Here is a 126,625-nt window from a genome sequence, read left to right on the forward strand (position 1 = left end):
GGAAAGTTCAGATGTTGCGTCCTGCGTTACTAATTACGTTCTCGTCAGCTTACAAATTATATCTGTGAAATTTTTATGTGCTTTTTATAAAGGTAAAGAGTTAAGCTATCGAATAGTAACATGTTTTATTTTCTTGCTAGCAACATAAAAGAGAAAAATATCAAACTCTCAAATTGTATCAACTTGCCCCGCTCTCCCCTATTACTCATTAAATTCCTTTGGTAGTCCACAAATTGCTATTTAGGTGTTGCTTGATTTTTCCTCCACCAAATCTGAGTTATATGGTAACGACGTATTTTAATAATAGCTAGAGACCAAATACTAGACACACCGACATCAAACCATATTTGAGCGTATTTAGACCACTCATCGATCATATGTTTAAATGGCTCGGTATATGTTGTTGACTGTTAATTTGGAAGAAGATAGAAAACCAATGATAAATAAAAATTCCGTTCGTCTGTGAAGTGTAAAAAAGCCGATGATATAATTTTGGATAGCTTTAAAAAGTACCATGGACTGCTTTTCATTCATTCATATTCATTGTATTTGTATTTGTTGTTTAGCATCGCTTTCCTGCCACTGGTCTAGGGTGTGGACTAGACACACGTCCGTTCACTTGCTGTATGCATCACCAACAATGAGAAACTTACGTCCGCCAGAAAAAAATGATCTCTGTTTCACCTTTCCGAGACTGCGGAAGCAGAGAGCCATGTAGAATACGGTCCACTCCGAAACTTCTGTGTGTTAGCTCCGCAAGTGGCTAAACGTGGAATTTTGATGAAAGGACACTCACAAAGAACACCCATGTCCACGCACTGATTCGAAACCGGGAACTTTGAAGATAAGGAAAGTGGACCACTTATTCCGTCACCGAGCCAGCACTTTTCGTTGTGAAACCAAGGAGATGATTCTCTCTATCGTTGAGAAATGCTAAATTTTCATCGTTGTTTGCAATTATTTTGACAGAATGCAGTGCCGTCGCGATTAGCTGAAAGTGGAAGAAAAGCGACGTAAAATAAAATTAAAAATACATATTGAATCCAGTGCATCGTGAACTTCCTGTAAACGTCTGGGTAAATTAAGCAATATGAATCTTACCTCTTGCGTGATAAATGATGTTCTTGATCAGAGTCGTCCTGTGATGTTCTAGTAGGTACGTCTGTTTTTTTTCACCAACTACCTGTACAGAATCTTTATGACCTATTCGGAACGAAACTCGAGAGCTTTAACTGCTCTCTGTTCAAAACACTTTCACTAATTTCATCATGGTGGTATTCTACAAAACAGTCTACCACTTTTTCGTTTACCTTCACGAAAACGCTTGCATTTATCCTTGCAACAATCACACACAATATTTGTTCACGTTTTAGCAGACCACTATCTACCACCGGGTTCATTCTACTGCTGCCATTGTTACCTCTCCTCGCACGCTTCTGGGACTAGTTCAGGTAAATTGTGGTGTGACGTCACGCAGGTATGGAACTTCCGGTCGAGAGCGAGTTCTTACTACCACTCACCGTTTGGTCTCTAGCTCACTGTGCCCTACAATGATTTTACTGTTTGAAAGTTGTGAACGTTTCCGCTATGAATTATGCGATCTTCCGGCAACTGGACGATATAGAAAACAATTTATTTTGTTTCGAGCCTGTGAACCGGACAAGAGCAAGGATGGAGCCATGGTCGCATACAGGGTGGATAAAAATATAATTATTTTTATTAAACCACGCTAAACATGCAATTTTTAAGAGTAATGCTTTTTTTGTGACGGACTGTAGATTTCAGAAAAAGTGCTGACTCTCAAAAGGACTTCTGGATGTTAATGATTTTGCTGTTTGGAAACTGAAACTGTTAAAGTTTTCTTCATGAATTTCATACGGGATATCCGAAAATGAAGAACCACAAAAACTACTGTATACAGATCCTTCAATAGTAGCAGGAAAAGCAATGACATGGAGTACGGCATAGAAGAGGGAACTGAACCCAAGATCCATTTGCTGCATTCACATCAGGCACGTATGCAGGGGGCTGAAGCCCTCCCCCCCCCCCCCCGAAATCCTACAAATATGTAAATTAATAGAATGTAATATGAGCCTGCCACGTCCCGGAGAGAGTAGTACCAGTCCGGCTTAGGCCAGGGTAAATAAAGACACTCAGGGCAACTAAAACTGAATGATAACAAGGAATTAAAGGAAACAACTCATTTAACCCACTACAGAAGGTATGAACTGACATATATTCTGAAAAATTGACACAATACATTTCTGATACTTGGTTAATGTTCTTTATACAATTTCAAATTTAAAATGTTTCCTTCTTAATTCTTTCCCTTTCTTCTTCTATGGAATTCCTCTATGGGCTAACGTCTATTCTATGGAATAATAGGCTTCGTCTTCTATTGTGAAATTCCACAGGCTTCTTCTTTTATGGACTAATAGGCTTCTTCTTCTGATAAGCTTCGTTCCTATACGAAATTCCACAGACTTCTACTTCTATGGACTAATCGGCTTCTTCTATAGACTGATAGGATTTGTTTCTATACGAAATTCCACAGGCTTCTACTTCTATGGACTAATCGGCTTTTTCTTCTATAGACTGATAGGCTTCGTTTCTATACGAAATTCCACAGGCTTATTTTTCTATGGACTAATAAGCTTCGTCTTCTATAGACTAATCGTCTTCTTCTAAATATATATATATATATATATATATATATATATATATATGTGTGTGTGTGTGTGTGTGTGTGTGTGTGTGTGTGTGATGGTGTGTGTGTGTGTGTGTGTGTCTTCCATATCATACAGGCTTCTATTTCTATAGAAAGATAAGCTTCGTTTCTATAGGAAATTCTACAGGCTTATTCTTCTATGGACTAATAAGCTTCGTTTTTTTACAAAATTCCACAGGTATCTACTTCTATGGACTAATCGGCTTCTTCTTCTATAGAATAATAGGCTTCTTCTATATCAAATTCCAGCCCTTTTTCCTCTCTTTCGGCATTTGCTCAAATATATATATATATATATATATATATATATATTATTACTTCGGATCGCTGACTTGCTGCGCCACCGCCTAATACAAGCAGAAAATTGGGTAATTGAGGGGCGCCGCCGATCCCGCGCTCACCTTGATCCGGGTCTGCAATGGATGCGACACACGGAAGTGCTTGGGGGCTGTCTATGAGTTGGCGCCACACCGGGAAAACGACCAAAAGGTAGAACAATAGAGATGCAAAATCATAATCACTTTCTGACTTCTTTAATTTCTGCATATCATCACATAGGCTATACATGGCGATCTTTGTTTCTCTGGCCTCAATCCTATTTAATTACTATTCTCAGTTCATAAATTAAGATAAACATAATTAATTCCAACATTCACAAACACTTTTATCTCATTCCCATACTCATTGTTTCTTTAATCAACGTTCCTAATAGTTTCGTCGCGTGCTGCCATCTATCGGCCATCATTTCAGACATTCGCTAACTGTTCTCGCCATGCGGGCACGTGACAAGCCACGGTGGTCTAGTCGGTAGGGTGTCTGACTATCACGCGGGTTCTGTTCCCGGGGTGGGTGATCTAAGGTCGGAATTTTTCCCCGCATAAGGCGGCTCCGGGTCTCACCCAGCCTCGAATCAATGGGATGGGTATCTGAGGGCAACTCTGGGGGGTGAAGGCGGCCGGATCATGGTGCTTATCATATTACCTCCAAAATGGCCGAGATCGAGAATGCAACGTCCTCCGCACTACACTAACAACACAGCGCAGGAGTACTGGCACGGGCTGCGTTCAACACACTAAACCGTGCAATTAGGTGGACGGTAAAAGTCTACCCATATGCGCTAACTTTTTGTCAGCCGTAGAAGATGGACTCAGAATTATCTCAGGGCTTGCTGGATGTAAGGAAAGATTATACCAGCTCATATATATATATATATATATATAATCTTAACACAAGGGTGTCCTGTGGCCGAGTGGTTAGCACATCGCGCTGCGACGCCAAGGGTCCCGGGTTCGAATCCTGGTCGGGCTTGGTTGTTTGTGAATGTCCATTCATCAATTTCATCACTCATCCCCATCTTCGCAAATTAGCCAAGAGGCACAAAACGCGAAGTAAAATAAACTAAATCAATCAAATCAAATCAAGGGTGTCCGTTAGCACACTTACACCTATGCTTACACACGTGTCTTTACCTGAAACCCTTACCACGCGCGTGCATTTACTTGTACCACACTAAAAGCGTACGCCTCGCAGGGACATTTAGCATGCATTCTTCTTAACAAAATATAATATGGCGACCACGCAGGGTCCTTACAAGAATGTGTAGACCAACTCCCACATCCTCTAAACATGCCTTCATGGCACTGGGAACTTTAACTTACCTTTATAGTGATAATTAATTTTACTTCCTGAGAGGGATTAAAAATCTTGTGTAATAATTTGTAATTTACTAAGAAATTCATCTTCAGGGCTTCTAACCCCCACCCCATTTTCACTTTTAGATGGCGGTTGCTGATAAGGGATAAGCCCTTCCCGAAATAAAATCCTGGCTACAGGCATGCGCATATATATAGTGCACGTAAGGGAGGGACGGTTCAACGTTTGGTATGGTTAGGGTTGCTATATTTCATAAATTAAAGTCAGTGTCTGCTGCCACGTTCTTTTTCTGCTGGAACCTCAAAAAAGATGCGCGTGGCAGCAGACTCAGTCTTTTGTCTTATCGTGATTTCATCATGCTATGTATGCAATTACGTCTGTGACACATACTGTGAAGTTGTAGCGATTACTTTCACAAAAATGTTTTAAGATTATGTCCCTTAGCATTCTTCTAATAATAAACCTTAATGCTCTCGTAGTTAGGCTAGGTTCTGTTAGCATTAAAATAATATCGTTAAATGCTTTCTAAAGAAAAAGGTCCTAAATTACCTGTACATTCATTCCCACTAATCATAAACTTGCATTTCTCTCGGCTCAATCAGTTCTTAAGATTTGTAACATCCTCTTAGCAGACGAATTACGTGGCAGGAGCAAATTTTACGCTTATTCTTACTGCTGACACGTGCATGGCAGCAGACTCTGCCTAAATTAAAATCCGGGAAACTGCATACCGGAAGCTTGTTGGGGAGCGGGGAGGTGTGTGTGCTGGACCCGACAATGTTATGTACAATGTTATGTTTATATCCATTATCATATTCTTTACACTTCTTAAAAAAGAACAGAAATCCACTTCGGAGTATATCATTAATCATGCAATTCCATTTCGGTGCCATAATGAACTAAGCTGCTATCTCACAATGTGGAAACTTTGTTCGAGAACTGCGAACTGAACAGTGCAGGCACCCAGGCACTGACTGTTTACAGCAAACAGCTTACTATGCAATAGAATAGATTTGCAACTGAAATTCAGTGCTGCTAGCAGAAGGCGTGCTATCGTGGTCAAATATTTTCGCAACATCATCTTGTAACTCGATAACTCTTGTATTATCGAGAGGGAGAGATTCAATGTACAGTTAGATTGTTTAGTAAAATGAGCATTTTAATATTACTCATTTAAATATAAATAAAGTTCAGGAAAGTATAGTCTTAATAATTTCTTTTTTCCCACCCGATTTCAGGACATTTGTGCATCCCGAAGAAACTATTCGGCGGGACACCAGGACAAATTATATGATTCCGGTATTGTCCCGGAAAGAAAAACTGGGACGTATAGCAGGCCTAGGTATGATCAGGCTATCGAAATCCAATCTATCAACCAGGCCATCCAACAATATGACAGACTGTTCCATTCAATGAGGATAGCCATTTCATATTTTTGGAATAAGTTGTTGCAATTTTGCAATGTATTGACTGTGTTCAGAGAAACGTGAGTTCAATTCTACTACAAAATGGTCCAAAAATGGACAACGAAGGTTTACCTTGTAATATTCTTTTGTGCTCTCAACTGGTGCATTATTCCCTCAGATTTGACGGCTGGGTGTTTTAGGTCTCTTCATTTCTTCATCATAGTCTCTAAGTAGTTTCTCTGCTTTGGAATAAATTTCATTTAAAGATCTTAGGACTCTCTCTTAGGTTGTTTATTATTATTATATATCTCTATTAGAATACTGACATGTTCACAGTACTGAACAGTCCACCTTTTGAGGTGCCTAACATAATCTTGCACTTCATGAAAACAATTTGGTTAGAACAAGTGGAGATGTTTCAAACTCCCCACATGTTACACACTGAAGAGACTGAAGAGCTTGCTGAAATATTTCTCTTCTACTAGTAAATTGTAAAGTCCGTGAAGTTTCTACCATTAGTGAATACACTTCCACACGTCACGCTACGTAGTGTTGATACTTTTCTGTTCATCTTGTGTCAAACAACTTGAGAATGTTAGGGTGTTTCCCTGGTTTTCTTGGACTGCATTTTTAAAAACCAAATTCCTTTAAGAAGATTTGAGGGGAAGAAAATATAACTGATTTCACAGTCCCAATGCAGGTTCTTATCGCAGAAATTCCGAAACTATCAAGAAATTGCAGACATTTGGTCTGCAGTCCCAACTGGTATGTGGAATTACGTAATTTCCTTCCCATCCGTGTCCCGTCCTATACGTCTCGAATTTAGGAGAATCAAATAAGTCCTAAGAAATGTTTATGAACAAGCCGATAGAACAGGAAATCTGGTAATTTCAATGGACCAAAAGGAAGGGTTGTTCCGGTTGACCCCCCGTTAAATATGCCCATGGCTACGGGCCTGATTCACATTTATACAGTTCTTGTGCTAATGTGGGTGAAGTAAGTGAAGAATACTGTAAAAGGTTTCGCCACCAAATCAGTGACACACAGCGCCGGTTTCAGGGACGTAGCTAGGTTGATCAGTTCGAAGTGGCAAGTGTCAGAAATTTCTCTATCAAACCATTAACAAAATTAACAACATTATGTTCAGCTTTTCTTAGAATCCTGCAGCACTTTTACAACACACTGTGTATATATATTTATAAATGTAGGGAGGGTGTAGAGGGGTACAAGGAGTCAAATTATTGTCTGGGGCTAAGTATTTAGATCCATTGGCGTTGCCAGAAATGTTTAGGTCAGCCCAATGATAAAACTTTAATAATAATAATTAGTAGTAGTAGTATTAGTACGCTTATTATTATTATAAACAAATATCCCAATTTATTATCACTATTATTATTGTTTTTATTACTATATGCTAGGGGAGACTTTTCGACTCGATCCACTACATGAATGACCTAGCACAACTGTATTGTTTTAATATTTTTTGGGACATTTCCATCATCGGGAAATGGTAGAACTACAAATTATTTACCTTCTTTGGAGAAAAGATTGGATATATTCATCTCAAAGGGTGATTTTAATATATTTGATTTCAGCGCCATGATTGAAAAATGGCTGAACTACATATTATCTACCTCTCTTTGGAAAATATTGAATACATCCATATCCGTGTTAAAAGCGTGATTTTAGTATAGTTGATTTCAGAGCCACCATAGCGAAACAGCTGTACTACACATTAGTTAACTCCCTTATTAGGAAAAGATTGGTTAAATCTATTTTAAAAGCGTGATTTTAATATGTTTGGTCTTTGCCCCATCATCGAGAAATGCCTGAACTACGGATTATTTACCTCCTCCGGGAAATATTGGATACTTCGCATGAGACGTAAACATGTAGTTAAACCATTTCCCGATGATGTCGCTGAAATCACATATATTAAAATCACGCTTTTAACATGGAGGTATCAAATCTTTTCATAAGAGAGGTAAGTAATCTGTAGTTCAGCCATTTCCCGATGATAGCACTGGAATCAAATATATTAAAATCACGCTTTTAACATGAAGGTATTCAATCTTTTCCAAAGGGAGGTAAATTAACTGTAGTTCAACAATTTTCCGATGATGGTGCTGGAATCAAATATATTAAAATTACGCTTTTAACATAAAGGTATCTAATCTATTCCCAACGGATGTAATTAATGTGTTTGAAGTTTTTTAGTCCAATTTAGGGCACAGACAGGCTAAATGAAACCGGACCTTCAGTTTAAAGTGGGATCGAAACCACTATATACCACCGGACATCGAACCAGAGCGCCATCGATTGCAAGGCGACAACGTTACCATAGCACCATCGGGGAGGCCGAGAGAGAGAGAGAGAGAGAGAGAGAGAGAGGGAGGGAGAAAACATGGAACACTCACAAACACACACAGAGATAGACATTATCCTTAGTTCGTTGTGTGCTTTACGGTATTATCCTTAATAACATAGAAGTGTGTTTAGATATTACTAGAGAAAATGTGTATTGATACCTTTGATTAGGTCTGTGAATATTGAAGCCGACCGGAGTTGGGTCGAATTCACATGGAGTGAACCGTAAGTAAAAACGAGACAAAAGTGTTGAACTTTGGAGTCATGCAATGTCCATTTTTTAAAGCAGCACACCATCATTTGGCAACAAGACAATGCACCCCCTCATGTTCTTAACATCATCATCATCCTACACAGTTTCCTGCCCCAGGCTGGGTCAGCACAGAAGCCTTTTTTTTCCTGGTCTTCCACCATTCCTCTCTTTCCACGGTGTTCCAATCTTGTCCTCTTCTTTCTCCTATAGCTCTCGCCACAAAAAAAGTCCACTCAAGGTCGGAGCTCCCCCTTGCCTCCTCCACACCCCTGGCCCTCCAGGATTGACACATTTCTTCTAAGCTGCTCATTCGACACTTTGAAGGTTTACATATGTGGTTGATTTCATCAGTTGAAATTCTTGCTTATTGGCAACACTGTAGGTGGATGGTATGACCTTGACTGTTTTCATAGCGAGAGCTCTAACACTCTCCACTCTGTACACCTGAAGCTTCACCACCCCACTGTCTGTTGGATCTCCTCATTCCTTATTCTATCTCTTCTAGTCTTCCTCAATATGCTCCTTAAAATTTTCATCTCCACTGCCTGCATCTTTCTTTTGTCTCTCCCTGTCATTGTCCAAGTCTCTGCTCCGTACGTAATCATTGGCACAGAATATGTGTTATATATTACCTTCTTGCATTTTATAGGTACATCCCTGTCACAGTTACATATTAATCTTCACCTTCGAACGCTTTGATATGGTCCACCACCCATTTTCCGTTTCTCTTTACCTCATCTATTCTTCCACTTCTCTCAAATATGCTTCCTAGATATTTGAAGCTCTCCACTACCCTCAACTCTGTGTCCATCTTTATTCTTGGTTCATTTCTGGTTCTGTTTCTTGTTATTAGCAGCTTGCGGAAATGATTGATTGAAAGCCCCACCCATCACTGGATCGGTCATCATGGTCAGGACGACATGCCTCTTCTCCAGTGGACTCCCGACTTCACCTCCTGTGATTTCTTTTTGTGGGGGTTATGTAAAAGATCATGTCTATGTGCCACCACTGTCAACCTACCTGAATTGAGATAATATAGAGCATCCTCTCGACAACTTTGGGACAAGGATGCTACATAATGATGCAAGAACATTTTCTCTCAATTCCTGTATGGACTTTTTAGCAGTATTCAGAATGCTACATTTTAAAAGTAGCTTCACTACAGCTTCAGCTACTCTTCAAAATGTAGTTTCGCTACAGCTACATTTACCCAAAAGTAGCTCTCTACACTACTCCTGTTCGCTACTCACTACTTCGCTACTTTTGCATAAAAAACTTAACCACATGGATATTCCAAAGAAGACCCTAGTATGATATTGTACTTACTGGAAAATAGATCAATTCAAATTTTATATATGAGTATTGCAATTAGGATGACATAAAATTAATGATTACAACTATGCACAAATAAAATTTGGTAGAATTATTTAAATTTATATATCAACATATTGTATTTGAGAATAAATATTGAGTTAAGTCACATAGTGGTTCGAAACCAGTCTCGATTAGCTTATCTGTGCATTAAGTGGACTCAAAATAAAAACTAGGAAAGACACCTGGAGGATGGGATCCTCCTGCTCCTCCATTCCCCACGTTGTTCATAGTCCTTCATCATTCTACCTCATTCTCACAATTAGCCAAAAGTGGCAGAAAGCGACTCTAGATAAGAGAATTATTAATAAAACATTCATCTTCATTGTCATGATAAGCAAAGTAACAGAAAAGCAAAAGAGAAATATATTGAGGAAACTGATGTGTAAATCCGAGTATTCTAAACACATCGTAATTTGAAAAGTTGTGAATAAATATTATGACGAAAATAATTGTAATTCCAGAAAGTGTATGTATATCATTCTTGTAACAATAATTTCTTGCTGGTGAGATCCTATATCCTGAATTATTAACATACTAATGAAATAACAAGATATTTATAATCTACATTATCCGTATTTCCACGTAACAAACTTTGTCTTTATGAACCTCCTGCAAAAGTAAGTGTTATTACTTACGTGAAATTTAAAAGATTTCGTAATTCCGCGTTAATCTTTTAAATTTCACGTAAGTAATTTTAAACCACGTTTACCGCAACCACCATGAAGTAAGTGTTATTGTCGATTTCTTTTATGCTGTTGCCACATTCAAAATTTACCTCAAAATGCTGAGAAATGTAGCTGTAGCGAAATTTTTGCTACAAGTACTGGAATTTTGTAGCTTCGCTACCGCTACAGCTACATTTTTCAAAATGTAGCTCCGCTACAGTTACAAATTTTGTAGCTAGCTACAGTAGCACCCTATTTTTGACCACTGCTTTTTGGGATCCTGAACACCCACATTTTCACATATTTTGAAGATGGAACAAAGATTATTCAGATTAACTGTAAGTGATTTACCTGCTCTGGCTTTTGAACTTGCGGAACAAAACAAATTACTTCACAAATCTAACAGAACAAAGGCAGAAAAATGTTGACACTACTAATTTTTAACAAAAAATCCTGAACTATTGTTAAAAAAACATAATAGCCTACATCTTAGAGGATTCTACGAAAATCTTTTCACATTAGCATCCAGAGTTGCCAAATTTAGCTGTTTCCCCACATTACAAATTTTGAAGTTAACAATTAAATGTTGTAAAGCAACTGTAAAGGTAACTGTTGATAACGTTACTCTTATTGCAAAAGTGACTATTCTGTGGTCTTTCCCAAATATTTGAGAGCTGGAAGCATGTTCCCCTTGCGAGCCCATTAGGCCAGCTGGACACTGGATCCAACACCACGCGATGAGTAATTTTTCTTGCAAACGAACTTGAGAAAGGTTTAACATGAGGCTCTCTCATGGGCGGCCGCACACCGGACGAAACATTTGGTTCGAGTCACCTTGCGACAAAACAGTGAATGTCTAGGGAATTTGGTATCACAAGGAGCAGCTTGCGACAAAACAATCTGTGCATGCGTGAATCCATTCAATTCAGTCACAGACATCTAATTACAGACCGGAAACTTCAAGCTAAAATTTCCGAACTGGGGGACAGTATCATGGTGGCAATATTTTTATTTAATTGCAAAATTAAACGTGATTGTATTCTGACACAGGAGGTCCCTGAGACAGAAAATCTGGATGACTAGATTAAAGTTGGTGCACAAAATGTTTTTGTTCAACCTGTGCAAGGCACATTTAATAATTTGTGAACATAGACGATTGCTAATGCTGATTACATGGATTTCTAACCTCTAACCAATAATTCCTCTAATTAACAAGATAATTATGTTAACTGTGATTTTTATGTCCGTAGACCTAATATTGTGCTTACGTTGTCAGAAATTGTGTCGTTCAGTGGTGTATTCCGAAAATTTGACCCACTTTACGGCAACAATTCTTATTTATTGTGTATATCTATTACACAGAAATAAAACAATAAAATAAGTCCGGCAACTTCGAATTTTCTGGGGATATATATAAAAAGTTTGTTTACTGGAGGTAAACCAGATGACATGGGAGAATACGTCCCTCGTGCAGTTCAAAGTGTAAAGGTCATTGCTTCGTGTCACTTTGCGACTTCTCGCATCCTGTCGGATCCAGTGTGTGGCTGGCTTTAGGAATCACTGCAGAGAAGACTGAATGGTGACCCATCCCTGAATAAGACATTGGCCTACTGTTTGTCAGTCCAGTTTATATTCAGGGCCTCCCAATTGCACAGTAGTAGCATCGTTGCCTGTAATCAAGGGGTCCCAGGTTTGAAACCCAGTGGACGAACATACTTGTTCAGAATCAACTTTTAAACTGTACGCCCAGTCCTGATTAGCCTTACTGTGCACAAAGTGGACTTAAAAACACCAAATTAATCAATCAATCCAGTTGATATTCTGTGGCGTCACTGAAGGTAAGCTCCCTGCATGAGCTCGTGTTAGTGGGACACACACTGCATGTCTCCTGGCATGCAGGCCTCTTTGTCCGATCAATTATCTGGTCAAGCATTTAAGTGCTCAACTTATAATGTCAGCACATTCAGTTAGAATCCTGGCATGGGCTTGTTACGAAAAAGAAAGAGATAGAATCAGAATCTCATATTTTGTGAACTTTCATTTCTTATTAATTCTAACTTCAAAACAAATCAAGAATATGTAAATATAATTTTATTGTACATTATGCTACATTTTTATTAGATATCTCTCTCTTGAACTGTTGTTGTGGCTTCAATTTATAATGAAAACCAAATTCACTAAACTTTGCACAATCCAGTATTCTAAAATGGCAAGATACTTTTAGTGTATCAAATTTTAAAATAAAGATCTATAGAGAATCTTTACAGCTGAAGAAGACAAACAAAGAAAATAATAAAATATTCCATAAAAGACATCAATGTTAGTTAAAAGGTTTTGTCTTTCAAATATTTCATCTAAAAAATCAATAAATGCTCAAATACATCATGTTTTCTTGCAAAACACAATCACACAATGCAAGTGGAGTAACTAATTGTTATTGATGTAACATACAGCATTAAAACATATGGATTTAAAATTTAAGGTTGAAAAGTTCTGCCTTAAAGCTGTATTCTGTATTCTCACTGAAACAATGTGTGTATTGAAGTTCTTATATTATTCTCCCATCATTATTGGGTGCACAGAAGTAATCACATTTTATGTGCAAACAAATCATCACACTCGAAATCATACAATAATATGTCTATAATGTTAAAATAATACTATTATAATTTCAAAAGCATGAAAAAACAATCAGTGTGCATTATCAATCATTCTATGATATTTCTTAAGGAATATGATATGAATTAATACTGTTTTGGAAGATAATTTAACATTCAGAAAACTGGCTTCATGAAAATAAACACGCAACATATGTAGGATGTTCAGGCTAAAAGTACTGTAGATATTAATACTGAGAATTTTGATTCAGCACACGTTATAAGTTACAGAAAGTGCTAAAAATGACATCCATTCTGATCTGCACAAAGTTGGAACATGATTCACCATACATCTGCCTGCTCTTGAAGTATTTCTCCAGTTATTTCTGGATTGCAAAGGAAATATTTGTAACCGAGTGTTCTGAGAGATTTTTGGGCAGGTGGAGGATAAAAATAAAACCTTCCCTTTTAGGAAATGAACTGCACTTCTTAAGACAAAGAAGAAGGAAGTATACGAGTTAGTTGATGGCAGCGAGACTTTGTCAAACAAGTGGTTAACAACTCTAATATTATAGGAATTAAGGTTATTTTTGGTAATTTAGAATTTGTTCCCAAGAGTGCTGATGAGCTATTACTTCAAAATGAAAGTACTTGTAAATTGCGAAGGAGGTTGCACAATCGACTTAATGAAGAAATGACAACCTTTCCTGAGTTTCTTCAAATGGATCTAAGAGAAGCATAGAAGAAGAAGTGAAGTTAAGAAGTTGTGGTGTAGTGACAGCTCTCGCAGTGGTTTCCAAAGTAGTGACAAATCTGGATAAAAGGGGTAGTGAAAGCACAGTACCGACTTTTGCAGGATCAAACACTAGCTAGCGGGTTCTGTAAGTTGTCCCCCACCCCCATATCATCCTTTGTACATTTATGGATCAAGATTTTCAAGTATTTTTTATTTTTGTGGAAAACAAAAAAATAACCTTTCTTTCCTTCAGCATTTTAAAAAGGATTCTCACGATCAGTTATCTCCTGAACAAAATCAAGCTATTTTGTGTTACATGTTTATCTTCACTTGCTCTATCTTGCGTGCATGTTACAATTAGACATTCATTATTTATGGGCAAAGTTCAGCCTGTCGCTGCTCTACCACTTAACCCTGTATGTGTGTGTAAGGAGGAAAGGGGAGGGGTTCTTCTGTACACTGCTTTCTTAACATAATACCACAGTGTCTGGGTATGTTAGGTCTGAGAAATTGTGAGGCAAAGCCATAGTAGCAGTAGCAAGCAATGTGACAAGTTGTACTGTCTTGGAATCACCACTAACAATTGTTCTGAGTGCTTTCAAAAAACACTGATCCAATTAGCATGTATCTAGACACAACACACCACCTAAGACCCTACATTTTTGTTGGTGAAAGGTCAAAGTTGGGGGGGGGGGGGGTAATAAGTGGTAGTTAATGGGTCAATACAGCCTGTGGCTGTACATCTCTTGGCATTTCACTTACAGTATCATCCTGACATAATGTTCCACAAAAAGCATACATTCTCCACAAGGGCACTAGCAGATACCTGTTTATTTCAGCCAATTCCCACTTACCTACTGTAGCAGCAGTAGTTCACAGCCTGCTAAGAACAACTCATGTCACCTGGGGACACTACCCATATGCAATGCTGCATAAATTACTGACACTGGAAATTAATTATTATAAAATATTCACAATTTAGTGGATGGTATACTTTTAGGCTGAACATCCTGTATTATGTGATGTCACACAAAAAATTACAAATATAGGTATTATGTATTTTTAAATGAAATGCATGTATGAGATGCTACAAAAATTTCACAGATGTTATTTCAAAATCTTGAAAGTGATTTCTACGGAAAATACAGCTCAGTTTCTGGCAAATTTCCCATGGCTATGATTAATATAAAAATTATCACATGTTGAACTCCTGCTTACTGCTTCACTTATCCACCACTTTCTTCTCAATCACAATTCGACTCAAGTTTAAAACCTAATGCTTCTATAAATTTGATCATCATTTACACTTTCTACTTGTTAACCCCCCCCCCCCCATTAAATTACAGGAAACCCTTTACCTCTGTATATACAAGGAATGATTACAAACAGCTGTACATATGTACATGTGAATTAACTATACTTCTAACATAACAACAACAGACACTGAGGGGAAGGAATGCGACTAGGTAGATCACTTGGCACCTTCCGTCTGTTGTTTCTCCTCCTGGAGCACTTTCAGTTCCTCTCGTGTTTCCTTGTTCGACTGAAGAAGCTCCACCAACTGGGCATGAATACTGTCATTTTTCTCTTCCAAGAAATCCAACACAGAGTTCAACTGATCTAGCTTGCTTGTCAGCATTTCAAGCTCTACAAATAGATTAAAAATGGGCTTTAGGCTATGTTCAAAAAAGAATATACAATTAACACACAGAACAACAGTGAACAAGAATAATTGACAAGGTCTCTGTGAACTATAGTTTGTGACGTCCCTTATAACCCTTGCTACAGATGCTCCTGTTTTGAACAGTCTTAAATGCCTTCCTATGAGTTCTCTCAGGTATGGACAAGAATTTTAGTAGAAATACACAAGTCAATTGCAAAGAATGTGTTTTTACTAGGAATGGACGATATCGGAAATTTGAAATCACGATATATCGTCAAGAAAATAACATCACAGGCAATACAATACAATATTTTTCCGTATCGTGATATTGGCGATATATCATCTCCATGATATATATTGCTAAAATATTGTGATAATATATCGCCAACATACATATTGCTAAATATCGTGAAGATATATCACCAACACAATATATATCGCCAAATAGTGTGATGATATATCACCTAAATGATATATATATATCACCAAAATATAATGACGATATATCGCCAAATAAAGTGATGATATATCGCCAAATAAAGTGATGATATATCACCAAATATTGTGACAATATATCACCAAATATTGTGACAATATATCACCAAATATTGTGACGATACATCCCCAAAATATTGTGATGTTATATCATCTAGTTGATATTGCCTGGATGATATCGCGATATATCATCTGGATGATATATTGCCCAACACTAGTTATTTACCTTAGCATACCACACTTAAGTGTTTTTTGTGACTGAAATCCCTCTAGCTGGAACCTACTGGAGATGAACGAATAACTGTGCCCTTTGAACTTTAACGTCACCTGTTCACTGGAGTCTACAAACAAAACAGCTCTAATTCCAGTATGAAAAATAGTGTAGAGCCTGCAAAGTGGAGCCTACTGTGAAAGATATTTCCAACCTACCAACCAATGAAGAACCCACAGTTTCAATTGCTTCAGTATTTATACCTATAGTTGTCACAGGTAATTAAAACATGATGCAGTCTAAAGTCTTTTACAGATTCATTGGCTTCTTCCCATGACACCTCAACTCAAAAGAACCAATAATTTTTATGTGGGCCTTTCACATACATATATCAGCCATAAGTCCATGCCATTGCATGCCCCAAATGGAAAGGCCATACAGTGTTTCGAAACCCCCAATTACATGGGCAATACCAAATACCTAATTTATAAATTGGATATTTAACCAATGTTGTAGTTTTATTCTGACGTTTTGGAGTCTTTTCTGTAAGGGGAAGGTGCTAGTTGTTCTTTGCATTTCTGGAATTTCTTTATACATGAAAAAAAGTCACTTCTGAATTATTTCATTAGCATTAGTTTTATCCCTGTATCTGCTATAAATAATAATATTTCACTAGGAAATTGGTGTTTTGGGTTTAGGTCAAAATGTCAGGTTTTTGTAAACCTTATGCCTGCATGCACTAAGCATGACACTTTAATAATTAATGGCAACCATGCGGATGCATGATAATTAGATAAAATTGATGAAGGGACTTTCTCAAGAGAATAACAGTTCCAAGGCAGGACTCGAATTTGGCACATCTCGTACATATCTAAGTATGATATGTTAAACACTACATATGGAGATCATTTCAACCTGACAATTGTGATCTGCAAGAGACATTTTTTCTACTGAAATTACTGAATTGAATTGAATTTACTTTATTTCTGGACGAGCTATTACTGGAATACTGCCTAATCTCGAATCACAAAATGTTTACTGGTTTGGTAAACATGTCGAATCGCCCCTTGTTAATAGAAATATGGGAGCGAATTGACAATATGGAGAAAGTCTCGAATTTTGTTAATTTTCGATATACAGTACTAACTAATTTTGGCCTCCTAATCACGAATCTGTTGTAAAAAACCGGGGGTCACGTCTGAAAATTTGAAAAAAGCCGATTGACTTTTTATATATATATAGGTGTATATGCGTAGTTTTACGAATGAAATGTTATAACTATGCTTGCCTAACCTAACTGAACCTAACCTTCTGTGAATGGTTTGTGGGCCAATGATCATTTTCAATAAGGAATTCTTAGTTTTGTAGCACGTCACCAACGAACAATGTTTCACGGAACATGCCATTTTCCCTGAAATCAGCAGTGGAGTATATGCGTAGTTTTACTATTATACTATTATAACTATGCTTGCCTAACCTTACTAAACTTAAACTAACCTTGCCTGAAATGGTTATCCGTGAATGATTTGTGGGACAATGATCACTTTCAATGAGCAATTCCTAGTTTTGTAGCACATAACCGACGAACAATGTTTCATCACTACGGAACATGCAATATTTCCGGAAATCAACGGTGAAGCACTGTTGCCAAACTTACCTGTAATTGAAGTCTGCATTCCTCTCCCACCTAACCTCAATCACTTTCCATGCCCAATGCTCTGAACAGTGTGGCAACAAATTTTGAACGTCATTTGTTCTTACATGAAAGATAGTGCCTGTTTTTCTTTATGGACAATTATCACGGTAAATAACAACGTTATTTTACAACTTCTACACGTAAATGTACAATTTTAACACGTGACCTCCAAATCGTAACTCCAGATACATCACCAGGAGAGCATAAGAAGTGAGTATAAGAAGTAGGAAGTGAATTACAGACTTTCTCTATTTTGTCAATTCTTACCGAAATATGTATGATACATTGTTGGAAAGGGTATGAATCAAGGATTCCAGAAATGTAAAATTTAAGGTGAGGAAACAATTGGAAGTGGAAAAAAAGTAGTATTAATTGCCCCCTGATTCCGGGCTCCGCTCCTGGGGTAATTGACCTACCACCCCCTACCGCAGCCCCGTCTCCGCTCCTCTACACTCCGACTACCTGCATTTTTCTATAGTGTTCCTTTGAAGGCATGTAAATCATAAATACGGATGAAGAAACAAAATAAAGAAAGTTGAATGCTAGTAGAAATTTGCAAACAATCCAGGTTAAAAACCAAAGTTCGACCTCGCAATACTGTGTTTAGATCATGGATTTTGATAAAGGAAAGCTCCTATGTTAAGTAATGGGTAAAAATGTCATAGCCGGGAAATAGATTTATTCAAATTTACAGGAGAAAGTACTAACGGGATTGAGTTTCTGTGTAATTTCGGAAGGTCGTAGAAGTGTTTTCTCGCATTTTTCAATGTATTTGGCCGCTAATTCGTGTATTTTTCTGTAATAATGTCCGTCCGATGCACAAAAGCTGTTGCTTGCATTTCCAGCCATGTACTTGAACCGGATGTTGTGAGCATCTGATGACGTAATCCCCGGTAAGTGTTTCCAAATGCACAGTTTTTTTCACTTTATTGCCCAACCTAACCTAACCTTACCGTGATGGTTTGTGGGGCTATCGTGAATGGTTTTTGGGGCTATTCGTGGATGGTTATACGATCCAGAATGGTTTTTGGGGCTATGTGGGAATTTTTCTGTTAGGAAGGTTGAAACACTGCTTTGCCGTTTGAAACAAAATGCTAGTCAAGATTTGCCCGCCATTTTGTGTGTTCAGAAGCGAGAAAAGAACGAACAAGAATTACGCGATATGTCGACAATAGATACTAATTTCATTAAAAAAAAAAAGCAAAATCCCTTGTTAAACAATCTTTTGCAATGCAGAATAGATAAGTACGAATGTTAAAAATTACAGAATAAATGAGTTACATATATTTCCCAGCTTTGATAGTTTTACCAAGTAATGTATGCAAGTTTATATTATTTCACAGAACAGGAACTTCTAATTGAAAAATGCATAGTGCCAAATCAACGCATCCATTAAGTACTACGAGTGAACATATTTTTCTTTTCAGCCGAAATGGTAAAACACAAGGGTCGATTGTGCAGTCTAGCCACTGGTTTACCTGACTTAAAAGTTAACAATGGTTAATCTACACTGGATCCACATTTTGTTTAACGTAAAATCTGAGTAATAAAATCTATACTTCACCACAGATTGAATGCATGACCCATTAACTAAAAAGTGGGACCTTTAAATATTAGTTACAGCTACCGCAGTGGTACTACTTTACTATAGGGGTGACACCTATAAATCATTTATTTCACACTTTTTTACATTGCTAATGTACTATTCTGGAATGCAGAACATTTCTTTAGGTGAAATAATGAATGTTTTAACAAAAATAATGTAATTCTTACATTTACGAGTACTTACTGATACTCGTTATTTCCATTCTGTAACACACATTATGGTGTTTGCGTACTGGTTCGTCGCACGTTATAAGAGTGTTTTGTCGATTTAGGCAGTGTTGCAACCTTGTTCACTGGAAAATACCTACTTTCGTGTCCGGCTTTGAAATTATGCTAATACCTCGCAAACCATTGACATTAGCCTCACAAACCATTCACATTAGCCTCACAAACCATTGATGTTAGCCTCACAAACCATTCACATTAGCCTCACAAACCATTCACGTTAGCCCCAAAAACCATTCCCGTTAGCCCCACAAACCATTTTCCGTAAGGTTAGGTTAGGCAAGCATAGCTAAATGGTTTTTGGGGCTAACGTCAATGGTTTAATAATTTGAAGAAATCCTTCTCACCTATAGTAAAGTGTTACATTTTTTTTTCTTTTTAACCATGCGTGTCTAACCTAACCTAACCTAACATTATGGAAAATGATTGATTGATTGAATTAGTGTTTTAAGTCCACTTTACGCACAGTAAGGCTAATCGGGACTATACCTAGAGGTTAAAGTGGGATCCGAACCACTATGTGCCTCCACCGGGTATTAAACCCGGGCTTACGGAAAATGGATTGTGGGGATACGTCAATGGTTTGCGATGTATTAGCATAATTTCAAATACGGGCATGAAAGTAGGTATTTTCCGGTGAACAAGGTTGTAACACTGCCTAAATCAACAAAACACTCTCATAACATGCTATGAACCAGTACGCAATCGCCATAATGTGTGTTACAGAACGGAAATAACGAGTAACAGTAAGTACTCGTAAATGTAAGAAATACATTATTTTAGTTAGGAATTCATTATTTCACCTAAAGAAATGTTCCGCATTCCAGAATAGTATGTTAGCAATGTAAAAAAGTGTGAAATAAATGATTTATAGTTGTCACCCCTATAGTAAAGTAGTACCAAATTATTTATAGGTGTCTCACCTATAGTATAGTAGTACCACAAAATTAAAAATACTCGACAAGTCATGTTATAGTGAAAACACGGCGAGTTTGAAACACTGACTATGGGGTTCACGTCATCTATCACGGAACATTGTGCTCTCGTGCAGAAAGCAAATGGCGGCAGCAGAAACAGCGTGTCCAACAGAGATTTTCGCAGAAAACCACATGCATTTGCATTAAAATTTATCAAATCTACATTCACGAACTTCCACAACTACTACAACAACTACTCTAATTCCCTTATTTTCGTATTTTTCACATTGATACTTACGTATTCTGCATTCGTAAGGATTCTTCTATTTCGCGTTTCATTTTTTGCAGGCAAATAATCTCAATTTTCGAAATATGGAGTATTTTTATTTTCTTCGCTTTTGCTTGCGTTACATGCGATATGGCGGAGAAATCTTGACTAGCGTAGTCCATGATCAGTGGTTATGCAGTGTTGCGACCTTCTTCATAGCAAAATATCTAGGTACTAGTATGGAGAATACGTAAGTATGAATGTGGAAAATACGAAAATAAGGGAATTAGAGACGTTTGGTGGTTACTGAAATTTTAATGATATGGATAACAACATAGGCCTTTAGCCTAAAAATAAACTTCAGTCTGCTGACGTCAGAACGCAAGGTAGCAAGAGTGTTGTGCGATAAGTGATTGAAATAAAACAAAGCAACTGAAACCATTGGCGCGTGGATAGGTTAGTAGGGCCACGCAAAGGTTTCAATAGTGAAAAAGATAGCCCCACGAACCATTGGCGCGTGGATAGGTTAGTAGGGCCACGCAAAGGTTTCAATAGTTAAAAATATAGCCCCACGAACCATTGGCACGTGGATAGGTTAGTAGGGCCACGCAAAGGTTTCAATAGTTAAAAATATAGCCCCACGAACCATTGGCGCTAGCCCCACGAACCATTGGCGCTAGCCCCACAAACCACTGGCGCGTGGATAGGTTAGTACTTTCTCCTGTAAAATTGAAGAAATACGTTTTGGGGATACGAAAATTTTACCTTTTTTTTTAACTATGCTTGCCTAACCTAAGTTAACCTAACCTAACCTAACCTTACGGAAAATGGTTTTTGGAGCTAACGTCAATGTTTGCAACGTATTAGCATAATTTCAAATCCGGGCACGAAAGTAGGTGTTTTCCCGTGAACGAGGTTGCATCACTGCATAAATCGACAAAACACCCGCACAACGCGCCCTGAACCAGTACGCGATCGCCGGCCATAATGTGTTGCAGAATCGAAATAACAAGTAACAGTAAATACTCGTAAATGTAAGAAATAGACATTATCTTAAATAGAAATGCATATTTCACCTTAGGAAATGTTCCGCATTCCAAAATAGTACGTTAGCAATGTAAAAAAATATGATTTATAGGTGTTTCCCTTATACTATAATAGTACCTCAATGGGTGCCTGGGGGCAACCCTGGTGAGTAAAGACAACTGCAGCGTGGTGCTGCTCATATCACCTCAAAAATGGCCGAGATCGAGAATATGTGAAGGTGCTATACGTGCGGGGAACTTTACCTACATTACCTATTATATTTCAAACGTAAAACCAATTATTCTCTTCTGAAATACACCTACACACTACACCATACCACACGTATTTTGTAACAGTTACTTACCTTCGTCAGTCAATTCATTTTCTTCGTCTTCTTCATCATATTCAATTGGCTCATCCTCATTAGAGTCCATCATATCCTGAGAATTTGTTTTTCTTGGTAGCTCATCTCCTTCCTTTTCTAACATATTTTCGTCTGCCATATCACATGACAGAGATCGGATGTTCGCGTAATGATTGTCATTTTTTTTTGCGCCTTGCAATATTGCCAGATTATGATATTACAATTCTCTTACTGAACGTTAAGCTATGCAGCCCCTATTTTGCAGATTAACGACGTAACCACAAATATTCTCTTGTAACTACATCATACGGTACAGTGGGATCTATGAGTATTACTGTGCAAATTGTCCATGACTATTTTCATCAATTTTTATCTTGCATCCTGTGTGTTTTTAAGCGACGGATTTTTATGTATGCTGGTGCAGAAGTTGTCATCAGCTTGTTTTGAGTTTTCTTTTAATTCTTGAAGCTCTTATTGGGTCAAATAAAGTTCACAAACATGGTGATGGACAATTTGCACGGTGATACTCATGGATCCCACTGTACTACATAGTGGATGGTGTACTTTTTAAGAAGTTTGAAATAGAGGCGTACGGGGTCCAGAAAAGTCGGGATAGGGACATTTTTCCATCCCGGATTTCTCGACGTTTCGGGATCCTGAACAGTCTGGAAAATCCAAATGATTTTGTTTAACAGTGAATTCTCGCAGTTTTCTGCACTACAAGTGTCTGAAATATCTTGATATCAGTAAGTTTTTTTTTTCTTCCAGAAGTGGAAACACCATAACATAAGTTAGAATTTGAAATTTTTCTACTGTAGGAAAATTATTATTTTACATCCTGTCCAGGATTTTCGAAAGGGGGATTACTTTCTCTCTCTCTCTCTTTTTTTTTTTTTTTTTTTTGTTACTCGGCCCTCATTTTCATTTTCAATCTGTCTCTGCCTTCGACTTTCTCTTTTATGAATTTCCTTGGGAACGCCACTGCCTGCACACTACATAACTTGGCTCCATTTTCAAACGTCACTCAGATGAGGGTTAAAATGTTGAACACAAAATTTCAAAAAAGAAAGTTTTAAACGTTTAAAAATCTTTTTTTTTTTTTTTTAGATATAACACGTTTTTAACAGCAGACTTCGTGGTCGATTCCCTTAATCAATTTCACATAATAATCGTTTATTTTCATGGTTGTGATTAGCCAGATGTGCCAGAAAAGCGACACTAAACCTAACACATACAAATAATTCAATAATACTTGTATAAAGTAAAATTTTATTAATTATCTTACCACACATTCTTAAGGATCACAGATTATCAGGTGGGGCTTTATAAACCAAGTCCATTTTTCAAAAGTTTGACAGTATCAAGTGGTCAATTTTTTTGGAGGGGGGTCATTAAACTAATATAAAATTTAGAAATCTTACACAAATACTAGTTTCTTTTTTCTGTATCTTCTGAAACATCTCTTGAAATTTTAAATGATGATATCCCTTACTACACACTCCATACTACTTTTGATGATACATATATTTATATCATACTAGAAAAATTCATAATATTCAATCATATTGCCTACAGTACATTCCACCCCTGGCCGAAGCAATAAAACTCCCCTCCATTCCCAAAACTTGGAAGCTGTTAACCTTTGACGCAGATGTGGAAGGAATGTGGACGACGACATCAAAGTCACAGATTTCTGTCTGAATGGGAAGCTGAAACAGGGGCAGCAAAGGCACAGACAGATTAAGAAGCCCCCCTATGAAAGAACTTTCAAAGTCTAGAGAATCTTCTAAATACTTACTGCAAGGCACGTGCCCAGGATTTTCGTAAGGGGGGGGGGGTTATGAATCCAATACATTTTCCAGTTCACAGGTCAAATTTCTTGTAATAAATTAGATAATTAATATACTTGGATTTTACCCCAATGAACGCAATCAATGTATTTGCTATGGATGCTTCATGTTTTTATTGCATCATATAAAAGCACCTGCTTGAATATTTCCAAATTATTAATATTTTATATTTAATTGCTCAAATATAATTTTTAAACAAAAAATATGTACACTCAACATTGTAACAACATTAAAGAGATTAAGACTACTTCTTAAGACAGTAATAAATAAGGTACCACACTTCAACAATTTAAATTCTGAAATTTAGGCACCGAGATTTCTGTGCGAGTTCTGACAATATGTCGTCACAAGTAACTTTTATATCCCGGTGAATGTTCAGAGCAGTTAACCCATTTAATCTTTCTTCGCAAATGGTATGTCGAAGATAGGTCTTCAACCGCCTCAAAGTTGAGAATGATTTATCATTTGATGTTGTTGTTACCGGGATTGTACATAATATGCGCAAACGTGTGTTTACCCAGGGAAATATTACTTCACTGCATATATCAATTGCTTCAAGAGCATTTACTGGACGTCATTGCATTGCTGCAAGATGACGATACCACAGTTTCATTTCAGTGTGAGCGTCATCACCTTGTAATCAAGGTGTTCCGGGTTCAATACCCGGTGGAGGCTAATAGTGGTTCGGATCCCACTTTAAACTTTAGGCCCAGTCCCGATTGGCCTTACTGTGGATTTAAAACATCAATTCAATCAACATTGTACTTGTTGTGGAGATGATTTTGCTAAATATTGTGTACATTTTTGGCATTGTATTATTATATTATTGGTGAAAACATTTGTTTGACAGTCGACAAACAAATACGAACCCCTTCAGTAATTAACATTTTCTACTACAGTGTCATTAATGTGTCATATTCATTTTCATATTAGGTCTATGGAGAGGAATTTTGTATAATGTTAACGTTATGGAACTGCGAAACCAACTGTTGAAGGGGCCACTCCCCCCTTCCCCTCCGAAGCCCAGTACCGCACCACAGGATCTGTCACTGAGCCCGACAAAATCTTGCCACACAGTGCTCGAAATAGAAATTCGTAGCCGAAAAGGGAGGGGATATTTGATCGATTTTGGAGATACGAGGGGGTACATCCTTGTATTGATCAACATGGAGACAATACAGTAGGTGGAGGATGCTCAATATGAAAATTATTCTAATTGGGGGTATGATTTGTGAAACTTTCTTAACTGGAAGCAGCATCCCCTACTTCGACCACTGATGCGAGAAAAGATGCTTTCAGAAAATGAATTTATTACTGCACACGTATATTACTTATTGTATTTGTTGTGTTTGTACAAGAGAAATATTCAGAAGATTTGTAAGGAATATTTACAGTTAATAGGATGCCTATCTAGTCTATCCCATGTCGTAATACAAATTTTATCCCTTTCCTACAAAATAATAAAACTGTCCATGGCAACCGTGATTTTATAATGTGGTTGCATACATATACACTGTATAGTAGCACCAAGCTTTCTGGGACCTCGGAAAATACGTGCCACTGCTCCGACGCCAGGGTTTCAAATGCCTTGGTGAATCTATAAGATAGGTAATATCGTTTTTCGAGGGTTCGTGAACAAAACAAAAAGTAAATGATTGTAAAGTCCATTTTATATTCAGATACGTTAATCGGGACTGGACTTAAAGTTTAAATCGGGATACGTACCACTGTGCAATGCACCTTCACAGGGGATCAAACCCAGGACCTCTTTGATTACACCACCATCGGTGAGGCCCCTGAAATCATTGAGGGAACTTGTTCATCTTCATGTTCTCTCGCCCTGCGAAAGTTTATTGGTGATATTGGGGGACATCCTACACACGTCTTCCAGACATACACACGCGGGCACCCCCCCTCCCCTGCACACACACGATTGTATGCTTACAGCCCATGCTGTGGCCTCCCAGAAAAACAATTCTAAATCCGCCTATGGATATATCTGCTATCAAATAATGAACGTCACTTACCTCGACAGTTCCTTGACATAATTTTGCAACAAGGTTTGCAATATCTTCTGTTATGCCTTCTTGTTGAATATCAAGAGTCTGAAAGTTCGCACGTTTCACTCTCGCAATTCGGATGGAATTCCTCTGAACTTAAATCGACCATTTCTGACGTTCTATTTGTGGAAGGTGAAGCTTCAACTTCCATTTTTTGTTTCGTTTGGAAATAATCTAATACGTATTTCTCCTCTTTTCTCTATCCATCTTTAGTTCCACGTCAAAAATCTATTACACACGCAGAAACGTAACACACAACACGACCACTTCGACTTGCTACCTTGCAGACTGCAACTCGCTACAACCCCAGTGAACACCAGGACTTGGGACAAAGATACCGGGCGGTCGAATGTCTGAACCATGCATCCAGCTTGGTCCAGCTCAAATTACGTCACCAGTGTTGACAGCAACCAGTAGTGTCAGTGTCAGTAGTGTTGGCAACTGCTAAATTATTTACGCACAAATTCAAGTGAGATCTTTCACACATGTTACAAGAAAATTCAATAAACTGAAGGCTGGAAATTGGTTGAGAAAAAAATATCTAATTTGTAACGAGCACAAGAGTAAAACGTATAATATTTTGGCATATTAATTGCTTTTATTTTGTTTATGAACTGACTGGGCCAGTTGGGCTATATAACGCATCCTTCACCCCTCCCTTCCTCCCAGCATGCTATTGTACAAAACATCGCTTGCCTCCTTCGTAAAACCATGCTTCGCTACTGCCTGTAACAATTATTATTATTATTATTATAATCATTGATATTTTGAAATAAATATGCATCCAGGTGCGAAATAAGATTTCGACTTACTTTGCCTACTAATTGTAGTGATTCAAATCTCACAGAACTTTGCTCTGCTGGCATAAATGGTATAAGAAGGAAAAAGAAAGAAAAGGGAAGTTAGCAGCACTGTCGTAACAGGAAAGCGAGGGTCATTCTCCTAAGAGGGTCATCCTGGGTGAAAGAAAGGGGAGGAGGGATTCCTTCAGTTCGCCTTCCAAGGGTTACGGCTCTTTTCTTGACCATACTGAGAAGGAAATTCTCCTTCCTTTTCAGTGACTAAGGAATGAATGAATGCTTGTGCATTGCTGTAACTCAACTCCAATATTATCAAAAGTAATTGAAGAAGCAAATACATTTCTCATTGCCAAATGTAAACATTTTACAATATTGGCGATTTATGAAATAAAATGTATTTCTGTTTTGAATTTTTTTAAATGACGAAACCAATGGGGGGGTTAACCCCCACCAACCCCCCCCCCCCCTGGGCACGCCACTGCTTACTGCTACTCAGTAGCGTACGCAGGATTTCATCAAGGGGGGTGTTATTTCTAAAACTTTTTTCCAAATTCACATTGCCATTGTTTTATTAGAACTTTGCTCTGCTGTGGCCGAGTGGCTCAGTCGGTAACGCGTCTGACTACCATGCTCAAGGTCCCGGGTTCGATCCCCGGCCGGTTCAAATCCGGGAACTTTTCTAACGGTGAAAGCGGCCCCGGCGCCCACCCAGCGTCGAATAACATGGGTACCTGGGGGAAACCCTGGGGGGTAAAGGCGGTCAGGGGCGTGGTGCTGATCACATCACCCCCACTCACGACCGGATCAAGAAAGTGTGGGGCGTTACCCCCACACCCCCTATACGCCTTCATGGCGTGGTGCTATGCACAGGGGAACACTTTACCTTTTTACCTTTACCTTTTATTGTTTTATTATACTTTAATTAAATAATAATAATCACAATTAATTAATAATACTTACAATTAATTAATTAGCTGAATTAATACTACTAATACCACTATTAAGTAATAGAGATTACATAAATATAGTATTTATGAAAACAATAGAACGAAATTACTTTCTAGTTATTCGATTTTTAGCAAATCCTGGGAGCATTTTTTTTGTTTCTTTGTTACGAAATAATTGTCTGGTCAACGAGGTGAGACATTTCAAGGGTGAAGAAGATCCATAAATACAAGAAAATATATTACAATAAATTGAAATAATCAAAGTATGGAACTCATCCAAGGAGCTGCGGTGATCTGGTCGGTAGAGCATCTGACAAGTGATATCACGCGGGAGATCCGGATTCGATTCCCGAAATTGGTTGGAATTTTTCCGACTTTTTCCCCGCATAAATGTCCCCGATAATTCATATCTGGATTAACTCGCTGTTCTTACCAACAAAACATTTTACAATAGTTAATCTTATTGTCGTTTCAATAATTGTCTAGTCAACAAGGTGACACATTTTAAAGAGATACATTCAAACGTGCTGCGGTAAACAATATAATGGGAAGACGAATTGGTGACTGTATTCTTGTCCGCCTAGCCTTTGTCTATACATTAGCCTCTTAGCCAATAACTTTATTTAGTTAATTCTCATTGTTCACACACAAAAAAATACATGTTCGTTGAACACTGGCGTACGTAGAGGGGTGGCCGATGGTGTTCCAGCCCCTACCGAAATTTTGAGAAAATCAGAATTTTCAAATAAAAATCCGTTAAGAACTTTAAAAAATCAAAATGTGTAAATGCGAAACCTCTTTTAAAGTGAATCCCGATTACCATTTTTGTCTTTGAATACAATTTTAATAGACTGAAAAGCCCCAAAAATACGAAATATTTTATTATGCATCCTGCCTTCCAAAACGAAGCCATGTGCTATTCACATTTACTATTCCAGCCCCTCCCGAAAAAAAAAATCCTGTGTACGCCAGTGTATTGAACATTGTTGCAACTGAGATACAGAACAACTTTTTTCTCTTTTAAATCATAGTTACCCTAACCTAACCTCAGAAACTCGTGTTTATTTTCAAGGCATCACTCTGAAAGACGTCTGTGTTTGGAATGCTGTGCTTTTCTCCATGCTACATGGAAATAATAATTCAAATTATTATTTTTATTAGTAGTAGTAGTAGTAGTAGTAGAAGAAGTAATAGTAATATTATTGTCCCAGATCTTTGACTGTGAAAAATTGGCAATTTAATTTTTTTCCACAGCATTTTTCATATTATTTCACAAGCTCAAGGGGGGGGGGGTTTAAACCCCGTAACCCCCCCCTTGCGTACGCCACTGCTGCTACTTAGACTTTGGCTCCTAAACAAGATGAACGAATTAAATAGCTGCAGTGCATGTTCTGCAAATTTATACTTCACCAAGTTAAGCAAAATAAAATCCACTGTCTAAATTTTCAATCTTAGCTGCAAACAAATTACATAAAATAGTTTTACCTAACGTCAAGAAGGCTGACAGCAGTGCCAGGAAGCGACTCAGCCCAACCCACACCCCCTCCTTGCCCCTGCCTGTATAGCAACAACTGTATTTGGATGGTCACTCCTCAGAAGTGTGAAGTGGTTTCATCATGAACTTTTTGCAAACTCTTTTGACAAAGGCTTCCGATACTTGATATTGAAATAAAATAATCTTTACCACACTAATGTATGCAAACATCAAACCACCTTTTGTAATTGTAGTTATACAGTCAATACTCAAAAATGGCAAATTTCTGTGTATGTATTTGAAATGTGATGAAGAATCATTCAGTCATCTTAGGGTGTGTTTGTTACATCTTAACAAAACAAATAAATTCAACAAAGATAACGGGCTCGTTAACCTGGTACAACCACTTATTGTACACACTTAACTAATGATCTAGGAGAAAAAGTCAATCCCAATGTTTTGTTTATAGAAAGATTCCACATGGTATGCTGCGAAAGGCATGTCCTCCTGGCAGAAATAAACTCTACTGTAGTTATTGTTATTTGTTCACATTTAAGAACAGTTCAATTACACTTATCTTGTGCGTGTTGCTTCATATTGCTCTGTTAAAATTATAATGAATGTATTTATATTAAATTATAATGCATTTATTTCTTTATTAAGAGTGTACAGATATAAAAATTTCGACAATGCCAATTAGGTACTGATATAAACTTTACCAATACTACCAGTAACTGGTATTATATCAACCCAATATAAAATTGGAAATTATCCTTGAACATTAATGATACATTCACCTCACATGGGCAGCAACGAGTTCTGCTTTAAAAAAAAATGTGCACTTAGACATTTACTTAACAAAAGTAGGACATTAGAATTATATATTTGTAAACATAAAAATAATAAAATGGTGGATTTTCGCAGTGAATTAGAGAAAATATACAGTTTAGTTTTCTATGGAGCGGTGGCTAGCATGCCAGGCAGTGAGTGCGCATCTGCTGGTATTTAGACCCACAACTATATACTGAGCTTGGCGCTGAATGAGTCAGCATCCAGATAGCTGGTGTCCAGTTTGCAAGTGTTAAGATGATAACAAGTGTTTAAGTTTACGTATTACTGGTGCTTTTCTGCAGTCTAATAATGCCATGCTATACATACAATTTAAAACAATGAACTTTTATGTATGACTTTTACATCATTACAAATTCTTGCAGGGAAGTTAGAAGGCGTTTTGCAGAATAATTCCCAGATGTTGGAAAACTTGTTAAATAATTTAGGGAAACAGGGTGTGTTCTTGATAAGAAGCGAAGGGTGAAACTGCATGTGCTGATAAGGAATTAGACAACGTTGGAGCTACCAAGCTTATAAACCTGAAGCCATACATTAGAAGAATTGAAAGAAAATATCAGGAGAGTAATTGAAGCAATTTTGGAAGAGAACTGATACGTGTTAGTGAAAATTTTCTAAAAAGATGCCGTAAATGTGTGGATGCAGGAGAACAACATTTCCAACACCTCTTGTAACAAGGTATGTGCTAATTTTAATTGTAACTGTCAATCTAATTCTACGAGCTTATTTCATCAAATAGGTAGTGGTTCCAGGCCAGTTTACCGACAGATGTGCTCTCACTGTAGATGTAACATATTAATAACTATGACTATCAACATGCACCTATTTTTTTAAAAAAAGTAGAACTACAATTTCTGAAAATATATTTCTTTACATGATGTAATATAGTGACCAAGAGCCATTAACATAGCTACAGTATTCTTATTGTGTACCCTAATCAGGGGGTGAAATCCTGGGGGGAAGAGGCAGAATTTCCGCCATCAACAATCATATCTTCAAAAATCTCCCTTACCAAATATTTCCAGGGGGGAGATTTTTTGTTATAACAACAAAAGATAAGCAATTAGTTTTGACTTCAAATATACTTTACTATGCAGGGTGGCCACTTTAAGACGATGATAAAATTCAAGTATAATTCCCGGGTTTTCAAGGCAGATTTTCCACAAATTCAAGTAAAAGCAGATGATTTCTCTATTTCAACCTTACGTATTACCACCTCTTACCATCCACACACGCACACAAATATATATTAACAATATAAAGGGCCTGCCTTTATGTATCAAATTTATCCCAAAGCTCTATTCAATTCAAGGGCGTATATATTTAATTTAAGTTGCGGCGTTTCCACTTGCTATTTCACCTACTCAGACTAGAAATACATCTACAAACACAAATCACAAATGTTACAGGACGTGGTAATCTACGAAAAATTGTTAATTGCAAAATTTGCCTTATTAATTTCAAGATATCTTGTAATAATCTTCCCTCTGTAAGATAGATTGTTCTTCAAAGAATGGACACTAACAAAGCAAACGGATTGAGAAGATTCAGTTTCTTCCTTTTCCTTCCTCGATAAAAATAAAAGCTAAACTGTGAAAAACTTACCTCAGGGCATTAATATATATAAATTCAATGATAGTTGGATTAATAAAAAGTTGCAATTTTGTGACCGATTGTTAAGTTGTCCGAAAAGACTAAAGTGAAGAACTATAAACACCCCTGCTAAAAATGGAGTAGGTCTCGCGGGAAACAGCAGTGTCAGATACTTTTGGCGCTAAGATCAGTAGTGAGCGAGCGTGGGAAGTTTTCTTTGTGTTAAGTCAAAAAATGTAGTCTTCTCGACTGAACGGTAGTTCGCGATCACATTAAGAAGAAATCAAAACTCTGAATCGGTGACTGTCCATTGTTAGTTTTCGATATAACTGTAGGGTCTAAGTTGGTCGGTCCGGAAGCTGCAGTGAGGAAGATGGAAACGTGTGCCCAGAAGCATGGGTCTGAGCTGATGACACGATCATCTCGAAGGGATTTCGACAGCTGTTCCAGAGTTTTCTTCTAATTGGATCCGAGTGAAGTGAAAACTTAGTGTTAAAAGTGAAACATGATTACTTTTATAATAAAGAGAGCTCTCCTATTGACTGATTAAAGTGGTTGTCACAAAAGGGTGAAGGAAAAGTGCTATATTCAGAACAATGGTAGAGATCTCAAAACAGGCTAGCCTTTGGTTATGTAAGTAAATGTAGTAATATTCAGTAATTATTTTTAACTCCATCATTACAAGAGTGGGTAGCTACAGATTTTTTTTTTTTCAATACAATCCAAAGTGCCGCTTGAATCCTCGTATTAAGTTGACTTTTATAAACAGAGGACAAGCGGGAACTCAGCAGGCTTTCACTTTAAATTTTATAATTGTTTACTAAAGGTTATTCTTTAAATGTAATTTTTATTGGATACGAAACTTGAGAGTATTAATAAAACCTGAAAAGGAATGGTTTCCCACTGAACGAAAGCTAGAAACAATGCAAAATCCAGCTTTATCGTTACAATTTTTCACATCTACGGAGAACAATTCAAGCAGAATTCACGCATAATTTACGGAGCCAATAATTCACACATAATTTCCGGAATTCAAGGAATACCCGGTGAGTAGCCACCCTGCTATGGATAATATCGAAATCGAACATCGAAGAAAAAATGATAATATCTCTTTCTGTGCATGCTTGTGAGTGCTGCTTGTATATTACATATGTTTAATAAAAGTAAAATAAGAATGTAAGACAAATATGAAATCTAATGGATTGTAGAAAGCAAAAACTAAATGAAAATTTGTACACAATAGAGTAAAACGATTTTAACAATTTTGTAACTTTTTGCATTTTTAACAAATTGGTAAATTCCTTTATATATATTTAATAATAACTACATATTTAAATATTTAGCACTTTACTTTTATATGTAATAAAAATATAATTCACACACACACGTGTTTGTGTGTGTAAATTAAGATATTCTCCCCCACCAGATTTCAATTTTGCAAGCTGACCATAATGTATGGCACAAATAATACAAGTTAAATAAATATTTAGCAATGAATGAGCAGTTTGTGTTGCAAACAAATAGAATAACACCAATTACAAATAAATAACAACCCAAGCTCTGTTAATAGCATTTTATTTTATTTTTTTACATTGTGTTCATCAGTTATGGAAATACTGCAGGTGCATCTTTTTCAGGTTGTCTCATAAATAACACCCATACAAAAAAAGTGACAAATGCACATGGACAATTGCCTTACAAGTTCTACACCTATTTCCAAAAAAATACATGGATATCACATTTTCACAATACAGAACTAGTGTGCTGAATTCTACAAAATATAAACAATTTCAGATTGAATACTATAAAAGCCATGTTACTATTTTCTCTAGTCGTAAATTCACCCATCTGCTCCATGCAAGTACTAAATAAATGGCCAATTTAAACTAATGTAATTACAAATTCCTAAACTACAGAAGTATTGTGTAACCTATTCTATTCTAATATGCTACTGCTACTGCATGAAAAAAATTTGAGTATTGAAGGCATCAGACATTAAAAACAACAACATTGAAAAACAAAATATTTTTATTATAAAATAAATGAACCTAACCTGTAAATAAAACAACAGTTAAAACAAATGACAACCCACACCTAATACTGATGCTGCAAACTGAGAACACAACATACTCGATAATAAAAAATATATAAAAATGTGCATGCCATTTGACTGGAAAAAGGGTAAACTGACACCGTGCTATGAATGGCATGCTGAACCATGTAATTTTCACATTGCGAAAATTTTGTCCTTTCTATCATTGTGGGGACAATAAAATTTTGCAATAATATGGAAGTTAACCTCAGCTGAAATGGAAGGAGCCTGTGCTGAATAGGTTAACAATGTACCAAGCTACAACAGCGACAGAAACTAAAACACACAGCGAGACCAGCTCAGTCATGTAGTGGTCGGCCCAGCCGACAAAACTCAAACCACGACTACAGCCCAGCCATTCTCAATCGGCTGAAAGAACTGGCAAGTGCTCTCTAGATGCAAAGCCTTGATTCACATCCATAAAAACGACACTAGTTTCGGAGGATTTGCTCTCTTCATTGTCTTGAGCAACCTTCAACAACTCCTTGCGTGCCTCCCTTGCTTCCACCATGAAAATACTCTCCTTCTTCTCCTCGGAACTATATTCATCAATTCTGAAAGGAAAGGCAAATATCAATGCAAGAATTCAAGAAATTTCATAGAAATATCAATAATTATTTCAAAATAGTGGGAATGGGTTGGAGTAATTGGTATTCTATCAGTATTGGGCCAATGTAAGCATATCTGCGTATCGGCTTATCAGTAATATTTACGTATCCGATATTTCTATAAATAGGCTTTAGGGTGAGGTGTGACAATTTTGCACCAGGTATGCATTTATTTCAATATCGTCGGAATGGGCACTGCTACTAAAGAAAATCCACGCATAACTTGAGAGTATGAATTTCTCCCTATGTTGCAAGTGGAAGTTGTTATTAAAATTCATAATTATGCTAGATACAGTGTTTGAAAAATATGATGAATAAGTATTTACAGAATCCCATGTATTCCTTATGGAGGAACAACTTCAGTTCAAGTTACAGTTAACAAATGGGAGCTTCGACTCTTTCTAGCGAAACTATCAGCTTCAATGGATCCTCTACCCGGATCATATGTTTTTTCCACCATTGGAAGTTTGATATTCTTTTAAGGTTTTACAGGAATTTTACATCTCTCAGAGGTATTTACTTGGACTGGTAACAAAATTCAATGACTAGCGTGTTTGAAACATGTTTCTGTCGACCCCCACTCCCTCCAAATCTATGATGTTTTTCAAAGCTCTAAACAAAATGTCTTGATGCCACTGTTACCTGCACACTGCACACCTTCTTTTTGCCCCCGCACTATGGATCCTTAATGCTAAGCCTTGTCTACCAAGACAAGTAAACTGACCTTGGCCTTCCCCAATTTGGCAACCAATCGCCTCTACTGCCTCGACAGTCAAAAGTGCAAACTTTTGATCTGTGTGGTCTTACTCACTTTCTCATTAGATCGGTCCTTTCGTAGCATTCACGCCTTGCGAAGTAACGTTTTTTCACCACTGGCTATGTTTCAGTTGAAAGTTATTTAAAAGATGAAGATAAAATAGACATCTACTTCAACTTTTTTTTTTTTCATGTTTTACCAAAATTCACGCATAATTCCTGGAATTCTAAGAATTCCCAGTGACTAACCACCCTGATATTGTGCAGCAAATTATACATATGTATACATTTTTCATACCAACAAGTAACTTTTGATAACAGCAAAAGTATAGTAATACAATAAATTGTGGATAATATTGAAAATTATGTATACCAATGAAAATTTGGTTAGAAAATTAACATTTGATTTCATATATATATATACCTACAAAAATTTCTTACGGTTCTTGTGATTATTTTTAACAATTCTATCTAATTAGTAATTGTTAGGAATTTTGTACCATTTAAGTTTTTTGGAACCTATACTTCAGTACTTCAGGATTTTCCAAGCCTAATTTAATGTTTTGAAAACCTATTTCAGAATTTTTGAACCTATTTTAGGAACCTAAAAGGACAATTTTTAGAACCTAAAAATCCGAAATCTAGCCGTTACATGCACAGGCGCTCACTGAAGTATTTTGCTTAATTGATTGAGTAGGTGTTTTAAGTCCACTTTATGCACAGGAAGGCTAATCAGGACTGGACCTACAGTTTAAAGTGGGAATCTAAGCCTTATGTGCCTCTACCAGGTATCAAACCCGGGACCCCTTTCATTACAAGTGACGACGCTGTCACTGCAAAATCGAGGATGCAAATATTTTGCTTAAAAATTATTAATTTTCAGCAATACATATATGATTATTTGTTTGCTTGGTCACTCAGTTCGTTTATCAGGTCGAAAATTCGCATCTGCTCCACCTCGCAATCCATTTTCACAGCAACAACTGCAACGTTAAACCTCGGCACTGTACGTCCAAAAACAAAAACACCAACGCATGTGTGGAGCCAAATGCACAGAAGCCCTGACATTTTGACAGTAGCACAGCTCGAGGCAACTGGGCATTGTAACGAGATGGAGATGACACTTGCTCAAAACAATTCCTGCAAGAACTGATCAATCCAAGGAAAATGTGCAATACCATCACCTTCATTCTCTCCGAGCAGCGTTGCGATTCCCATGCTTGAACTGCAGTGTTAGCTTAGTGCAAAATTCTACCACTTCATTATAATTGTTATTAATGTAAAAGTTTGTTTAATAATAATAACAATAACTCGTGATGTAACAGCTCATGATGGCTGATGCCTACCTACTGACTGCCAGCCCACTCCCACCAGAGGTGGGAGATCATCCAAACCGTTACAGGGTGACATGTGGTCAGCACGACGAACCCCTTGTTGTTGTCGTAGGTTTTCTATGACCAGGTTAGGCTACTCATTCGTAGCTCCCCAATCTCCTCACGATGGTGGGTGGCCAACAATCCCATACACAGGCTGAGTTCTCTAGAAAAGTTGTTACGCTTCCTCCAAGAGACTAGAACCTGTGCACGTTCCATAGCCGGAGCCCAAAGTTTGCATCTTCTAAGCCAATATCTATTAATATCACCTAGTTACTTACATCAGTGTTCCGCAACCGGTGTGCAGTGACAAGGTGAAAGGTGTGACCGAACTTTTACCTACTATTGTAATATTGTAAGAAATTAATTGTCGATTTTAAGTAAAAAGTTGCTTGTTTATTCTTGCTGTTAACTGTTATATTTTCATAGAAATTAAATGTAATTTATTTACTCAATATTGTTATAGTTTGCTCATCTTATATGTATTCTCGCCTGTAATATTTTGCCGGTTTGATGGGTTACAGGCGGCAAGCTTTGTGTCACCACAAAGAAAGCCATGTAAGACTTCTAGCAAGCCTTTTAGCGGCCCACACCAATCATACAATAGAGCTATTCAAGCGAGTTCTTTGTTTGTAACACTGCATCTTTTGTGTACGGCTGGCTGTTTTGTGCCTGTTTGTTGACGCTTCTTAAACTTTATTGTTCTTTTCCTTCGCCGAATTACCCACACATTGTCAGACAACAATTACAGTATTTCAGTTCAGTTCTATCACAGCTGTGCTCTGCAGTAGTGCGAATATTGGATTGCTACACCAGTCTTACTATTTTCTTTTTTCGATATGGATAAGTTCCTTGTACGGGGTGGTCCATCCTCGAGTGCAAGTAGTGGAACCATCAAGCCCGAAAAAAAGAAACAGAAAGTAGTTCACCAGCAATATAGTGATAACTATTTATCTTACGTTTTTTTTTTGGTGTAGTGACAAAACATGCCCAATCCCTGAGTGTGTTGTGTGTGGTGAAAAACTCAGTAATGCTGCTATGGTTCCCAGTAAATTAAAATGACATTTGTCAACAAAACATTCCTCTCTGTTAAGTAAATAATAAGTTATTTTAGTCGGTTGTTGGAACAAAATAAAAAAAAAGTGACGCTCATGACTACGTCGGTACGTGTTTCGCAAAAAATACAGGAAGGTAGCCGAACTTATCGTAAAGGCCAAAAAACCACACACAATAGCAGAAACGTTGTTAATGCCCGCATGTAAAGAATTGGTAAAAATAGTCCTGGGTTCAGAAGCTGCTTCTGAAATTTCAAAAATTCCTCTCTCTGCTGACACAATCAGCCGCCGAGTTAGTGACATGTCCAGTGACATCAAAGACATTATGAAGGAGAAAATAAAGAGCAGTCGAAAGTTCTCACTTCAGATCGACGAGTCCACCGATATTGGTGGTCACGTACAACTTCTTTCCTACATAAGGTATTTTGATGGGGATGTAATTGCAAGTAATTTCTTTTTTTGCAAAGAACTACCCGAGCGAGCAACCGGTGAAGAAATATTTCGTACGACTAATGAATATGTGGTCCGTAATGAATTAACATGGGAGGACTGCGTTAGTGTTTGTACAGACTTCTATGACAGGCCGAGTGAAAGGATTCGTGGGTAAAGCACGCGAATTAAATCCTAACTTACGAACCGACCATTGTCTCATTCACCGCGAAGCCATTGTTACTAAGTCTTTGCCATCTCCTCTGAAAATTATGATGGACGAAGTAGTAAAAGTTGTGAACTTCATCAAATCGTGGCCCCTAAATATGCGGCTTTTTAACGTTTTGTGTCAAGAAATGGGATCAGAGCACACTACACTTCTGCTACATACAGAAGTACGATGGTTATCTAGAGGTAAAGTGTTAACACGGATGTTTGAACATAAAGAGGAGGTAATTTCATTTTTGACTATTGAGGGGCATGAGTATGCAGATGTATTTGCAGATGATGAATGGGTATCTAAGTTGGCATATCTATCCGATATTTTCGTACACTTGAATGAACTAAACAGAAAAATGCAAGGTAGAAACGAAAATATTCCGACTAGTATGGATAAGATTCAAGGATTTATTAATAAGTTGAACTTGTGGATACAGATAATTGAAAATGGATCGTGTGAGATGTTCCAAACTGTATGGCCCCTTGCTGACGATAACAAGGTGTTGATGGACTTAATTATAGAACATTTAGTACTCTTGCAGCAGACTTTCAAAAAACATTTTGGAGAAAGTGTTGAAGATTTTGACTGGGTTCGTGATCCATTCAGTATGGATTCGAAATATCTTCCGAAAAATTTACGCTTACAAGAGGAACTGGCAAATTTGAAAGCAGACTGAACATTGAAATTAAAATTTTTTGAAGTGCCTTTGGATACATTTTGGTTGTCAATAAGCAGTGAATACCCAGCTATCTCCGAGATGGCAGTTAATGTGTTATTACCATTTTCAACTACTTATTTGTGTGAAATGGGCTTCTCGACGTTGACTGCAATTAAAACATCAAAGAGAAAGAGACTTAAATCCATTGATGAAGAAATGAGGCTTGCTTTGTCAATGATTCCACCACGAATCAGCTGTCTGTGTGCAGCTAAGCAGGCTTAAGTATCACATTGAAGGTATGAGTAGAGTTATTTACTTTAAAATTCGTATTAGAAATTTGCATTTTCTACAGTGAATTAAAAAAGGTAAAAAAGTAAAGTGTTCCCCTGTGAATTAAAGTTAATAAATTTTTAATAAATGCATAAGTCTATTCATGTTTTATAATAATAATGATAATAACAACAACAATGATAATAATAATAATTGATTACATAACGACGTAATATTTCGTAATTATATTAAGATTCATATGATTTTGAGGGGACAGACATTTTGGTGTGCCGTGTTGAGTCTAGCTAGGCCAGTCTGGGGTGTGCCGTGAGTAAAAAAAAGTTGCAGAACACTGACTTACATTAATTAACACGGTGAATGAACCATTCTGGTTCTTTGAAAAACAATTTCAGTAATTTCTTTTAGGATAGCATAACTACAGCTTGCCATTATTAAATAAAATACAAATCACTACTTATGTGTGGTTTAACAGGTTCTTCCCAAAAAGAAAACCAACAGATGCATTTCTAACATGGGCTCAGTCAAGACAGAACTGGGCAAAGTTATGGGAAAGCATGGGTTAGGTGTGATGAATGACAATGGAAATAGATTAGCAGGTTCATGTAATAATCATAAACTCATAGTAGGTGGGATTTACATAATTCCACACAGAGTGTGCCACAATATCACATGGATCTGCCTATATGGTCTAAGAATCATACAAATAACATGGTAATCAGCAGCTAGTGAAGAAGATCACTGCTAGGCACAAGGAGTAAGAGAAGAGTCAACTGCCGAAGTGACCGTTGACATAAGACATCAGTTTGAACAGTCTCCATCAGAACAAAATCAAAAGAGAAGGAATTTTTATAACACAGAATTCTTAGTAAATGATAAAGTACTTAGATGAAAATTGAGAAACAAGTATCATGCCCTAGAAATGGAAGGTGGGAAAGGATGAAAGTGGGAAAAGATCAAAAGAGCATTTCATGAGGGAAGTTACAAGGTAATAGGGTACAGGAGGCTATTACACAATTAAGGCTATTTATAGAAAAGTCTGGTCAGTAAAATTACACAAATATCAACACCAGTAGAGCACTGATTAATATGAGACATTCTCAGAATTAATATTTCACTGCTATCACATCTACAAAAAACGATGTCCCTAATCGTAGTTCATAGTCACAGATGTCCTCAGCAGAATAGAATTACCTGTCATATATCACGGCATGTAATCCAAGCTGCTTCAAGTGTGCAATAGTGGCCTTGTCATTATTGTCGTCACCCCAACAAAACAACACAAGCCCCTTGCTCTGCACCATGGCAACCTGGGACGGATCACGCAAGATGTCTTCTGTGTGGACATTAATTCCCTGCAAAAGGATGATCAGTTTAAAGACAATGGACAAAAGTAGACAGACTTATCTTATAAAAGTTTCACTTTTATAAATTCAGTAAGTTGAAAAATATTAACTGTGTGGAAGGTAGTGATTTTTAAATATATTAGTGTGTATTACAATAGATACAGTAGAACCTCGATTGTGAATCCCTGCACTATATATTTCGTTTTTCTAGTTCCAACAATAGGAATCTCTCCTGGATTCTACATTTTCCTTCATTTCAAGTTATTAAAATGTTATTGTGTTTATATTTTAATAGCTTGACGTGAACTATTACTATCACAATTATTGCTTGAAGAAGGAAGTATGAAATTCCACAGAGAAAGTTGAACATTTAACAAATTACTCTCTTCCTATTTTAATTATTTTATGTTGCTTTCTATCCCTTTTGTTGATGAAATCATGGTGGCACAGAGTTCAAATTGTGCAGCTTTGTGACACATTACACTGACTTCTCTTCCATGAAGATCTGCTCATGTAACAAATGACAATTCCTTGGAATTACACTAACACTTTGGAGATTACACGTATTGTATTTTCTCTATTAGAGTATTCACAGATGGAAGGAGTATTTATTCACTTGACTGTCTGGAAACCCAAAGTACCCAACACGTTTCAATATTGCAGCAACACCTCACTTTTTTTTTAACCACTCACATTACATTTTCACTGATTATAAACTGGCTATATCAATAACATTTCTATTGCTTTTATCATATGACTCTACATGACACCTTTGGCACTTCATACCAGTGCTCCACTGAGATATCAAGCCAACCCTTGGCCTCGTCAAAATTTCCACAACTTACATCTATGTCTAAATTTTAAAATTTGAGGTAAACTGTAACTTGATTACAAACAGTCACCTTGAAACCTTTGAGCACTAGTGCCATCTGATTTGAATTAAAAAAAACTAGTTAAAATTGCAAACTCTACATGGAATACTTGAAGCCACAAGTTATGGAAAAACAAACACCCTGGTTCAATCCCTCGTTGAGCTACATTTTCATAACTCTTATTGTCAATACTTCATGTTACACTTACACTCACAAAAATAATAAAGCATGTAAATTCCATATAAATAGCACACTTTTGAATACCTTCTCATTATGCTGTTTTGACAAGTTTGTTGAAAGTTTACTTTAGGCTTGGATTTTTTTTCTTTTTTTGCAAATTTTCCCTTTGTATACCAGAAGTATTTTCATATAGCTAGTTCGGGGTGTAAGGGGTAAAGTTCCTGTAAGCGTCGAAATGTGTTCCATACAGAACCCTGAACTGCATTAATGCAGACTAACAAGACTCTAGCATCTGGACACTCAGCCAGTATAATTTTTCGTGGGATTTGTATTGTCTCCGGTCATTGTATGTTTGGACTGTCTTTTCATAAATTTCATCTAATCACTTTTCATATTCACAATTATCAAAAAAAGGCAGAAAACAGAAGTAAAATAAAACCTACTAATCAATAGCAATCAATATAGCTACTTCAGTTAGAACAGGAATAAAACAGTAAAGTGTTTTCCTTTGCTGACTCCCATTGGAAGCAATACAATATGAACTAAGAAATAAATATCACAATGAACAAAACTTACCAAAAGTCCTGCACTGAGAGCAAAGTACACAGCCATTGGAATTGAGTTTGTACGTGGATCATGGTAGTCTGGGTATTTCACTGTAACACCTTGGGTTAGGAACATTACAGGATATTTGTTTTGCTTCAAACGAATCCTGAAAAATGAAATTTGCCAGAAATGTATACACAATCATAATCCTACAATTATTAATACTATGTAAACAAATTCATGCTGCACTTCATGTACCACAGTGCAATATTCTATTTGCGTTGCAATTAGCCAAACGTGGCAGAAAAGTGACATAAAATAACTTAATTTAATCTACCTATCAATCTTCCTCTGTATTTTCCACAGCTATCTTTCGGAAAAAAAATATTTGCCTATGAATTTAGGTGAGTCATGGTTACCATTGGTTTGACTGGTTTTCTAATAATTTTTTATACTAAAATACAACAAAATGAATTGGTTGCTACAGTTGCTGGGTCTGTTCATGATCTGTATCCAACATTGTGAAGGATTTCGTTCGTTTCTGTAGTAACACATTGGCTTTTTGGTTACATTTGTGTAAAATTTTGATGATATTGATGTTATGTCCTGACCAGGCCTGTAGCCAGAATTTTATTTCGGGAGGGGCTCATCCCTTATCAGCACAGGTGTCATCAGAAATATTTGTCGAGGCCACTGATAAAACTTGATTAGTAGAAATAATAATGACAATAATAATTATTACCATGGTTATAATTGTCATTTTACAATAACAACTATTACAAGTTACAAAAAATAAACCAATTTTAATCCAAATTTATTGTTATTATTATTATTATGCAAATGGAGAGACTTTGTTACTTCATCCACCGTATGAGTGAACATCCAACACAAGTGTTGTCCATTATTTCTCTTACATTTTGTACAGTTAGTGTACTGAAATTCATTGTTATTGTATTTTGTTATTAACTTTTACATTCTGCAAAAAAAAAGGCTTTAAAAGTTATGGGAAAATTTTACTCATAAAGTTTATATTCTGTGACCTCCCACAAAGAAAATTATACCTTTTGAGAGTTGTGGATCTACAATTTAATCCAAAGAATAAATGGAATATAAAAGTATAACCTTGTTCCTCTATTATACACTAAACTTCTTTCAATCTAATGTAATCCTGCTAAGGAAATAAAATTAATTACCACTAAACACTATTTAGATTAGATATTTGTAGGATTTCAGGGGGAGGAGGCTTCAGCCCCCTGGCTACATGCCTGGTCCTGACTGATACTTTGATGTGTTGGGAGTGTTGTTTGGTGTTTGTTTCCTTCTCTTAAGTGCTCATTTATTCTATTCTGGTGGTTTCTACCTATGTAGTGTGTATGTTACAACTGCATTCTACGTCATGTACACATGCATTGTTCATTTTCTGCTCCAAATCCTTGTCTTATTTTTTAAGTTGGTTTGACGTTACATCACCTTCTAGTTTAAGATTGTTACAAGCATTTAAACATGATTTCTGACATAACGTTTTGGGAGAACACATGTTCTCTTCATCAGACTTCTATTGATAGTTTGATCAATGCTACAGTTACAATAGGATAAATTTAACAAACAAATAAACAAAATAAAAAAACAAGTTATACAACAAATCTTTTCAAAACAGTAAATATATTCATGAAGATTAGGCACACACAGATGTAATATGTAGAAATTTCAGCGAAAAATGCAGGCTCAACCAGGACCAGACCCCGGGTCTATGGAAAGAAATACTGTGCCATTGCTTTACATGGTACGTAGTAGAGCAATGGCACTGTATGCCAGAGACCTGGGTTGGAGTCCTGGTCGAACCTACGTTTTTCGTAGTACATCTCCTGTGTGTGCCTAATCTTCATGAATAAACATCTCCATGCTGAGAGGAACTAGGCAACGTCGAAATCTACACTGTTTCAAAGGCAAGATATCCATCCCATTGCAGTATAGATCCCTAGCAGAGACAATTCCACACAGGTAAAACAGTGACAGCAAAAAATCAGGCAAGGCCAGGCCTGATCCTGCTACATTCTTCGCTGAAATTTCTACTAAATATATTGTTTTGCCATTCAGTATGGCATACCTTAATTTTCAAGAAATGATGTGTTAATTGTTGCCACATTGTGGTGGTTTATTTGAAATGTACCGTACCGAAGTACATAAGTTTGGTGGTTTTGTTTGAAACCAGCCATGAACTATAGGTTAAGAGGAACCTTTTTTTTCTATTGTTTCGTAATATACAACAGTGGTTATGCAAACTTTTAAGAAGAAGAATTAACTAAAGATATCAACACATAATTCCTGGATCTTAAAATGAGCTTTAATGAATAAAATACTTCAAACTTTAATGTAAGAATTTTTTTAGGTACCTGCTTTGGTTAAGTGAAAGAGAAGACATTAATGCCTTACCTTCATCATGTGAACAGTCGTAAATAAATAAATAAATATTAGTGTAGCTACAGTGACAATAAATAACACTCTTTATACGGTAGGAAAGTCAGAATAATTACACTTACATAGAACAGATGTCTGGATGAAAGCAGGAGAATACAATTTTCCGATTGCTTCCGTACTGAAGGACAGTTTTCACAACAATATCCAAGTACATATTTAGGTCAAACGGATTCTCTAACTCATATGTTCCATCCTGTCAAGAAAAAATAAAGTTTTGATAATCATGTACAACTGTACAAAATACCAAAGTTTTCATGTAACCTAGATATATACAAGACACCAAAATTGAAACATGTTTCTAGGGGTGTAAGGGGTGATTCTTCCACATAGTACATCCTGGACTGCATTTTGCACACTAACGAGGCTCTGGCATCTGGACCTACTGCCAGTATAATCTTCGTAGGACTGTGTGTGTGTTGTCATGTGTTTTGTCCTTTTTTGTGCTTCATGTGTTTTGTCCTTTTTTGTGCTGAGTGCCCTTTACAGCCTCAGCTTTTAACTGAAGTCAGAATGTTTTAGTCGCTGACATTACAGTTGTGTTATTAGTTATATTTTAGATAAGAAAAGGGACTGGACTGCATATCATGTGGTGCAAAATAGCCTAAGTGCTGATGCACCAAAAATTTTAAATTCATTCATTCATAAAATAAAAAAAAACATGCTTCCAATGTTTCTTGTTTGCACCACCAGGGAATGAAGGATTCACATCAATTGTTCAAATCTATCCCTTCTGATGTAAAACCTTTAGTCCCTGATTATGGATATTTTTTAGCTAGTCATGAGCTCATGTCTACGTAGACTAGGGCCTATTGGAGATCAGAAAGCTGTAATTCTAACAATGTAACCTGATGATCTGTCTTGTCAAAGATTCCGCCCCCCACATTTCTATCACGGAGAACTTCACCCGGCAGAACCTGCAGCTTTCACCAGGTAAGAAATATTGGAACTTTCCAGCATGTGTGGACTTCCAATGGCAATATCCCGGCACTGTACAACAACGCCACAGTGAAAATTGACAGCCTGGACGACCTAAGCAAGTATGGAAAGTGACAAACTCACACAACGGAATTACTCCTGCATGAACTGTTACATAACTGACGGCATGTATTAGATCGTAAAGGAAAGCAATACATCGGCATAATTTCACTAGATATCAGTAAAGCATTTGACAGTGTTCAACCAAATTTATTAATACAGAAATTATATCAATTCAATTTTTCTGCTTCTGCATGCAACTGGATTGAAAGCTATTTACGCAATAGGAGTATCGATACAAAAGTTGGCAACACTATTTCAAACAGTCTGAACATATCTCTCAGTGTACCTCAGGGATCTATCTAAATTATATCGGCAAAGTAATTACTGTATATGTAGTAACATGCGTTATTCCAATATGCAATCTAATAACACCAATAGTATCCGAGTACCAAAATATAATAAGGCAAGATACGGATCAAAATCCCTATCATCGCTGGCAAGTAAGGCACGTAATCAACTGCCTGTAGCAAGGAGAGAAATTTGGCCACATTTAAACAACAAATTATGATGTTAATCTATGAATACTGACCCATCGCATTTACCTCATTGCCTCCTTCACGTATACTTACTTATTTTTTTGTGTGTTTTCAATTATATAGGTACACTTGTAATTTTCTATATTTTGTACATTTATGAACATTTAGCAGAATTGTATAGCGTAACAAATTAATTCATGTAGGGCAAAAAGCTGTTTCGCAAAAAGCTGTTTCTATAGTAAGATAATCTGTGCAAATTAAACTGTAAGCTTAAGTGTAACCCTACTTCAAATAATAAATAATAATAATAATAATTGTGCTTGTAGACTATGGTGACCATTAAAAATATGGACCAATTTGAATGTAAGGTTCCCACTTATTTTTTGACATGACAAATTCCCTGATTTTTCCAAGTGTTTCCAAGTAAAGTTTCAGTTCTTTCTATGGTGTTTCAACTTACTTTGTGTTCATAGAACAAGTTTAGAGTGGAAATATTAAACACTGGCTTCAGTTAAAATAAAAAAAATAAAAAAATACAGTGGAACCCCAATTTTACAATCCTGGATTTTAAATTTTCCCACATTCTACATTCAATCTTGATAGTCCCAACATAGCAAAATAGTATTAGATTTTACCTTAATTTTACATTTTTCAGCTTGGTGCCCTGAAAAAAAATGATATCAAGGTTTCACTGTACTTCTCTTTAGACATGAGCAGTTTCAAAGTGATGATTACAAACACACAAAAAATCCATATTCATGACATGTTCAAAAAATCACATTTAATATGTTTGGACTTTTCCAGATTTGTGAACATTTAAATTAAATTTCTTAAGACTTTTTCTGTAACCTTTTTAGTTGTAGTTTCATTTTCTTGGCTTCTTCTGGTTTCCAGTTCAAGGGGACCCATGTGTGTAGTTTTAGTGCAGAGGTTAAGACAATTCTGAAATTTACATTCGTCATAGGAAAACTGGACAGAAAAGTGCACTGGGATAATTATATTCAAATCGGTACTTTAGAATATCAGTATTCATTGATATATTGAGGAAAATTGAGGAGCTACTTGAAAGTAACAGACTCCAGTCTCGAAAGCCTAATAACCAGTGCCCACTTGGCAGGCCCTCGCCATGCCCATTACACCATGGAGTTTAGTTTTCATTTTAATGTCACAAAATGCAGATTCAACAGTCTTACCTTCAGTTTCATAGTCCACTTTATTTCAATGTTCAAACCTACATCTGTGTCCAGAGTTTCTAAAGCATGCTGAAGTGTTGGAAATGGCTGATGGTCTTCAAGATCATCATCAATGAATGACTGATTTTTTGCTTTACGCTCTTCTAGGTGATAGACCTGAAATGAAGGATAGAAATTAGCAATGTGAAACAGAATACTATGAGATAAAGAAATGTAACATTTGTCCTTATATTATTTATGTGCACTAAATTGTACATCCATTAAAGTATAATGAGAATGCAAGTTCAATTCGTGCATATGGTAAGGAAATGGGAAATGCACAATATACATTTCAAATATTTCACAGCTCTGCTGCAACTTCGGTATTGAGAAGAAGAAAAACCTGGTAAATCAAAGTCACTCTGGAATCCTTAGGGTTGGTTGTCCATGTAAGTGCACCTATCTCTCCTCCTCCATGCTGAAGTTGGAGTAAGGATAACGTGTTGTGGATCCCGATGACCAAAGTTCGAATCATGGGTAAAACATGGACTTATTGTGTTGTCCCATCATCTACTTCATCAATTCACCCTTCTATTCTCAGTGTTGCAATTAACTTACAGGGGTATAAAATAACCAAAAATACAAATAAAATTTTCAGATTGTAAACAGGATTCTTGATGTTGTACAGCCACGGACAATTCTGTGTTGAAAGTCAATGAGATTAATACAACCCAGAAGCATCCTTGACTGTACCTGATGCCAAGAGACCTGAGGCCATGACAAAGATGGAATGACAATATTAACATGCATCTGAAGGAAACTGGTAAAGATGGTTTGGGAGCGAATTGATCTTGCCCCAAATAGGGACAGATGGAAGACATGTGTTGCTGAAGTAATAAACCTTTCGGTTTGGAAATGCCACAGTTAGTTAAGTAACCCCCTTGATACACACACACACACACAAAAGAAAAATTATTCATAGTTTAATGCAATAAGTAACTACAGTATTTCACTTCACTTTCACATACAGGACAATTACAGGTTGGTAGTTCAATCTTCTTGAGCTGCTCTGGAGTTGACTACACTTGTATAGTCACACACACTGCCGGGTTGTAATGAATACATAGACTTTCAATGCAATCGTTACAACCTGGCAGTGTCCATGACTGTACAAGTATGGCACCCTTTTCAATGAACACCAGGACAGGGAAGGACTATGGGTGCAGCATCCCAACTTGGCAATGGCTTGGTTCATTTCAGAGCTCATATAGGCGGAGGGTGTTACAAGAGTGCACTTTCATCCATTTCACTTGCTACTTTTTAATGGGGTGAAGCAAGCAACAAGTACTGCCATCATAGGACATCCACCATACTTCCCTGACTTTGCTCTCTAGTGATTATCACTTGCATGAGTCCATAAAAACTCATTGCAAGTGTCATTTCACAGACAATGATGAACTGCAAGCAGGTGTTCAGGCATGAGTGAGACCTAGCTTCAATAACTGTTTTCAAGAGGGGCGGAAAAGGCAGCTACACCAGTGGTGCAAATGCATTCAGCTTCCGGGGTATTGAAAAGATTATCCTACTGGTCTTTAAGACCACTTGACACAAAAAACTCAATTGCGTTGGACTGGAGCCATATAAAAGTAACAGGATATTTCCCAATGGGAAACCTCTTAAGATTTATATAATAATAATAATAATAATAATAATAATAATATGATCTAGCTACACATAGACAATCTTGAACCACAAAGCAAAGTATGCATTACCATAAAATAACTTCATCAAGGCTAGTAAAAGTTAGCAATATTTCTGGCAAATGCAAGTTTATGTGCAAAGTATAAAGTGTACATGTATATCATACAATGGTGGTGGCAACTATCCTACTTATAGAATATACATGATGCTTAAGCATTTCATTCTCCAGTGCTTAAGTTTGTATACAAAATATAAGAGGCAATAATAAATAAACACTACTGGGCTTCCAAAAATGGAATGGACACATGGTTTACAGACTTACCAAAAATCACTAAAATGTTTCTATAATGTGCAATAATTATAGTATACAGATGATTTGAATTAAATTAAGAGAAAATATCAAATAAATAAGAAAACAGTGCTAACTTCAAAGCATTGTTAATGCATGTTTAATCCTTACTAGAGTTGAGCGATGTCACTTCTTATGAATATTGATGCTTGAAACATTCCACTCCAATTATATGCATCAATTTATCAAGAGTTTTCATTTAAAATATTCAAGAATTACATCAGAATTTTCAATTTTTATGTAATCATAAAATCCAGTTTTTCATACCCAACTTTGAATTTTGCATAATTTCCAAGATAGTTATACTATTGCATAGGTGTTGTGCAGATTTTTGCAGGAAAGGCCTAAATGCCTGAAAAGTATCAGCTGGTATTGGTAAATAAATTCCAGCTGATACCAATACATCCCCCTAATCCTTACCATCCTCATTTGCCATAATCTTTTTAATTTATTTCCTTCCAATCAAAACATTTCTAAATGGAATAGTCTTGTGAAATGGTGAAGATATCTCCTTCACCAAAATGAAACCAAAATTGGAGGCCGAGGTGATCCCCTAAAAGCCAGCAAGCAGGTTTGGATCCCACATTAAGTTGGTACCATTTGCACATGTACAGTACAAACTGAGAAATAGAACCCTCTGTATATGGCAGGCATAACCAAAGAATATAGTTTTGTAGGCCATAAGAGAACTAATATGTATGATCAAAAATAATGAGATGAACAGGCACACATAAAAAAGGGGTAATGGCAGAGATTTGATTGAATGTTAAGTATGCAATTTGAATTTTCTTTGTATTCTACAGCTATGAATGCTACATGGTTAACTTATTATTTTCACTCTAACAAACCTAATATAAAATTACGGAGAGAGTACATAAAATTCATTACAATAACTGTACACAGATATTATTGCACAAGCAAGTTGACTCCTTAATATCTAATTATAGTGCATTTCAAAAGTCCCACAACTCTATTATTTCTGACTGATTAAAACCTGAAAACTGTGAGAGATATTGCTTCCTGCATTTTTAATTCTCATTCACTGAGATATTTTTGAATACTTTCGATGGCTGGTTTACTTCATACAGGAAATTCTAGAAATTAATTAATGGCCCACTCCAACCCCTGACGATTAAAATAATTAAAAATTACTGCAACGGATGAGGTTTCATAATGCAGAAAACCCAGAGTAAATAGGTCTTACAGTTTTCATGTTACAAGTGATCAAAGTATGGTCATATCATCTGAAACACTGTGTAGTATGCAAATTTAATTTGAAGTTCTGGGTCTTCAATCCCACAAATCCAAAATTCTTCCTTCCTTAAGTATTTCGTTTTCAGTTAGGAAATAAGTACACTGCTAAAAACTGGTATTGGCTCTTTAATAAAAAAGAAAAGTAACATCTGATTAACCTTTAATATAAATAAACTGTTGGAACTTGAAAAAAACTGCCACTTTTTTCCCTCATGGGCAGAAATAAAAATTAACGGCTGATTTTGGTTTCTGACCTTTGATTATTTATTGGTGTGTGATTGTCAACATCAAATCTTATTTGTGTGAGAGAACAAAACATGGCTTGCAAGCTTATTATTATTATTGCTTCTCCAAACATTCACTTTGTTAATGTTGTAATGCATTTTAATTTCCACTGCAATGTGATCTGCCCTTATCGGAAGATTCACACAAGCACATGCTTTGTTAATGGCACTACACTAAGTCTTATGAGGAGGAGAAAAGTAAAGATTAAATGATGAATGTTAGTGTATCAATCATCCATAATATTGCATTTTTCAACCAAAAACAGCACTGACAAGTTGAGATCATGCATGGAAGGGAAAAAATTGAAGCTGCAAGCAGAGTTGTTTTTACAGAACTTACTGTCCGAACAAGACAAATATATGTTAACATTACATATCAAACAAGGGCCCCTCCTTTCCTGAATTTAATATGAATATGCTGATGTTGAATCTACAGATTTAAAAGAATTGTAACCAAAAAATGAAAATTGTTCTTTCAAGATTTTTCAAGGGAGGGGATTGTTACCCCAAGGTATGGCCTCAACCCCTTTGCTCCCTCTCTTCCCTTAAAAAAGAAATTTGCTTAAACTGCTATCATTATTGCTCTCTCTCTCTCCCCTGACACTATAGGTCTTGATAAACTTACTTCGTCCACATCATTGAAAGCAAAACCCATCTTTCAGTTCTGTTCTTCCTTTCTTTCTTTCATTCAGCTTATCTCTTAATATTCTTTTACGCATCCTGCATGTTCTCTACAGTGCAATTATTGTATTTTTGTGTGTCCAACTGTATTATGTTCTTCTGTAGAAAGCCTGATAATACCCAATGGCAGGACTCAAAGGTGCTGACCATAAAACCCGCAACAAAATAGCAGCTTACTAGGCTGCCTAAAAGGGCTATAGCACCAAGAAGTCCAGTTTAGTTTATATTCTGTAAGGCATTCTAGGTATAGACATCTGGATCTGATATCCATATCTGATATTGAAATAGCAGGGTACAGTACTTAATTATAAAAATCTACTTATGGTATTATTATCGCCTTCTTTAAATGCTGTGATACATATTTCTATGCATCTATTTTTTAAAAACATAAATATCATAATCATAATATTTACGTAAATCTTCAGTAACTTTTACATTGAAGTTACATCTTCATTTCTCTTTTCCTTTAAACAATTACATTTTGAATACAAATTCCTCACTTTACACAAACTTGATTCTACTTGATTAACATGATTAACTTGGAGCTTGATTCTACAATTATATACTCACTTTACTTCTTAATGTTGTATGTACCTTTCAATTGTTCAATAGTACTAACACATATAGACTGAATGGAAAATGAACAAGGTTATTTGTTATACAAATTTCAATAAGTATCAAGAACTTTCTACTTTCTCTTGAGGTTAGCGTAAATACTAAAAATCAAGCAAGTGTCACCAAACATTGCATTTATTACCAAGGTTGGTCATTGTTGCAAATGAAATTTACCAATACACTCCTGTACTGGTGTTATATGCATGTGCGCCAGAAGCAGGCAAAGGAATGTCTCAAATCATGCTGCAAAAAATGTTACTCAACACATTTCTTACCCTGCCCGACACCGAGTCACAATCGCAAAAGTGAAGAACTTTACTCAACCTTTGTGGTTGGTGAGCATCCTGTAGGAATTAATTCATTATAGCAAAATAGTTAGCTACTAGAAAGGGAAGTAGATTATACATCAACACATCAAAGAGATTTAAAAAAAAATGCCAGATGAGTATTAGTCACTTTATTTTATTTTTTCTTTAGGGCTGAGCAGATACTAATACTAATGTATTGTTATCAAAAAATATCAGTTGAAATTTAATCGCACACATATGCCAATACTTTTCTGGGTTTCCAGCATTTCGTAGAGTCCACAGAAATGTCTGTTGATATTTTCATGGAGACTAAAATATCCTGCAAATTATGGAAAATGCATACTTTTTATTACATTATGGAGAGACATTGATTTTGTGCTCAAATGGTTGTGCCTTGTGAAATTATTAATATTTTAAACTCTGGAAGATTGCTATAGTAAACTCACATACCAATGAAAAACTTAGGTTTAAAAATGTATAATTATTCTGAACTATGAATTCTTATATTTTTCAAGTATCGGTGGGAATGAGTGAGAGTATTTGCGTTGATCTCAGAATCTCAGAGTGGTATCGGCTCAGCCATATTTTTCTTAATAACTTCATTTCTCCCATGCAAATTTATACTTAGGCTTCTAAAAATTAATTATATAGAAAAAATATTGAAAGAATAAAACTTGCAATTAATTACTAAAACTGTTAAATGAAGATGAAAAGATTGTAATTAAAGTATAGAAAATGCTCAAGATTAAAAAAAATTACCAAGAAACAACACATGTAGTAGTTATTAATGTAATACAAGTCATCCATTCATTCTGACTGCATTGTTTACTGTTACATAGCTATCAATAACAATGTATAGTTTAACTTATGATCTGAATTTCTAAAATTACTACTTATGTTTCAAACTTTCTGTGTTAATACGGAGAAACCACGATTTTACACTTTCCCCCTGAAAAACTTAAATCGAGGTTTTGCAGTATACCATACTGGAGAAAGGTGGAGGATGCACATGCTATCAAATAATACTTTCTAAAATATGTTAATACAGTACTTTTCTAGTCAAGTATCCTTCTGTATGGAAATATGTCAAAAAAGTACCTCCATTCATTGTCTGCTATTCCTGTTGGGAATAAAGGAATTGAGGGGAAGAATTTGTATGTAATGAAAGGCATTATGATTAGGTTTTATGCTGTATCATACTACAAGAAAAAAACTACTGCAATGATCACTCTGTGCATAGAGATTTCATAAGGGGAGAATATGACCGTACAGGGGAAGTGAGGGTGGCCATTCACATCCTTTCCATTCGTGTCCTTAGCATATGGCACGATCCCTGCACAAGAACCATACCAATCGAAAAATTTATCTGCCAATTTTAACCTTTATCCGCAGGACCTCTTTTCATTTATGCCGGAGCCATTTCAAACTTGCCGCGAAGTACAAAAAATATCATAAATCGAGAACTAATTGATGTAGACAGTTGAAATTGGTTTTGTTTTCTTTTGTAAATACAGCACTTTTAGTGGAGGTAAAATTTAAACATTGTGCCTCCCAATAATGATGTTAAATGAAGAAGAAAGTTGATTTAAAAATTAAAAACACATACAGCCCGTGTGCCCCCTCAATAGACCAAAATGAATGGCATGTAGAGGTGGTATATTTCTAAAATCGTGCAAAGTTTAGTTTAAATCAGACTGATACTTCTTGAGTAAAAAAGAAAAACATTATATAAAGTGGTGGTGTTGCCAGCTTCGTGACAATGCCTGGAATTTCACTTTTTAGTGTCGGCCCTATGAAAGCTGGATAGACCAAATTTCAAGGAAGCACGACAAAAAGACCACTCTATGAGGACATGTAATGCACGTGCTGCAACTTTTAAAAATACCGGAAATTACGGGGTCTGAAAATTTTGCATAATTATGGAAAATTTCGAACTTTGGGCCTTTGGCCCAGCTTGCCCCTGGACCCTTTATTGTCGGACGTTACTTAAAATGTTGCTTTTTTACTCATTCTTACCTTTAGAATTTAAATTGTTCAAAAACATGCAGTGGTTGTGAAGTTACAGCCCTTTATCTTCAATTTATCCCATAGTAACAAAAGGGAAACAAAGGGTTTTGCTGAATGGCACTTCTTAATAATAGTAACAATGGATGTATTGTTTTGTAATTCAAGTATATAATACCTTTAGGTGTAAACTAATGAACAAAAAATACCAAACTGAAATATAGTGTATAGTTTTCAAGAAATCACACGTTAATTGCTGCCGTGTGCAAACATGTGGTCTGGGCAAATTTCGACAATTGGGCCTTTGCCCCCCATTCCCCCTGAATCCTGAATTGTCGGACTTTGCTTAAAATGTTGCTTTTTCTCATTCTTGTTTGTACAATTTATTTTTTTATAAAAGATGCAGTTGTTTTTAATATATAGCCAGCCACTTTTAGAAATCTATCCCATAATAATATGGCAGCAAAAAAGGCAAAGGGAACAAAAGACTTTTCAAACTTCGCTTGTTAATAGTAGTAAAAATGGATATATTGTTTTGTAATTCAAGCATATCATACCTTCATATATATACTAAAGATAAAAAAAATACAGAACTGATATATAGTGTATAATTCTCAAGAAATGGCATGTTAATTGTGCTGGTCGAAATATCGACCATCCGGCGTTAAGGGTATACATGTCGCAGTCGAAATTTCGACAGGTAATGGTTAAAGACAGCTACTATACATACCAAGTATAAGAAACTACAGGTGGCTAAAATGCAGGCAACTTCCATAGATTTTTTAAATCTTGTATAGTTAGACAAATCTACTATTTGTTTGGATAAATAAGACACATTTCTGCATTTTCCAAACTATCCCTTAACTTTGCTTAGATATCAACATTGGCACAAGTACCAACCTTCAACATATGTAGTTGATCCAATGTAAGATCTTTCACCGGGAGCTCAAGCATATCCTCATCTTCATCAGTCCTCTTTTTCTTCATTGATATGCACACATGAAAATCGTGATATATCACAGGAATATGGTCCTTAGAAAGCTGAACATCAAACTCTACAAAATCGGCACCATGAGAGGCAGCATATGTCAAGGATGCTATGGTGTTTTCCCGTACATTAGCACATCTGGGGAGAAAAATATTATGCATATACATATCTTCTTACAACACACAACTATAGGTGGATATTATCTGAATAGAATCACTTGATAATCATTAATGTAAAATTTAGGGCCGAGTCGTATCAGTAGTATCGATATTGGATTGATTGGATTGATTTGTTGTTTTAAGTCCACTTTATGCACAGTAAGGCTAATCGGGACTGGACCTACAGTTTAAAGTGGGATCCGAACCACTATGTGCCTCCACCGGGAATCAAACCCGGGACCCCTTGATTACAAGGCAACATCGAGTAGTATCGATATGAGACAGATTTAGTTTAAATTTAATCATTGATACTTTTCCAGGGACTGTATCTTTACAGGTTTCACAAAAATGCCACATGAAACTTCCACAGTCTAATTATCCTGTAAATTATGCAAAACACATAATTTTACTTAATTTTGTACAAACACTGTGTGGCAAAAGTGATAAATGATGGTAATTTTAATATTACAATTATTGTTTATGTAATCCACTGAACACTGGTAGGTGCTGTTGTATAATTACAATGAAATACTTTTATATACATGTATTGATATTTATACAGGAATAAATTGGGGAAAAGAGCCAGAAGGGCAGATAAACAAAAATATGTAATATGCATATTTTTGCTTATTGATATTTATAGACATATTCTGAAAACCACTTCTAATTTCAAGGAAGCTCGATTATCAGCATCAGATTGGTGAAAATCATTAACTATATCTGTTCAAGGTGGTATTGGCTCGGCACTAGTAACATGCCTACATTAGACAGCTTCTGGTATACAATGGTAATCTGAAAATACAAAACCATCATGGCAAACCAACTACATTACACAATATGCATATTCTAATGAGTGGTGTAGCATTCACCTACCACTTTGACATGTGCAGAACTTGGACAACCCTGAAGTAAGGATAATGTAGGTATGCCATGAATGAACAGAAATAGGCACCATTTGAGTGAACATGGAATGGTGGGTGGTCAGCTGCACAATGTACTTTCGCTATAAAACCACTTTTTTTTTCCTTCCAATTCCGCTAAAGTGAAAATGTATGCAACATTTCAACATCCCCTAACCTGAGGGGTTGTGATTTTTTTTTCGAGGGTACTGGAAACAGAAGAGATTTTTAAAAAAAGAGATTCTTTTGTTGATTTTGTGACAAATGGCAAGCATTATGATATATTACATACATTCTTCTCAATTTTCTTGTCAATTTATACCTGATCAGTCTTCTGATCAATAGACAAAAGCTTCAAATTAATACATTCCTAGTAATTTTACAATATACACTAACTTTTGTTACACATAAAGTAAATTAATATTTCATGACAATTATTAATTCGTTGAAGTGTTAAAACATCCAGGATTTTAACTCAAGACCTCTGCTCCTTTTTCTCTGGCAGAAGACTTACATTTCACTGTTATTCTGTAAACTACGAGCGATGTTACCCCTGCCTCAATTTTTCTTTTTAAATTATAGTTTGTATCTTCCCAACATTCCCCTAACATGACAGGTAAAGTCAACAGCAGATGAGTTAGCCCAGAAGTTTAAATCTTCAAAATGAAAAATTACACAATTTGTTTTCGATGTAGGCATTAATACATTCAAGAGCATTGTCTGAAAAACAATTTTAAGAGAATGTTGCAATAAAATCAGTGCCACACAAAAAGTTCAGTTTGCTGCATATTCATGAGGAACACACACTCCATTGCTGTGGTTTCTGTAATCCAGTGTCTATGCACACTATCCATTCATTGGTTACACAATAGAATCAATAAGTTACCACTTTCACACATACCCCTTCATGTGTTTGAAAGAATTGCCAGCACCCCTGTGTCCTACATCCAGCCCTCGCCACGTGTGCTTCCAGTGCTTTGCATATGACATACTCATATCACATTCAAAGTCTTCAATTGGTTTTGCTACCACATATTCAACTGAAACAAAAAAAAAAGGTCATTTTAAAGGACAGTGCAATAGAATCTACTGATAGTGATGACTAATATAGCATACTGATATAAAATATTTTATGAAAATGCATTCCTAATCCCTTGTTCAAACATAATTTACTAATTATATAAATGCAAAGGGTAGTCCAAAAATAAATTTTGAATTTCTGTTAGCAAAAGCAATGTCCATTCTGGTAAGAAATGACATTACGAACAAAAAGATTAAGACTAATCCATATTTCATCATAGTCCTCACAGTCCTTTTAGTGTTACATATGGCAGATACCAATCTGGTAAGAGTCCATTCCATGCATAGAAACAAACTTGTGAACTGTGCATATCACACTTTCATTGGTGATGTAATGGTGACCAGCTTGCATCTTTTTCAAAGCTCAAAAAAGTGAAAGTCCTTAGGTGTCAGGTCAGAATCGCAAGAAGGGTCGAAGAGTTCTGGTTCCATGAGCTGCTGCTGTGTTTTGCATTACCACGAAGAATTAGAAGACCACAACCTACAGGGCTTGGCCTCCTATGCCAAATGACAACTTTCATCTGTTCAGTGTATTGCAGTACTTGTTGGTTCTCAACTTTCCATCTTCAGAAGTCCAGCAACAGAACTTCAGAAAACTTGCAAAATAAAGGCTTAGCCAAGCTTATACTACTCAAAATAATTAATGTGGTACAAGTCACAGTGTTTTTTTTTCAGGATATTTTTCTCAAATCATGCTAGAAATAGACTTAACAGAAATAATACAAACATATATCCAAGAAACAAAAAATCAAAAGGGTCTGAAATATTTAGATAAAACATTGAACGAACAAAGCTTATAATTTTGAAATGTGGTAGCACTTTAGATATCAGTCACTTCCGTATGTGGGCAATCCACATAGTTTCACCTGTGACGTCAACTCTTACAATAAATTTTTCCATGTATAAAAAATTACAAAGGAGAATTGAGTACATTTTATTGAAATGTTTTTAAATTAGAATAAAGTTAACTGAGGTATAATTAAATCAAAACACTTTTCAAATGATTCATTTCATTTCTCAAAATTTAGTATGTGTTCAAATGTTCTGTTTTCTTTCCAATGCATTGCACTGAGACAGTTATCCCTCTCTCCCTCCAGCTCAGTGCATTGATTGAACATAATGGGTTGCTTGCCCATGTAGGATAAATGCTATTTGTGGTTAGGAGCTCTATACCCAAGAAGTCTAGCACTCTCATAATCTACCACAATTTCATTTTTTCTTAAAAATAGGGGGTGTGGGGTTCTCAAGTAAATACAATGCATCCGTATACTTACATATTCTGACCATTTTTGACATTTTCAAACCTTTATATAGACTACAATTTTGAGCTTTGTGCATAAAACTTTCAGGAGCTTTGTGACATTACTTGCACTGTAAATTCACAATAAAATTATCGAAACATAATGCACCAATTAGGAGGAGCATGGGTGGGATGGATGGGCAAAGAAAGACAAGTCATCTATTTAGTGAACATTATAACATGTTTCTGCAGCTAGAAAACTTGACAGACTGCAATGGTATTACATGTGAGGGAAATTGAACAATGTGTTTCAAGATGGTGAATGAAAAACTGATTTTCCTCATGTTGCACGCACGCTCTAACCATGTTCTCTTTTTCACCAAAACTGTCTACAACGCATTTTCAGAGTATAAAAAACAAAACTCAGTCATTGTAGATAATCCGTCAGTCTGCAATTTTGCAGTAAAACTTTTAAAATTATATTTCATAGTTTAGGAGAGGGGTGGTGGTAAAATCTCGAACATACATATTGCCATAAATGTAAAGCTTTTGAGTTGCAATTTTTAGAGTTACAAGATAAGTTAAACGATTGTTGTCATATTGTATTTGAGAAAAATATGTCACCATGTCTAAAGGTGATGGACAATTTAACATGCCTTACGACAGCTTTAAGTTATGCAATATTCGAGGTTAGATTTTCGTAGATTAAGAAAACTCAAGTCTCAGCTACGTTAGGATATTACATAAGCTTCAAGTTTTTAATAAGAACTCTGTAATAGTGTGTGGTTTAGGAAGGGTGGGGCAAAGTCACCGATTTTGAGACCACGATATCTGTAGCAAATTTAGAGTTTTTAAGTTGAAATTCATGGTGCAACTAAATACACCCAGGGAATGATTTAATTTTGCATTTGCATTTTTTTGAAAGCATTTCAAGATGTTGGATGAAAAATTGATTTTTCATATTCTGAGGTAGTTCCAAATTCTGATGCCACTTTCAAATATCTGCCTAAACTACATTTTTGGACATTAAGAAAAGAGACTTAAATATTTTAGGGCGTTTCTTAAGCTATGGCATGACAAATATTTTTTTTTGACAATATAGTGCATATGTATGTTGGGATCCAACAAATGATTTGTCCTTGGGAACTGTTACTTTCATAGCATCCAGATATTTTGGAGGATAGGTACAGTAGGGGAAAGTGGGGCAAGTGAGACCCCTTAAGAAAAGAAAGGTCATAGTGTGCACATTATTTATTTGAGAAGAAACAAACATTTACCAGGCTACATGTAGAACAGTTATGAACATTTTTATCTAGTTCAAATACAAAAAAATAATTAACTTCTCTGTTAAAAAAATTAAATAAATCAAATCTGCATGTGGACGCACTTGCCCCAGCGGGTGGGGCAAATGAGACCAGCCAGATACAGAAATTGAACAATAAAACTTGGCAAATAACTTTCACCAGACAAATGTTCTAAATCACTTAAATCATGTGTCCAGATTAATGGAATGTACTGGGGTCCTTCAGACAGCAAAATTAACTGGCAAAAGGAAGGAGTGGGTATTCACATATGCAGGAACAACAGGAAAAATTCCGACCTTAAATCACCACCCACCCCCCATGTGAACCCGGGTCTTCTTCATGGCAATCAGCCAGCCTGTCTAGTTCTTTTTACATTTGTGATAAAAGTAATATTCCTAAGCAGTTGTATCCCCTTTTTTCTCTCAATTTTCACTACTTTCTCTGTATTATCATTGTGACAAACACAAACTGAGCCACGGTGGCTCAGTCGGTAACGGGTCTGACTACCATGCTAAAGGTCCAGAGTTCGATCCCCAGCCGGTTCAAATCCAGGAACTTTTCTAACGTTGGAAGCATCCCCGGCACCCACCCAGCGTCGAATGACATTGGTACCTGGGGGAAACCCTGGGGGGGGGGGGGGTAAAGGCAGTCAGGGGCATGATGCTGATCACATCACCCCCACTTATGACCGGATCAAGAAATTGTGGGGCGTTACTCCCACACCCCCTATATGCCTTCATGGCGTGGTGCTCAGCACAGGGGAGCACTTTACTTTTTTTACAAACACAAACATCCACGACCAAACCAGGATTCGAATTGGGAACCCCTGGTATTGCAGCTATCAAGTATATAGTATTGCAAATGCACAACACTGGCAAGAGTAGAATCAAACTATTGGTAAAATTTTTCAGAACATATTTTAGATAATTTAATCATTTGTCCCACACTGTGGTTGTGCGGTCATGCTTTGAGACGTGTGCAGATTTGATTCTCCTGAGATTTTGAGCTGTGTACGAGACTGGTGAACACTCACCATCAGGATTAAATTTGGGCAGCTACAAATGAGTAGCATAACCCCATCATGAAAACCTAGGACGACGACCGGGGGTTCGTCGTGCTGACCACACGTCCCCCCATAACTGGTTGGATGATCTCCCACCTCAGAGTAGGATCAGGTGGGAGTGCGGCCGGCAGTTGGTAGGTAGGCTAGGCCCTCAATGGTCTATTGCGGCACGGGTTATGTATGTTTTTAGTTTAATCATATCAAGGTGCGAGACCTTGATTGTCAATTCTTAACTATGTTAACAGAAAATATTAAATAGTTTTCGATTCGGTGAACTAAAACAATACAAATTGAATGTTCTAATATATTACTATCAGGGAAAAATGTATTTCATTTTTAAAATATATACATTTATAAACATAACCTGAAAAACCCAATAAAACCCAGTTTTGCCTGGGTTTTATCTGAAAAAAAAAAAAACAGGCAAAATGCCAACCCTGATAGACAGTAGTGCAGTTGAATTATCTGTTTTCTAAAGTTACCTGTCAACTGGCCAATTGGCTGATGCCTAACACTGGTGATTGGTACAATAGCTTGGCCTATACTTTGTCTCAACACACTGGGCAATACATAGCAGAATCCTACATGGCGAGGTATGTCATCGGAAGGGTCCTTTGGACTATATATGTAAAAGTCAACCATGTAGGCCTGTAACAGAAAAAAAAAATATTTTAACCTTCTTCGATTGAAGTACATACGAAAAATATTGGAATATCTGACAGAAACATGCCACCTTATTGAATTCTCCATAGTTCAGGCGAGCCGGCTTCCTTGCAGCTAGCTGGCATCTGAATGGATATGAGCATGGCCTTGGAGAGACAACATGGTCAAAGGTCATGTTATGCTAATGTTAAGACAGAGGGGCTACACAACTGAACAAATGAAATGAACTTAGGACCTCTCTGTTACGAAGATAAGAACTGTATCTTAAGAATAGGCATGTTTCTACGTGTAGTCATCCTTTGCACAAACTCAAAAAGGCTTCTGTTTGCAAAATAGAGCAATGATGACCTACTTCTATAGCAATTAATCTCCTATAAAGTTTTCTTTAGAATTTTCTACCCTATTTCTGTCGTGGCTTAGTTATTCTTTTTATTGCATGCATTAATCACGGGGATTTCTAAGTACATTTTTTTTCACAAGAAAATAAAACAAAATAAATTCACGTGCCTGGCACTCCTTTTCCTTGACCATTCAGTCACTCACTCAATGCAAAATCTCAGGCTGACTGAGAAAACATCCATGTTGGTTCTTGGTGAACTGTTCGAACGGGGAACTTAAATTCATTTTCAAAATAAGCCCAAGCAGCTTTGCACCATGCAAATGCATGGAGAATCTATTCCAAAATGACACATCAATAACTCAACAACAAAGAAAAGCACAGTTCTGAATTTGACAGAACAAACTCCATTCATCAAACGTCCAAGGAATCCTCTTCCACCATGCTGGCCATCGGCTCAAATCTGCTTGTCTTGCTGGAGACATCACTTGACACAGTTCCTTGGAAGCTAATAGTTTAAAAGTTCTAGAGCAATACTCTCACAGCTAACGAGCTTCAAAATCCCACTACGTTACCCCTCAAAAACAAGCCAATTATCTTAGTTTAAGAAAAAAATACTATCAAAGTGAGAGTGTTGCTCGAGGACATATGGTTTTCTCAAAAAAATTCCCAGCAAGTGGCAGTGAAAGCACAAAATTATATTTCCCCCAAGGATGACTACCAGAAGTAAATCTTAATGCCAAATATGAGGGAAAATTTTTGAGAAAACTTCCATTATAAAAGTTGATCTTGCTCAATCCACAGGTACGAGAAGTCTTCCGTCTGCTGCCACTGGTACATCAGGTTGGCCACCAGTCGTAGTTTTAATGGGAGTGAGTACACTTACCCTTTAACTTCACTCTGAAAATTACAAATAAGCTTGGAATTAGTTGTGATTTCTATATATTTTTAAAAAAAATCCAACAGGTAAAAAAATAATATTAGTCAGATTTTACCCTTACAACAAAAGTTTATTTTATTAATGGTTCTAATGTATCTACATATAAGTGATTACTTATAAATTCATGTAAATTACTTCTAATTTTCAGCAATTACCGGCACACTTAAAAGTAATAAATGAAAGTAACCATTAATGGAATTGCAAATGAAATTAACACACAATCAGCTTACATAAACATTTTCAGAAAAGGAACTGCCGATGATATTTCTACCTTACCAATTTAGTGCCAAATTCTGACAATGATTATAAGCCAGCAACTATAATAAAAAATAAGTCTTGTCTGTCTTACCTTGAATTTGTGTAAGCATGAACTGTTGTACCTGAAAGGCAGTTCTCTTTCTGTTAATTTCATGATGTGACTTATGCATGATCTCTTACTGCTTATTTTAAATATGTACAGATGGAAACTCTTATTCAAAGGCAATGAAATGAAAATTATATACTTAAATTGTACATCAAAACAACTAGGTTGTGCTGGAATTTCGTATATGATATTTCTGCCTATCATTTCAGTACTTGCTCTTTCTTTATTTCCTTAATGACACAGCTGTAATACAACTTTACATTATCCTGCATAATAAATGTAATATTCTCATCTCACACATACAAACTCCACTTTATACCACATAGGCTCAATCAGGACCAGACCTACAATTTAAAGTTGCTTAGATACTATGCAGCCCACACCCTCCCTGATGGCATTTTCTACACAACAGGTTCAATTTTCTCCTCTCAAGTTATCTAAAATATCACTGGCATAATTATGAGTCTTCATTGCATGTGGTTACTCACAACACTATCCATTAATGACAACATTTAAGAAACTTAATTTGATTGTTGTTGTTGAATTTGGTTTTTAAGTCCACTTTATGCACAGAAAGGCTAATCAGGACTGGATCTACAGTTTAAAGTGGGATCCGAACCAACATGTACCTCCACTGTGTATCGAACTGGGACCCCTTGATTACAAGGTGATGATATGGTCAAGACAGGACTTATTTAAAGTGTTGAATTACGAAGGTTGTGTCCTACATGCAATTCAAACCTAATAAGCTTATTTGCAATGGGGAATTCTTATCATTATGCTATCGAGAGACTTGTAATGGTCCAAGGTTCTGCAATAATAGTAATAATTAATATTATTGTTGCCATTGTAGACACCCGTGAAACTCTGTTTCAATATTCTCCTTTGTATTTAACAATATGATGGATTTATATTTTGGGAAATGGGAAGACACGGTAGTAAATAATTGCACACAAACTTAGTACTCCAATTTTCCGCAAAGCTGTTTTTAGTTTCTCTGTAATTAATATGATGGTTATCAATAATTTTTCCAATTTTTCACATAAAAAGATCACTTCCTCATTGCTTCATATGCACTACTGTGAGCACTTCCTTGAAGCAATCCTGAAACATCTCTCAATTCTTTAAAGAATCCTGAAGGCCTTTCTCAATACTTTGAAGTAATTCTAAAGCACTTTTTCAATGCTTTGTAGCCCTTTTCAATATCTTACTGCCTCAAATTATTAAAAACTGATTGTTTGATGTTCTTCATTTTGGACAAGAGGAGGGGGGGGGGGAGAGAGGAGTTGTAGGTATCAGATCAAATTAGTACAAATGGATTGTAGCAACAAGCAGGAAAACAGATTGTCATCATAGAGCATAGAGCATCCCTCATCAGGTGCCTCCCTAGGTGGCAGATATGGGAAGGCCTTCCAGATATGGAAGGTACCGGAGAGACCTGGGGCAGACCAAAACTAGCAAACTACTGCCTTGTAGTAAGAAGAGCGATATTCAAGGGCTAAGGGACAAAACCGTGACAGAAAAGCAGAGATCCTGGGAGCTGTGAGAGGCAATCCCTTACCAGGTTGGGCGTGGGATTAACAGTCCAACCCCAGAAAAAATCCTTGTTACGAAACCAAGTGATAGCGGCCAGATTGATATCAAGGTACGACACAGGCAATACAAAAGGAAAAACAATTGGAAAATGGCAACATGGAATGTGAGAACCCTTAATACAGCAGGAGGATTAAATAACCTCAAACAAATAATGGAGCAATATAAGATCGAAGTTATTGCACTACAAGAATTGAGATGGAAAGGAAGAGGTATCATTGATACGGGATACTACACAATATTCTATAGTGGACATAGTCAAAATACCTTTGGAACTGTGACAAAAAGAATAAAACAGATTGTTATAGATTTTGAACCAATCAGTGAACATATATATAAATTAAGAATAAAAGCCAAACGCTTCAATATCATGCTTATCACTGTACCTGCACCAACTGAGGAAGCAGAAGAAAAAGACAAAGACCACTTTTATGAGCAGCTGGAAAGTATATACAATAAACAGCCAAAACATGATGTTACGATAATTCTTGGACACTTCAACGCCAAGATAGGAAAAGAAAATGTATATAAACCAACTATTGGGAAGCATAGCCTACACGTAAACTGTAATGAAAATGAAGAAAAACTAGTAGATTTTGCTACCAGTAAAAATAGTGTGAGTAGCACGACATTCCCACACAAAAACATACATAAAGCTACCTGGCAGTCTCCAGATGGTATGACAAACAATCAGATAGACCATATATCAATACACAGAAGACATTACAGTGATATATTAGACGTACGAAGCTACAGAGGAGCAGATGTGGACTCTAATCATTACCTAGTAACCATCAGATATAGACAGCGGATCTCAAACACAAAAAAAGAACAAGGGATTAGACAGACTAAATTGTTGATAAAAAATCCAGAGAAAAGAAGAGAATATCAAACCAGATTGAAACAAAATTTTGAAAATATACAAAATCACGTAACAATAGAAGAAAAATGGAAAAGAATAAAGGAAAACATCCAGAAAACAGCAGAAGAGACAATAGGATAGGATGGGAAAAGAAAACTAAAAGAAAGGAATGGTTTGACAAAAGTTGCCAGAAAGCATTAGATGAAAGAAACGTAACTAGAAATAAAGTCCTCGAAAGGAAGACCAGAGCAAGTGTAGAGAATTGGATAGTGAAAAGAAGAGAAGCCAAAAGAGAATGTAGAAGGAAAAAACGGCAGTGGGAAAAAGAAAACCTAATAGAACCAAATGAACTACATAATAAGAAAGAAATAAGGAATATGTATCAAAGAATAGCAAACTATAAGAAAAGATTTCAACCACATACAAATTTGTGCATAGATAAAGAAGGAAATCTTATTGGAGATAAAAAGAAAATAATAAGTAGATGGGCAGAATATTTTAAAGGGTTATTAGATTTCGATGAAAATGAAAATAGGATATCAGAAGTAAGAAATGACCAACAATGGGATGTAGCAACAAGCAGGAAAACAGATTGTCATCATAGAGCATAGAGCATCCCTCATCAGGTGCCTCCCTAGGTGGCAGATATGGGAAGGCCTTCCAGAGCTTTAATAATAACAAAGCACCAGGAGATCAAATAACTACTGAAATGCTCCAATATGGAGGACCAGAACTAAAGAAACAAATCTTTGAGCTTATTAAACAGATTTGGATAAAGGCTGAAATGCCAAAGGAGTGGACAGTTGCAATCATATGGCCGATACACAAAAATAATGACAAGACATGTTGTAAGAATTATAGGGGCATATCTCTCCTTAACGTGACATACAAAATATTTATAAAAATTCTGACAAAAAGACTAGAATCATACGTAGGGGACTACCAGTGCAGATTTACAAGTAATAAATCAACAATAGAAAAAATCTTTGTATTAAGAATAATATTAGAGAAAAGTTTTGAACACAATAATTAACATACATCAATTATATGTTGACTTTCAACAAGCATTTGACTGTATACAGAGAGACAAACTCTTATAAGATAATGAGAGATATGGATATCCCAGAAAAATTAGTAAAATTGACAGAAATGACCTTAAGAAATTCGAAATGCAAAATTAGAATACAAAATCAACTATGCGAAGAAATTCAAATTGGAAAAGGACTACGACAACTGCTGTTTAACGTAAGTTTGGAACAGGTAATTAGAAAGATTGAAATAAATCCTGGAGGAACAATCTTAAATAGGACAATACAATACCTTGCATTTGCTGATGACGTTGCCTTACTAAGCAGAACATCAAAAGCACTAGAAGATGCCCTGAAACAATTACAACAAGGTAGACACGAGATTGGACTGGAAATAAACCAGGATAAGACAAAATACATAATAACAACAAGAAACAAGATCAGGTATCAAACTATAAATGAGTTCGAAACAGACAGTCAAAAGTTTGAGCGAGTTGGAAATTTCATATACCTAGGTTCAACAATAACAGAAGATAATAATATTGCCAAAGGGGTAAAAGCAAGAATAACAACAGACAAAAGATGCTATCATGCATTTGGAAATATTTTAAAATCCTCACAAGTGAACCGAAAGCTGAAACTAAGACTGTATAGAACCATAATGAGACCAATAGTGATGTATGGGTCGGAAACCTGGTGTCTGACAAGAAAGGAAGAAGAAAGGCTAGATATATGGGAAAGGAAGGTTTTACAGAAGATATATGGATCAATCAATGAACATGGCATCTGGAGAATTAGGACAAATGAAGAACTAGCAACACTTTACCAGAACCCAAGTATAACAAGTGAAATAAGATCCAAATGCCTTATCTGGCTAGGGCAAGTAGAAAGGATGCAACCAGACAGAGCGGTATATAAGATCTACCAAGAGAAACAAGAAGGCAAGAGTGAGTGTTGGAAGACCCAGGAAGAGATGGCTCGACCAGGCGGAAGAAGACCTTAAACGAATGGGCATAAGAGGATGGAGAACTAGAGCGAAGAACCGAGATGAGTGGGCAGCTATCACCAAGGAGGCCAACGCCCTGTATGGGCTGTAGAGCCGTGGAGTAAGTAAGAAAGAAAGAAAGATATTTCATACACTCCAGGCAAGTACTCCTTTTATGCTGTCTTACCTTTGGAAGAAATTCATAGTAAATATCACCATAATCATCCTGATGTTTCATTGGTCATTTATAAAAGTTTGCTCTCTTCAAATCTTTTCTATCATTCATGCACTTGGGTCCTGTCCATCGTTGGTCCTCTTGTGATATTTTTAAAATATGAAAAGTCCCAGTAAAACATTTTTTCTAATTTTGTAAAAGCAACATAGAATCAATTGGCATACATGAAATGTAATCCCTCTGACTGACACCAGACAGCCCCCTCCATTTCTATGGGGCTATATTTATTATTTTTCAGTACTGATTACAACTTGCTTTTATGAAAACATGATTTTTGAAGAAAACAAAGTGTGAAAAATAATGCCACCGTTTTTTGAAAAACACTACAAAATTTAGGTCCCTTAATATTACTCACTTGTCACTAAAAAAATTAAAGATAATTTTGTGTAAGTACATGTGTTGTACATTTCATCTCACATGTACTTATCCTATAAAAAAAGAAAATGAATACAATTCCACATGTTCAAACAAAATGCTACAAGAAAAATATAGATTGACATTGGTCAGCTGCATTAACGGCAATTCTTTCAATGTTAAAAAAAAAATACACAAACTATACAGTAATTATTGTATTCCTAGCAATCCTTTGTATAACATTGTACATATAACAAATTCAGGATGAAAATTTAACTTTGTGTCAGCCCAAAAAATAATTCATATCAGATTGTCTAAGTTGGCATGGTTGTAGTAAAATTACTAACTTTCTTACAAGATTAAAAATTATACTTTGTATTAATACCTTTTCGGACACACACACGTAAATATGTGAAAATGTTCAAGGGAATAAATATTTAGACATAACAAGTATTATAATTTTGAATTAATGTTTAAAGGTTCCACTACAAAAGACACATTTTACTAACTTTTCGTATTTAAGTAAATATCTAAAACACATGACTGCTGCAAAATTTATATATTTTTAAAATTTCTCAAGAAATATATGTGTGTGTGTTTTAAAATATGCTGCAAACATAATATTTAAAAACTGCATTCATTATACAAGGTCCGCAACTGTCAAAAAAAAAAGAACCAAACCAAATAGTAAAAAGGTACCATATTCTGGCAACACTGCAAAGAGCTATATCGAAACATTCCGTCAGTGTATGTTTCAACCTGTTACAGGCAGTCGGTATTGGGTGAAATGTGCATCAGATGCAGGTCAAGTGCAAGGGTGTACAAAATATGCGCACCAAGATGGAACAACATTACAACATAAAGTTTTGTTACAAACTGGGTAAATCGTTTACCGAAACGTTACAGATGATATGGGCAGTGTATGGTGATGCAGCATTATCAAGAACCCAGGTGTATGAGTGGTACAATCGTTTCAAAAGTGGACGTGAAAGTGTCGAGGATGAACCAAGATCAGAATGCCCTTCAACATCAAGGAATGATGATAATGTGGAGAAAGTTCGTGCACTGATGAGAGGTGATAGACGTTTAACCATGCAGCAAGTGTCAGACATGTTTCATATCAGCAAAGAACGCTGTAGGTTAATTTTAACTGAGGACCTGCAAATGAGGAAAGTGTGTGCTTTCTTTCTGCCTCCCATTTTGACAGAACGAGAAAAAGACAAAATGAAAGAGTGCTGTGAGGATTTGGTGCCAACTGGGGACCAGGACAACAACTTCCTAAAGTACATCGTGGTGGGAGATGAAACCTGGTGTTTACAATATGTCCCCAAAACAAAAAGACAGAGTGCGCAGTGGAAAGGACAGTTCTCGCCCACCAAGAAAAAAGCACGGATGTCGAAATCGAAGACAAAGGTGTTGCTGATTGCATTTTTTGATTCCCAAGGACTGATCCACCATGAATTTGTCCCTGAAAACCAAACAATCAATCAGTGGTATTACAAGAAGTGCTTGGTCGACTCAGAAACAGGATGAAGCGGGTTAGGAAGGACCTCTGTGATTCTGACCAATGGTTTCTGTTACACGATAATGCTCGGCCTCAGACCGCATTGTCTGTACAACAATACCTTGCTAAGCATTCAGTGACAGTGATCAATCTCCCTCCATATTTTCCGGATTTATCGCCTGCTGATTTTTCCTTTTTCACAAGCTTAAGATGGCTGTGAAAGGGTGAAGATTTGAAGACGTCGCGGACATTAAATTAAATGTTACGCGTACTTTGCAAACATATACTGTCAATGACTATCAACAGTGTTTCCAAGACCTGTACAAACACTGGTCAAAGTGTATTGCCTCCTCTGGTGATTATTTTGAAGGTGATAAAGTCATTTGAAGGTAATTACTTGTTTTCTTTCCTAAAAAAAAAAAGTTCTGTTTTTTTATGGGCGGACCTTGTAAAAAGCAAAAGGGGTAAAGATAACTGCTAATGAACATAGTAGTGTAGCAATTGTGAAAGGGTCCTAGGTTTATACATGAGTTATATTTCTACAGAAAACATTAGTTAATCTGATTAGCATATCTATTTAAATGTATGTTAGCAATTCCTCAATGAATTGAAACTGGATGAGGAAATTATGTCGCATAGAACTGAAAGGTGTGAAACTAACAATATGACTTTAATTAGACTGAGGCAAGAGATATCCAAACTTGGGTTGTTGAAGTAAAGTGTATCACATTCTGAAAGAAATATTTTAAAGAGGAACTTACAATGCAACATGCAATTTAAAGAAAGGAATAAGAAAATTCTGGTACTTAACGAAAGTCGTTTTTAGGGAAAAATACATTTTGTACATTGATACTGTGGTAGTAATTCTCTTTCGAGTTACCTTCATCAGTTGATTTCTCTATACTTTTGCAGATGGTTAGTATTAGCACTTTCTGTTGGAATATTATGGGAACTTGACTGAAAAGCACTTGCTTTCACATGTATTAACACAATGAGGACCAAAATGAGCAAACTTGCCTGCCATGATGAGGTTCAAACAATATATTTACCTTCTATTACCTGCTAAGTGGTCAACCATTTGATAAAATTTGGTACAGTGTTCAATATTTTACTATTACGTAAATTCTATATTTTGTATTGAAAAACTCAATTAAGTGCACATGAGTATTTACTTATTATATTAAAGAAAATGGTTACTATGAAATAGGACAATTTGTAATTTACTGAAAAGTATGCACTGGACATGTGCAGGACTTACAGATAATACAGCTATTGCGAAGATATTACAGTACTAACGATTTATGACAGAAGCGTTTGATAATAATCTATGCTAAGAAAACAATAATTCTTCTACTAGATGCATGTAATTGTATAGAATTCAACCTTTGTGTGTGGATTGAATTGCTGTATAATAATAGTTTTATAGCAAATTAAGTCTACATTCTATAATCAATATCTGAACAATGAAAAGTCATGGCATGCCAAAGTGAGGTTAAAAAAAGTGCTCCCCTGGGCTATGCACCATGCCATGAAGGCATATAGGGGGTGTGGGCTTAGGGCACCACACTTTCTTCATCACGGCCGAAGATGGTAGTGATGTAATCAGCAACCCCCTTTACTGCCTTTACCCCCCAGAGTTTGCTCTAGGTACCCACTTTATATGCCAAGGTGAGTACCTTTTATTGTATTACGTCATGTGGCATAAGCCTTAAATGAAAATTCCTCTGAATGCTTTTGAAAGAATCGTAAAAATATATATTTCTTTCAAAATATATCAGTGTATATTTCTTTCAAAATATATCAGTGTATATTTCTTTCAAAATATATCAGTGTGCTCTTCAAAACTACGAGATACTTTTCAAAAAGTCATTGCAAATAAAAGTGCAAGGTACCAACGAACCCTTACAAGGTTCCAAATTATATTTGAAGGGCTCGGGTGTAAAACATGGTGGCATTTTGGTCATTTTTGAGTTGCAAAGTAAAATGTGCCCTTCTTCAACTTCCGAGTGAGATTGCCATGTCATACAATTTGCATTGGACTCAGTGAAGCCTTGTGAAATTGATAAATGCAACATGAAAACAAATTCATCTACAGTATAGCGTCTAATGACCTTTTTTCCTAATGAACTCAGAAATGACCAAAATGTCTCTTACCATGTTTTACAACCGAGCCCTTCATTTGTAAAACAAATTAACTGACTTTTCCAGGTTTTCCATGCAATTTTAAAATAAATTTTCAGTCCATTCTCTATGGTTTAACACCTAAGTTTCTATGTATTAAACTGCACTTCCTATTCAATAGAATAAAGTGCGGACAAAAATAAATGAACAAAACTACACTTTTTTGGTTTAGTATAACTTCCTGTGTTAGTTCATAGTTTAATCACCAGATGACAGTAAAAACTTACATCAGACAATAGGTACTGATGTATAATGGCAGACAAAGGACCAAACAGTTGCAAGTGCTAGATAATTTCACGTAATTTCTTCAAATATCAGAAAATAATTGTGCAAGGAATTTGGTCTGGAAGGAATAAAAACTTTTGTAAAAAAAATATATACCAACAAGATGCTGATTCAAGAAAAAGGTGGGATTGATTTTCTTTCCAAATCCTTGCAAATACAAAAAATAAAGCTGGCTTTTCCAGTTTTTTAGGGGGGATATAATTACAAAATTCTGTGATTTTTAATATTTTTTCTCTGCAAGGTAATTTCCCAGAGTTTTCCAGGATTTCCATCCAGGTCAGGGGAAACCATATTTTAACAATAGTGGAGTAAGGGAGTAAAAGAGTAAAGGAGTAAAGGAAAAATAGGCAAGTACATTACTGGATAAGAAAATCATGACAAAATTATTAGTGTTATCTGAACTAGGTGCAAAATGAAGAAAAAAAACATATGCTACAGAAGTGCCTTCTTTCACTTAAACGTTTACTGTTTCCCTCATTATTTTGGCCTCAATAAAAACAATTACAATAAGTTGTACTTACAGAACAAATCATTTAATGATCCACCATGCATATGTCACATCATGTAATTTAATCTAAGGAAAATGCAATGACAGGTGCCTTAATTAGCTACAAAATAGCCTAGAAAAAATTAACTAAAACAAGAATAATTCCAAAGTTAAAAAATATGTTCAACTAAGGGCTTACCACTGAATCTACAGACAACACTTGAATTTGGAATATCATAAAATCCCCTTCATTGTATGGTTGCCCAAACTGTTCCTGGGACTTAAAAGTGCATTCATCTTCTGTCATCACCTAGAGAAAATATATTCATTACTCATATATTTATATATATATATATATATTTAAATATACCTTATATTACTTTAATTTTAGTGCTAAGCTGATACTGGTATCAGAAAGTATCAATTGAAATTTAATCACTGATGCCGATAATTTTCCAGAGTTTGGGTGTCTCACAGAGTCTTCAAAATTGCCAAATGACACTTTTGAGTATTATCCAAATGCATAATGGAAATATATCTTAACATTTGAACATATTCTGAACTACCATGAATTGTTACAATTTCCAAGTTCAGTGGTGCCACACATAATGAGTGCATTCTGTTCCAGGACTTTTTTCGTTATGCTGGATGCTGTTTCTCATCCTGAGCCTGGTCCAAAATCGTGAAACATATAAATAAATGAGTAAATAAAAATGCAAGGAATATCAAAAATACTCCCAATGTTGAAAATGCTAGGAATTTACTAATTTATGAGTTATAGAAAATACAATGTGCAAGAATAGTTATAGATAATACGCACACTACAGTATGTACAGTCTCTCTCTGTCACTGTAATTTCGGCTTTCAACACTTTACTCAGACTAGCTTTTAGTGCATCTATAACAATAGTTTTTTTAGGTCACTGTTTGTGTTACAGTACCCCACATGCCTGCCTGTGTAAGATAATGAAGTGGGCCTGTTGAGAGGTTAATAATGTGCGATGATACTCGCATGTGGTTTGTGCAGGATATTTTCTGGCCTGTGCGTGCGTTCGTTATGCAAGATATTTGTTGTGCTAAGTTTGTTATGCAAGGCACTACTGTATCGATATTGGTGGTAACTGTAAGAGAAACAGCAATGGTATTGGTTTTGGCTGAGCCCTAATGTTACCTATTTGTATCGTAGTAACTTTATGTTAATCTTCTACCTCTCAATCAAGTGATGCATCCCCCTTGAAATCATGGGGTCCTAGATTCAATTCCTGATGAAGGCACGTTATAGAGTGGTCTGCATCTCACTTTAAACTGCTGGTTCATACATGATTAGACTGTATAAGTATAAAGTGTACTTTACGCAAACAAATCTACTTGTCTAAGTTAAATGTGATGAAGATGAAAGTGTCTTACCCAGGATTAGAACCTAGGACCCCTAATGAATAACATGCTACACTGTACAGAAGTCGGTAGATTCAAATTTAAAATGATACTGGCTGATACCTACATGTAGACAATGCACTTCATGGCATGCAGCCATTTAACAAGCACTATATTTTCCTTCTTTGCCAAGTTCATTAATATGTAACATGATTTGGAAATTTTTATTTCTTTGGAATTTAAAACATTCAGTAATCTCAATTGCAGTGTTCCTCTTTTAAAGGCAAAACCCACTGCAGTCACCTGGTAACATACAGTAATTAAAACAGTTAATTAATGATTCATGTTCTTCAAGGGACATTTGCTATTTTATACCAGATCAATGAACTATCAGTTACCAGTATTAATAAATCTTATATCAGTAATTTGGCAGTAAAAATTCATATTGGTCCATCCCCAGCTGGAATTTTCTATTGGTTCCAATTGAATTGGTTTCAATTGGAATGAATCTGATTCTATTGGATGCCTAATACAGCTATCAGAATGTATTGGTTTCAATCGGAATCTGAACTGAAACCAATTGGAAAATCAAGACAATTTTGGTGAATTGTATCCAATTGTAAGTTTGTATATAGAATCAATATGTTATAAATTCATTTATTGACTGTAATTTAGAAGTTGTTTGGAAACACAATACACTTGATCTGAATTTCTTTTTAATTCTAATGCATACTACTGAAGTCAGGTTTAATCTAATAAATACCTAAGAAGAACTATTTCTTAAGAACAAACTCAACCTTAAAGTAGTTAGTAGTTGGAATAAATGTTCACATAGTTCTTGTTTATTTTTCAATGTGGAATTTCCATGGTTAATCTTATGTGTATGTACTGCAATTGGAAAATTGAGCAATCTTTTGATGAACTAAGTTGATCTCGATAGTGTTTTGTTTGTTCATGACCTTTATAAGTGTTGTGGGTCAGATTCTTTGTTTATTTTTTGCTGTTTTTGCATGTATAAAGGAAGAACAACCTGTCATACTACCTGTTTTTCTATAAGTGTGTTAAACACAATGAAGCTACAGAGTTAAAAACGTTCATATATTTGAAAAATTGTTGTATGTGAAAGTTTTTTGAAGTTACAAATTCCACATGCTTTACCAGAGATTTATTTTAGTTGTTTTATATCATTTCTCCATTGCATTTACAGTTGTATAGATAAGAATTTTTCATAAGCAATATATTGAAAACAATAAAATAATTCCCAATAGAAACCAATCCATTACAATTGACCAATCGGTTCCGATTGACCAATCAGTTCCGGTAGTGTGTCTAAAAACTCATATTCGCTATCGGAACCAATTGGAAAATTTTCCAGTTGGGTCCCTATTTTAAATACATGAATAATAAGTGTGTGTGTTCCATATCCAACAAATTACCCATTCAACTCAAGACAAGCCTAGTCACACTACACAAAGCAAAATTCTAACTACAGGATTGACATTGTCCACATAAATTCAAATCACACAACTTACCCCAACTTCAGTAATGGGCCAATATGCCTCTGGTTTATTCTCATGAAAATCCATGCTCTCATCTAGGGAATCTTGGATGGGCATCAAACTGTCAGCTGACACATCTCCCTGGAGATAAACTGGCGTCACTTTTACATACACCTGAAATAAATTTTTATAATGGAAGACTATAATTGCTTGAAATAAATTGCACTGTATATTCTCAAAACATATAAATAAAATTTTCTTTCTTAAATTCATAGCACAAACAGTTGAATTCTCTTCCTATACAAATATACAATAATTCTCTGTCTTTTGTCAATGAACAGGCTTCTGTAAATGGTCATGAGAAAAGTATTAAATTCCAACCAACACCACTGACATTAAACAACGCACGCTTTTAGAAGCGATATCGGGCGGGGCCACGCAGAGGGGTGTGCGTGGCGATCAGCCAATGGCAGGAGTGCAACGTTGTACAGTTTGCGGCGCGGAAGTTAAAAGCCGTGTTCTGTATTTTTCTTGCACGCAAGAAGTTTTCATAAAACTCGCCACTTTAAGGCTCATCATAAGATGGGGAAATACATTTTGAACCTGACTGTCCAAGTCCCATGAATCTCCGTCGCATACAGCCGGAGTTATTGTTCCTTGAAGAAAGAAGGGAAACATCACCTTTCATTTCCTTCCGCTTGTTTTTTTTGTTGCCAGCGTGTTGACGCAGCTGAGTTGTTGTGTCTAGGGAAAACTGTGGGTATTAAATTCATCTCATATAAACAATGACCCTTCATTGTTCTGGGCGTTCTTGAACATTGAAAGTCTGGGTCAGTTTGAGTTCAGCGTTTTCGTAGCATAGCTGATGTAAAATTATTCGCTTATCGTTCACTCGTGCGTCACGAAGAAAAGTTTGTGAAAAGATTAAATACAGTCCTTTCGTGCAATAGTGTGTGTTCCGTGTGTTCTTTTTATTTTAAATAATGTCACTCTCGAAACCTAGCACCAGTAGTACAGGCACCAAGGGTGCAAAATCTAATCATTAACCTCCAGGAGAGTGACTCGGAAATGAGTGAAATCAGTGACACGGAGACCGAGGAAGACGACGAGAGTGGTAATGATGACCTGGCAGTTCCTCTACAATAAATACCTTCAAGCTTCTTTCAGGTATGGGTTTCTCGTATATGCTACAGTGATATGATATTATAATCCTGTGTAGAAATATTCACTATATTATTTCACTGTACTCATATATACTGTGCATGCATTATCAAAATAATGGACACATCGCGAATTTTCTGTCCTTCCCTTCTGCTAGCAGTTAGTTTGGCAACAGCGCAGTAGCACTGGCTGAGTATTGGCCGAACTCATGTTCCTTCTAAAAGCGTGTGCCGTATAGTTGCTAGAGATACATTGGCAATGCTATCAGATTGGTGTTAATCATGAAAAGATGAACTGATGAAGACACACACACACAAAGAAGCATGCATTCCCAAGCCAGGACTCGACCCCAGAACCTTTAGTGGCAAGATCATGAATCTACCAGTGGTTGCAGGAATTTTCTTCTTTAACTATGGCTCAAGGATTAGTAAATGAAGACTGTAATGACAGTTCACAAAAATATACATTTAAGTTTAAAATCATACCTTTCTTCCATGTAGCCTTCTTTTCCACCAGCATATGGGGTTGTTGAACAGCTTTAACTGGACAACTGTCTCTGCAGTAAGCCATCCCTTCTCTACCTTGGTCACGTAGTTGTAATAGCCAAATACATCAGGTACAATGTTTGTGCCATTATCCATATTTGAAGTTTCTAAAAGAAACAAATGAAGTGAAGTAATAAATGTATGTGTGTCAGTATATATATATATATATATATTAGTGCAACACCTATTCTACTTTGAAGCAATATAAATTTTGATATTCTTAATAATTCTTGCAGATACCAATACTTCAACATTGTAGAAATAGATAGAATATATTCATATTGTGTTACAACAATTCCATATCAATGTACTCGAGTTTTTGCTTTAATAGATTAAATTGTTAGTCAATTGGAACTCTCATTTTTAATCAGTATTTCCATACAATTTGGAGCCGAGTTAATGAAAATTGACACCATTCAAAAGTGTTGGTTGTCATTATGCACAACAAAGTAAAATAAGTTTATGACACAAGTTCATATAACTTTGAAACAACAATGAAAGTGTCCAGAGAAGGCTAAATAATGTCAATCTTAAAGCACAATTAAGTTTAATTATTTCATTCTAAGCAGTGACCCATCATGTCCAGTTTTATAACAAACTTTGAAAATTCCTCAAAGTAGTACTGTTTTTTAAATTTTCACCAAACAACAAATGTTATTTTGCCTGGCATAACATTTCTGCAAGGTCCTTGAATTTTTTAAATAGTTTTAAGTATTTCAAGTATTTACAGGTTTAATAACAATTAATATATAATATACAACTATATGGAATCTTGATTTTAAGTTCCGAATTTTACATTTTCCTGTATTATACATTCAATCTTCATGGTCCCAATACAGCAATATGCTACAAGATTTTCCCTCATTTTAATTTTTGCACCTCAGTCCCGTGAAAAACATAAAATCAGTTCCACTGTACAGATATTCATTTTACATAAAATACAATTTTCCAATTAAGCTACATATGTTGAAATAACCCGATCCCATAATTCTAACTAAAAAATCACAGGAAATGTGAACAGAGAAAAATGGTACATACCCCTCTTGGATATTATCCTTGGATTGAAGTGAGTTTCCCAGCGCCTGACAATGATTTGTCTTTCTAGATATTTCTCCCCATCAGGCTCCACAATGACACAAACAAAATACCGGAATTCCACATCAACGGCAGCAGGAATACTAACTGAACCACTCCACACATCACTGAAAGAATGAGGTACAAAAAAAAATAAGAAGCCGCATGCACAACTTAAACTGTAATAGTTACTATTACAAATTAAAAATAGCATCTTCAAAATTAGGTTTAAAAAAATCGAAAGGAATGTGGAAAAGTAAAGTTAATCATCCTTTCAATATGGGTCACAGTGCAACAGTGAAAAAACTTTTTTCAAAAATGTATGTGTACTTTATGTTTCGACCTCCCGAGTTCAAATATGATACTCAAAACATCGTATCACCCACAGTTTTTGCACAAATCACATAAATTTGCATATCATATAGTACATATGTATTGCACAAGCATCATGCAGAAGCAGAATACAAGTACACATTGCCAGCACCAATTACCTCATTCATTCCGTGTTTTCTTGCTTGTCATGGTGTGACTCCTGCCTTTCCTCTTATGGGACATTTAAAACACCATTAAGCCTTGTTTCCATGATCTTAAAAACTCAATATGCTGACCAAGGCAGAAATTTATTTTATTATAAAACGTAAACTAAACGTAACGTTTCAACCTTCTAGCAAGGTCTTCTTCAGACTCTGTACCAAGTACAAATGTAACAAGGTACACAACAGGACGATATATATACACAAAAATACTCCCCTCCAGACTATTAGAAAGTAGTTCTGGAATAATCTAGCTGGTGGCTTTCCCTTGTCAACTGTACTTTCACCTGAAAGAGAATGTGGTTGGACTCTTTATCTCACGCTCTATTTCCTTCATTCTTCATCCTTCTTCTCTCCTCTTTCTCTCTTGTCCTTTCCACTCTTTCTAACATCTTCTTCCATTCTTTGTTTAACTTTAGTCCCCCATTCCATTCTTCGCTATTCTTAAGATGCTTCTCCCTCCCTTCCTGTAAGTTTTAATGCCCGCTTTTTTTAAGCACTTTGCATATCTTTTCTGCAAACAAGAAAAAGGAAAACAGAGAAGAGGACGGGATTATCTACAATGTGAAATGTAAAGAATGTCAGAGTGTGTACATAGGAGAAACGAAAAAGAGGCTGAAACAGGTTGAAACAACATAGGGATGATGTACGACTTAAGAGAGAGAGAGAAATGCGATATTTAAACACGAGAGAAACAGGACATGAAATAGAGTGGAATGAGGCTAAGCAGATAGGAAGGGAGAAGAGAATACTAGTGAGAAAATGGAAGGAGTCCAAGGGAATAGAGAAGAAAGGTGAAGAAGACACAATGAACTGGAATGGGGGACTAAAGTTAAACAAAGAATGGAAGAAGATGTTAGAAAGAGTGGAAAGGACAAGAGAGAAAGAGGAGAGAAGAAGGATGAAGAATGAAGGAAATAGAGCGTGAGATAAAGAGTCCAGCCACATTCTCTTTCAGGTGAAAGTACAGTTGACAAGGGAAAGCCACCAGCTAGATTGTTCCAGAACTACTTTCTAATAGTCTGGAGGGGAGTATTTTTGTGTATATATATCATCCTGTTGTGTACCTTGTTACATTTGTACTTGGCACAGAGGCTGAAGAAGACCTTGCTAAAAGGTTGAAAGATTACGCTAAGTTCATATTGTATAATAAAATGAATTTCTGCCTTGGTCAGCATATTGAGTTTTTAAGATTATGGGACATGTCGGGGTGCTCACATTGAAGCATCATCCGAACGTCCCACTGCCCCTGATATCGTCGTTCCATTTCCTTGATATCCTGGTGGAATCGCTCCCCCTGTTCCTCACTTACAGCACCCAAGTTTGGAGGGAAAAAGTCCAGGTGAGAATTTAAGAAGTGTAACTTCAAACTCATTGAGCATCCCATCATTTTGAATTTCGTCAGCATGTTCTCAACTATGTCAATATACAGGGTGGCTCAATAAGTCACTTAACACCCTCAGTACAAGGCCACTGCAGCGCGCAAAATGGAAATGGTGATGACCAATCGTTATCAGGCCAAGGGGGAACCACATTGACGCCACCCACACGGTCGGTGGCCATCTTGATGTCCGCCATCTTGAATTCAACTTCAGAATTTTAAATGGGAAGGGGGTCGTGCGACATATCAAAATGGGCTAGAATTTCACGAGAAATGCAATGGTGAAGATTTTTTCGACGTATCTAACCAGTAAAAAGTTATGACTGAATTCTTGTACCAATTTGCTCCTTTTCGAGGTGTTAGAAAAATGCCTTAAAATTTGTTTAGCGCTTCGGTAATGCATCGAGATCAAAGTGACGTCTATGGAGAGACGTTCGCATGCCATTGCACATTATTTTAATCGGATACATCCATGAAGAGCTGTGCATTATGAATGGTTGTCGCGAACAATTTACAGTGTGACGCTTCCATTGAATTAAAAGTCCTTCACAGTGACAAGGCTAATGTTTATGTTCATAAGGAAGTTTATAAACAGAATATTCGATGATTTTTATCTGATAACCCATTTTTGACAGATCAAAGCTGAATGGTTAGTGTTGGTAAGTTAATGGTGTGGCATGCTGTGTGGAACACGATTGGTTAGTCAATTTTCCATCAACGGAACCTTAAATGCTTAGAGCTACTTGGATTTGTTAAATAAACAGTTTTTTTCATCCTTGCTTATGGAAGAAGGTACTTTTTACAGAGTTTTTTCAATAGGGAAGAACACCAGAACACTTATGGGAACGTTATGAACCAGTTTTTGTCCAAAGTTAGTTATCAGATGACAAGGGTCACATATTCTGTTTATAAACTTCCTTATGAACATAAACATTAGCCTTGTCACTGTGAAGGACTTTTAATTCAATGGAAGCGTCACACTGTAAATTGTTTGCGACAACCATTCATAATGCACAGCTCTTCATGGATGTATCTGATTAAAATAATGTGCAATGGCATGCGAACGTCTCTCCATAGACATCACTTTGATCTCCATGCATTACCGAAGCGCTAAACAAATTTTAAGGCATTTTTCTAACACCTCGAAAAGGAGCAAATTGGTACAAGAATTCAGTCATAACTTTTTACTGGTTAAAGATACGTCGAAAAAATCTTCACCATTGCATTTCTCGTGAAATTCTAGCCCATTTTGATATGTCGCACGACCCCCTTCCCATTTAAAATTCTGAAGTTGAATTCAAGATGGCGGACATCAAGATGGCCACCGACCGTGTGGGTGGCGTCAATGTGGTTCCCCCTTGGCCTGATAACGATTGGTCATCGCCAATTTCAAATTCCATGCCGCAGTGGCCTTGTACTGAGGGTGTTAAGTGACTTATTGAGCCACCCTGTAGTTCGGGCTAAGACTGTTTCCCAGAAAGTTGTGAACCACACACTTAAAGGCAGTCCAGGCCTCTCGCTGTACGTCAGTCATTGATTGGAGGAAATCGTCATCTAACATTAGTTTCCGAATATCTGGACAAATGAAAACACCCTCTTTCTACTTAGCATCTGATAGGTTGGGGAACTTATTGCATAGTTACTTGAAACAGTTGCCACACTTTGGTAATGCCTTGACAAACTGCTTCATAATGCCCAGTTTTATGTGCAGAGGTGGCAAGAGTATTTTCTCTCTTTCCACTAGAGGCTCGCACTTGATATTTTTGTCCCCTGGAACCAATTCAAACCTTCAGGGCCAATGTTTGTCACGGGCTCGACTATCCCATTCACAGATGAAACAGGGAACTTAGTATATCCGGATTGTTGGCCTAGAAGCATACCCAACACTTTCAAATCGCCACACACCATCCAATTGTGATCTTTATAATGAATGGTAGTAAGAAGCATCTTAATTATGTCATATGTATCCTTGAGGTGCACAGAATAGCCGACAGGTATTGAGGCATACGTGTTACCATTGTGCAGCAGAACTGCCTTAAGGCTTCTTTTAGATGAGTCAATGAAAAGTCTCCAGTCACCTGCCGCGTACAGAATGTTGAACTTCTGCATCAAACCTTGTACATCACGGTAGTACACTAACACATCCTCTTCAGCAAAATATTGTGTGAATATAAAGTCCCTTTTTCTATAAAATGTAACGGATGTACCAGCTGCTAACAATTTTCTTTCCTGCAGTCTTGACCCTAGGAGCTCTGCTTTATCCTTCGTCAGCCCTAGATCACGGACTAAATCATTGAGATCTGACAGTGAAGAGTTGAGGGCCCTCATCAGTGCCTACTTCAAACATTGTATCATCTGTCTCCTGCATGGTATCTGTGTCATCCCTGTCGTCTGTATGTAATGTCTGCCGAAGCTGTGGTATAGGTATGTCCGGGCCATGTGCAACAGGACGAATTGCTCAGCAAATGTTCGGATACACAAAAGCCTTCTTGTTTTTCCTGTTGAAACCAGTTACCTTACAAGAGCAGAAGTAGCAGTCGTCTGTATGATTCTGTTGCTTCCGCCAGACCATAGGGATGCCAAATCGAAATGACTTCTTCTTTCCTGCAGCCCACCGTCTTAAATCTTCTACACAAACAACACACACCACCTGTGGAGCCCATGGTTTATTTACGTCACCTAGTTTCACTCCGAAATAGGCATGGTAGACCTTTTTCACAAAAGCAGATATGTTTCTTCGGTCTTTTTTCACCACAAATATAACAAAAATTGTTAGGAAAGTTTACACAGCCTCGGGTAGACATATTCCACTAGCCCTTCCTGCTACAAACACACACAGTGAACGGACAGGCAATGCCATTTGCATTTTGATAGTTTGCTATGTGTCGCTAGAGGTGCAAGTGTACAACAGTTGAAAGCGATGCAGCGCTTCTGTGCTTCATATGGTGTTTTCCTATATGATATTATTCATGCAAATTTATGCGATTTGTGCAAAAACTGTGGGTGATGCGATGTTTTGAGTATCATATTTGAATTCAGGAGGTCGAAATACATAAAAGTACACATACATTTTTGAAAAACGTTTTTTTGACTTTTCGTTTTGTTGCATTGTGAGACACACGATGTCTGATCAGGAATATTCTGGAGACTGAATTTATTATGGGGGAAAAAAATACCCCAGCCAACTGGTGACACCACTGGAGATAGAGGAGGTGGCATGACCATGGGAGTGGCATAAGCATGATCAATGCAGTGCTCAGCCAGTGAGGACTACTGCACAATTGCAAACATGTTTGTGTCATTTGCTGTATTTTGTAATTGGCAGTGCATGCGTGTGATATTCTGTTTCAATCTTGGCTGATACATGCTCTTGAAGATAACATCATGAGTCTATGACTGTGTATGTATGTATGGCACAGCCACTTTCAGAATTCACATGGACAGTGACTCCTCACAGGTGTCACCCTGTGACTGACATGCAAACAAGATATTTCTTGAATCAATGTTCCGATTCTGCGAAAATCGCCAACTGAAATTCTGACAAGGTAGATAGTCAATAAATAATACTGGTGTTGTCTTTGTCGCCTTCAGTGAATCTGCAACATTATTTTTGTTTATTTCAATGATATTTTGTTAATTTCACGTTTTAGCGTATGGCTGGGATACATTTATCCACCATCTGTACTGCACTCTGGATGGTTTACCATGTGGCAACAATTAACACGTCATTTCTTCAAACACATGATATGTCAGTGCTGTCTTCTTGTTCATTTACATACATACAAAGGTGTGACATAATGAAACAACAAAGCAATATACCCATTGTTACTATTATTAACACATTATGGAATATATTTTATAAATGTGCTATTGATTCTTCAGCCACAGCTTTTGGCTGATATACTTATTTTACTTTTACATGTAATAATGAAAACAAAAGAACATGTTCACAACATGCAGCAATTGGAAAATGTCCAATTTTCAAAATTTCCTGAAAATGATGGTTTTCCAAAATTTTGCATATTCTCAGTTTAGTCTTTCAAAAATGGGGGGACAGGCATTATATATTCTTAAGGATTGGTCTTTTGTCCTAATTCCCTACAAATTTGGGCCATCAGCATCCATGGGGTCCTTGCTGGAAGCCATTTTACAGATTTTTTCCCCGTAAGCTGGTAACACTGCCACAATTAATCAATTAACTACAGATTCCACGTACTGTACCAACTACACAGGTTAGAGGTTTTTTTTTCTCAAATATACTATTTTCATACTGAATACTATAGATAGGTTTACACTTACGTGAAAAATCCACAACAAGCACATTCAACCTTTAAGTAGTCAAATGGAGGGGTCCAACTGACCCTGATGATGGTACAACTTGTGTTTCAGCAAATACTATTTTGACTGCAATGCTGGTTGTCTCAGTTCTTTTGCTTTGACTCTTAGCTAAGTCATTCATGTAATCAAGTTTAATACACCATTATTCACGGACTGGTTAGGAAGAAGTTTTCCAGTGGCTGGGTCACTTCAATCAAGATTCCCAGTAAGAGAACTTTTTTATTTTGTACCATGCCATTGATCCATGGTAATACAAATTGTGTTTCACATTTCCAATTTTTTTTTTATGCATAATACTATATTACTGATAAAACTAACTTGTTTAGACATTGTTATATTGAAAACAACCTTTCACTATATTCTTAGTAAAATTATGACTTGCAAAGATGAGGAGAGAGAAATCCTAAGAATCCAAAAGCTACTTAATTTTGAATTCAACAATTATTATTAGTATGTTAATTTTCTTTTTAACCTTGTAAAACAATAACTAAATATTTTGAATATTATTTCATATTATACAAAAATACTGTACTCCTTACTCTAATCAACTGATTAATATCACATCTGCAAATAAGGCACAGAAATCTCATAAACCATCAAGACTACTAAAATAGTTACATTGTTTTAATTTCTATCTCAGTTCTATGTAATTATATTTTTATTTCATCTGCTGTCTATTTGAAGGAAATCTGATTTCCTTTCACCTTATCTAATCTACACTAGAGATAATAGATAACTGCTGTGTATAATCAATTAAAAAACACAAATCTGTCACTACCAATGTCAGATTTACAAGATAAATCATCACACAGATAGTACTCATGGGTGTCGGCAGGAAGGGAGGGGGTCGAACAGGAAATTGACATCCTTCATTTTAAGTTTCAAAAAACAGAAAACTTTCTATTTTTATTGCTAATAACAGAAATGAAGTTTATTTATTTAGTATTCAAACAGAATAAGAAAATTAAAAACTGAATTAGAATGAAAAATTTAGTGTCAAATACAGGAACCAGGTTATCCTTTCATATTCTACAATAGAATCCAAAAAATAAAATGGTCCCACATTATAGTACTTTTATGTTAGAGGTCACACAACATAAACTTTATGAGTAAAATTTCTTGAATGAAGTTTGTAAAGAAAATAAATAACTACAAAATTCAGTACAGTAACTGCATTGAAATGTGGAAAAATAATGGATTTTCTTAAATGTGCTGGATTTTCATTCATCTAATGGATCCAGTAGCAATGCCCCCCTCCAAATTATGTAATAATAATAAATTTGAAATATTTTTATTAGTTTACAATAGTTATTATTGTAAAATAAAATAATCACGATAATAATAATTATTTTTACTTACCAATTTTTATCAAATGTCTGACCTCCCCTACAAAAATTTCTGGCGATGCCCATGATAGTACTTACCGGTACTCTTCATCCCTGGAACAAATTTCTTGTGAGAGAAAAACTGCATTCTTGCTCTTCCAGTCTCCCAGCTCTGGACAGTTCCCAACAATTCCAACTGTTTCCCCCTGTGTAGTGCTCACTTTCAGTCTGAATTTCCAGTCTCTTCTCTTCTGTGTCACCATGACTGCATCAGGGTGCATATTTTTCAACTGATACCTTATAAAACGTTTACAAACTTTATGTGGTGGAGTTGCCCTTCTTGGCCTCCTTCCATGAACCTGAAATTAAAAATATAAATATTCTAAGTCTGACATGATTCTTGCCAAAATAAAAAAATAATGATGATTTGGAATGTGTTTAGAGCAATGCACATGATTGTGGATGTTAGTTTGAAGTTTCGACAAACTAACTTCTGCCTTTGGAAGGCACAGGTGTATTAATTTGTGAGGTATTATGCTGTGAAACATATGTTGTGTAAGAGACCATGCTCTTGAGCTACCACTGTCTGAAGACTTTTTTCTCATGGAAAATGCTGCATACATGTGCATGAGCTGAACGAAAGTTTAAGTAAAAAAGTAAAGTGCTCCCCTGTGCTTTGCACCATGCCGTGAAGGTGTGTAGGGGGTGTGGAGTTAGGGCCTCACGCTTTCTTGATCACAGCCAAAGGTGGGGGTGATGTGATCAGCACCATGCCCCTGGTCACCTTTACCCCCAGAGTTCCCTTCAGGTTCCCAATATATATGATAATGGTTGGGCACCGAAGTGTGGAAATACTAAAGCAATCAAACCTAACCTACTAATAATGTATAAATAGTACTAACACCGTATGCATGTATGAGCATAATTATAACAGTAAGTGCAAGAAACCTGAGATGCCTAACCTAGTCACATCAGAACTAGGCCTACACAAAATGAAACTGGGCAAAAAAAAAACATATTCTTTGTTACATATTTATTTCTATTCTCTAACATAAGCACTGCGATAAGCTACACATTTAACACACTGAGACCTATTAGGTACATTCACTACCACATCACTACATTAGCATCCTAAGAATGTATAAAACTTATGACGGTTAATAGAGTAAAAACAATTTCAGCTCTAGTTACATATTTGGATACAGCAATCAGTCTCTTCATGCTGCCAAGGGTAAAATTGGGTTCAGCCTGTTTTGTCAAGTGATTAAATTTTTGTGTGCACCCTTAAACAACATACGAAGAAGTTGCTTAAATATAGAGGATAATCGCAAAGACAAGAAAAGTCTTGAAGGCTTGATACGATTCTTGACAGAGTAAATATGTAAAATATATTCTTAGCCTCACACCATTTAACCATTCTGCTACAGCGGCTGGTAAAATTTTGTTGAGAGTGAATTTTCAGAAATAAATTCGGTATCAATGGAACGAAATCTAAACTACTCAAACAGACCTTGCAAGGCAACCCAACAATACGTGTGCTCAATAAAATACCAGTGTGTGCTTTATTCAAAAGTACGAAGGGTTCTTCTGGACCGATGCCCCTTCAGCACACCCGTCTCTCTTTGCGGACTTTGATATTGACATTTTGTTCCTTGACAGATTTATCTCAAGGTGTCAGGTTTCTTATACGGAGCTTGGGGATCGCTCTATCCCACATACAAAACCCTTTATGACAACCGGATTTTATACAATCATTTCTATTTACAGTAATTTCATTTTGACAGTTCGTTTTTAATATCGGACAGCACGTGAAGCAATTCAGCTATGTTTATGTAAACACATCGTTTTTTTTACACCACCATTCCAGTTACGTACACTTACAGAAAAGAGTCTGTAATAACCTTTCTACTGTATGCAGTTACCTATTTGTCTCACACGATAATTTCATAAGTATTAAAATTCGAGACTGCTAAAGCTTCATTCCTAAAAACTTGCAGGAAGAAATCTTATTTTCTTTTGTAGTGAGCGAAGCGAGTAAAAAACCATCGGACTTGTGTATACAGCATAATCGTCTAATTATTTGTAGTGTCTGCTGCCACGTTCTTTTTCTGCTGGAACCTCAAAAAGATGCGCGTGGCAGCAGACTCGGTCTTTGTTTTATCGTGATTTCATCATGCTATATATGCAATTACGTCTGTAACACATACTGTGAAGTTGTAGCGATTACTTTCACAAAAACCTAAATGCTCTCGTAGTTAGGTTAGGTTCTGTTAGCATTAAAATAATATCGCTAAATGCTTTCTAACGAAAAAAGTTCTAAATTACCTGTACATTCATTCCCACTAATTATAAACTTGCATTTCTCTCGTCTTAATCTGTTCTTAAGATTTGTAACATCCTCTTAGCAGACGAATTACGTGGCAGGAGCAAATTTGACGCTTATTCTTATTGCTGACACGTGCGTGGCAGCAGAGGCGGCCTAAATATTTACTTGCAAAGGAAATTTCAATTGGAGTACAAATTAATGATAGAAAATATTTTTATTTTAACTATTCCATCAAATTACATACTTATAACCTTAAATACACGACAATAAGATTGAGTGATGATGATAAATATGGGCGCTATTCACCGAAGTTTTACATTTCTGTGCTTCCTCGGCGCTAGCGGGGACTGCACTTTCGATTTGAAAAGAATAACATTGAATTCAAAGGTGTAAAGGCAGTGTCTTCTGAAAAAGCGACGATACGGAAAAATCAGTGGATTTAGGCAGTAAAGCGAAAAGATTGGACACAAACACGAGGCAGTAGGTTCTGCAGTCGGCACTTCATCAAATCAAATGAAGTTATTTTATGTGTTTCGAAAATTATAGTTGTCTAACGCACATGTGTTGATTAAATTTAAAATTTGGAACTATTTATAATCATATTATAACGCATTTGCCTTTAGGTTGTTGATAAGCGCTCTCCCCATGGGTGTCGGTAGGTCAGTCGACCCCTCCTCAACCCTTCTGGAAATTAACATCCTTCATTTCAAGTTGCAAAGAAGCAGAAAGTTTGTTATTTTTATTGTTAATAGCATATCAAGTTCACTTGGTTCTGTATTCGAACAGAGTAATCAATGTAAAATATGCATTAGATCGAAAAAATACAGGAACCAGGATATTTTTTTTATATATTCTACCATTTAATTCAAACGATAAAGGCCGAGTCTGCTGGCACGCGCGTGTCAGAAGCGTCAAATTTGCTCCTGCCACGTAATTCGTCTGCTAAGAGGATGTTACAAATCTTTAGAACAGATGAAGACGAGAAAAATGCATGTTTATGACTATTGGGAATGAATGTACAGGTAATTTAGAACTTTTTATTAGGAAGTCTTTAGCGATATGATTTTAATGCTAACAGAACCTAACCTAACCACGAGAACATTTAGGTTTATTATTAGAAGAATGCTAAGGGACCTAAACCTGACTCGCGTTGAACAAAATCTTAAAACATTTTTGTGTAAGTAATCGCTAAAACTTCACAGTATGTGTTACAGACGTAATTGCATGCATAGCATGATGAAATCCATGGACGTCCGCAGGATTTTTTCCAGGGAGGGGCAAGGAAGGTATATTTCCCCGGGGGGGCAACATGGCATATTTCCCCCAAGAATAGTGTTCATCCCTCAAAAGACATTGCTTAAATTTGAATTTATCATGTTCGTGCAATAATTAACACACATTATTGTGGCTGAAATTAAATTATGTGTGTGAAATATGTAATTTTTGGTTGACTTTCGTTTTCCAGGGGCAGGCCACGCCCCCCCCCCTTACCCCCCCCTTCCGGACGCCCATATCACGATAAAACAAAGACAGAGTCTGCTGCCACGCGCATGTCTCTTTTGAGGTTACAGCAGAAAAAGAACGTGGCAGCAGACACTACTAAGAATTAAGCCCCTATCACACGGAACTGGATTTCTAGTAGGAACGCTCTAGTTGACGCTGGACTGGCTACCCATTTGCTAGTTTTCGCCTCACACGGTACTTGTTACACCGTACTTGTCGATAGTCTTTCGTTCCCATAATGGCGGCCGCGCGAGATGTAAACAACGTATCACTTCACACTTTTAAAATACGATAACTATTCAACCGAGAGGAATATCGCTTCGTATTAAATGGTTTTAGGTAGAGAAGAGCGGCGCTGATAAAATACATACTTTACAACGTTTACCATACATGTATGGAAGAATATTTTAGCTTTTTCAATTGTAAACATGCCTTTCGTCCTGTATGCACTCGGAAACCACAGACAAAAAAGGCTACTTTGAAAACTCACAGATTATCTTCACATGGCCAAACTTTGCTCTGATTGGCTGTTCCACAGAATCTAGTCGAAGAAGTTAGTAGCAATTAGAACATGTCCTATTCCTCAAAACCAGTCAAGCAGTTAGCCAGGCGGCCATAATTTCTACCTAGAAAGTCAGTTCATCGCCAACTAGGGCATTCCAACTAGAAATCCAGTTCCGTGTGATAGGGGCTTTAAATGGTTCCACAGTTTTCAGAATTCGAACAATTATAATTTTAGATGAGGTCACACAATATAAACTTTGTATCTTTCTAACTTCTAAAGTCCTTTCTTGAACGACATGTGCAAAAGTTAATAACAAAATACAATAACTGTGCATTTCAGTATAGTAACTATGAAATGCAAAAGTATTAATGGAAAATAGTTGTGCTGGATCGGCTTGTGCATCGAATAGCATGATAATAATAAACAACAACAATAAGAAGAAAATTCGAATAAAATTTATTTAATTAGGTATATATTATTAGTGCATAACAATGATTTTAATCGTAGTAATTATTATTATTTCTTTTACTGTTGTGATCGAAGTATTTCAATGTTTATAATTAATGTAAGCTTCATTTCAACCTGGAGAAGTCTTTTCAAAAATGAAACTGATGATAGAAGATCAACATTGCCTTGGAAAATATTAGTTTTCCCTTATATCTGCATCCAAAGGATCCGGGAAATTGCCAATCTTTTCTAGGTACCTTTCTTTCTCTATATTACTCAAAAATTTCAAGTGATCCATTTTGTTTCTGACCGTTTATAAGAAAATAAGCTCGGTGACGATCTGTATTCCACTTGTTTACATTGGAAAATTCGCCAAACCGGAAGTTCTTTCCCCGCCATCAATAATCGAATTGTCTGATCGATCATTTTTTGTTTACTCAAGAATAACCCCCATTATAATGGTGTAATCGCGACGTGGTGAAGCTATGCTCAGAGACGCAACCACGAATTCTTGTCTGGGATGGGCAAGTACAGTGGGATCCATGAGTATTACCCTGCAAATTGTCCATCACCATGTTCGTGCACCTTATTTGACCCAATAAGAGCTTCCAAGAATTAAAATAAAACTCAAAACAAGCTGTTGACTACTTCTGCACCAGCATACATAAAAATCCATCGCTTAAGAACACACAGGGTGTAAGAGAAAAATTAATGAAAATAGTCATGAACAATTTGCACGGTAATACTCATGGATCCCACTGTACCAGGAGGATAAACGTGCCAATAATAATAATAACAATGGCATCAGTATTATTATTATCATCATCATTATTATTATTGTTGGAATTTTTTCTGCTATTTTTCTACACGTTCAATTTCACATTAGCTAATAATGGAAAAGCACACAAACTGTATTTTTGAAAGACAAAATGACGAATATAATTCCTTTTGTACATATGACAGGTGTAACTTTCATGTAGAACATATGCTTTACACATATGCAACATGTTAACACAAAATTGTGCACGTATTCAATGATTCTTTAATACATATATATTATTTAAATACATTGCATAATCAATTCATCCACCTCTTAACAAACCAACAGCAAAAATGATATACATTGTCTCTGACATGTGTGTGCTCCTTTTCCTCAAAACGATTGTTCATACATTTAAAAAATACTCTCTAGTAATTTACAATGCATTATAGAAAAGAATTAAATTGTGAACGTAGCGAGCAAGAACATTTTCAGATCCAATTTTTGCAAACATAAAACAATATTGATTTAATAGGGCGCAAAAAATTTCATGGGAAGCCATGGCATTCTCTCTTTTACAACTTTTTTCATTTAGATCGTTCGGTACACACGTCCGACTCCTGCCGCCCCCTAGCTATGGCTCTGAACTTGATGAGACTGTAAGAAAGGCAGACAATGCGAGCCAAGCGAGAAAGAAAATTTTACAAAATGTATTTTTATTTGCATAAAATTTGAAATCGAGGGGGGCAATTGCTCCTCTGTGGCCCCTGCAGGTGCTCTTGGCCGTCTGGAAGAAAAATTCAAGAAATATATGAAAACTAATTCCATCTTGAGTATCATTTTGGATTTTGTCCTGCTACTAGTCCAAGTTTGGAAAGTCAATGACCCCTGCCCCCTGTGGTTGCGCCATTGGCTGCAAATAATTTCACGGGGCGCCATGGCATTCTCTTTTTTACAACCTTTTTTTTTTCATTTACATCGTTCGGCGCCCTAACTACGGCTCGGAATTGATTAAAGTAAGGAAATGGGTAATGCGAGCGAAGCGAAGCAAGAAAATGTTATAAAATGTATTTTTACTTGCATAAAATTTGAAATCGAGGGATTCGATATTCCCTCTGTGCCCCCTGAAGGTGCCCTTGGCCATCAATGTTTACCCCCCTAGAATTGATTTCCTTCCTAGGTTGGAGGCGGCAATGATTGCGTCACTGGCTATGCTACTGCTGTGAGCATATTCTTCTGGTTGAAGCAAGCATTCACTTTCTAGAATGAAGGATGTGTAATGAGTGCACACCCCTACAGCCATGGGCGTAGGCAGGGGGTCGAACCGGTCGGTTGAGCCCCATGGAAATTTCAATCTACTTTTTTTTTAAAATCTTTACGTGCAATATCATAAGATTTGCGGGAAAACCAGGGAGACCCCCTGGGATGCAGACTCCTCCCGCGGAGAGGAAAGTTCATCTCGCGTTGCAAGGGTAAGCTATTCGGAGTGTTGTTGTCTTAGTGCACATTTGTATCTCTGATTTGTGCTAGTTTATTACAACTTATTGGCAGTGTGCGTTACACTATGGACAAGCGTAAAAAGAAACAAGTTACGCTTGACACCTTTGTTTTAAAAAAATCGGGGTCTTCGAAATCTCTGAACTTGATTTGATGTACGAAGTTTAAAAACAAATTTCACAAAACTCAATTCTGTGAATATACATCTTGTCAATTATACCATATGCCCTGTGCTTTGTGGTGCACTCTGACCAGGGGTGCCTATCCCCCTCAAGGTCTACGACGCACTCCCCCTCCAAAAGGTAGACATTTCCCCGTCCCCCTTTATGCTGAATTATTCATTCAAATTATTTTTGTCGGACAAAATTTTCGGAACAATATAATAATAATAATAATTTAAAATACCCATAATGAAATAATTTTAAAAAGAACCCCCCTTGACAAACTTCTGCATATGCCACTGGTCTGTTCCAATATTTTGTGAGGGGGATGCCCTCGACATCTACGATTCGACCCCTTTGCGAAAATTTCTGGCGACGCCCATGCCTACAGGGCCCATAGCTGGTCAGGGACCGGGGGGGGGGGGCACTGCCATCAGACCCTTTCACATTACGTAAACTATTTTGCATAATTTGTTTGCAGTGAAGAGTGAATATGTAGACAGCTCACAACTTTAAGGATAAATCCACAGAATATGAACAGTATCTTTTACATTCGCTCATTTTGTTTACGAGCAGAAGTAGCTGCACTTAGAATATTCTCTAGACTTCAGAAAAATCTTTCATAGGAGAGCTTCTTTATCTGTGCCTTCACTGTCCCTGTTGTGACCTCCCGTTTAGACAGAAACAGAAACCAGTCACTTTGATGTCATCATGCAAATACCCTCTTCATCTGAGTCAAAGGTCAACAGCTGCCAAGTTTTGGGAAGGTAGGGGAGTTTCATTGCTTCGGCCGGGGGTGGAATGTTCTGTAGGCACTTGATTGAATATTGTGCATTTTTTGTGTGTGATATAAATATCTATATAATCTAAAGTAGTATGGAGTGCGTAAGGGATGATTTCAGTATCAGTCAATTAACACTTCAAGAGATGTTTTAAAAGATGTAGAAAAATGTAGTATTTGTGTAGTATATGATATTTATAAATTTTATATAACTTAATGAGGACCTCTTCCCCCAACACACATAATTTACCTTTATTTAAAACTTAATTTTTGAAAAATGCACTTGGTTTGCAACTCGTGAGCCCCCTTGGAGATCAATTCTAGCTACGGGCCTGCACCCCTACAAGTAATTCTGCCGGCGCCCATGCTTATGGGTTCCATGAAGTGTAATATCCTTCAAGGTGGGTCTCGGGCTGAAAAAGGTTGAGAACCACGTGATAGATCATTTGAGTCTTTAATAAAATCAGGCATAATAATATATCCGAAAACCTCACAGTTAAAGGGACGATCGCGCCTATCTCGATATTCTCGCAGGCACGTAGCTAGAATTGATCTCCGGGCGTTGTCGGAAGGGGGGGCTTTGTAGACCAAGTATATTTTCGAAAGTTTAACATTATTAAATGAAGATAATACTACTCATACTACTACTACACACTCATACTACTTTTGATTATACATATTCATATCACACAAGAAGAAATACACAATATTCAATCATTGTGCCTACAGTACATTCCACCCCTGCCCGAAGCAATAAAACTACCCTTCGTTCCCAAAAGTTGGGAGCTGTTGCCTGTTGATCTTTGACGCAGATGTAGAAGGGGCAGCGAAGGTACAGATAAAGAAGTTCCCTTAAAAATAACTTTCTAAAATCTAGATAATCTTCTACCTAGACTTCGGCTCATAAACAAGAACAATGAATGTAATAGCTGCTGTCTGTATTTTCACTTTTCACTGAAAGCAAATTATACAAAAAATAGTTTTACCTAATGACCTAATGTGAAGGGGGCTGACCCCAGTGTCGGCTCGTGGCTTTTTTGGGGTGTAGGATGAAGTTATGGTAAAGCGAGGAAGGTTTGAAAAATTGTGTACGATGGCTCAACAAACGAAATTGGTTCAGCATAGAACTTGAAACGGTTTTAGAAAATTCTTTGTTTACCCCCAACCTTCTACCGATTTCCTGCCATAAAATTTCCTCACGAACAAAATCTGCCAGGATAAAGAAGAGATAAAGGATGGATCGTGGCATGGTTGTAAAAAGCTTGTCGCTGTGTACGCATACTCCCTTTTATTTGAAACATTTCCGCTGGTGAAGTAAAAATTAGATTTGGACCTAATTTTAGTTTTATTTCCTGAAAACATATTCCTTTGAATTAGATTTCCCGCTCCCAGAGACTCGCGTTTGAAGATTATTCTATATTTTACCATTATGCCAAAAGCAGGGTGCTAGGTGCCAACAAACATCAAACTGTAGCCTACTAGGTTTAGAGCCATTTTGTTGGGGTTGGCATCACTGATTGAGGAAACCCTCGATGCTTCCTCCCTGGATGCTTTTAAACCGCAACCTTCCCCCTGCCCCTTTTCCACTCTTCCCAAATCTGTTTGTAGCGATAACAGCGATACCAGTTCCTCAGGCGGGGCAGCTGGAACGAGCGACAGCAGTCAACTCTTCACAGTAGCTAACCTAGTCAATTGTAGTGTCTCTCAAAAGTTTTAGGACAACGACATTTTAAACTAGACAACCCAATTTACACAAAGCGTTGGTGGGTTCCGTGTAGAGTTAGGCTCAATTTCAGGGTTGCCACATGCACAATAGACATTTATGAAATACGCGAAATAAATAAAAACAAGTATTATTGTATAAAATTATAAAAATATCACTATTATATCGCAAATTACAAAATTCTTTCTGAAAGATTGATTGATTGATTTAGTTTATTTTACTTCGAGGTTTGTGCCTCTTGGCTAATTTACGAAGATGGGTATGAGTGATAAATGATGGAATTGATGAATGGACATTCACAAACAACCAAGCCCGAGCGGGATTCAAACCTGGGACCCTTGGATCTTTCTGAAAGAAAAAGAAAATAGATTTTCTAGTATTTCATCGTTGATGAGTCTACAGAAAGAAAAAGAGGTGAAAGAAAACGAAAGGCGACAAAGGAGAGGAGAAAGAGAAAACGAAAGGAGAAGAGGAAAAGTATAAGAGAAGAAAGAGAGGATAGACGAGGAGAGGAGAAGTGGAAAAGTAGAAGAGAAGAAAGAGAGGATAGACGAGGAGAGGAGAAGTAGTGAGAAGAGATGAGGAAAATGGACTAAAGAAGAGAAGAGAGGAGGAAAACGAGAGGAAAGGAGGGGAGGGGAGGAGACGAGAAGAGGGAAGTGGGGAGTAGAGTAAAAGCGAGAAAAAGAGAAGAACGAAAAGAAGGGGAGAAAAGTGCAGTGGAGTCGGAAATCGAAGACAGGAGAGAATATAAGAGGAGTGGAGAAAAGTGGAATGGAGACAAGATGCGAGAAAAGTAGGGAAGGCGATATGAGATAAAAGCAGAGGAGAAGGAGAAGAAAGAAGAAGGAGGACGAGAAGATAAGAACAGAAGGGACTGGAGACGAGAGGAGAGAAGAGGTAGTTGCAGAAATTATCGTCTCGGTGTCAAGAATTGGTGCATTGATCAAATTATCGACATGAAACATTCAATAACATTTTGAAATATATTGGAGAATGTATTAGATCGGTGCGAAATGCCTTTTGGCTGAGTACAGAGCAAGAAAAAATTTTCCACACGAGATCTTTGATTTTTATATCACTAAAAACATGAATGTAATTTTAATATTTATAAGAATTATCCAATTCTTCTCCACTTCGTTGAAATGCAGATTTTGTAATTTAATATTTCCCCTCCCCCATCGTTAATTCCAAACTGAATCATTTCGTTTCACAGGGCGTGGACAATGAACATAGTGGGATATGTCTAAAACTTACGAAAATTTTCTGCCACCGGAGGGGTTTGAACCTACGACCATCAGCTTGTAAATGCTTAACGGTAACCACTACTCTCCAAGCTTTCACTCCTGAAAGCAGGTAGAAGGAGCTACCCAATGTGAAATGTAGATGCAACTCTCCTCCTACATGTAATGTGCAAAGAATACTTGTTTGTAGCAAAGAAAACGAAGGTACGCGTAGTACGAATCGGCGAAAACATTTAATGGAGAATTGCACATGATAAAAACTTTTCAGTCGATATTTGTGGAGCTATCTTTACATTGAACTCGAGTGGGAAAATGGGTAAAATTAGTATGTCCTGAATTGCCAAAAATATAAATAGTTATTTCATTAATATTGGTCATATTAGTGATGTAATCGTAGGTAAAATCAAAGATCTCGTGTAGAATTTTTTTTCTTGCTCTGTACTCAGCCAAAAGGCATTTCGCACCGATCTAATTCTCCAATATATTTCAAAATGTTATTGAATGTTTCATGTCGATAATTTGATCAATGCACCAATTCTTGACACCGAGACGATATTTTCTGCAACTACCTCTTCTCTCCTCTCGTCTCCAGTCCCTTCTGTTCTTCTCTTCTCCTTCTCCTCTGCTTTTATCTCATATCGCCTTCCCTACTTTTCTCGCATCTTGTCTCCATTCCACTTTTCTCCACTCCTCTTATATTCTCTCCTGTCTTCGATTTCCGACTCCACTGCACTCTTCTCCCCTTCTTTTCGTTCTTCTCTTTTTCTCGCTTTTACTCTACTCTCCACTCCCCTCTTCTCGTCTCCTCCTCTCTTCTCCAAACTCCTCTTCTCTCATCTCTTTTTCATCCTCGTATCTCCTCTTGCTCCATTTTCATCATCTCTCCACAAATCTTTTTCCTTTCTCCTTATTACTTTTCCTATCCACTTCTGTCCCGACCCTGAGGCCTAGTGGTTAGCACATCGCGCTGCGACGCCAAGGGTCCCGGGTTCGAATCCCGGTCGGGCTTGGTTGTTTGTGAATGTCCATTCATCAATTTCATCATTTCATCACTCATCCCCATCTTCGCAAATTAGCCAAGAGGCACAAAACGCGAAGTAAAATAAACTAAATCAATCAATCAATCAAACCACTTCTGTCCTCTATTTTCTTCCCTCCTTTACTTTTCCTCTTCCCCTTTCTCTGTTCTCCTTTCTTTTGTTCCCTTCCGTTTCCTCTCTCCTCTTTTCTTTGTGTAGACTCATCAGCAATGAAGGACTAGAAAATCCATTTTCCTTTTTTTCAGAAAGTATTTCTCATTTGCAACAAATGTAGTACCGATATTTTTTCATACTTTTATACAATAATACTTAGATTTATTTATTTCGCGTATTTCATAAATATCTATTGTGCATGTGGCAACCCTGAAACTGAGCCTAACTCTTCACGCAACCCACCAACGCCTTGTGTAAATTGGGTTGCCTAGTTTAAAATGTCGTTGTCCTAAAACTTTTGAGAGACACTGTACCTACACCGAGCTCATAATTTTATAACGGACATTATTATTAAACTTCTAAAATGTAGAGAACTGGAAGCAAGTATAAATGAACTGTAGGAAGTTCCTCACTTCCTACATGGAGGAATCGCCACTCCCTGGCTGACCTTCTCCTGGCCCCTGCCTGCGTTAGTGCCTCCCCGTGGATCCGTGCCTAGTCCAGGCTTCTGGAGGGGGGTACAACAACGAAAGATATTTAAAAGCAGGTCCGTGGTAAATGAAGAGTCAAGAACCGTTTATACAATTTATATTTCCTTACCTTAAGAACCATGTTCCAACATGAAACACACATTGCTACAAATATGCACTTGGTATCTTTCTTCGACGAATCCAACCCACTCACTTCGCAACAGATCACTGATTTGGCTTGAAATACTGCATCAAGTTAAATGTAAAACTTTATTCTTATCAACAACAAAGTGACCTTTGGAATAAGAAATATATAACGACATAAAAAAGAAAAAAGCGATAAACACTCGACACCCGGTTGCGAGAGATATTGATGACATTGCAATACGAGGCCACGTCAATGTTTTGTGATAACAATAAGCGATGTGCGGTACCTACCTTACCTTCCATATTCAAATGACAGAAGAGTAACTGATAAGAATAACACAAATGTGACTTTTATTTTCAGTAAGTTCAGTAATTACAAAGCTAGAATTCAAAGTTCCATCAAATACGGATCAATGTTCAAGGGTAAATGAAGTCTAGAAGCACTATCCAACAACACACAAAATAAAATTGTTTCGAACTCGTATTTAAAACACGCTGACACTGATAGATTCTTATGTTCGATTCCCGGTGAAAACTTAGTTTTAACCTCATGCTAGTCCTCTCCTGTTTGTGTAGGGAAAATACTGTAGTCTGTTACTATGTAACAATACTGTAGTTTCTGATTCTGATCATTGAACTGAGCAGCTGATAAACAATGTGCAATGTCGTAAATCTACCAATAACCTTTCAGTTGATTATTCCACTCTGATTATTCTCCACTTTCCTTCCTTCCTTGAAAAAAAATCCAGCTTCCACGTTTAAAATCACTCGTAGTTTATCACGTTAGGATCCTCCTTATCTGTCATTCGACGTTAGCTATTTTTCATAATCATTCTATTACGAGATTATAAAGTCAGACACGATTTAAACAAACAACCTATTTATAGAAACTAAACTATTTTTTCACAACTTAGCCAAGAATGAATTTAGACGGGCTCCAGGAGGTCAGGACCTTGAAAGAGTTGACAAGAACTAAAATTAATAAGCTTTTTTGTTTAATAAAATTAACATGGATGTTTCAGTACCTAATTAAATAATAAAAATACTTATATGTCACATTTGTTGCATAATATGAAGTTTAGTTCTTTCCGCTGAACATGCATGAAGATTGGGAGGAATCAATTTTGTATTGACAGTGTTCGAAAATTAAATAATAATAACAATGATAATAATAACAACAATCGGCCAAATCCTTCATTTCAATTAGAAAAAGCGAAAGATTATTCTTTTGAGAGTCAATAACAGGGAATAATTAGTTACTTAGTATTCGAGCAGAAAAATTAAAGGAGAAATGGGTTAGCTAAAAAATCAGTGTAAAATATCGGAACCAGGCGAGAACTTCTCCCATTTTACCTAAGGAATAAATACTTTCATGAGTTTTCAAAAATTAGATTTTCATTCGCGAGGTTCATGACTAAAATTTCTCCTGACATTCAAAAATGTTCTTAACGAAGTGTGTAAAAGTTAATAACAAAATAGTATTGTAGTATGTTTTATTTTATTACGGTATGAAATCTGGAAAAAATAAAGAAAACAGTTTTGCCTGATATTCACGAATATGTTGCATTTTCAAGGATCTAGATAATAATAGTGTCCGTGTTGATCCTTTATTATTATTAGCTATTTAATTATATCAACAACCATTACAAGTACGTATCTCCGAGGTAAGAATCTTAGTGGGCAGAGTATTCTCATAATAAATGTCACTCTCACTTTCCGTGTTTATGTGAAATATGGAAAAGAATGAACTTTCGCATCAAACTTTCTCACGATTCTTGACTGAAGAAGTGAAAACAGGTTCCACAAATGTGGACGCGTATGTTGTAATAACATAACCCCACAGCTCTACAGCACCTTGGCGGGCCTTGGCTTACCTACCGACTGCTGGTCTCCCTCCCACACTGTTCCGCCGTCACCTGTTATAGCGTGGAGGTCTCAGACCAGTGTTGGGGTGACGGGTGATCAGCCCGACGAACCCCCAGCCGTTGTTGTAGGTCTTCTCGACCGGGTTACGCTCACTCACTCGGAGCTTCCCAATTTCCTCACGATGATGGGCGTATGTTGTAATAGACACATCAAATCTTGAAACATGCCGCGTCCCTACGTTTCATTCACACGATATTAAAACTGTGGGAATGCAAGCTTAAATAACACTTGCCCGAAGCAGTTTTGCAGCGAGAAGTTGTTAAAACTTGGGAGTTTTAAATACAATGCGATGTAACATCGCAACAGTGCCAATTTTTCGTGTGGTTCACACGAGCTATAAAATTACACCCGCAAAAGATGGTCTCATGGGTAACTATACACAGCATTTGCTAATGGTAAATTTATCTTTTCTTTTCCTTGTTTGACAAAAAAGAAATATGTATTTAGGTGAAAATGTGTATACTGATTAGAAAAAAAAGGGGGTTTCCAATCTTATATTTCAAGCTCAAGTACATAAAAAAAGTAAGAAAAACAAGAGTACTTGGCACCACAGCCTTTGGAGGACCAAAAGAAGCCAAGCAGTTTTCATAGGTTGATGTGTGGTTCCGTTGTCACTGTTTGCTGGTTTTCCAGACTTGAGTCAACACCGATTCGAACCAAGAACCGTTCCAGTCAAAAGCAAGAACTCAAAACATTCGGCTAAGAGGTAGCTCTACTACTGAGCATTCCTTGACATTCGCTACGAGACTCGGCGGCAAGCGGCCCGGCGTCAGCGCTTGTCTTTCCCGGCGAACGGATCCGCGACAGTCGCACGCTGCAGACTATTTTTTTCGCTCTCCCTGTCTTCGTTCTCTTTCCCTTTCTGTTGACGTTGCAGACTCACGCCAGTATAATCCTCCCTCGAAATTGTGTTGTGTCGTGTCCGTGTGTTGAAGATTGTGGCTTAATATGGCACCACAAAAGTTTACATTACAACAAAGGATTTATCTTGTCGAGTGTTACTTCGGAAAGAGGAATTATGGAGAAGTGCGACGACGTTTTGCAACGAAATTTCCTGGTGTTCCCGTTCCACATAGGACCACTATCTTAAACCTCGTAAAAAAGTTTAGAGTAACAGGGTCAGTTCTGAATAAAAGTGGAAAGAAAAATGGGGAAATCTAAAAAATAAAGTATACAAAGACAATCCACACACCATCCGTGAGTTAAAAGAGAGTATTGTTCGAGAAATCGGGAGATTTACAGTAGATGAACTTGCACGTGTAAATGCCAATTTCCTTCGGAGATGCCAGGAATGTGTTGCAGCAGAGGGACATCATTTTCAACACCTTCTGTAGTCAAGATTAGTACACAATATGAAAACTGTAATTTTAATAGCCGACTCTAGCGACTGTCGCGGACCCCGTTGACAAGGAAAGACACGCGCTGATGCCGGGCCGCTTGCTGCCGAGTCTCGTAGCGAATGTCAGGGAATGCTCTGTAGTATGCATAATATTAAGATTTTTTTTAAAAAGAAAATACTATTTCTGCTGGGAGAAAACTATTAAGTATGAATTGGTATTCAGGGCTCGGAAACGCTAAGTCTGCAGATGAGAAATAACAGTGTACAAACACGAGAGGTGACTGACAACTTTATAACTCAACATAAGGAGCCTATTTGATTTTGTGAAATATTGGTATGGGGATGGTTCGTCTGCTATGGGGATGGTTCGTCTGCCAGCTCTGTTTCTCATGTTCCATTTTGTGTGTGCGCGCGATTTGATTTTTTGTAGCCTACAAACGATGTCGTTGCAATATTAAGTCGCAAGTGCATTCTCGACAAAGAACTCAACAAGTGCTTTTGTTCACATGGACGATCGTGTGTTAATCGTAAGAGTAATCAGTTAACATTTTGAAACTTATTTACAAATAAACTGGACCTACAGTTTAAAGTGGGAATCGAACCACTATGTGCCTCCACCCAGAGTAAGTACCGATGTAATTTTGGTAACGCGTTAATAATGCCGAAGGAGTATCGCTTTACTTCGTCCTATCAACATGATAAACATGTATGTTTGCAGATTTCCTTGTTCTATCCTTGAGTACATTCACACTCTCCGCCAATGAAAAACCAGTTTCCAAAACAGGTTCGTGAAACTTGTAATTTGCCATGTTTGTGTAAACTACAGACGCTTCACAATTTGTATAGGCACACAACCTAACTATTTTAAGATGTTGACTTAAGACTGGCATTCTCTTTCGAGAGCACTTGCTGTCTTTCAAGTGGATGAACAGAACATTTATTTACTCACACGCCTGCAACACCCTTAAAAAAAATTTCAGAACACCTTCTACAATCATTCACAAACTTACAATGTATGGTTATTTTTCAATGATACCAGACGCCCTACCGACTACAGACCCGGGATTGGATGATCTAAGGTCGGAATGTTTCCAAGCTCAAATCAATAGGTACCTAGAGTCATTGAACACTACGTAACAATACGCACTAATGTCTCAGAAAGACCCAATTTATGGTAATTTTGGTTCTAAATCTACTCTAAATACGAACCTACACCCCTCGGATGTAAAATTCTCCATAAACCTCCGACTCATGTCATGAGGTTCTACTGGTAAAAAGCAGTGTTTAGCAACCCTTGCGTTTACAACTGCAGAGGGAGGGAACTATTCGCTTACAATACGTTTGGCAACATGGGGTGATGCCAGAATTCGGCACCTTGGGAGACACGAAAATAAATTATGATAGTGTCAGCGGCAGGGGCGGCGGCAGGAGGTCTGCGAAGGGGTGCTGAGCACCTTTTCTTCAAAAGCAGTGTTCAATCGAAAACACCAACTCTTACAGTTTCATATTATGCCATGTCGTCACATTGAGCGCCGAATGTTAGGCATTGAAGTGGGGCCGCTGTTATTGTGTACAACAGCCAGGCATTGATCCTATACCTACTCTGAAAGAGAAGCCGCATACATTTTCCTGTACTGTCGACAGTCTCTTATAAAGATCAGAGACCGTTGTCTTTTTCTTTCGTCAGTATTATTTTGTTAAGAATTGTTTCCTCGTTTGTTTTAAGTGGTCTGTTTGTGTTTTTCAGTAATTCCTATAGTTCAGTGAGGTTTCTCATGGTTGTTTTATTGTCCACCTACTTGTTCTTCCTCTTTTCTCCAAATCGCACTGGAACAAAATATACCTAGTTTGCTTCCTCCCCAGTGGAGAAATACATTGCTTGCCTCTCTCTGAAAAAATACACCCGAAACATGTCGTTCTTGTAGTAAAATCAAGCAAAAATTAAGTAAGTCTCTAGTACGTATTCTTCAGTTTCATTCGCACAGCATGTTTCATGTTTCATGTTTTTTTTTTATTTTCAACGTCGCACCCCCTCAGCACCCCTACATGATTAATCCTGGCGCCGCCGCTGGTCAGCGGAACACATATCAACCTATTGTTGAAGTGCTGCCAGTTCGAAAGGAGTCTCCACACATTCTTGATCAGAACTACGTTCCAGTCGCTTTTATCACCATTATCAGGGTTGCACTCAGGTAATCCATTGATGAGAGGCTGACTGTTGGTAATACCACATGGATATCATTTCCAACTGTTTTTATCCATTATGATATAATTATATTACCACATGGATATTTTTCCAACTGTTTATCCATTAAGATATCATTATCTTACTATATGGATATTTTTCCAATTTTATATCCATTATGATATCACTATCTTACATGTGGGTATTTTCCCAATTGTTTATCCATTTTGATATCCTTATCTTATCATTTGGATATTTCTTGCTACTGTTTATCCTTTATGATATCATTATCCATTTTCTCTTTTTCTCATTGCTGACAAAATGATCACAATAAAGGATCTAACAGTGTGAACCTGATAAATTAAGTAAAACTGCTTGCAACCCTGGAGGAGTTTATCTCGCCAGCTCAGAGCAAAGATCTTGTAAATAAACAAACACCAGACCAACAGACGAGGCTGATAATTCTGGCGGTTTCACACAGAGCAACACATGTCCCATGCGACCGGTTGCAGAGTTGCTTTCGGTCGAATACGAAAAATAAATTATTAAATCGCCAGTTTGTACTAGGTGTTCTCCAGGACAGTACAAATGTCTGTTGGTCGCATGTGACTTCTAGGTGGAGTGGCCCAATAACAAAACACTAGAAACCTAAAAATGAGATATTATGAACAACCAATTACAGGATTTCTTAAAAACCCAATAGCTTTGTTATTACAAAACATCGTATATGTTGTTGAATTGTTGTTTTAAGTTCACTTTATGCACATGTAGGCTAATCGGGACTGGACCTACAGTTTAAAGTTGGATCCGAATCACTGTGCAATGTGCCTCCACCGGGTATCGAACCCGGGACAAGGCGACGACGTTACCAATACGCCATCGGGGAGGCCCCAGCAGTAGTGTGTTGCTGCTTAGCCATAGTGTAACTTGTAAATTACAAATTAGCTCTATCGGAAAACCAAATTTTGAAGGTTGATTGATAAATTCTACGCGTTGTCTTAGGAAGATTTCACACCGAAGCGAAAAGCAAGACGCGTGACGCGACACGTGTCGCTTGAGAATATCACCAATCGAACGAAGACCAGTCTGTCATGCCGCTATGGTGTGAAACGTTGCTGTTGAATGGCTCGTTCCCAAGCGACATGTGTCGCTTCGGTCTGAAATCCCCTTAGGGAAAGTGGGGGGAAATCTCTCTTGTCCACATTGGAAGGAATTTCGTTCACTATGATGTAAACTACTACACCACGAATCAAGCAAAACAACTAGTTGTTTAGGTATAAATGGTGTAATGCAAGAGATGAAATTGTTGACCTGTTTATTTGTTTGAGTTTGTGTCCACTTTATGCACATATAGACTAATCAGGACTGGACACATAGGTCAAAGTGTCATACAACTCCACCGAGTATCGATCCCGGGACCCTTTGATTACAAGACGACGACCACTATTTCTTTATTATTATTATTGTTCCAAAAATTGTGTACATGCTTAGAAGTTACATTTTCATATTTACATGACCACTACGCCATCGGGAAGACCCTTGTTCACCTGCTGAATACGATAGGAGACATTAATTCTAGGTGCCACCATGACATACACAATTATAACACAAGAAATAAACTAACTTACTAATACCTATGCACAATACAATTTTATATGGAAAAGGACCCGAGGTACACAGGGATTCTCTTGTATAACAACCTACGAAACTACATAAAAACAATCGAAACCTGCAAAGCTTTTAAGAGAGAACTAACATATACAAATACCTTACTGGAACATTGCTTTTACTCAATTGATGAATATCAAAGCATGCAATAATAAAATTTTCTTTTTTCTTTACTATTTTATCTTATTCTTTTTAACATTTTTTACTTTGCACTGTATACATATATTATATTTCATTGTTATACTCCATGATACTTTATTGTATTCCACTGTAATCATGCATTGTATTGGTAGTTATTATTGTTGTAATGCTCATGGTATTGTAAACGCAAATTGGTAACATTTCCATTGCAGTATTTCATCATCACGTTAGACCACATTTCACTATATTTAACTAGAGCATTCCCTGACATTCGCTACGAGACTCGGCGGCAAGCGGCCCGGCGTCAGAGCTTGTATTTCCCGGTGAACGGCGTCCGAGACAGTCTGCTATTAAAATTACAGTTTTCATATTGTGTACTAACCTTGACTACAGAAGGTGTTGAAAATGATGTCCCTCTGCTGCAACACATTCCTGCCATTTCCGAAGGAAATTGGCATTTACACGTGCAAGTTCGTCTACTGTAATTCTCCCGATTTCTTGTACAATACTCTCTTTTAACTCACGGATGGTGTGCGGATTGTCTTTGTATACTTTATTTTTTAGATTTTTTTATTTTTAGATTTAAGAATTTTAGCTGCTCTAAATGCTGTGGTTTTTGAAACACCCGTTTCTTGTGAGAGGCGGCGGATAGACTTCCGAGGAGATTGTTCTAACCTTTGTCCTATCTTATCGAGTTTTTCCTCAGTAAGTACACGTGGGTCTTTCTTTCCACTTTTATTCAGAACTGACCCTGTTACTCTAAACTTTTTTACGAGACTTAATATAGTGGTCCTATGTGGAACGGGAACACCAGGAAATTTCGTTGCAAAACGTCGTCGCACTTCTCCACAATTCCTCTTTCCGAAGTAACACTCGACAAGATAAATCCTTTGTTGTAATGTAAACTTTTGTGGTGCCATATTAAGCCACAATCTTCAACACACGGACACGACACAACACAACTTCCGAGGGAGGATTATACTGGCGTGAGTCTGCAAGATCAACAGAAAGGGAAAGAGAGCGAAGCCAGGAATAGCGAAAAAAAAAAACTGTAGCGTGCGACTGTCGCGGACCCCGTTCACCGGGAAAGACTAGCTCTGACGCCGGGCCGCTTGCGAATCTCGTAGCGAATGTCAGGCAATGCTATATATTTCATGTGTACATATGTAATTGCAAGCAATGCGATTCATGGACGAAATAAATAAATATATAAATAAACGATAATAAGTTTCTGGAAGTTGCATCGGTGTAAAACTGTCCTTAATGATTTGCATGCTGAATAAACCAAGAGAGAGTGGTAGAAAAGTGAAGTAAGATAAAACCAATCAATCGGGAACAGTAGCAGTCATGGAGGTCGGGAAGAGGAGCCGAAACGATGGGAACTGGCACCGTTCATTTCAAGTTACGTACGTACCAACTTTCGTGGTGGAGTGGTTAGCACATCGCCAGGGGTCCCGGAAGCGTATCACGGCCTAGGCATAGATGTTCTTTATGAGTGTCCCTTCATCAATTTCATCATATCATAAATCATCCTCATCTTCGCCAAAAGTTGCAGAAAAGCCAAGTAAAATAAAACAAATCAATCAATTATTTCAAGTTACAAAAAAGCAGAAAGATTGTAATTTTTATTGTTAATAACAGAAATAAAGTTCAGTTAGTTAGTATTCGAATAAATTAGAATAATCAAAGTAAAAACTGCTTTAGATAAAATAATACAGGAAGGGCTCTTCCATATTCTACCGTTTAATCCAAAGAATAAATTGATCCATAGTTTTCAAAATTCCGTAAATTAGTTTTATGTAAGAGTTTACACAACAAACTTTATGACTAAAATTTCCCTCTAACTTTTAAAACTTGTTCTTGAACGAGGCGTATAAAAGTTAATAACAAAATTGAATAACTATGCATTTTAAGACTAGCTGTATAAAATGTACCCTGGATCTGGTTCGAGGAGAAGTCTCCACCCAAGGACATACGTAGTAGTAGTAGCAATTTCATTATAATAGTTATTATTGTATAATAATAATCTTAGCATGATAAGAATTATTATTTCTACTATTCAAGTGTTATCAATGGCCTGAGACCCTTTTCCAAAAAATTCTGGCGGCGGCCATGGTAACAACGTCAATGTGGCGCCTGAAAGTATAACGCACGATAATCAGTGGCGGCGATTAGAAGGGCAAGGGCTGCCCCCTTTACTTTTTGGCACTTTTGGTCCCCGCACTATGACATCTTTCTTGTCTACCAAGAGAAAAAGAAGTCTCTTTGCCCCAGTCTTGGTACCCTTTCATCGCCACTGATGACGATAATTCGTATGATTTCATGAGACCACTACATGAACAGTAGTAGCAACAACATACGAGCGTGGTAGGCCTTTGGCTCGGACTTTGATTTGCAAAGGATCCGGTCACGTGGGTTAATGGGTCCGAGGAGAGGACTCTGTTGCGAAAAACCAACCGCAGCGAATTAGCTATTTCCAGATCCCAGCACGTGCGACCTTCACGAAGTCGAGTGAACGAACAGCCGAGGAGCCGAGTAGAGGAGGTGCGCAAATATCATGCTTTGTGGTTAGCAAAACAACGCCAGAGGACATTCGTGTCTGTAGAAAATACGCTCCTCCTCTATCCTGCCGCAGAGTTGCCAACCTAACGAAAAAATCATCACATTCGACAGATCTTAATTGGATGTACCAATCTGGTGTTCCAGGCGGTAGGTCAGTTCGACAGCTGTACAGGAAACTAATCCAGGCAGGTGATTTCCGTCAATATCCCTGCACTCATCAAGCGATTGAAAAGTGGTGCTGACCACATCGTCTCCACCGTAGGCGAGATCAAGATCCACATCCTTCCTCAAAACACTTCTTCAATTTGAAATTATTGTGTTCCTGCAATCTTAAGGCGGGCATACATTAACGCAAAACACGTCGAGGTTATTACAGTTTGCACGCACCGTAGAAATCCGACAATGTTTGGGGACCTGCGGATGGTACGCACCCCCGTAATTTTCATACGGCCCAAACGTTTAGGAGGCCTTAACTTTTCTGCGTATACGCGTGTGTAAAGGCGGCAGGGGATGAAAAGGCAGGTTGGGACTGGAAGGAACCAACGGAGATATGTGCCCTCCTCTTCCCTCGGCCAAGACCCAGCTACTGTGAACAATCATAATCCATGAGGTACCACCGCTGAAAGGTCGGTCCCTGGGGACCCCCTTTGTAGAAATAGGGTAGTACGGGACTACCTGAGCTTGTGCTTTGAAGAACTGGGCTCTGAGAGAATGGGTGTACGGATGAATATATACGTCCCAGTGTATGTCTCGGCAATCTGGCGTAACGTACTTGCGTCGGCCCAAATTTCTAACGTGCAAATACGCTACGTAAATCCTCTGCTTATTTAGAGTGCCACACACGTAAATTTGCCGTTGCGTAGAAACGAATTTTCGTTTCGTCTCCCTCTCTCTTAGCATCATGTGTTCTACCCTGCTCGAAAACCTTCGCTATTGTTGCCACATTGTCATTCCATTCCTGGACACACTCGCTCAAACATCATTGAAAACAATTGAATAGCGCTCCAGCTCGCGGTTCCCACCGTTCGGTAGGGACGCTAATGTGGCAATATAGCACGGCGTAGTGCTTGCTTCTTTTATGCAGTGCATGTTCATTGGCTAGCTAGTAACTAGTGTTGCCAACTGTAATAATGAAGCACTATTTCTGTCACGGAAGGGGAAAAGGCAGGTAAAGTGGCGGTGAGTTTTGTTGGATTGGAAGCACCATATTTTTATTTTATACTAAGTATTTGACCGGTTTGACGTTGTGTGCGTGTATTGCGTGTGTGTATGTAAAAGTGTGTGTTTGCTAATGAACGTTAAATTCCATAATGCCTCCAGTTCTGTCGAAGTTGAAATCAAAAACCTTGCATAGCCAAGCTCGGGAAATTCTAAGCAACGTGCACGAGTTCATGAAGGAGGAAGCCAGTCATGGTGTTAGCATCCCAATAAAGCATTTTGGCAAGAGAGCAGCGAACAGCAGCAACAAATTGTTCATATTTCATAATTTTGGAATTATTCAAAATAAATAAATTATGTGGCTCCAACATCATTTCAACTCTGGCTCCGGCACGTGTTCTTGTAGAAATTGCATAGAGGACAGGCACGTATCCAGAGGGGGGCTTAGGGGGCTTGAGCCCCCCCCGAAAGTTTAAGGTTTACACTAGATAAAAAGAGGTTTTTGATTTCTTGTGGTGTGAAATGAAATAATGTGACAATAATTTAAGGAGAGAAATAATTATCGAGGCAAGACGGAGAATGTTCCGTAACCCTGTTATTGATAATAGCACGTATCCGAGATGGGGCACAGGGGGCTAGACCCTCTACCCAGGAAATTTTTCAGTTTACATTAGATAAAATTAGGTTTTTGGCTTCTTAAATAATGTGAAAATAATGTAAGGAGAGAAATAATTATCGAGGCAAGACGGAGCATGTTTTATACCCCTGTTATAGTTAATGGCTCGAGCCAACCCCCTTCCTCAGGAAATTTTTCAATTTACACTAGATAAAATTAGATTTTTGGCGTCTTGAATAATGTGAAGATAATAAATTTATAAATCTGAGAGAAATAATTATCGAGACAAAACGGAGAGTGTTCTATAACCCTATTGTTGTCAATAGCACGTATCCAAGGTGGAAATCAGGAGGCTCGAGCCCCCCTTCAGGATTTTTTTCTGTTTACACTAGATAAAAGTAGGATTTTTTCTTCTTGAATAATGTGATGATAATTTGGGAGAAATAATTATCGAGACAAGATGGAGAATGTTCTATAACCCTGTTATTGTTAATAGCACGTATCCAAGCTGGGTTTGAGGTGGCTCGAGCCCCCCCAGGATTTTTTTTTATTTTACACTAGATAAAATCAGGTTTTTGGCTTTTTGAATAATGTGACGATGATTTAAGGAGATAGACAATTATCGAGGCAAGACGGAGAATGTTCTATAACCCTGTTGTTGTTAATATTGCACGTACACTTTTCTTGTGCTTTCGGTGTTCTCGCAGCGCACTTGAGCACTATGTAGATACTTGTCAGCATTTGGAAGCTGCACAACAAAGGTAGCGCCGCACGTAGGGCGATTCGTTGTAATTTCTAATCTCTGGAAGGCGGGAGGGTGTACGTTCTTGAATGAGAGAAGGAGTCAACTACTGGCGATATTAACGAATCGTTTTATCTGCGGAAAGTTCTAGAATATAATGAGGATATAAATACGCGGATTCAATTTTTCGGCTGATCTGTACAAAGAATCGGTTAATGAGATTTCAGAGGTAAGTGTGACAATTCATACAGTCGTTGGTGATCAGATCAGTCAGCGTCCTCTGATTGCTTTATAAGATATAGTGATTCGAAAATGAAGACATTGACGACAGCAGAACTTCCGGGGCCTCAGTGTAGTGCTAGTTCGGGTCGAGGGCCGAAGAGATCAAAGCCTCTCTCTCTCTCTAAAGTGAATATTTCATCAGTACCGGATATTAAACTGCATAGATCAACTGAAAATCAAAGTTTTGAGTGATGATTTAGTTTTGCCAGAACTAAATTTCGTATATGCAGTCTGAGAATTTCATGATATAAAAAAATACTTTTGTTTAAGCCTACTGGGTTCGAAACACATTCAAACACTTAACTACCATAAAGAGACAGCCGAAAATTTTATGAATGTCGAGAAGAGAAAGCAAGATGTTGCATATGTAGACATTTTAGGCGGAAATTGCAGGCTCTACCAGGACCCAAATCAGGGCTCTACCAACTGAGCCACCTAGCCATCCTTGACTTCAACCGATTCTTCGTTAAAATGTCTACATTTTACATGCCCTGTGTATATCAAATCGTAAGGTGTTGCCTGTATAGTGAACAAGCACAGAAAATATAGGAGAGAGAAGAAAACTGAGGAGCATTATCACCGGTTGAGGATAATTTTTTCTGTGGTCAACAAGAGCTACTACTTCGAGGTGACAATGACAGTGGCCTAATAAGGGAGATTTCGCACCCTGTCGCCTGAGGATTTCTCAAATCGAAATTAGGTTTGTGCGGCCTTTTGTGTCGCTACGGTGTGAAACGTTGCTGTTGATTGGCCCATTCCAATCGACATGTATCGCGTGTCCCTTCGGTCTGAAACCTTCCTAAGTCTTGAAAATCCAAGTCACAAGGATGGAAAATTAGGGTCTTGTTAAGGTTAGGTGTGAAGGCAGGCAGACGACAGCACCCTAAAGGATCATATCCAAACCTGCAGGAAGAACGCATCTTACTTCAATCTCCAATACGATGATAAAAACTTCTGGTGAGTTGATTTTAAAAAATGTCCGAGATAAAGAGAGGCGTGCCCAGGATTTTCGGAAGGGAGAGGGGGAATACTGGGTCAAATGGGGTTATTACCTCACCAAACCTCCCTTGGGCACTTCACTGGAGATAAATGAGTAAGCATTTCATCATACTGGGAGACGAAACATTAGATGTGTTGGGAACGGAAGGCTTTTCACTGTGCATTAATTGTTTCGTGATCCACCTGTATTCGAGAAGACTTCCTTTGTTTCGTGCCGATATATGACAAGACAGCGGAAGCTGTGACAGGCATTTTTGAACACTTGTGAGTGCTAAGGCCTGAATATGAACAATTTGGTGGGTTTCGGCTTTTATAAGAGCTGAAAAATGGGAGGACAAGACACGTTAGTGGTGTTCAGGCTCGAATCAGAGAGAAATATTCGAGAGCTTCTGCGTCCAGTTCGCAGCCCACAATTTGGATCTCGCGTTGTCGAGTGGATTGTCCATCCCATGCATGTGTAACAGCTTCGTAAAAACACTCAAAGACACCATAGATGTTTTTATGTCTGATGAGATGAAATGGACAAACACACATACTGAGATGGTTCCGGCACACAATATTAATGCATGGAAACAGAGGAGTCGAGTGGTAAAAAATGTTCCGATTTCACGTTCTGATTAAAATGAGAGCCTTACAGTGGCAACGATTTAAGAGATAGTTGTTCCCCATTTTTTATTTTTTTGCCTCAACATTATGACCTCTTAATGTTAAGCCTTGGCTACCAAGAGAAAGTAAACTTTCCTTGCAACGCCCTCCGCACCCCCCCCCCCCCTCGTTTTGGAACACAATTGCCACCTCTGGTCTTAAACACACAATTGTGAGGGTCTTACTATACCCCTTAAAAAAATGGTGTTGAGCCCCCCCCCCCCGAAAGGAATTCCTGGATACGTGCCTGATAGAGGAGGCTGTCATTTTTGCTGCTTAATGCGATACATATTGTTTTCTGTGTTAAAATTGCCATGCTTTGATGGGTGACCAAGTTCATAGCAGGGCCGGCGGAAGGGGAGGGCGAACCGAGCGGCAAAATTTGAAGAGAAGAAAAAAATAAGCCTATTGAAAACTGTGATCGAGCGAGATATTCTTTTGCGCTGAATAGTATTGAAATAGCATAAGAAGTCTCATTATTTATTTTATATTTTAGTTAGGAATATATTGATTTTCAATTTTCCGTTGCTGCGTAATGACCGGGGGGGGGGGTCGAAATAGAGCGGCATCTGCCGCCACCTCCCAGGGAGGCAAAATGACTAGCGCCGGCCCTGGTTCATAACAAAAGAAAAAGCCGCGCAGCTTATCGTCTAGTGGCAGTATATGTAGTTGTTATTGTTGTCGAAGCCGGCATCCTTTGTAAATGTACAACAAAGGCAACCGACTGTCGCAGATCTCAGAGAGGAAATAATAATACTGTTTGAGGAGGAGTGTTATGGTGCAATTGTAGCGGTTTAACACGTTGGCATGTTATTATCTGCCGTTGAAGTTCCATACCAGTGTATACGGGTTTTGGGAGTGAAAAGTTAGAACGCCACCAGTGCATTAATGCAATGAAAAATAATATATACCTATATATTTTTTTTATTTTGTTTGAAATCACTCAAATAAGGAATCGTATGAAGAAGTCTTCTTTGCAGCATTTTTGGTAATTTTACTTATGTGTTAGTTCATATTTTGCGAATTTTTAGTTCATATGTATGTAGCTACATACAAAGCCACTTGTTAGTACATATTAATCCTAGTCCTGGTATAATGCATGACGTTTAAAACTCAACGTTAGATAGACCTGAATTCTCTAATTTTATTGTTGTACGTAACAGCTGTGCATCGGAGCACTGCAGCGATTTTTCTATCTGCTCCATTAGCAACACTGCTTCTTTAGTTGTTTCGCGCATCGCACGGCAGAATTAACTGTGCTGGACTCTACGCAAGTTCGTTGTAACGAGTGCACTCACGGTTCCCGAAATGACGTGTCAATCATACCCCGGCACGGGGCCAAACGTCGTTATGCGTACGGGAAATCGGTCGTGACTCACGGTCCAGTTATCAAGTTCGGTACTGAGACGGTCGTTTATTGTCATACTATTGCGAGGCGGAGATTAATACCTTGAAAAGTTACACTGTTTTGTTTACCTTTGATATGTAGATTCGAACAATCATAATATCTGGTACCTGAAAAAACGTCAAATAACAACACTGACGAACGGTAGAAAAGTGAATATATATTGTAACAACAAAAAAATATTGCAATCAACAACTGTTTACAAAGCCTCCTCACTCTCACAACATTCACTCTATCTCTCTTTCACACACATGAGGTATTTTTACATGTGAAGTATGGATACAAATCATGGATCTCATTAACATATCATTCCTTTTAATTTTTAAACCTTTATGTGAATTTAGGGCATTTGTCTGCCGGCTCCTGTGCTCTTTTAAATTAACTTAAGTGCCAGCCCTCGGAAAGCGGTTAACTAAGACAATTGGGTCGGCGTGGTTAAATCTTTCGTTCGAATGTACGTATGCATCCAGTCGTAAGCACGACATTTTACAAGTTTCTCGGGCGGGGTTATTACACATAAGCCTCTCTCGTCCAATGAGAACAACTACACAATTACATAGGGATGCAAAAACTTAATTGGCTCCAGCTGCCGGAAATACACAAATCAATCGTCGGCGCGAGCAAAAATTACATCAAAAACCACTATGCAACAAATAATACTATTTCACGCACACGACCTTGCAATAAAAACAACTACGCTTTCCACAATTAAAAAGGACTCATCAGTCAGGTATTGACAAATTAAATGGCGCGACGGGGGCGGTCGGTTACACAAAAAAAATGGAGCACACTTTGACCATTTATACTAAATATTAAAGAAATGAAATGGAGCTTCTAACGCTGAATGCAGACAATTAAATTAGAACATCTGAACATGAAATTACCCTTTTTTATAACAATACCAAAACAATTTTTAGACGTGGAAGTTAGGTTTGGGTTTTCCTGAGTAACTTTGCAAATAAGTGAGACTTCGGCGTTAACTGTACGGTGTTGATACTGACGACGCACGTTTACATGTACATGAGACCCTCTGACGTATACTGTACCAGACTCTGCTACATGGCGTGGTCATTCATCTCTCCTGGACGCGGGACTTGCACACGGTTCCTTTGTGGCGAAATTGTCCTCCGAGGTCGATCGCGACGAAGAATAATTGCGACGACATGGTGTACTTGCACCTCCTCAGTACTTCGGGCGTTCCTCTTGTCACTAGCGTCGGGTGTACGTGGTCACGCGCCGGTTCGGAATATCTCTAGTGTCGGGGATCAATTGGACGTCGATCTGCAATCATCTCTCTCTGGTGCCGGGCTTCGTTTGGGCGTCGTTCTGGTATCATCCTTCCCTCTCTTTCTCTGGTAACTAGCTTCGGTTGGAACGTCGATCTGGAAACGTCCTTCGGGCTTTGGTTGGGACGTCGATCTGGAAGCGTCCTTCGGGCTTTGGGCAGTGTTTGGTTTTGGCGTCGTCTGACTGGCTTCGGCGTCGTTGCAGGCGTCAGGGAAGCGACGCCCCCCTTCTCTATCTTCTTTAGCCCTCCATCCTTATGTAGTCCACGCTTGGCAAAAACAAATCACCGCGTAATCTTCACCAAAATAAGGCGCACACTGGTAACTCCCTATCCGCAAGTCGCTCACAGTACGTAAGGAAACAAAGTTCACGGACACAAAGCAATGATCACGCGAGAGTGTAGCGCGGAGATGCTCTCTCTATGAAATCCGGGTCAAAACTGTGTTTGGGATGGTAGCACCGCCTATATATAAGAGATTCGAATTCTTCCGTTGAACAGGACGCTCTAGTGGCTTGGCTTCGCTTTCTCAGGGGATGGAAATGACCTCTGTCCATTGTGTTGAAAGGCGCGGTCGGCGACGCGTCCTGGATCCTTGCAGAGTTATGCTCCAGCTGGTTCTCCTGGTCATCCGTGAACATGGGTTCGAACGCCTGCTGCGACTCGAGCCCGGTAGCGGCGAAAATAATCTTCCCTTATCTTCGCGTTGGTGCAAATATGTCATGTTCTAAGCCGAAAAGACAGTTCCGCTGTCACTCAAGAAAAACCCGTCCCCAGCTTCCGACGTCTGGCTCGGATACAAGTTTATTCACAAAATAAGATCAAACCTCACACTTTCATGTTTGTGCATAAAATGAATCAATAAACAAAAAATAATTTATATCGAACTGCGTTTCAGATGTCACTAGATACCGTGATATCGTTACGCCAGATTGCCGAGACATACACTGGGACGCATATACAGATATTCATCCGTACACCCATTCTCTCGGAGCCCAGTTCTTCAAAGCACAATCTCAGGTAATCCCGTACTACCCTATTTCTACAAAGGGGGTCCTCAGGGACCGACCTTTCAGGGGTGGTACCTCACGGATTATGGTTGTTCACAATAGCTGGGTCTTGGCTAAGGGAAGAGCAGGGCAATTATCTCCGCTGGTTCCTTCCAGTCCCAACCTGCCCTTCCATCCACCGCCGTGCGTACGAAAATTACGGTGCGTACCATACGCAGGTCCCAAAATACTGTCGGATTTCTACGTTACGTGCAAAATTTAATGACCTCGACGTGTTTTTACGTTAATGTATGCCAATAAGCAACGGATTTACGTTGCGTATTTGCACTTTAGTCTTTGGGCCACATTACTTGTAATGATCAGTGCTTTATAATAATTAGCTCAAGTACTGTGGCCGAAATTACGTGTTTTAAATAGTACATTATTTTGAGGTGAAATTCATTTTCCAGGGAGCGCCTGCCCCCTCCGCATGCACATATTTATATTCCTTCATAGAAAAATTACGTGCATAGGGGAGAACTTTATGTCTTACCACATCCTTCATTTAATCTTTCTGGCATATATTTTGACAATAACTTACACCTACAAAACCAGATTGCGAAATCCGGTTGGGACGAGAAGATTTCCCTTATCGCACAACGAAAGCGCGGAATGCTATCATTGTTACGCTAAATGGCTACGTTGTTAGGTTAGGCTTGTTATAATAGGTTTAGTTCTTTTAGCATAAATAATACAGTTGCGTTGCATTTATGCTAAGGGAACCAAACCTAACAGACCTAAACAACGCTGGCATTCCGCGTCTGACGTAGAACACGAAGTTGGTCTCTCGTTGTGTGATAAGGGAGACCCAAGATATTTCCCCCAATCAAGGATCTTATCCTATATTATAAACCCCTCGCATTTGGCCTCAAACGAAGCGATAGACGACGCGTGTCACTTCAAAACCAACCTTCAGACATAAATAATACAAACTTTTGTACCGAAGTAACACGACAAGCGCTGCACGTGTCGCTTGTCACTTGCGTGTTACTCAGACTGGGCCGTTTTCTTAATACCATGCATCGTGCCGCCTCGGTCTGTTGAATGCTTTTGTACAGTCTGGTTGGGGCCCGTTTCGCTTGTATCTTGTCACTTCAGTGTGAAACTCCCGTGTCGCTTCGGTCTGAAAGCTCCCTAACATACATACGTATATATGGATATTATTCACTGCTGTTGGGGTTTCGCAACAAAGTCCTCTCCTCGGACCCATTAACCCATGTGACAGAAAGGGTCGTTTAAGCCCAGATTTGGCTGGGATTCGAGACTGGACCTTTCTGGGTGTAAGACCTTGAGTCAACTAGTCAAGGCGCTCGACTTATACTGGCGACTGTATAAAACCTTTTCGAACAGGCCTCATCTCCAGGAAGATATCAACTCGGGGTAAGCCCCGGCACCTATCGACCTGTTAGGTAAGATGAGTCAAGGCAAGGACTTACAAAATCTTTTCCTGCTCCCCCCAAAATAAGCAATAGTTAGGCTGGAGAGTTCGTATGAACTAACCGATCTCTAACCTCATAAGATCACGTCAAGGCGCTCTTTCATCGAGGCGAAACTATATACCCCCTCCCCTAAATTATGTACTTCCCCCTTCATTTTCCATGCATATCGCAACCTACAGTCTACACAAAGCAAAACAGACTTCTTGGATGAAGCACCATAGGAGTGCTTAGATGCCTCCAGTAGAGTTGGAAGTGGTCGAAAAAAAAACGAAAGAAAAAAACAGTATTTTTCTGTGACTTTTTTGGTTGGGCTTTTTTCGGCTTTTTTCAGAAAAGTGTCTCAAATCAATGAAAATGCAGTAGTTGGCAGTATTTTTCCCGTTCCATGGTTTTCGTTTATCTCCCTACTGTAAAATAGACATTCATTTCAAAATATAAAATACAATTTACAATATGAAATTCCTAGCTAGACAAAGAGTGTTTTAAAGAAAACTGGCTTTTTTGAATGGGTGGTTCTTTCTGAGTGTTATATTCACATTTCGAAAAGCTTATTAAATACATCTATGTAATATAAATATATTAAAATAACTAGCCCTGCAGTGCTACTTTGGGGTCCTGAGGACCCCGGCTGATATCTTTTTTATGACTCCCACCAGATGGCTTTACTCTGCAGACTGCCCATCTCTGTAGTTTCCTGACATCTGGTGAAGAGTTTAGAAAAGCCATTAGTTTATTTCAGGAAAGCCAGTCTTGTTCACACTGTTGAGTAAGTGGGGTCCTGTGGAGCAAGTTGTGCTCAAAAGGTTTGTTCACAGTGTCTTGAAAATGATCAGGATTCATTTTTTTGCAAATTTATTTAGTTTTATAAACATATGATTGAAAAAAAATTCATTATAGCAGTGGCCATATACATTATAGCTGCATTTTATATTTGGGATCCTCAAAACCCCTAAATACCATTTACGTACCACCAAGTGCACTTTGCCTCCTATTTACATTATATTTATGTTTTTATGAGCAAATGTAATGCAGAAATATTGGGAGCATCCTAGAGAAAAATGCAATTTATTTTCAACCAGTTGAAAAATCTAAAAAAATAGATGTGATGGGCCTGCAAGTCCCCTCCCCTCTCCCCTCGGTAAGCTAGGGTTAAAATTGTATCTGAGCCACAATGTAATGTATGTCCACTGGGATTGGCCAATATCTATCGCTTGGCTGCTACATCATGTAAATATTTTTACCTAGTTGTAAAATATGTCACTACAAACCTGTAAACTCAAAACAGTAACTTCAAGTGAAATAGGTTAGCTGTAATTGGTAAAAAGCCAAAAAAGCCAAAATTTCAGTTTTTTTTTCAAAAAGCCGGCTTTTTATCGAAAAAAAAACCGTCCATTCCAAAAAGGCGGCTTTTTTGCAACTCTAGCCTCCAGCATGAGTGTGCAATTTCTAGCAGGTAATCTGATAATACAGGAAACTGTTCACGATACGAAGTAATGAGGTGGTTATGCTGTCTCCGCTATAGACAACAGGAAAACAAGTTTAGTTAGGAAAACTAACCACCAAATTTTAAATTCTCAACATTTAGTAAATGTTTTAGGACCTTTTACTAACACAATTAATTGCCAGTTAGTCTTTCAAAAGTCTTCAACTTACAACCGAGACTGGAGACGAGAACGAGACAAGCTTCTCCGTTCACGAGTCAGACTGACACTCACAAACTGTATTTTTGCTATTTCACGTCGTTTCCTGCCTCGTTATACTAATCACATTGATGAAGATGACGAATTGATAACACTGATGTTGGGGCCAAAGGAACACAGTCAGGAGAAGGTTGTCGTTGTTGTGGAATCACTAAAACCACACTGCAATTCATATAGTCTACATTCCTCTTTGGCAGACAAGCCAAGCAATGGCAAAAATCACGATGCAGTTATCCCCCACCCCAAGAAAATGTACTGTATAAGTTGTAAGCAGTAGCGGTGATTGGGTGCCAAAACTAGGAGGGCAAGGACAGTTTACTATTCTTGGTAGACAAGGTTTAGCATTAGCAGGCCATAGTGCGGGGCAAAAGTGGCAAAAAGTGGGCAACCTCACACGTAATTTGTTACTGGGATATCTACGCGGTATTATCAGTTAGGAATCCGGATGTCCTTCTTCCGGTGAAAAAACGTAACAGGTAACTGCCAGCATATTTCTTGTTTCGTGGCCTGCAGCCAGGATTTTAGTTCTGGGGGGGGGGGGCTCATTCCTAATCAGCTCAGGCGTCGCCAACAATATTTTGTAGAGAGGAGCAGGTCACTGATAAAACTTCATTAGTAGAAATAATAATAATAATTATTATTATTACGGTTATAGGCCTAATTGTCATTTTACAATAATAACTATTATAAGTTATTCAAAATAATCCAAATTTATTATTGTTGTTGTTGTTATTATTATTATTATTATTATATAAATGGAGAGACTTTGTTACTCGATCCACCGTATGAGTTATTGTCCAATACAACTGTTGTCCATTATTTTTCTTGCATTTTGTACAGCTAGTGTATTGAAATTCATAGTTATTGTATTTTGTTATTAACTTTTACACATTCCGTTAAAAAAAGGCTTTAAAAGTTAGGGCCAAAAATTACTCGTAAAGTTTATATTGTGTGACCTTTCACAAAGAAAATTATAAATTTTCGGAGCTATGGATCCATATAGCTATTCTTCGGATTAAATGGTAGGATATAAAAATATAACCTGGTTCATCTATTATACACTAATTTTTTTCGATCTAATGTTTAATCTGCTAAGGAAGTAAAATTAATTACCATTATACACTATTTAAATTAGATATTTGTAGGATTTTAGGGGGCTTCAGCCCCCTTAGCCCTCCCCCTGGCTTCGTGCCTGCCTGCAGCATACAATTTACATAAGCGTCGCCAGAGATTTCTGTAATAGAGATAAGATAGATGTAGTTGTACTCGTAGTAGCAACAGAAGCAGCCACAGTAGTAGCAGCAGTAGTAGTTATACCATTAATACTATAATAAGGTTATAAGACGTCCTGTCGGGACTCTCGGGAGTCATTTGTTTCCATTCCAGTTCCGACTTTTTCTCACTGCGGTCAGGTTCGGGATGTGTGAATGTCCCGATCTTTAAAATATATTCAAGCATATTCTTTTTAGACATAAGAATAACTGCTGATACTATAAAAATAATAAATTAATTGTAATAATTGGTTCAAATTATTAAAGAGAGTGTAATAAACTTGAAATAAACTACTTATAGTTCGTTAAAACAATTCGAACTTCGAAGTTGTTTCTTAGAATGCTTCAAAATTAGGCGAAAAATTTCCTCTTCTATTAAAATGGACATTTTCGTGGCATTTGTGGGGCTTGTTTTGGAAGGAGAGTCGTTAGGTCTACACAGAGTGGAGCTGTTCAGCCACAGCTAATTGCAGATGGCATCACCGTAATTGTGTCCGTGAGCTTAGGACAGGCACAGGAAAGTGTTCTCCCAATTAAATACATGGGGGACGGTGCCTCTGTGTTTCATAGTTCTTTGGTTGTTTACAGCAGCAGCAGCAGTTTTAACAGTGAATGACAAAGGGATTAATACATTACAATAGAGTAGAGTAGCGACTGGGCTATTTTACTCCCACCCTATGATTCGTATTAATATTAACGAGTTCTAAACCCAAAAAGTCCCCATTTCAAGATTTGAGAATACAGTGGCCTCAAAAATAATAATTATTATCATCAACTAATGCTATACGGTATACTTTTATCGTTATCTTATTGTTGGAAAACTTTTACTCGATGAACTAGGTCGTCACTGGTGCTTGAAGTAGGTAGGAGGCATCACCCCAGCTAGTAAACGTCAGCTGAACCGACCAAAGCGCTTCCAATGATCCATTATCCTCTACAAGGTTAAACCATAGGAGCATCTCCCCCTCACTATTACCAGGTTCGGGCAAACACTCCCAACCTGACAATTCCTACTTTAAGCGCTCCGTAAGTAGCTATACGATGTCGTGTCATTATATAATTATTCAGATTTCAAATCAAGGCGGTTCGTGATAAAATATATATGTAGTGGCTCTGCAAAACAATAATAATATAAATTATAAACATGGTGAGGCGTAATGTGCGAGGTGCGAGAAGGAATTCCGTCCTTGGATATTGCTTCTTTTTTTTCCTACAATATGAAATGCAAACTTAGTAAATTTTCACGCAAAGTACTATCTCAAATAATTTAGCGGTTCTGCAGTTTTTATTGTAGAGCTGCTGCACCTGTATTCTATTACTACAACTTCTATTACTATAACCTACAATGCATGCTGCAAACTAGAGATTTTTTTTCTGGAATTGGCAACACTGCTTGCGACCTCCCCCCCCATCAACTGCAAGTGTCGCCAAGTTCACAACAGGGCAGTATCATTGGAGGTCGTTGGCCCTCATGAACGCCACGTTGCTGCCCCCCCCCCCCCCAAGTCAGCACACAGCGAGGGTGGGTAAACAGCACAGCGAGGGTGGGTAAACATACATGCTTAGCGTTTAGGACCAATTAACTAGCATAAAAAACATAAAAACATTTTCCCCATGCTTCCCTTCGCGATTTTCAGCTGGAGGAAAATATATCACGATATATTACGCTTTCGTGGCACAAGTGCTTGACCTCGAACTTGAAGTATTATTAAAAGACAACATGCTATACGTTACTAACGTTCGTTCTCTTGTTGAGGAGATAAATACATGTTCTTGTTGTTAGTAATATTAATAATCATAATTATCATAAGAAAACATTGAGCCGCCCTCCGTGGCGGAGTGGTTATAGCACAGCGCGCTACGATGACACAGGTCCCGTGTTCGAATCCCGGCCTGAGTATGCGTTCTTTGTGAGTGTCCCTTCATCATATCATCACTCATTATCTTCGCGATTAGCTAAATGTGGAAGAAATGCGAAGTTAAATAAACCAAATCAATCGAACAATTAAGAAAAATTTTGAAATTATTAGAAACTACGCACACAATGCTTCATTTATTTCTTCACATATACGTATTATGTAGGTATGTATATTTTTAGCATTACCTCGAGCGAACGTTGGAAATACAAAACAACATCCTCTGCCATGGGAATCGCTATAACTTTTTGTAGGTGCGGGCAGTAAAAACAAAAATAAAATAGTAATTATGCTGATAGCTGATGCCCAATACCCTCCATAAACCACGCCACTAGTTAACCCTGATATCAATCATATATGTACTTTTTTAAACAAATTCTCAGCACAGCTATATCTTACTATCTTCACATGTGAACTTACGCATGTGTTTACTGAACATGGCTACGCGTCTGCTCGACAGCTGCTGCTATTTTCCGGCTCGTAATTGCTTTCGATGCATGAGGTTTACAGCGGCAGAGTGACTTTGAGTGTCAGCTAATCAAGTACGTACGACGAGTACGTACGACGCAACACAAGTAGAGGTCACTTGAAGGGCAACATCTCCACAAAAAGTTGTAAATGTTCTAAAGTTGGAGCTCGATACCCGGTGGAGGCACATAGCGGTTCAGATCCCACTTTAAACAATAGCTGGGTTTCATGTGACGTCAGGATTCGCACCGTCGCCATGTTTGCGGCCGAGTTGTTTTATGTTCTGCAAGGAAATACCCACCAGGTAGGAGAATGGGATCCATTCTCTTTGCACGTAGGGTTCGTTACACCTGTAACAACTGTACGTTTGTTGTTACCTAGTAGCTACTGTGTAAAATTCGGTAAAACATTTCATACAATTAATAAGAATGTTGTGCCATCTGGAAATGGCAGTAATTTTTCTTGTTCAAGCTCTTTGCGCAGTCGACACAAAAGATACGGAGAAAAGGCGAAGTTTTGCTGTGTAGATCCATTTGAACTGGACGATAACGAAATGAAAAGGGGGCCTAACCTTTGGCCAACTCTAGTTCACGTGTGTTTAATTACTTGACCCATCTACCTGGAATCAATTAGTTTTCGTATTTATTAGTGGTTCGGATTCGGCTTGAAATATTTACATCCAGTACAGATTTACTAATATTTTCAAGACTCTGCCATTATCGTCTCTGTTTCCCTTTAAGGTTTGTTCAAGCGCTCCTTGCTTTAACAATTTGGGGCATATCGGCCTCCATGGCGGAGTGGTTAACACAGTGCGCTACAATGCCAGGAGTCCCGGATTAGAATTCCAGCCTGAGCATGGGTGTTCTGATAAGTTTTGCTCCTTATGAGTTTCAACATATCATCACTTAGCCTCGTCTTCACGATTAGCCAAAACTGGCATAAAAGCGAAGTAAAATAAACCAAACCAATGAATCAATTTGGGATACTTTTATAGCAGTATTTTTTTTCCTGACTGTACTACCGGCACATTTTCTCATGGATCGAATAACAATTAATAACAGTTTGCTTTAACAAACGAAATATTATAAATAATCAAGTACAAACGTACAATTATCAAGATGAATTAAACTTTGAATATTATCATTTTTATCATCAAGCTTATCGGAAGTATCAACAACACCAGTTCGATCCATTTGTACTAAAAGTCACAGACAAAGGTAGCATATAAACTTACCTGAGGGGAAATGTTCACGGCACACACTGTAATATTTGCTTTGTTCATTAATGTTGGCACGATTTACTATCGCCAACCAGACGACGCGGTATCTTCTGATCAACAACATCGATTTCCGTGCCGTGAAGCGCACCTTCTGTTCTTTCTGGGAAAATTAGAGGATGAACGTGAGTTTCTGTTAAACAACTGAATACCGCACAGTACCATCGTAAACAAGGTTGAAATCTCCCGCCCGCCCGCTTGAAATCCGTATGTTTACGAGAACCGGCCGCAATCATGGCTGCTCGATCCCACAATGCAACAGTTTGTGGCGTAGGTGAAACACACCTATAAGTCCACCAGTCCCGATTAGCTTATCTGTGCATAAAGTGGGCTTAAAACATTTTCCACTAGGATTGTGATGACCGAATCTTACCTAACCTGCAAACTTGTTTTAATTGCGTGTTGCCACTGCAGTGGACTTTCAGAGACAAAGGCGACATAGGACCAAATGAAATGTAATTTTCTTTCCGTTGCAATTTTCTTTACATACTGTAAATGTAACAGTGATGTGATAACACAAAATTTGCACGATTTGCATAAGATGAAACAAACATGTTTTTAGATACACAGAGTAGAGCAGGTTTCACTTTCAGGATTTGTATGAGCTGAAAGAAATGTGTTTCTAGAAACATAAAATATGTATGAAACTAGTGGCGTGTCCAAGGGAAAGGGGGGTTGATGGGGGTTATAACCCCTCATTTCGCCTAGTATTTCTAAAAAAAAGAACGTCAAAGGTAGGAAAATAAGACAAAATGAGGGCTGACTACCAAGAGAAAGTATACATAATCCCTCCCTTTCGAAAATCCTGGGCACGCCACTGTATGAAACAAACCTGTTTCTAGAAAGAAAGAATACATACATGTTTCTGAAACAAGTGTATTTCTACAAACAGAATATTTTTCAGGATTTGTATGAGCTGACATAAGTGTAGGGGCGCCAACTTTTGAAAAACAATTGAGTTATAAGTTCACAAGAAATTTCACAAAGACTACCTTCAGTGTGGTATTAATGCCAAAGAGTGTATACAACTACACAGTCTTTGATTAATGCACACCAACACCTTACTGATTATTTTCTAAAAAATCTGTTATTTATTGATTTCAATAAGCACTCCACCACGAATCACGATAATAATAATAATAATGATAAATTATAGGGTGGGCTCGAGCCCCACGGGCCCATAGTAAAAATGACACTATGTTGCACAAACAGAAAGTTTGAAATCTTGCTACTGAAAGAAAAAAAGTTACTTTAATCTTTCTCTACGGTTATATAATTTTCATCATTTGAAGTTCGTCTATACAAAAGTTCAGAAAACTGGCTGTTTTAGGCCATTTCTCAATCACATGCCCGCCTTTTGGAGGTTGTATTATCTATAACCAGAGTTTTTACTTACTGCGTGAGAAAAATTG

The 126,625-nt window shown here is 37.3% G+C and overlaps 2 protein-coding genes across 5 annotated transcripts; both read right to left on the reverse strand.

Annotated features, from left to right (window-relative positions):
* Positions 1–12,520: 12,520 nt before the first annotated feature.
* LOC146001146 (uncharacterized) lies at positions 12,521–22,422 on the reverse strand. Its single transcript, XM_083138441.1, has 2 exons — positions 22,250–22,422; positions 12,521–15,426 (listed from the first exon to the last, which is right to left on the reverse strand). The coding sequence occupies exons 1-2, from the start codon at positions 22,386–22,388 to the stop codon at positions 15,251–15,253; spliced, it is 315 nt and encodes a 104-aa protein (XP_082994567.1). The 5' UTR covers positions 22,389–22,422; the 3' UTR covers positions 12,521–15,250.
* Positions 22,423–33,381: 10,959 nt separating this feature from the next.
* Positions 33,382–99,212, reverse strand: LOC146001154 (glycerophosphocholine phosphodiesterase GPCPD1). 4 transcript variants are annotated; one of them, XM_083138445.1, is made up of 14 exons: positions 99,125–99,212; positions 86,484–86,743; positions 78,772–78,935; positions 77,674–77,840; positions 76,061–76,201; positions 73,355–73,465; positions 61,820–61,985; positions 57,552–57,690; positions 55,506–55,731; positions 47,431–47,586; positions 44,786–44,916; positions 42,276–42,411; positions 40,496–40,656; positions 33,382–34,468 (listed from the first exon to the last, which is right to left on the reverse strand). In XM_083138445.1, exons 1-14 carry the CDS (start codon positions 99,155–99,157, stop codon positions 34,276–34,278), a joined length of 2,184 nt encoding a protein of 727 aa, XP_082994571.1. In that variant the 5' UTR covers positions 99,158–99,212; the 3' UTR covers positions 33,382–34,275. The 4 variants fall into 4 exon arrangements, with proteins under 4 accessions (XP_082994571.1, XP_082994579.1, XP_082994586.1 ...); XM_083138453.1 differs by lacking the exon at positions 99,125–99,212 and adding an exon at positions 88,710–88,736; XM_083138460.1 differs by lacking the exon at positions 99,125–99,212 and adding an exon at positions 88,307–88,423.
* Between the last annotated feature and the right edge of the window lie 27,413 nt (positions 99,213–126,625).

This window comes from Lepisma saccharinum, chromosome 1 (genome assembly GCF_977018435.1).
Source record: "Lepisma saccharinum chromosome 1, izLepSacc3.1, whole genome shotgun sequence".
Taxonomy (NCBI): Eukaryota; Metazoa; Arthropoda; class Insecta; order Zygentoma; family Lepismatidae; genus Lepisma; species Lepisma saccharinum.

Bases quoted from the DNA above. Each gene is read 5' to 3' on its own strand.
- LOC146001154 (XM_083138445.1), bottom strand. From the start codon at position 99,157: ATGTGTGTTTCATGTTGGAACATGGTTCTTAAG. The intron at 44,917-47,430 runs GTAAGACTGTTG...TTTTCTTGACAG, and splicing joins AGTGGACTATGAAACTGAAG to GATGGAACATATGAGTTAGA. The intron at 42,412-44,785 runs GTAAGTGTAATT...TTCATTTTTCAG, and splicing joins CATCCAGACATCTGTTCTAT to GATTCGTTTGAAGCAAAACA.
- LOC146001146 (XM_083138441.1), bottom strand. From the start codon at position 22,388: ATGGCAGACGAAAATATGTTAGAAAAGGAAGGAGATGAGCTACCAAGA. The intron at 15,427-22,249 runs GTAAGTAACTGT...ATCTATTTGTAG, and splicing joins AAATGAATTGACTGACGAAG to AGCTTGAAATGCTGACAAGC.